Raw genomic sequence first — 142,696 nt, forward strand, 5'->3', positions numbered from 1 at the left:
GGTGAGCTGAGATGGCGCCTTTGCACTCCAGCCTGGGAACAAGAGCAAAAACTCCATCTCAAACAACAGCAACAACAACAAACAAAACAAAACTGTAGTTCTTCAAACTAGAACCTCAGCCTGCAGGGAACGTGTGGGGCCTCAGGCTAAGCTGTAAAGCCTTAGGAACACTTAAAACTAATAACCTAAGTTGACCTGGGAAAGCTTGCTAAGACAAAAATACCCTGGTACTTAGGTTCTAACAGACAGCGGTCAGAATTCAGTTCTTCCATATCTTATACGGGTTCTAACCAAACAGGTGTGAAGGGGTAAGGCCGGTGAAGCAGTAAGAACTGGTTCACCTGAGAGTAGGCACTAATTTAATGGGTGGCTTTTTACTTTTTTTTTTTTTTTTTTTGAGACGGAGTCTCGCTCTGTCACCCAGGCAATGCCGCGATCTTGGCTCACTGCAACCTCCGCCTCCCGGGTTCAGGCAATTCTCCTGCCTCAGCCTCAGTAGCTGGGATTACAGGCATGCGCCACCACGCCCGACTAATTTTATATTTTTAGTAGAGACGAAGTTTCTCCATATTGGTCAGGCTGGTCTCGAACTCCTGACCTCAGGTGATCAGCCCGCCTCGACCTCCCAAAATGCTGGGATTACAGGCGTGAGCCACCGTGTCCGGCCTACCTTTTTAATCAAAACAAACAATACACCATGAGAATAAAATGCAAAATTTCTCATTTTTAAGACAAAGTAAGGAACTTCAAATAAATGGCGGACCATAAGCTAGGAATTCACTGTCCTCCATCGTTAGGGCTTTTTCCTCCGAAGCAAGTTTGGGAAATCTGGATCCTAATTTCAGCCAAGTGGTGAATTCCTCGAACTTCAGTCTAGAACTAAAAGAAGAGGGGGGCTGCAATGAAGGAAAAAGTCTCGGGACGCTCCACGCCACCCGGCGGCGGTTATCAAATCACAGCCTGAAAACAACCTGGAGAAAGGTCCGCGACGCCGGGCACCCACGCTGCAGAGGGGACGCCCGCCCGGCCCAACGTCCAGTCTCGTCTGTTTCCCAAGGAGCCAATCAGCACGCGGCCCCGAGGCTGGCTCCCCAGCGCCCCCTGCGGCCGGGAGGAGGACGGCCGCCAGGAAAGATACAGAGCGCATGCAGTCCCCGAGGGGCACACCCTAGGGTTCCCCCCACGCGAAGTTTCTCTCCGCAATCCGTGCCACCTATCGAGTAGGATTCCTAGTGTTCGATTTCTGTGAGAAAAGGTAGGCTACGCTGCCTGCCGCAGGTTAGTTTGTTGTAAAACGGTTGGTCAATGGAATTGCCCTTTTAATTGCGTCGTTAGCGCCCGAGTGGCATCGCCCCTTTAAGGCCGGTGGCAGCTGCGGTTCCGGGGGCGGGGTCCATCTTCAGCAGGACTTGGGCTGGAGCTGGGCTGATTCATTCGGGGCTGGAACTCGAACGCTGACGTCGACTCCTGAGCCGGGCGCTGCCTCGCGCCTGATTGGCGGGTCCTCGGGGCCGCCCTCCCCAGCGCACCACCCCTGGGTTCCCTCCTGGGTCCGCAGTGGAAACACTGCCCTCTCCCTTCTTGACCCCTAGCCCGCCCTTCCCTCCCTCCTTCCCTCCTGTCGCCCTCTTTTCTGGCGCCGCTGCTCCCGGAGGAGCTCCCGGCACGGCGATGGGTTCTCGGGCCTCCACGTTACTGCGGGACGAAGAGCTCGAGGAGATCAAGAAGGAGACCGGCTGTGAGTTCGGGTTGGGGGTGGGAACGCCGGGCGCCTCAGACTGGCCTCGCAACCGAGGGCGGCTGTCGCTAAGGTCTGGAGCTCGGGTGCCTGTGAGGTTGGGGGGGTCCTGGGCAGCCTCCAGGTTTCGGGACCGAGAGCTGGAAGACCTGTTCTTCCAGCTGCAGCTTCCTGGAGCGGGGCTGTAGCTACTGTGGGGGTGTCCTTCCCTTCAACATCGGGAGTCTTGATAACTCTTAGAGCGTCGACGCCCCCTTTTTCTGCCCCTTGCCCATCAAAGTCCCCGAACTCCTTTCCTTTCTGTTGCCTAGCACCACCCTTCCCTATGAAGAGGCATCCTGAACAGTAGGTAAAGCCCGAGAAGCAAATTCAGGAACTCGAGATGGATTCTATAGAAAATCCATTTCTGGGCAAGGACCTAAAACCTCCGACAACTATGGGAAATTACAAACTATGGGAAATGACAATTCTTGTCACAAATTAGGAAAACCACCCAGAAAGCAAGACCGTGTAGTAAGGCTTTGGGAGACATGACCCGATGCCTGGAGACCTTTCAACAGGGATCTGGGATTGTGAGACTTCTTTCAATCTGAACTTCTAGAGAAAAAACACGGATACTATGAGCACCAGTTTTTTACTTACACGAGGATACTTGCTGGCCTAATTTCATATATATATATATTGATTTCTACTGTGCTGGTGTACTTTTTTATTCGCTATTGAAATTGGATGTGCTTCAAAAATCTCCGTGTGAATTTGTACTAGGAACTGATTTTTTTTTTTTTTTTTAAACGGAGTCTCCCTCTGTCACCCAGGGTGGAGTGCAGTGGTGTGATCTCAGCACACTGCAACCTCTGCCTCCCAGGTTCAAGCGATTCTCTGGCCTCAGCCTCCCGAGTAGCTGGGAGTACAGGCGCCTGCCACCACACTTGGCTAATTTTTGTATTTTTGGTAGAGATGGGGTTTCACCATGTTGGCCAGGCTGGCCTTGAACTCCTGACCTCAAGTGATCCACCCGCCTCGGCCTCCCAAAGTGTTGCGATTACAGGTGTGAGCCACCCTGCCCTGCAGAACTGATTTTTTTTTTTTTTTTTTTTAAATAGTCCAGTCTCTTCCTCATTAGCCTGCACAAAGGAGCAAAAGGACTCTGGGGATTCTGAAGCTCTGTAAAATACCAGCATACCTTTGAATAGTCCTTGATAATGCAATGTATGATACAATTGTATTGATGCATACAATATTTTATCTTTTCAGTAAACCTTTACGATTCTTGTTGAGTTAATGAATGATGTAGCACCTGAGCTCTGTCTCTTCATCATACCTGTCTTTGATAATGAGATGACCAGTAACTCACTCAGGGGCCCATATGCAGATAGTACCGAGGAGTGCTATGGACAACTACAGAATTACTCAGGCCTAGAATATGTTAAGTGCTGTTCTCTGCTTTGTGACAAGTTCAACTTTCTAGAGTTTTCAAGTTGGAAGGGATGTTATCTAGCCCCACCCCTTGCTGGATTGGTTTGCCCCTTTCAGCCTCCCCTAAAATATGGCCCTTAAGCCTCTCTGTAAAGACCTTTGATAGTGATAACCTCTCCACCTACCAAGGCAGTTCTTTTCACAATTTTGAATGACCCAAAGTAGTTATCTCTTTATAATTTGCAGTACTTGTTTGGCCACTGACTTACTCTGACCCTAGGAGTGGAGATACAAGCAGTTTGGATTCAGCAAGCATTTTATTACATTTTGTGGCCATAGCTTCTGGCCACATTTGTAATTAGAACTACTTTAGGTCTAGGGTGACACCGAATTAAAGTATTTGTGTTAAAGAGTCACATGGAGAAATAAGCAAAATGAAAGAGAAATAAATACAGAGTCACTTAACAAGAAAGTGTAAACCATAGTGAGGATGCAAAAAGCCATTTTTGCTTCAGAATGAAGGGAGCGGTAATCCCATTCTGGTTTACATACATTTGACCAAATGGAAAGGGCCTGGATGGGATATTTTTACCATGTGGCTTGTGGAGAGACAACTGAGTGCTCATGGAAAAGCTGTTTTTCCCATTTCTCTCCACAACCAGTGCAAATGTATGTATTGAGCCAGAATGCTTAGTGAAACAAGTGCTTACTGAATTTTTACAGTGTCTGTTCAGTACTGTGCTAGGTACTGAGAGCAGATGGTGACAAAAAAACGCCCACAACCTGGTTGGGGAGATAAGCCCAAGAGAGTTATGATTAGCATCATGACATAAGAAAGCTGAAATTGTGTGTCACCCACCTTCAGAAATCAGGGAAGAGAGCGTCCCTGTGGGCTGTCCTCGTGGAGGATGGGAATTGGGCCTTGATACATGGATGAATGGAGTAATAGATTAACCTAGGGCATTTTGGGTGACTTCCAGGAGAGATACCCCCAAGCCTGCTACAAAGTCATTCCTCTGTGCTGGGAACCATCAGTTTATCCAAATAGTGTCCATCATCAGAGTTGTTTTTTCTTTTTCTTTTTCTTTTTTTTTTTTTTGAGACGGAGTCTGTCTCTGTCGCCCAGGCTGGAGTGCAGTGGCCGGATCTCAGCTCACTGCAAGCTCCGCCTCCCAGGTTTACGCCATTCTCCTGCCTCAGCCTCCCGAGTAGCTGGGACTACAGGCGCCCGCCACCTCGCCCGGCTAGTTTTTTGTATTTTTTTAGTAGAGACGGGGTTTCACCGTGTTAGCCAGGATGGTCTCGATCTCCTGACCTCGTGATCCGCCTGTCTCGGCCTCCCAAAGTGCTGGGATTACAGGCTTGAGCCACTGCGCCCGGCCCTTCTTTTTCTTTTTCTTTATTTTAGAGACAGGGTCTTTGCTCTGTCTCCCAGGCTGGACTACAGTGGCTTGAGCATAGCTCACTGCAAGCCTTGAACTCTGGGCTTAAGCCATCCTCCAGCTTCAGCGTCCCAAGTAGCTAGGACTACAGGCACATACCACCATGCTTAGCTGATTTTTATCTTTATCTTTTGTAGAGATGGAGACTTGCTATTTTGTTGAGGCTGGTCATGAACTGCTGGCCTCAAGTGATTCTCAGGCCACTTTGGCCTCCCAAAGCGCTGGGATCACAGGTGTGAGCCACTGCACCAGGCCCAGAGTTGCTTTTTCAAGGAGTAATTTGGTATGATGCAAATGATTTTGAAGAATAAAAACGGATATCCGGAGTGGGTAGAGAGGTGGACTTTGTCCTATTTTCATCTGCCTTTTGTTCTATGAAGAATTTGGAAAACTAACAAAAGCACTTTAAGAACAATTATAAGACATTTTACTACTTCCTTTGCCAGTAGAAAATGTAACATAATTGAGGAATGCTAACTTTATATTCAATGCGAAAGCTGTGCATTGGAATTGATGATTATATTTAACCATATTTTTTGTAATTTTAAAGAGATTAGAATTTATACATGACTAGATTAGCTGGTATTTGATATTTAATGAATAACAGTAAGTGTTTGGAAAAGTAATACCTGTGAGCCTCAGTTTCATCATCTGTAAAATTAGAATAATAATAGTGCCTACTTTATAGGATTCTTACGGCAATTAAATGAGATGAATTATGTAAACTACTTAGAATAGTGTCTGGTATAATAACCTTCATGTGAATGTTGTTATTTTGAACCATAGATAACAATCATCTTACTGGGAAAATACCATTGGCATGTACTAGTTATAAAAACTATGTGTAGGGCTATATTATTGGGGAGGTGACAACATTTTATACTTCTTTAGTGGACATTTGATTAGGAATTAAGTACAGATGTTTTGCCAATTCCAAGGAAATAAAATTTTTAAAGGAGTTTTTAACAGTTAATGAAACTGTTAAGTCACGCTGTTTTCACAGTTTAGGAACTGTCTAAGAAATGCTTTCTGTTGGAATATTTGCTAAATTGTCTTTGTTCTACTACCTTCTTTCAGACTTCTGCATTTTCATAAAGCTTATTTGAAAAAAAAGGTGTAATTGGGGATAAGCCACAAATGTCTTAGGAGTTTCTATAATCATCACCCTTAATTCACTTAATTGTAGCAATAAGCTAGCTGTGAATTACTTAAAACTTTACGAGGCCAGGCGCAGTGGCTCACACCTGTAGTTCCAGCAGTTTGGGAAGCCAAGGTGGGTAGATCGCTTGAGCCCAGAAGTTCAAGACCAGCCTGGGCAACATGGGGAAACCTCATCTCTACAAAAAATAAATTTTAAAAAAATTAGCTGGACATGGTGAAGTGTGCCTGCAGTCCCAGCTACTCGGGAGGCTGAGGTGGGAGGATTGCTTAGGCGGGAGGTCAAGGCTGCAGTGAGTCATGTTTGTGCCACTGCACTCTGGCCTGGGAGAAAAAGACCCTGTCTCAAAACAACAACAACACCACCACCACCACCACCTTGAGAAACAATTCATGCCATTCAAGTAGTAATAAATACAGATTATTTTTAGTCTCTACCTTGTGGTATGTGTCATATGGTACGGGAAGGGTGTTGAACAGGTTTAGGAAGTAAGTTGTACAGGTTGGTGAGGTTTTGTTTGTTTGAAAGAGTGTAGTAATGGTAGAGTTCTAACAGAGTACAAGCCTGGCAAAGGCAATTGCTTGAGAACAATTTCATGGCTAGAATGTAAGTAGAAATTCAACTTTAGGTTTCTTGTGCCTCTAAATGTAGGACCCTTCACAGCCCTCACCAGCCTGAAGGTTCCGTCACTGCAGAAACCCCGGCTGTCTTCTGCCTTCTATTGAATGGAAATGCATGGATAACTAACACCTCTAGCTGGTTTTGGCTTAAGTGACTTGTAAAGCTCTGTACTTTTCGAGTTCTAGTGCAAAGTTTTATCCTCATTTGTTGCCATAAAGGGGTAAGAAGCAATTATTTGTCAATTAGAGAGGGCATTGTGGGAAAGAGACCCTAAGAACTTTTTTTTTTTGAGACAGGGTCTCACTCTATTGCCCAGGCTGGAGTGTGGTAGTGCAGTCATAGCTCATTGCAGCCTCAAACTCCTGGCCTCAAGTGATCCTTCCACCCCAGCCTTTCAAAGTACTGGGATTACAGATGTGAGCCACTGCTTCCCTATGTTGGCCAGGACGGTCTTGATCTCTTGACCTTGTGATCCACCCACCTACCAAAATCAAGCCTGATTTTTAATTTTTATTTATTTTTTGGAGACAGAGTCTTACTCTATCATCCAGGCTGGAGTACAATGGCATGATCACAGCTCACTGCAGCCTCAAGCTCCTGGACTCAAGCAGTCCTCCCAGCTCAGCCTCCTGAGTAGCTGAGACTATGGGCACATGCCACCATGCCTGGCTGATTTTTTATTTTTGTAGAGATAGGGTTCCACCATGTTGCCCAGGCTGGTCTCGAACTCCTGAGTTCAGGTGATCCACCCATCCCGGTCCCCCAGTGTGCTGTGATTACAGATGTGAGCCACTGGCCAGGAACTTTTTTGTGGTTGCAAGGAGCAGACAGTGGTCCAGAGCATAGAGTAGTTGGAGGTTTATTCATTCAGAGGATAATTGACCCCAGCAGCAGCTGCAGAGATATAAGCTTTATTTATGTAAATTTTTGGATAAATCATTTGAAAGTTGTAGGTATTAGAACTCTTCACCCTTTCATACTCCTGCATGTATCCCGTAAGTATTGGGATGGTTTTTATGTAACCACAATACCATTATCACACCTAAGAAAGTTGATAATACTTCTTAATATTATCTTTTTTTTTTTTTTTTTGAGACAGAGTCTTGCTCTTGTTGCCTAGGCTGGAGTACAGTGGCTTGATGTCAGCTCACTGCAACCTCTGCCTCCTGGGTTCAAGCAATTCTCTTGCCTCAGCTTCCCAAGTAGCTGGGATTACAGGTGCCTGCCACCAGGCCCAGCTAATTTTTTGTATTTTTAGTAGGGACTAAAATATTTGCTAAATTGTCTTTGTTCTACCTTCTTTCAGACTTATGCATTTTCATAAAGCTTATTTGGAAAAAAAAAAAAGGTGTAATTGAGGATAAGCCACAAATGTCTTAGGAGTTTCTATAATCGTCACCCTTGATTCACTTAATTGTAGCAATAACCTGGGTTTCGCCATGGCAGCCAGGCTGGTCTTGAACTGATCTCAGGCGATCCACCCACCTTAGCCTCCCAAAGTGCTGAGATTACAGGCATGAGCCACTACACCTGGCCCCTTTTTTTCTTTCTTTCTTTTCTTTTTCTTTTTTTTTTTTTTAATTGAGATGGAGTTTCACTTTTGTCGTCCAGGGTGGAGTGCAGTGGAGCGATCTCAGCTCATTGCAACCTCTGCCTCCTGGCTTCAAGTGATTCTCCTGCTTCAGCCTCCCAAGTAGCTGGGATTATAGGCATGTGCCACCATGCCCAGCTAATTGTTTTTATTTTTAGTAGAGATGAGGTTTCACCACGTTGGCTAGGCTGATCTCAAATTCCTAACCTCAGGTGACATGCCTGCCTCAGCCTCCCAAAGGGCTGGGAGTATAGGTGTGAGTCACCTTAATATCATCTATCATTCACTTCCTTTTCAAATTTCTCCAATTATAAGAAGGTAGATTTTATTTGTTTTATATAATGTTTTCAAATCTCTCTTAATTCTAAGAGACTAGTCCAGTGCTTGAAGTCTTCACGTCAGGGGAAATGTTAAGGTGTAGTGTGTTCCAGGAAGCACAGGCTTCAACTTTCCTTTATCTAGAGCTACCTTTAGCTGCACTTGTAATCTTTACCTAGGTTATCAATCTGTTCTTCTGTATTAAGATTTGGAATAAAGGCAAGGACTTTTTCTTTTTTTCTTTTTTTCCGAGACAGAGTCTCGCTCTGTTGCCCAGGCTAGAGTGCAGTGGCCTGATCTCAGCTCACTGCAAGCTCCGCCTCCCGGGTTTACGCCATTCTCCTGCCTCAGCCTCCCAAGTAGCTGGGACTACAGGCGCCCGCCACCTTGCCTGGCTAGTTTTTTTGTATTTTTTAGTAGAGACGGAGTTTCACCCTGTTAGCCAGGATGGTCTTGATCTTCTGACCTCGTGATCCGCCCGTCTCGGCCTCCCAAAGTGCTGAGATTACAGGCTTGAGCCACCGCGTCCGGCCTTTTTTTTTTTTTTTTTTTTTTTTTTGAGACGGAGTCTCGCCTGTCGCCAGGCTGGAGTGCAGTGGTGCAATCTCGGCTCACTGCAACCTCCGCCTCCTGGGTTCAAGTGATTCTCCTGCTTCAGCCTCCCGAGTAGCTGGGACTACAGGCGCCCGCCACCATGCCCGGCTAATTTTTGTATTTTTAGTAGAGACAGGGTTTCCCCATGTTGGCCAGAATGGCCTCGATTTCTTGACCTCATGATCCACCCACCTCCCAAAAGTGCTGGGATTACAGACGTGAGCCACCATGCCCGGCCCTCCAAAATAACTTTTTCTTACTCCCTTTTTGTTTTTATTCTTCCCTCTGCCATTTCTGCTTGGCACTTCTCTGAAATGCCTTCCTCCTCTTGGCACAATGCAGTGATGATAGAGAGATTTCAGCAAGGTTAACAGCGTCTTTTTTTGCTTTTTGTGTGTGTGTTTTTTTTGAGACAGAGTCTCACTCTGTCACCCAGGTTGGAGTGGAGAGGTGTGATCATACCTCACTGCAACCTTGAACTCCTGGGCTGAAACAGTCCTTTTGCCTCAGCCTCCCAAGTAGCTGGGCATACAGGAATGCGCCACCATGCCCAGCTAATGATTCATTGATTGATTGGGAGGCTAAAGTGGGAGGATCCCTTGAGGAAAGACCAGTTCAAAACCTGGGCAACAAAGCAAGACCTCATCTCCACAAAGTGCTAGGATTACAGGCATGAGACACCACCCTCAGCCAAACAGGGTCTTTTACATAATCTTTCAACAATTTAAAATGATTATTTACTCATACCAGTGGAGAAAAAATATAGCTTTATTCAAGACATGTTTATAGCCAGGAGCGGTGACTCACGCCTGTAATCCCAGCACTTTGGGGTGGCCGAGGGGGATGGATCACGAGGTCAGGAGATTGAGACCATCCTGCCTAACATGGTGAAACCCCATCTCTACTAAAAATACAAAAAAGAAATTAATTGGGCGTGGTGGCGGGCACCTGTAGTCCCAGCTACTCTGGAGGCTGAGGCAGGAGAATGGCCTGAGCCCAGGAGGCGGAGTTTGCAGTGAGCTGAGATTGCGCCATTGCACTCCATCCTGGGTGACAAAGTGAGACTCTGACTCAAAAAAAAAAAAAGACATGTTTATATGCACGGCCTTCTCTGAGAGTAACTGTCAACTCCTGATACTTCCTTTGAGTTACCAAGAATTGTTCAGGTTTTGGGCACCTGTCTGACTAGCCTAGAGCCTTCTGGGGAAAATACTTCACTGGAAACATGATCGGCCTTCATTCACACCAGTTCCAATACCTTTCTACACATAGATGGTGTAGCTCCTTTATAGGGAGATTGGGATTGTTCTGAGATTGCTTTATATTCTTTGTCACAGTGAATTTGGTACCTAAATTAAAGCCTTCTCTCCTTTTTGTTAACAGAATTATTTGTTTTTTTTTGTGTTTGTTGTTGTTGTTGTTTTTTTTTTTTTTTGAGACGGAGTCTCGCTCTGTCACCCAGGCTGGAGTGCTGTGGCCGGATCTCAGCTCACTGCAAGCTCCGCCTCCCAGGTTCACGCCATTCTCCTGCCTCAGCCTCCCGAGTAGCTGGGACTACAGGCGCCCGCCACCTCGCCCGGCTAGTTTTTTGTACTTTTTAGTAGAGATGGGGTTTCACCGTGTTAGCCAGGATGGTCTCGATCTCCTGACCTCGTGATCCGCCCGTCTCGGCCTCCCAAAGTGCTGGGATTACAGGCTTGAGCCACCGCGCCCGGCTGTTAACAGAATTATTTGTAACCATATCATTACGGTTCTAAAATTTGTCCTAAAATTTTCGAGATTAGTTTAGATATGACCATATTCATTAATATTAAAAGTTGACATTTGGTTTTATGTTTCTCCACTGACTCCCATATAACCCAGTTCATCCTGGAAGATAGCAGATTTTTTTTAATGTTTTGGCTACTTATTTACATTATTTATTTTTAACGTATTAGTACTTTTTTTGTTATTGTTTGTTTTGTTTTGAGGCGTAATTTCACTCTGTCACCCAGGCTGGAGTGCAGTGGTGAGATTTCAGCTCACTGCAACCTCTGCCTCCCAGGATCAAGCGATTCTCCTCCTGCCTCAGCCTCCCAAGTAACTGAGATTACACCACCACACCTGGCTAATTTTTGTATTTTTAGTAGAGACAGGGTTTCACCAGGTTGGCCAGACTGCTCTTGAACTCTTGGCCTCAGGTGATCTGCCCGCCCTCAGCCTCCCAAAGTACTGGGACTACAGGCTTGAGCCACCACGCCCTGCCACATTTTGAATTTAGCAGCCATAAACTGGTCTTAACATACTATGGGAGGTTTTAGTGTCTAGTTATTTTATTTTATTTTATTTTATTTTATTTATTTATTTATTTTTTATTTTCTATATTTTTGAGACAGAGTCTCGCTCTGTCACCCAGGCTGGAGTGCAGTGGCGTGATCTCCGCTCACTGCAAACTCCACCTCCTGAGTTCATGACGTTCTCCTGCCTCAGCCTCCCGAGTAGCTGGGACTACAGGCGTCCACCACCACGCCTGGCTAATTTTTTGTAGAGACAGGGTTTCACCGTGTTTGCCAGGATGGTCTTGATCTCCTAACCTCATGATCCGCCTGCCTCGGCCTCCCAAAGTGCTGGGATTACAGACGTGAGCCACCGTGCCCGGCCTCAGTGCCCAGTTATTTTGGATGATATAGATTAGAAAGATGTTTAATGGCTCATATGTGGATTTTTTTTGGTTTAAAATAATTTTTTTTTTAATTTTTGTAGAGAAGAGGTTTCACTCTGTTCCCCAGCCTGGCCTTGAACTCCTGGCCTCAAATTATTGTCCTGCCTCTGCCTCTGAAAGTCCTGGGATTATAGGTGCCAGCCATCATGCCTGGCTCTCATTTGTTCATTGAAGGGGTCGGATTAGATAACCTTTCTTCCAATTTTAAAATTATATAAATTGAATTAAGAAGTACTCCAAAGCAATATAGAAAAAGTGTGAATTACTAAATGAAAAGCAAGCTATTACAACTTAGTAAAGTATACAAGTAACTGATATTAGATGGTATATGAAGAGCCAGGCGCGGTGGCTCAAGCCTGTAATCCCAGCACTTTGGGAGGCCGAGGAGGGTGGATCACCTGAGGTTGAGAGTTCAAAACCAGCTTGACCAACATGGATAAACCCCATCTCTACTAAAAATACAAAATTAACTGGGCGTGGTGGTGCATGCCTATAATTCCAAATACTTGGGAGGCTGAGGCGGGAGAATCGCTTGAACCCGCGAGGCGGGGGTTGTGGTGAGCCGAGAACGTACCATTGCACTCCAGCCTGGGCAACAAGAGCGAAACTCTGTCTCAAAAAAAAGGTATATGAAGAAATGAAAATGGCAGTGTTGGGATTGTGAACAAATTTTGCTTTTGGGAAGTGTAGTAATTTTTTTTTTTTTTAAGTGGAGTGCAGTGATGGGATCTCCGCTCACAGCAGCCTTTGCCTGCCTGGTTCAAGTGATTCTCCTTCCTCAGCCTCCCAAGTAGCTGGGACTACAGGCGCACGCCACTATGCCCAGCAAATTTTTGTATTTTTAGTAGAGACGAGGTTTCACCATGTTGGCCAGGATGGTCTCGATCTGTTTTCCTCTTGATCCACCCCCCTTGGCCTGCCAAAGTGCTGGGATTACAGGTGTGAGCCACTGCGCCCGGCCCGAAATTTAGTAATTCTTTAACTGACTTATTTTTGCTAAACTAAAGGAAACTTTAGTGCAAGAGTAGCCTGTGAGGCCTGAGGCCAGAACTGGGATAGACTGGTCAACTTCTTTTTTTTTTTTTTTTTTTTTTTTTTTGAGACGGAGTCTTGCTGTGCCCCAGGCTGGAGTGCAGTGGCGCGCGATCTCGGCTCACTGCAAGCTCCGCCCCGCCGGTTTCACGCCATTCTCCTGCCTCAGCCTCCCAAGTAGCTGGGACTACAGGTGCCCGCCACCTCACCCGGCTAATTTTCTTGTATTTTTAGTAGAGACGGGGTTTCACCGGGTTAGCCAGGATGGTCTTGATCTCCTGACCTCGTGATCCGCCCATCTCGGCCTCCCAAAGTGCTGGGATTACAGGCTTGAGCCACCGCGCCCGGCCCAACTGGTCAACTTCTTAAAGAAAACGGTTGTAACTGGCAAAGTCAGCAGGGAAATGGGGGGTGATTAGTGCAGCAGTAATACGTGTGCTTTCAGGCTCAGGATGTAAGCATGATGCTGATAATAGCTGACCTGGAGTGCTTGCTATGTGCCAGGCACTTTGCCAAGCACTTTCCTTTCATTGACTGGTGAGTTCGCTCTACGATCCCATTCACATACCCCTCTCTAGTAAGTGGTGGTGCTAGGAATGGAATCAGAATCTGTCTGCCTAACCCTCACGTGTGTGTACACTTCACAGTGAGCCATTTATACCTGCCTGACTGGCAAAACAGTCCACAACTGTCTCCTTAGTGACTGGATCCCTGCTGGCTCTGCCCTGATGGAAATGCTTTTGCCTTCTCTGCTCAGTGATCACCTTAGAGCGCTAGGACAGAACAGAGCCCAGCTTCAAGGGTGAAACCTGATGCTGAAGAATTCACAGCCACACACAGTGTGTCCTTTTATCCTAGCTCTGAGCCACTCACCACCTGCTTGTCCCTGTTTATTTTGTCCCATTGTTCCCAACACTACAAGTAAATTTTTGTTTCATGAGCTGAGGCCGGAGGACACCTTATCAGAACTACTTTGGCCACCCTTTAAACCTCTGAAGGTACAGCCTAGGACAAAGTCCACGCTTGTCACACCCTTTTTGGCTGTTGTCTTTTCTCCTCTGATAACTCTGTTTGTTTCCTCTCTCTTACTTCCAATCTATCAGGAGACTAAACTATTTCCCAGAAAGGCCTTTTTGAGTTTTTAGTGTTATTGTGTACCTGCCATTATTGCGTCATTTTAATTGTCAACTTGTATCTTGAGTTTATGGACTAAATCCAAAATGAGGAGCAAAATAGCTTTCTGGTAAGTGACATCTGATGATAGCATGACCATTTTACGAATTTGCCTAATGTGCTTCCTTGGAGCCAGTTCCCTTCCTGGGAACTCAGTGAAGCTCATGCAAGCACAGAAAAGAGGCTGATCTTTTACCCAAAGGTCCATCCCTAGGGAAAAGATAAAGCCTCTAATCTTGGTGTAGGAGTAAACCAGATTTTTAAAATAGAATCTGTTTGATGTACCTCAATCAAACATTCTACACACAACACCTACCTAGCAGTACAGCCTAAAACAGCAAACTGATCAAACTGTTTTTCAATCAAAACAGGCATTTTTAGCTGGGAACTGTGGCTCATGCCTGTAATCCCAGCTACTTGGGAGACTGGGGCACGAGAATTGCTTGAACCCAGGAGGTGGAGGTTACAGTGAGCAGAGATTACATCACTGCACTCCAGCCTGGGTGACAAAGTGAGACTCTATCCCCAAAAAATAAAATAAAATAAAATAAAATTTGAAAAATAAGTAAAATAGGCTGGGCATGGTGGCTCACGCCTGTAATCCCAGCACTTTCGGAGGCTGAGGCGGGTGGATCACCTGAGGTCAGGAGTTCAAGACCACCCTGGTCAACATGGCAAAACCCTGTCTCTACTAAAAATACAAAATTAGCTGGGCTTAGTGGTGGGTGCCTGTAATCCCAGCTACTTGGGAGGCTGAGGTAGGAGTATCGCTTGAACCTGAGAAGCGGAGGTTGCAGTGAGCCAAGATCTTGCTATTGCACTCCAGCCTGGGCAACAAGAGTGAAACCCCATCTCAGAAAAAAAAAAAAAAAAAAAAAAAGAAAAGAAAAAGAAAAGAAAAAAGGAAAATAAAATAAAGTAAAAACATACGTTTTCTTAGTGTCTAAGTCAGCGCATTGAAACATGAAAGTTTCACAGCTTCCTTTTAAACTAAATTTGGGCCGGGCATGGTGGCTTACCCCTATAATCCCAACAGTTTGGGAGGCTGAGGTGAGTGGATCACCTGAGGTCAGGAGTTCAAGACCAGCCTAGCCAACATGGGGAAACCCCGTATCTTCTAAAAATACAAAAAATTAGCTGGGTGTGGTGGCGGATACCTGTAATCCTAGCTACTTGGAAGTCTGGGGCAGGAGAATCACTTGAACCCAGGAGGCGGAGGTGGCAGTGAGCTGAGATCTTACCACTGCACTCCAGCCTTGGTGACAAGAGCAAAACTTTGTCTCAATAAAATAGGATGGGATAGGATTGGACAGGACAGGACAAAAATTTGCCTTTGTTTTGTTAAGTCTTAACTATCTGATATTCATCACAGTCTTAATTAAGCCTAGACTTCATTTCTGAGATTGAATTTTGATTGCCCTTGATTTAGTTTTTTTCTAACTCCTTTCATTCTTTAGCTTTTAAACTTTCTGCTTTAACATTCTAGAGATAAGAGTTGCGACATCCCTGTCCTACTGAATTTTGAAGCATTTGACAGCGAGGGGTGGGTTCAGCGTGAATGAGGGCTACTCCCCGCCAGCTGGGACTAATTTTGTGCTCTTTAGTTTCCCACAGTCAAATCACTCGCCTCTACAGCCGGTTCACCAGCCTGGACAAAGGAGAGAACGGGACTCTCAGGTAGGCAGTGTTTTTCTTTATTTTCCTCACAGAAACCAGAAATTCTCTGGCAGTGTCTGAATAGCTGCCTTTATCCCTAGGGTAGACATGATAGGCATCCAGCATGCAGATAGCAAAGACCATTTCTCTACTGGTCTTTGAGCATCATTGATCCACAAGGGAATTAAATCAGCAGAACAGGCTGGGCGTGGTGGCTCACGCCTGTAATCCCAGCACTTTGGGAGGCCAAGGCGGGCGGATCATGAGGCCAGGAGGTCGAGACCAGCCTGACCAACATGGTGAAACCCCGTCTCTACTAAAAATACAAAAATTAGCCCAGTGTGGTGGCAGGCGCCTGTAATCCCAGCTACTCAGGAGCTGAAGTAGGAAATTGCTTGAACCCTGGAGGCAGAGGTTGCAGTGAGCCAAGATTGCACCACTGCACTCCAGCCTGGGCAACAGAGCAAGACTCCATCTAAAAAAAAAAAAAATCAGCAGAACTATGACAATTAAATGCATTACCAGGTGCGTGCTGCTTTATTCCAACTCCCCTTCATTTAGGTGATCATTGTTCTGATCCTAGGAATGTATTTTCTTTTTTTTTTTTTTTTTTGAGACGGAGTCTCGCTCTGTCGCCCAGGCTGGAGTGCAGTGGCGCGATCTCGGCTCACTGCAAGCTCCGCCTCCCGGGTTCACGCCATTCTCCCGCCTCAGCCTCCCGAGTAGCTGGGACTACAGGCGCCCACAACCGCGCCCGGCTAATTTTTTGTATTTTTAGTAGAGACGGGGTTTCACCGTGGTCTCGATCTCCTGACCTTGTGATCCGCCCGCCTCGGCCTCCCAAAGTGCTGGGATTACAGGCGTGAGCCACCGCGCCCGGCAGGAATGTATTTTCAAGATTTCAGCTCTCTCTGCTTACATTTTCCCATAATCCTTTCCCAAACATTGGCTTTTAGGAAGCTGACCCGTGGCAGTCCCAAGTGGTCCAGGTTGTTTTGTCTTCTCTCATTTACCAACCCATAACCCTAAGGTTCATCACTTTATGTATGTTAATGTTGGACAGAATGTTCAGTATTTTAGTCTAGAGCAGTGGTTCTCATCTGAGGGCCATTTTGCCGCCTGGGGCACAATGTCTGGAAACATTTGTAATTGCCATGACTGGAGAATGCTACTAGTGCGTAGTGGGTTGTGGCCAGAGATGCTGCTAAACATCCTACAGTGCACAGGACAGCCCACATGACAAAGAATTATTCTGGTCTAGATGTCAGTAGTGCCAAAATTGAGAAACTCTGGTCTGGGGAAGTATATGATATCAGAGTGATGTAATGCTGCATTGTTTTATGTTTGTAATTGTCTTACCATAGTCAAATGAAACATGATTTACCATTATCTCCCACACTAACTGTCAGTAGCAACCTTTCTTATACTGGGGTTCTTCATCTTTGATTGGCATGTACTGAAGCTGTTGCCTTTCCTTGTGGCTGGCATGAAGCAGCTTAGGACTTCTTTAGATAGCTTCTAGCACAGGTGTTGGATGTAGCATAAAGGGGGAGGAATACAGTTGCTAAGCCTTTGGACAAAATCATCACCCCAAATAGAAACCCCATACTCATTAAGCATGCGGTTAAGCAAACCTGTTTCCTCCTTCTCTCATTCCCTGGCAATCATAAATCTACCTTCTTTTTCTCTCTGGACAATTCATATAAATGCAATTATGTGGTCTTATAACTGACTTCTTCCAGCTAGGCGCGGTGGCTCATGCCCATAATCCTAGCATTTTCGGAGGCTGAGGCAGGCGGATCACCTGAGGTCAGGAGTTCGAGACCAGACTGGCCAACATGGGGAAACCCTGTCTCTATTAAAAATACAAAAATTAGCCAGTCGTGGTGGTGGGTGCCTGTAATCCCAGCTACTCAGGAGGCTGAGGCAGGAGAATTGCTTGAACTTGGGAGGCGGAGGTTGTAGTGAGCCCAGATTGTGCTGTTGTACTTCAGCCTGGGCGACAGAGAGAGACTTTGTCTCAAACAAACAAACTGACTTCTTCTTAACATGATGTTGTTAAGGTTCATCCATGATGTAGGACCAGTACTTCATTCCTTTTTATGGCTGAATAAATGGTCTGTCATATGGATATGTCACATTTGTGTATCCATTCAGCAGTTGGTAAACGTTTGAGTTTACACCTTTTGAGTATTACAAATAGTGTTGCTTTGAACATTTTTGGGTGCACATGTTTTAATTTCTCTTGGACATTCACCTAGCAGTGGAATTGTGGGTCATATGAATTGTCTTTTCACTCTTTATAGTGTTCTTTGAAGCACAAAAGTTTTTAATTTTGATGAAGTCCAATTTCTTTAATATTTCTTTCGGTGCTTGTGCTCTTGGTATCATGTATAAGAAAACATTGCCAAATCCAGTATCCCAAAGACTTATCCCTTTATCTTCTTGTAAGGGCTTTTTATAGTTTTACTTCTTATATTTAGGTCTTTTGATTTATTTTGAGTTGGTTTTGTATATGGTGTGAGAGAAGAGTCCAACATCATTTTTTTAGCATATGGATATCCAGTTGTCCCAGCACCATTCATTGAAGACATTATTAAAACTATGTGAATTTACACTTCAAAAATAACAAGATTTGAAATCTGTTTTTAATTTCAGCTCCAATACTTAAAAATTCCTTTGAGTTTATACTTTGCTCATAAATTCAGACTTAACCACCCAGTAAAGACATATAATTTATATTAGTTCTTTTTTTTTTTTTTTTGAAATGGAGTCTTGCTCTGCCACACAGATGGAGTGCAGTGGTGCGATCTCGGCTCACTGCAACCTCCACCTCCTAAATTCAAGCAATTCTCCTGCCTCAGCCTCCCAAGTAGCTGGGACTACAGGCGCGTGCCATCACACCTGGGTAATTTTTGTATTTTTTTAGTAGAGATGGGGTTTCACCGTGTTAGCCATGATGGTCTTGATATCCTGACCTCATGATCTGCCCACCTCGGCCTCCTAAAGTGCTGGGAGTACAGGCGTGAGCCACCACGCCCGGCTTATATTAGTTCTGAGTTCTTTTCTTCTTTGTAGAAAGTCGGTGGTTTCTAAATGTGTGTGTTCTTATCATGTTTGCTGTATGCTGGAAAATAATCAAAAAGTTTTTTTTAAAATGAGCTGTTGCTTTTTTTTTAAGACGGAGTTTTGCTCTTGTTTCGCTCTGTCTCCCAGGCTGGAGTGCAATGGCGTGATCTCGGCTCACCGCAACCTGCGCCTCCCGGGTTCAAGTGATTCTCCTGCCTCAGCCTCCCGAGTATCTAGGATTACAGGTGCGTGCCACCACGCCCTGCTAATTTTTGTATTTTTAGTAGAAATGGGGTTTCACCGTCTTGGCCAGGCTGGTCTCAAACTCGTGACCTCGTGATCTACCTGCCTCAGCCTCCCAAAGTGCTGGGATTAAAGGTGTAAGCCACCATGCCCGGCCAAAATGAGCTATTTCTTCTTAGAAAGGTTGAAAACTGGCCAGGTGCAGTGGCTCACGCCTATAATCCCAGTACTTTGAGATGCCAAGGCGGGCAGATCACTAGGTCCGGAGATTGAGACCATCCTGGCTAACACGGTGAAACCCCGTATCTACCAAAAATACAAAAAATTAGCTGGGCATGGTGGTGGGCACCTGTAGTCCCAGCCACTCGGGAGGCTGAGGCAGGAGAATGGCGTGAACCTGGGAGGCAAAGCTTGCAGTGAGCCAAATTGCACCACTGCACTCCAGCCTGGGCGACAGAGCGAGACTTCGTCTCAAAAAAAAAAAGAAGAAGAAAAGAAAGGTTGAAAACTTGCCAGGCGTCAGTATTGCCTGCTCCTTAAAATCTAAGTAAGGGCCAAGCGTGATGGCTTACCACCTGGCTGTAATCCAGCACTTTGGGAGGCCGAGGCAGTTGGATCACTTGAGGCCAGGAGTTCGAGACCAGCCTGGCCAACGTGGTAAAACCCCATCTTTACTAAAAATACAAAAATTAGCCGGGTGTGATGGCACATGCCTGTAATTCCAGGTACTTGGGAGGTTGAGGCAGGAAAATCGCTTGAACCTCGGAGGTGAAGGTTGTAGTGAACCAAGATTGCGCCACTGCCCTGCACCCTGGGCAACACAGTGAGATATCCTGTCTTTAAAATAAAAAAAAATAAATAAATCTGGCCATTTGTGGTGGCCCATTCCTGTAATGCCAGCACTTTGGGAGGCTGAGATGGGCAGATCACCTGAGGTCAGGAGTTCGAGACCAGGCTCGCCAATATGGTGAAACCCCGTCTCTACTCAAAATACAAAAATTAACCGGGTGTGGTGGTGCATGCCTGTAATCCCAGCTGCTTGGGAGGCTGAGAGGCACGAGAATCGCTTAAACCTGGGAGGTGGAGGTTGCAGTGAGCCAAGATCATGCCACTGCACTCCAGCCTGGGCAACAGAGCGAGACTCCATCTCAAATAAAATAAAATAAAATAAAATAAATAAATAAATAAATAAATAAATAAATAAATAAATATCTAGGTAAGATTTGCTCAACCCTTAAGATACCATTTCACAGCCTGTGGAAAGCCAGCAGACTAGCTTACTCATTTGGCAGGTATTTACTGAGCATCTATGATGTGCCAGACACTGTTCTCCAAGCTGGCAATTTTTGTTTTTTGTAAGAGGCAGGGTCTCACTCTGTCTCCAAGGCTGGAGTGTAATGGCGTCATCACAGCTCACTGCAGCCTCAACCTCCTGGGCTCAGGCAGTTCTCCCACCTCAGCCGCCCAAGTAGCTGGAACTACAGGCGTGCACCACTATGCTTGGCTAATTTTTTTTTTTCTTTTTACTTTTAGCAAAACAAAAAAGTGCACATTATGTGGTACAATGGAGTAGTTTCTTCTAGGTATTCGAGGTAACTTGGTGCTTCTCCCATTACTTTTATTTTCATTTTTTGTGGAGACAGGGTCTCACCTTGTTTCCCAGGCTGGTCTCAAACTCCTGGGCTCCATCAGTCCTCCGGCCATGACCTCCCAAAGTACTGGGATTACAGGCATAAGCCACTGCACCTGGCCTGAAAGCTCTAGGTCATAAACCTGTTCTTTGATCTCTATCATGGTGTGGATTGAAATGTAAGAAAGGTTGGGCGAGGAGACTCATGCCTGTAATCCCAGCATTTTGGGAGGCTGCGGTGAGAGGATTCCTTGAAGCCAGGAGTCCCAAGACCAGCCTGGGCAACATAGTGAAACCCCGTCTCTACAAAAAATAAAAATAAACGAGAGAAGCACCAAGCTACCTTGAATACCTAGAATAAATTATCCAATTGTACCACATAATGTGCCACATAGTAAACAAGTAATGCATTTTATGTAAATTGTTTTGTCGGACCCACCCACCAGTGGCATTTCACTCTGGCTGTGCCTCCTGACAATTATCATCTTAGCCTGTGGCCATCCAATTAAATTGTCTTCCCCCTTCTCTCAACCCTCTCCTCTTCTACCCCCTCTAGCCTTAGAAATGAGTTGGCCTAACTTGGAACTCTTCTCTTGTAGAGAGTGATCCAGTTCTCTCCAGCCTTTGTTGCCAAACTCAGCTTAAGGCCAGTCTTGATCTTTCCAGGACCCATCAGGGTGCTCATCTGAATATAAGTGGCTTCCAATCTTTTGTTACCTGAAACAGCCTCCACCTTCTTTTTTTGGTTTTTGTTTTTGAGACAGAGTCTCACTGTATTGCCCAGGCTGGATTGCAGTGGTGCCATCATGGCTTACTGTAGCCTCCCACCTCAGCTTCCTGAGTAGCTGGGACTACAGGCACGTGTCACTCTGCCCGGCTACCTTTTATATTTTTTGTAGAGAGGAGGTCTCGCCATGTTCCTCATGACTAGTCTCAAACTCCTGAGCTCAAACCATCCGCCTGCCTCAGTCTCCCAAAGTGCTGGGACTACAGGTGTGTGCCACTGTACCCGGCCTTCACCCTCTTTTTTTTTGAGACAGAGTCTCGCTCTGTCGCCCAGGCTGGAGTGCAGTGGCGCGATCTCGGCTCACTGCAAGCTCCGCCTCCTGGGTTCACGCCATTCTCCTGCCTCAGCCTCCCGAGTAACTGGGACTACAGGTGCCTGCCACCATACCTGGCTAATTTTTTTGTATTTTTAGTAGAGACGGCGTTTCACTGTGTTAGCCAGGATGGTCTTGATCTCCTGACCTCGGGATCCACCTGCCTTTGCCTCCCAAAGTGTTAGGATTACAGGCATGAGCCATCGCGCCCGGCCTCGCCTTCACCTTCTTAAGAAGGCAGTTGTAATTATTAGGAGAAAGATTTTCCCTTCAACATTTTTTTTTTTTTTTTTTTTTTTTACTTTCCTCTTCAAAGTACTCCATGTCTGGGGCCTGAAGCCAAATTCTGCAGAGTGAGAGGCTACAGTGTACAGTCTGGGGCATTCTGCATTCCTTTGTAGTGATCAGCTCCAGTGGGACATAAAGCAGAATCTGTGGAAGGCTTTGGTTAGAATGCAGCTTCTTCAGAGTGCTTTCGGAGACGCACTCCAAAGTATGCTTTATAGAACAGTCATTCCTTGGTCTATCAATAGGTGTTGTGTTTAAAAAAAAAAAGAAAAGAAAGCAAAAAGTTATTGACTAAAATTTGTGAAAAGCTTGGTCAACAAGGTTAAATAGGCTTCTTCCTAATTACGAGATTTCACCACATCTTTAATATACTCGGGTGAATTGGGAACATTCAGGGGAGTAGTGTTGTAAATAGTGTTCGCCAGATTGATTTGCAATTTCCCTGTCTGCCTTTTTACATGGACTGTCTCTTCAGATTGATATTTCACAGAATATAGATATGTACTGTAACCTTATAAACCTTACTTTCTTCCGATGCCATTATTTTGGGTGAGATATTTCTACCATTGCTATAGAAATTGTTTTTCCTAAAAAGGCAGCTTAGGCCGGGTGCAGTGGCTCTTGTCTATAATCTTAGCACTTCAGGAGGCCGAGGCAGGAGGATTGCTTGAGCCCAGGAGTCTGAGACCAGCCTGGGCAACATAGGGAGACCCTGTCTCTAATTTTTTTTTTTAAAAAAGCAGCTGGCAGTGATCCCCAGCCTTTTTGGGACCAGGGACCAGTTTTATTTATTTATTTATTTTTTTTTGAGACGGAGTCTCGCTCTGCCGCCCAGGCTGGAGTGCAGTGGCCGGATCTCAGCTCACTGCAAGCTCCGCCTCCCGGGTTCACGCCATTCTCCTGCCTCAGCCTCCCGAGTAGCTGGGACTACAGGCGCCGCCACCTCGCCCGGCTAGTTTTTTGTATTTTTAAAGTAGAGACGGGGTTTCACCGTGTCAGCCAGGATGGTCTCGATCTCCTGACCTCGTGATCCGCCCGTCTCGGCCTCCCAAAGTGCTGGGATTACAGGCTTGAGCCACCGCGCCCGGCCCCAGGGACCAGTTTTATGGAAAATAATTTTTCCCCGGGGGTTAGGTGGGATAGTTTCAGGATGAAACTGTTCTACCTCAAAGCAGCAGGCATTAGATTCTCATAAGGAGCACTCAATGTAGATCTCTCACATGCGCAGTTCACAATAGGGTTTGTGTTCCTATGAGAATCTGGTGCTACCACTGATCTGACAGGAGGCGGTGCTCAGGTGATGATGCTCACTTGCACTCTGTTCACTCCTGCTGTGTAACCCGGTTCCTAACTGGCCACAGACTGGTACTGGTCTGCAACCCAGAGGTTGGGGACCCCACGGGTCCTAAAGTGGTCTTTTGCAGGTCAGGTTAAGGGAAGAGCCTGGTCGGTATCTGAACACAAAGATGGTTTATCTTCTTTAAATACTCTCTGTTCTGATGTAATCTATGGAGTTACAAGGCAGAATAACGATTACCCTTTGGGGAGGGGAGCAGGTAAAGACAAAAGGAGCATAAGGGAAGCTTCGGGGTATTGGTAATAATCAGTTTCTTCATCTGGAGGCTGGATAGAGTCTTCCCTTGGTGAAAATTTATGCCGAATGCTTTTGATTTGTCTACTTTTCTGTTTGTTATACTTCAATAAAGTTTGCTTTAAAAATATCCTCTGTGCCGGGCATGGTGGCTCATGTCTGTAATCCTAGCACTTTGGGAGGCTGAGGTGGATGGATCACAAGATCAAGAGATCGAGACCATCCTGGCCAACATGATGAAACCCGTCTCTAGGCCGGGCGCGGTGGCTCAAGCCTGTAATCCCAGCACTTTGGGAGGCCGAGATGGGCGAATCACGAGGTCAGGAGATGGAGACCATCCTGGCTAACACGGTGAAACCCCATCTCTACTAAAAAATACAAAAAACTAGCCGGGCGAGGTGGCGGGCGCCTGTAGTCCCAGCTACTCGGGAGGCTGAGGCAGGAGAATGGTGTGAACCTGGGAGGCGGAGCTTGCAGTGAGCTGAGATCCGGCCACTGCACTCCAGCCCGGTCGACAGAGCAAGACTCCGTCTCAAAAAAAAAAAAAAAGAAACCCGTCTCTACTAAAATTACAAAAATTACCTGGGCGTGGTGGTGCATGCCTATAGTTCCAGCTACTCTGGAGGCTGAGGCAGGAGAATTGCTTGAACCTGGGAGGCAGAGGTTGCAGTGAGCCGAGATTGTGCCACTGCACTCCAGCCTCATGACAGAGTGAGACTCCATCTGAGAAAAAAAAAAAAAAGAAAGTCTTAAATAACTCCTCTTGATATTCTGAAATTTCATCTGTATATATCTTATTGTGAAGTATTCTTTATTCATTGTTCAGCATTAGGTGAACCTTCTTATACTAAAAATGGGTCCTTTAGCTGGGAAGTTTGCTTCTGTTCCTTTTTTTTTTTTTTTTTTTGTAAGAAGCCTCACCTGGATTTTGTTCCTATTTTAAAATTTATTTATTCTCCTCCTCTTTATTATTTATTTATTTATTTTTGAGACGGAGTTTCGCTCTTATGGCCCAGGCTGGAGTGCAGTGGCACGATCTCAGCTCACTGCAACCTCCGCCTCCCGGGTTCATTCGATTCTCCTGCCTCAGCTTCCCTAGTAGCTGGGATTATAGGCATGCGCCACCACGCCTGGCTAATTTTGTGTATTTAATAGAGACAGGGTTTCTCCATATTGGTCAGACTGGTCTCAAACTCCTAACCTCAGGCGATCTGCCTGCCTTGGCCTCCCAAAGTGCTGGGATTACAGGCGTGAACCACTGCACCTGGCCATCTTATCCATTTAATTTAAAAATACGGATTAAATGCTTTAGCTAATGGAAATTTTTGTCATTTCAGTGTTAATAAATATGTTGTACCATATGATTAACCTCTCATACTACTTAAATATGGAAAGCTGTGTTTTCTTTTTTTTTTTTTTGAGACAGAGTCTCACTCTGTTTCCCAGGCTGGAGTGCAGTGGTGCTGTCTTGGCTGACTGCAACCTCCGCCTCCCGGGTTCAAGCAATTCTCTGCCTCGGCCTCCCGAGTAGCTGGGATTACAGGCACCCGCCACCATGCCCATCTGATTTTTGTATTTTTAGTAGAGACGGGGTTTCACCATTTTGGCCAGGCTGGTCTTGAACTTCTGACCTCATGATCCACCCGCCTCCACCTCCCAAAGTGCTGGAATTACAGGCATGAGCCACCGTGCCCAGCCTAGAAAGCTGTGTTTTCTAATTGAATGTGTTTTCCAGTGGGTATGTCCTATTAACAGATTTTAATCTCCTCATTATGTACAAGTCAACTAAAGCAACAACCTGTGGGTGCTTGAGATAGAAGTTACCTGTGAGGCTGAATCTCTGTAAGAGAAGGGACTTGTGCAGTGAAGGCGAGCAGTGTAGAGCGATGGCATGTCTGGTTACTAACAGTCTCAAAACTGGTTTTTCTGAGCATCCCTATGCCCTTGAATGTCTGGAAAACCACTCCCCATTGGAAATTTGTTGGCCACAAAGAATGCCATTGTACATGGCTCTGTTCTCAGAATTGACTACTACCAGTGATACTGTCTTTTTCTCAAAAAATCTTCAAAGAAGGTTTTCCTAGGTATACCATGAGGCAGAACATAATGTTGGTATGTTTTTCAGTGAATCCACACAAATCTATTTTCAGATGGATCTTATGCTTGTGGTGTTTAGGTCACTTTGGAGTATTTATTTTTTTCTATTAGGTTTATGTTGATGGGCAAATTTGAGAAGCTAAGTTTTAGAGAAACTGCCCAGATCTCCATTCTACTATAAAGCAACCAGTAATAATAACTTGTTTGTATATTGTTTATTTAACAGTTGACAAATTATTTTTTATACTCTTTCTGTTTTGTTTTGTTTTTTTCTGTTTTGAAACAGGGTCTCACTCTGTCACCCAGGCTAGAAGGCAGTGATGTTATCATCGCTCCTTGCAACCTTGACCTTCTAGGCTCAAACAGTCCTCCCGCTTCAGCTTCCCAAGTAGCTGGGACTACAGGCACGTTCCACCATGCCCGGCTAATTTTTTGTTTTTTTAAATTTTTTAGAGATGTGGTCTTGCTCTGTTGCCCAGGCTGGTCTGGAACTGCTAGCCTTAAGCAGTTCTTCCGCCTTGGCCTCCAAAAGTGCTGGGATTATAGGCTGAGCTGCCATGTGCAGCCCTCTTTCTTTTTAACTTTAATACTTTTAGCAATATTCTCCTTGATCTGAGTGACTGGAACTACATTATGTATACAATCTAAATTCTAAGACTAGAGTTAGATAGTATTAAAGGACAGGTCCTTATTGACATCGGAGGGCCAAGTGTACACTTCCTTATTGAGACTGAAGTTCAGGCTAGGTTGTGCATCACCACTTGATACTAGACTTGGTTTTTAAACTGCCTCTTCCCAGCTAAAGTTTCTTAAGCTTGTTAGACATTAAACTGAGGTATGTGGCCATGCAATTCAAATCAGCCTTAGTCTTACTTTAAAAGGGAGTAGTTATTGTTTCTTGACCTCTGTCAGACAAGAGGAGCTACATTTTGATGATAGTGTAGACTTTGTATTACAGAACAAATTATGTAATAAAAGCTTTGTACATGTTTGCTGAATTAAATAATCAGGACCTCGGTAATTTTCTCTTTCATCATCTTAAGCAATCCAGTTATCTTATGAACAACTTCTTCTGGTTTATTCATTGATATAAAATTATTACCCTAAATGGTCAAGAAAAGACTAGAATCCAGGATGACTGTTCCAGAGCTTTGTGTTCAGTCCACCAGGTCAGTTTCTACCTGTGTCACCAAATGTGGTGGAGATGAGCTTGCTGAATTAATTAAGCACCATGTAAACGTTAAACCACAAGAAGAAAAGAGTGTGAAGTCTCCTGGGTACAGCAGGAGTATTTTATTATCTTCCGTCTTTGCTAGCTTATCTTACAAAGACGGTGGAGATACACATTTTATCTCTCTGCAAGTAAACTTCTTGAAGGCAGGAGTAAAATCTATTCAAGTTTATAATCTTTTTTTTTTTTAACTTTTTATCTGGAAATAATTTTAAACTTGAAGAAAAGTTACAAGAACAATACAAGATAACTTTTACTCTGATACCCAGATTCACCAATTGTCACATACTTCACTGTTTATTTCCTATAAAAAGGACATTCTCAGATCGAACTCAAGAAAGTTACGTTTTGAAACAGTACCGTTATGTAATATTCCATATTTTATATAGTCCATGCTTCATTTTCACGTATTACCCGGTAATGTCCTTTATAGCAGGTGTTTTCCTAGTCCAGGATCATGTGTTGGGTTTTGTTGTATGTCTCTTTAGCCCCCCTTGATCTGGAACAATCCTCTGCTTTTCTTTGTCCTCTATGACATTGATATTTTTGAAGACTACAGCACAGGTAAGTTGTAGACAGCTTTGTATTCTTGGCCCAGGAAACAACCAAATAAAGTTTTTAGAAAGTACTTATTGAAAAACTTGGAGGCTGGGCACGGTGGTTCACACCTATAATCCCAGGACTTTGGGAGGCTGAGGCGGGTGGATCACCTGAGGTCAGGAGTTCAAGACCAGCCTGGCCAAGATGGTGAAACTCCACCTCTACTAAAAATACAAAAATTACCCAGGTGTGGTGGCGCCCGCCCGTAATGCCAGCTACTTGGGAGACTGAAGCAGTAGAATCGCTTGAACCCAGAAGGCGGAGGTTGCAGTGAGTGGAGAGATTGCGCCACTGCACTCCAGCCTGGGCAACAAGAGCGAAACTCCGTCTCAAAAAAAAAAAAAGAAAGAAAAATCTTGGGGAGAGTAACTTTCATTGAAAAGGTTCAGTATTAGGGCTGGGCACTGTGGCTCAGGCCTGTAATCCCACCCAGCACTTTGGGAGGCCGAGGCCGGCAGATCACCTGAGGTCAGGAGTTCAAGACCAGCCTGGCCAACATAGTGAAACTGCGTCTCTACTAAATGTACAAAAAACTAGCCAGGTGTGATCGCAGGTGCCTGTAATCCCAGCTACTTGGGAGACTGAGGCAGGAAAATTGCTTGAACCTGGGAAGTGGAGGTGGCAGCGAGCCAAGACCGTGCCATTGCATTCCAGCTTGGGCGACTGAGCAAGACTCTGTCTCAAAAAAAAGTTCAATATAGGAAAGAAATGTGGTTTTTAGAAAAATAACACATACTTTGACTCAGACTTAGATTTAAATCACAGTTCTGCTACTTAGGAGTAGTGTGGCTTTGGGTAAGTTACTTTATCTTCCTGACTCTCAATTTCCTCAGCTCTAAAAGGGTATACATAAAACATGGGCATGAAGAAATGAGATGGCCGGGCGCAGTGGCTCACGCCTGTAATCCCAGCACTTTGGGAGGCCGAGACGGGCGGATCACGAGGTCAGGAGATCGAGACCATCCTGGCTAACACGGTGAAACCCCGTCTCTACTAAAAAATACAAAAAACTAGCCGGGCGAGGTGGCGGGCGCCTATAGTCCCAGCTACTCGGGAGGCTGAGGCAGGAGAATGGCGTGAACCCGGGAGGCGGAGCTTGCAGTGAGCTGAGATCCGGCCACTGCACTCCAGCCTGGGCGACAGAGCGAGACTCCGTCTCAAAAAAAAAAAAAAAAAAAAAAAGAAATGAGATAATGTATGTAAACAGTTAGAGCAGCACATGATGTGTATGCAATGAATGGTAGCTGACAATATTTGCTTTGGTATAACCTCACCTGAGTCATGTAAGGATGACTGCTCATGTCATGTTTGAGGGTTAAATACTTCTATAGTCCTAGTCCACAGAAAATGGAAATGGAGAAAAAGCTAGAGTCAGAATAAGGAATCAATTGGTTGTCACATTCTTTCCTTGCATGTAAATAGCACCTAAGAATTCCTTGCATTTTGTAAGTGCCTAAAAATCTTAACAAGGATATGGAAATCCCTCTAAGTGTTTGTCCCCATATTCAAGTTCTGCAGTATTTGATACTTTCCATTTGCTGTTCACTTTCCAAACTTAATAACTAGGTACGAAATGCTAATGTTCAAGGAATCATTTACTAAGGGACAGATTAGTATTTGTCCATCAGTTGGCTTATTGACGTAACCTGTGTGCTGAATTCACTGGAATGTGGCATAGTCAAATCTGGCTCCTTCCACTACTGAGTTGTTGCAAGAAACACTTGGCAGCTATTAAAGTGCTATTCTTTGCAGTTATTTGGTATAATTTGCCACAGAAGTAAATTCCAGGAGGTAATATTCTTGCTAGGTTACACTCCTGACTTAGGGAGTTCATGCTAAGGGCAATGATCTCTATCTAACTCAAGGTGATTCTCTTGGCAGCCGGGAAGATTTCCAGAGGATTCCAGAACTTGCCATCAACCCACTGGGGGACCGGATCATCAATGCCTTCTTTCCAGAGGGGTGAGTCAGTACAGTTGTTGGACTTCCTTCCTGAGGCTATCACAACCTAAATTATTTGCTAATCTGGAATAGTGATATTGATTGTGCCATCTCAGACTGTGATAACCCCGATTATATTGGGCATTTCTAATTTTGTCATTTCTAGAATATCTCTTCTATTCTACCCTCCTGTGTGTTTTAAACTTCAAATTGATATATGAGCCTGTCTTCAAAATTCTGTCTTTATGCTTATCATTGATGTAAAACTAGACTTTTAAAAAATGTTTATTTGGAAGTAATTTCAAATTTACAAGAAAGTTGCAAAAGTTAAAAGTAATTCAAAGAATACTTGTATATCTATTGCCCTGATGCATCTATTGTTATATTGTTAACATTTTGCCTCATTTGTGTGCTCTCTCTCTTAGTAGCAACCCATTAAAATATAATGCAAGCCACACATGTAATTTTACATTTTCTAGTAACCACATTTAAAAAGTAAAAATAGGCCGGGCGCGGTGGCTCAAGCCTGTAATCCCAGCACTTTGGGAGGCCGAGACGGGCGGATCACGAGGTCAGGAGATCGAGACCATCCCATCCTAGCTAACATGGTGAAACCCTGTCTCTACTAAAAAAATACAAAAAACTAGCCGGGCGAGGTGGCAGGCGCCTGTAGTCCCAGCTACTCGGGAGGCTGAGGCAGGAGAATGGCATAAACCCGGGAGGCGGAGCTTACAGTGAGCTGAGATCCGGCCACTGCACTCCAGCCTGGGCTACAGAGCGAGACTCTGTCTCAAAAAAAAAAAAAAAAAAAAAAAAAAAGTAAAAATAAGTTGGCCGGGCGTGGTGGCTCACGCCTGTAATCCCAGCACTTTGGGAGGCCAAGGCAGGCGGATCACAAGGTCAGGAGATCGAGACCATCCTGGCTAACATGGTGAAACCCTGTCTCTACTAAAAATACAAAAAATTAGCCAGGTGTAGTGGCGGGCGCCTGTAGTCCCAGCTACTCAGGAGGCTGAGGCAGGAGAATAGCGTGAACCTGGGAGGCGGAGCTTGCAGTGAGCTGAGATAGTGCCACTGCCCTCTAGCCTGGGTGATGGAGCAAGACTACGTCTCAAAAAAAAAAAAAAAAGTAAAAATAAGTTAACTTTGGTAATATATATTTTATTTAATATATTAAAAATATTATTTCAGGCCAGGTGTGGTAGCTCACGCCTGTAATGCCAGCACTTTGGGAGGCCGAGGCAGGCAGATCACGAGGTCAGGAGATCGAGATCATCCTGGCTAACATGGTGAAACCCCGTCTCTACTAAAAATACAAAAAATTAGCCGGGCATGGTGGCGGGCACTTGTAGTCCCAACTACTCAGGAGGCTGAGGCAGGAGAATGGTGTGAACCTGGGAGGCAGAGCTTGCAGTAAGCCGAGATCGCGCCGCTGCACTCCAGCCTGGGCGACAGAGTGAGACTCTGTCTCAAAAAAATATATATATGTATATATACACATACAGTTTCAATATATAATCAATATTAAAAATAACTGAGATACTTTACTTTTTTTGTTTTGTTTTGTTTTTGTTTTGAGACAGAGTCTTGCTCGGTGCCCACGTTGGAGTGCAGTGGTGCCATCTCGGCTCACTGCAACCTCCGCCTCCCAGGTTCAGGCGATTCTCCAGCCTCAGCCTCCATGGTAGCTGAGATTACAGCCACATGCCACCATACCCGGCTAATTTTTGTATTTTTAGTAGAGACAGGGTTTCACCATGTTGGCCAGGCTGGTCTTGAGCTCCTGACCTCAGGTGATCAGCCTGCCTCAGCCTCCCAAAGTGCTGGGATTACTGGCGTGAGCCACCACGCCCAGCCTACATTTTTTCATAGTAAATTTTTGAAATCCAGTGTGTAATTTACACTTACACATATCAGGTCAGACTGACCATGTTTCCAGTGCGCATAACCAGATGTGACAAGTGACTGCAATATTGAACAGCGCAGCTCATGTACCCGTGCTTGCTCTACAGACCCTCTCTTGCAGACACTTTTTCCCTCTCTCTTTCCCCCTCTTTCTATCTACACATACTGTATGTGTGCGTGTATATATATACATACATGCATGTACGTACATACATACACATATATACATGTAGGTATATACACATATATATACTTATGTAATTTTTTTGTGTATGCGTGTTCACATAATTGTATTTCTGAACTATTTCAGGGTAAGTTGCATAGTTATGAGGCTTTACCTCTGAATGCACCACTGTGTGTTTGCTAAGAATAGGGACATTCTTTTACATATCCATAGTATAGTTTCTACTTCAGTAAACTTACATTGATACAATCCTCTTATCTAATCTATTACTCTGTTGTATTAACATATTATCTAGTTTATTCTAATTTATATTCATATTCCAATTTTGTCATCTAATAATCTGTTTTCTAGCACTTCCCCACCTCCGGTACAGGATCTAGTCTGGGTCAGTTGTCATGTCTCTTTAGCCTCCTTTAATCTGGAACATTTCCCCAGCCTTTATTTTACTTTTGTGATACTGAATAAACATATAGTTCTCATAACACACACACTTTGTAAAGTAGATTGTTCTTAATGTGGGGTTTTCTAGTGTGAAACTAGTCTTTTGATATGCTTCACTACCTAATACGCTGCTTTCAGAGTAGTGAGTAAATATTTACTGATTCGATTAGGTACCTTTTCATCAATAAAGCTTACATATAAGCTTGTTTTAAGTAATTTCCTAAACAATCTATTCCTAGTTCATATGGATAGTCTATGACCCACAGGACTTCAAAATATTATATGGGTGCCAGTTTTTAATGAGACTGTCAATGAGGATACTGTCAGATAAAATGCCTGGAGGAAATTTTAGAACTCTAAATTGAGAGCAAAGGAATTTGCTAGTTGAGAGGGTTGGGCATTCAGTAAATGTGAGTGAAAGTCAGAAGGCGAATGAGGTCGGGCAGTTAGTTCATGTAAAGACGGGAATCAAATCATGTTGACTACAAGGAATCTTATGCCCTCCTTCATTTTTTCGCTTTCTCTCTCCTTGAACTGCCCTGTTTGTTTCAGGTGTGGTTTGTATGCTGAATTCTTCCTTTTTTCTGCTTCCTCTTTTACCCCTGCAAAGCATTGAACCCTATCCAGAGATAACTTTCACAGCTATGCTTTGTATCCAAACCTTTTGCAATGAAAAGTAAACCCAGGAGAGTCACTTTGCCAACTTTTTTTCAGAATTCTTTAGTCACCATTGATTACTTGAAGCAGGAGCTTGTGGGAAGCTGTTTTGTAAAGCTAAACTACATTTGCTGTGACTACAGTATCACCTGTCATTCTGTCCACAAATCTACTGCTAAGGAAATGGGACAGAGTGCATATGAGGAAGTGGAGGGCTGTACTGGGCTGCACTGCTTGACTCTTAGCAAGCTGTGACTGCTTCTTGCGCTAATCATATAGATGTATTTGGCTTCTGGGTTTTTCTTTCTTCCCTAGGCATATGCACATGGAGGCTTTTTTTTTTTTTAAAAGAGTGAGATTTGAAAGTGGACTATGTTTATTTAATTCCCTTTTACCCAGAAACTTTATGCTAGCAATACTCATTAATGTGTTTTTTCTAGCATATGATTTAAATTTTACTCCACGTTACTTGATTCCTCAGATCTGACATTTTTTACCAGATCCTGGTCCATCAGCAGTATAGATACATTGAAGAACCAAAAGATCATTCTTTTTTTTGCTTTGTTTTGTTTTGTTTGTTTTTTTGAGACGGAGTCTCCCTCTATTGCCCAGGCTGGCGTGCAGTGGCGTGATCTTGGCTCACTGCAACCTCTGCCTCCTGGGTTCAAGCGATTCTTTTGCCTCAGCCTCGCCAAGTAGCTGGGACTACAGGCGCACGCCACCACGCCCGGCTAAGTAGAGACGAGGTTTCACCATGTTGACCAGGCTGGTCTCAAACTCTTGACCTCAGGTGATCCGCCTGCCTCGGCCTCCCAAAGTGCTGGGATTACAGGCATGAGCCACCGCGCCCAGCCAAGGTCATTCTTTTGAGTGCAGATGGCTCACAGGCTAGCCTTTGAACTCTGCCTTTAGAAGGCCTTATAAACTGAGTGTCTATAGAGCACAGAAGAGACGCTACATACCTCAGCTGTTTGGTGGGTTACAGAGTGGGGTTTTTTTTAGGTAACCACAGGAACCAGGCCATCTGCCTTAGATAAATAAATGATATTATGTCACATGGGGCATTCTTTTTTAATATTAAAGAATATTCTTCATTCAAATTTTGAGAATTATTTCTTACAGGGTAGTTGATTAGCCTGTGGCACAATAAAAAGATTTTCTCTAAGCTTAAGTACCAAGAAGGCTTTATACACAAGAAGTCTAGGTCTTTCAAATCTTTTTTTTTTTTTTTTTTTTTGAGACGAAGTCTCACCCTGTCGCCCAGGCTGGAGTGCAGTGGTGTGATCTGGGCTCACTGCAAGCTCTGCCTCCTGGGTTCACGCCATTCTTCTGCCTCAGCCTCCCGAGTAGCTGGGACTACAGGCGCCCGCCACCATGCCCAGTTAATTTTTTGTATTTTTAGTAGAGGCAGGGTTTCACTGTGTTAGTCAGGATGGTCTCCTGACCTTGTGATCCACCCGCCTCAGCCTCCCAAAGTGCTGGAATTACAGGCGTGAGCCACCACACCCGGCAAAATCATTCTTTTTTGAGACAGAATCTCCGTCTGTCACCCAGGCTGGAGTGTAGTGGTGCGATCTTGGCTCATTGCAACCTCCATCTCTGGTTCAAGCGATTCTTGTGCCTCAGGCTCTTGAGTAGTTGGGATTATAGGCCCCAGCTAATTTTTGTATTTTTAGTAAAGATGGCGTTTCACCATGTTGGCCAGGCTGGTCTTGAACTCCTGACCTGAGGTGATCCACCCTCCGTGGCTCTCAGAGTGCTGGGATTATAGACGTGAGCCACTGTGCCCTGCCTAAAAGATTATTTAGAGAAAAAATATCCAATTATGAGGGAAAAATAAAATGATAATGTGTCCACAGAATTATGCATATGTTTTAAATGTTTCAAAGTATTTATATTGATTGGAGAAATGCTTAAAAGTTAAAAGAAGGCAGGATACTAAATTACATAATACAGTTATCTAAAAAGCATAGAAAAGTTACTAGAAGAAAATGCATTCATATATATATGGGGGAGTCTTGCACCGTCACCCAGGCTGGAGTACAGTGGCACAGTCTCGGCTCACGCAACCTCTGCCTCCTGTGTTCAAGTGATTCTCCCACCTCAGCCTCCCAAATAACTGGGAGTATAAGCGTGAGCCACGGCGCCTGGCTGACTGATTGATTGGTTGATTGATTCCCTCTTTCCTTCCTTCCTTCCTTCCTTCCTTCCTTCCTTCCTTCCTTCCTTCCCTCCCTCCTTCCCTCCCTCCCTCCCTCCCTCCCTCCCTCTCTCCTTCCCTCCCTTCCTTTTCTTTTCCTTTTCCTTTCCCTTTCCTTTCCTTTTCTTTCTTTTTTTTTTTTTTTGACATAGTCTTGCTCTGTCACCCAGGCTGGAGTGCAGTGGTGCAGTCTTGGCTCACCGCAGCCTCCGCTTCCCAGTTTCAAGTGATTCTCCTGCTTCACCCTCCCGAGTAGCTGGGATTACAGGCACCCACTACCACGCCCAGCTAATTTTTTTGTATTTTTAGTAGAGACAGGGTTTTACCATGTTGGCCAGGCTGGTCTCAACTTCTGGCCTTAAGTGATCTGCCTGCCTCAGCCTCCCAAAGTGTTAGGATTACAGGCGTGAGCCACTGTGCCCAGCCAGAAAATATATTTATATTAACTATGGTTGTAATTGGTAGAACTTGGATCAGTGTTTTTCTATCTACTTCTCTTTTTTCCACATTTTCAAAGATATTTTTGCTTTTATAATTAAATAAACTTGGCCAGGCATGGTGGCTCACGCCTGTAATCCTAGTACTTTGGGAGGCCGAGATCACGAGGCAGATCACGAGATCAGGAGATCGAGACTATCCTGGCTAACATGGTAAAACCCCATCTCAACTAAAAATACAAAAAATTAGGTCGGGCGCACACCTGTAATCCCAGCACTTTGAGAGGCCGAGGTGGGCGGATCACCTGAGGTCGGGAGTTCGAGACTAGCCTGACCAACATGGAGAAACCATGTCTCTACTAAAAATACAAAATTAGCCAAACGTGGTGACGCATGCCTGTAATCCCAGCTACTCGCAAGGCTGAGGTAGGAGAATTGCTTGAACCAGGGAGGCGGAGGTTGCAGTGAGCTGAGATCGTGCCATTGTATTCCAACCTGGGCAACAAGAGCGAAACTCCTTCTCAAAAAAGAAAGAAAAAGAAAAAAAAAATTGGCCAGGCATGTTGGCATGCACCTGTAGTCCCAGCTAACTCGGGAGGCTAAGGCAGGAGAATTGCTTGAATCCGGGAGGCAGAGGTGAGCTGAGATAGTGCCACTGCAGTCCAGCCTGGGCGACAGAGCGAGACTCTGTCTCAAAATAAATAAATAAATATATAAATAAATAAAATTAAAAATTAAATAAACTTTATTTTAAAAGCAGCCTTTCCATAATGTGCCTTAATTTTAAAATATCCCTTGGTATACATTACTGCAGGGGAGATGTGGGAGGTGGCTGAGGAGTCACTGGGTTGAAATGACTTAACAGAGTTCAAAGCAAAGAGTTCAAGTTTTGGCTCTCTTTTATGGTGCTGGCACTACTCTACATTCGTTTTTTGGAAAAGAGATGCAAGTAAATTCAATAGATAACTGTAACCCTGATAAGTCCTGTTACCTAAGTCTGGTTAAATCATTTATCAAGTGGGAGTAGTAGTGGGAGTAATAGCACCTGCCTTACAAGGTTGGGGTGAGGCTTAAATGATATGGTACTGTGAGCCCCGAAGTACCGTGCACGTGGAAAGAAACCTCATTAAATGAACTTTCAGGCTACCGTAGCTAAAGCTTTTGCCAGTATATTTAATTTGTAAGAAATAATCACCGTGATTGACATGGTGTTCTGTTTGGTATATTTCACAATCAGAGAGGACCAGGTAAACTTCCGTGGATTCATGCGAACTTTGGCTCATTTCCGCCCCATTGAGGATAATGAAAAGAGCAAAGATGTGAATGGACCCGAACCACTCAACAGCCGAAGCAACAAACTGCACTGTAAGGAGCTAAAGTCTTCTGGCTTAAAATACTTGCTTTTCATTTCTTAAAAGTCATGTATGTACTCACTCATTATTTGAACAAGCATTTATAAGAGCATACTGGTTAAGACCTCAGACTCTGGAGCTAAACTGGCCAAGATTAAATACTAGTCTACTCTTTTTTGGCCATGTGACTTTGGGCAAGGTACTTAACCTCTTTGGGCTTCACTTTTCTCTTCTGTCAAATAGGATTCTAAGGGGTTCCGCATTGGATTGTTGTGAGGATTAAATGAGTTAATAAATGTCAAGTGCTTCAGATAGTGCCTGACATATACTAGGTACTTAATAAGTGTTACCTGGTATCATTGTAATTCATTGAGCACCTACTCAATGAGTAGGTGTGGAGGTGTGCCAGGCACTGTGTTAAGTGCTAGCGTGTCAATAGTGAACAAGATCCAGGCCCCACCTTTAAGGAATAATGACAATCCTCAACTCATCTTAGAATTTGATAGACACTGGATATGACTTAAGTAGTGGGGGACAGCTGGATATAGTGCAAGATTTAATTTTTATACCCATGTCTCATGCCCCTTTTCCTTTAATACTTGTTTGCTTTCCCTTCTGCCCTTACTGGTTCGTGTATAATATTGCCCAATTCCTTACAACACTTCTCTAGGAAATTGAAATTAAAGTTCTCTTTTTATTCAATACAAGTTGAAATTGCAGTTGTATTAAAACTGACTGAAAGCTGAGCGCAGTGACTCATGCCTGTAATCCCAGCACTTTGGGAGGCCAAGGTAGGTGGATCACTTGAGCCCAGGAGTTTGAGACCAGCCTGGGCAACATGGTAAAACACTGTCTCTAATAAAAATACAAAAATTAGCCAGGTGTGGTGGCATGCACCTGTGGTCCCAGGTACTTGGGAGGCTGAGGTGGGAGAATTGCTTGAGCCTGAGAGGTCGAGACTGCAGTGAATCATGATGGCACCACTGCACTTCAAGCTAGGTGACAGAAACTCTGTCTCAACAAAGAAAAGAAAACAAAACAAAATCTTTCAAATAGCAGTAGTGGATTTGGGCATTACTTGGTGTCTTAGGATGCCTTTAGCTGACTCAGCTGGCTTAAACAATAAGGAAATATATTAGCTCACTTTACAAGTCAGGTTAGGCCAGCAGGAGGGTTGATTCTGTTTCAAGCACTAGGGATTTTTCTCTTTACTCCGCCATCCTCATAGTCTGTTTTATCCTAAGGTATTTTGGTCACATGACAGCTCTCAGTTGTTAACAGGGCTTTTTTTTTTTTCTTGTTCACATCTGGCAGTAGAGGAAGAGAGATATATATAGAGAGAGATCGAGACTGAAATTGAGCAACACTCCTCCCGAGCATGGAATGTAAGTCCTTCCCCTCACTTTGATAAGTCAGTTTAGATCAGGAGAGTGCCGAGTGCCGAGGAGATTAGGCTAATGAGATTCCCCTCCTGATGCTGTGGTTGGGGTTCTGCTAGGGAAGAAGGTTGGAATGCCACAGAAATGGCAAACTTCAGGATGAGATAGAATAATAACAAAGTGCTATGCAGGTTATGCTTGGTTTTATTTTGTTTTTGCTTAATTTTTTGAGATAGGGTCTCACTCTGTCACCCAGGCTGAGTGCAGTGGTGTGATCACGGTTCACTATGGCCTTGACTTTCCTGGCTCAAGTGATCCTTTTGCCTCAGCCTCTCAAGTTGCTGGCACCACAGGCGTGTGCCCTACACCCAGCTAATTTTTTATTTTCTAATTTTTTCTAGGGATAGGGTCTCACTATGTTGTCCAGACTGGTCTCGAAATCTTGGACACGAGCAATCATCCCACCTTGGCCTCCTGAAGTGCTAGGATTACAGGCATGAGCCTCCATACCCAGCCTGTTTTTTTCATTACATGCTTTAGTCTTGGCTGTAGGATTAACTTTTATAGGAAACTAAAAATTAATTAGAATTCTGTTGCAGTCTAGGTGTAGGTATTACATACATGTAATTAGACCAGTAAAACCAAAGCTAATTCTAAGGCCAAAGAAAAGACTAGAAGAGTCCAAGAAGTCCTCAGTTTCTATCTAAATGTGTTGCTTCTCTTTGAAGTTCCCACAGGGCTATATAAGCTGTAGGATGGTGCCTCTTATTGTAGACTGAGAGCAATTGAATGTCATATATCTAGCAACACATTTGCCACTGAGACACATTTACTTTAGAGAAAGGGGATGTGGGCTGGGTGAGGTGGCTCACTCCTGTAATCCCAGCACTTTGGGAGGCTGAGGCAGGCGGATCACCTGAGTCAGGAGTTCGAGACAAGCCTGGCCAACATAGTGAAACCCCATTTCTACAAAAATACAAAAAAAAATTAGCCAGGCATAATGACGGGTGCCTGTAATCCCAGCTACTCAGGAGGCTGAGGCGGGAGAATTGCTTGAACACAGGAGGCGGAGGCTGCAGTAAGCCGAGATCGTGCCATTGCACTCCTGCCTGGGTGATAGAGCAAGACTCTGTCTCAAAAAAAAAAAAAAAAAGGGTATGTGTTACTTAGAAATGTGAGTTTACAGGCCAGGCGTGATGGCTCATGCCTGTAATCCCAGCACTTTGGGAGGCCAAGGCGGGTGGATCACTTGAGATCAGGAATTCAAGACCAGTCTGGGCAACGTGGTGAAACCCTGTCTCTACTAAAAATACAAAAAATTAGCCGGGCGTGGTGGCGGGCGCCTGTAATCCCAGTTACTCGGGAGGCTGAGACAGGAGAATGGTTTGATCCTGGGGGGCGGAGGTTGCAGTGAGCCGAGATTGCACCACCGCTGTCCAGCCTGGGCAACAGAGCAAGACTCCATCTCAAAAAAAAAAAAAAGAAAAAAGAAATGTGGGTTTACAGAGGAGTGGAACCAAATTTTATTATGGGTTATCCTTTGCATAGAATACTGTCTTCAGGAACTCTGAGAACACACTTTGTCCTATTTCTTTTTTATGCCACAGTGAGAGAATTTTAATCACAATCAGCAAGGCTCAACTATACCCATGTAGGCAGAGGCCCACGTACATACAGTGCCACTCTGCTCTTCTGTTTGTCTCCTAGAAGTGGTACCTTACTGCTTTCCTCTTTGAACTGGTGACGTTACAATGCTTTGTGTAGGCCAGGCGCAGTGGCTCATGCCTGTAATCCCAGCACTTTGGGAGGCTGAGGCGGGTGGATCACCTGAGGTCAGGAGTTCGAGACCAGCCTGACCAACATGGTGAAACCATGTCTCTTCTAAAAATACAAAATTAGCCAGGCATGGTGGCGCATGCCTGTAATCCCAGCTACTCGGGAGGCTGAGGCAGGAGAATTGCTTGAACCTGGGAGGCAGATGTTACAGTGAGCCAAGATCACGCTATTGCACTCCAGACTGGGCAATAAGAGTGAAACTCCATCTCTAATAACAATAATAATAATAATAATAATAATAATAATAATAATGCTTTGTGTAAAAGATACAGCCCTATTTACAGGTGGATAGTGTTAAAAAAAAAAAAAAAAAGTGAAAAGTAAAATTCATCTTAGAATGCCCAGGGCATGGTAAGTAAGAGAGAATTCTAGAGGTCTACAGGTTTTCCTTCCCACATTCTAATTGTCTTCTTTTTTTTTTTTTTTTTGAGACGGAGTCTCGCTCTGTCGCCCAGGCTGGAGTGCAGTGGCGCGATCTCGGCTCACTGCAAGCTCCGCCTCCCGGGTTCACGCCATTCTCCTGCCTCAGCCTCCCGAGTAGCTGGGACTACAGGCGCCCACAACCGCGCCCGGCTAATTTTTTATATTTTTAGTAGAGACGGGGTTTCACCGTGGTCTCGATCTCCTGACCTTGTGATCTGCCCGCCTCGGCCTCCCAAAGTGCTGGGATTACAGGCGTGAGCCACCGCGCCCGGCTCTAATTGTCTTCTTAAATGGTTTAAGTTTTTATAAAACATAATGATGTGGAAAGTAGAGTCTACATTAGAATATTTTTTTGGGTGTTGAGGAGTATAGGTAGAGTAGAGCTTGGGAGAGTAGCCAGGAAGAAATAGCAGCATTATTCATAGAATCCAAAAGGTAGAAGCAATCCTAGTATCCATCGACAGATCAATGGATAAATAAAATGTTGGGTACACATATAATGGAATATTAGTCTGTATTAAAATAGAAAATTCTGAGGCCAGGCTCGGTGGCTCACGCCTGTAATCCCAACACTTTGGGAGGCCGAGGCGGTTGGATCATGAGATCAGGAGTTCGAGACTAGCCTGGCCAATATGGTGAAATCCCATCTCTACTAAAAATACAAAAATGAGCCTGGCGCGGTGGTGGATGTGTGTAATCCTAGCTACTCGGGAGACTGAGGCAGGAGAATTGCTTGAACCCGGGAGGCGGAAGTTGCAGTGAGCTGAGATCACACCACTGCACTCTAACCTGGGTGACAGAGCAAGACTCCATCTCAAAAAAAAAAAAGGAAATTCTGGCACATGGTACAACATGGATGAATCTTGAAGACATTTTGCTGAGTGAAATAAAGTGGATATAAAGGACAAATATTGTATGATTCCTCTTATGTGAGGTTTCCAGAGTGGTCAAATTTGTAGAGACACAAAGTAGAACAGTGGTTGCCCAGGGCTGGGGGATGGTGGTGGTGATGGTAATGGAGTTGTTGTTAAAAGGGTACATTTTCTGCTGGTGAAGATGCAGAAGTTATGGGGAGATGGATGGTGGTGATGCTTGCACAACAGTGTGAAAGTACTTAATGCCACAGAACTGTACCTGTAGAAAAGGTTTAACTGATAAATTTTATGTATATTTTACCACAATAAAAAAAAAAAAAGAAGCAGCCAGGCATGGTGGCTCATGCGTGTAATCCCAACACTTTGGGAGGACAAGGTGGGCGGATTGCCTGAGGTCAGGAGTTTGAGACCAGCCTGGCTAACATGGTGAAACCCTGTCTCTACTAAAAATACAAAAATTAGCTGGGCATGGTGGCACCTACCTGTAGTCCCAGCTACTCAGGAGGTTAAGACAGGGAAATCGCTTGAACCCAGAAGGCAGAGGTTTCAGTGAGCCGAGATCATGCCACTGCACTCCAGCCTGGGTGACACAGCAAGACTCCGTCTCCCAAAAAGAAAAAGAAAAAAAAAGAAGCAATAGCATTGATTGAAGTAAAGGTAAAGGTTTGTAGCCCGGGCAACGGAATGAGACCCAGTATCTACCAAAAAAAAAAAAAAAATTGAGCTGGGCATGGTGGCACACACCTGTATTCCTAGCTACTCAGTAGGCTGAGGCAGGAGGATCACTTGAGCCCAGAAGTTTGGGGCTGCAGTGAGCCATGATTGCACCACTGCACTCCAGCCTGGGCGACAGAGTTGAGACCCCATCTCTTAAATAAAATAAAATAAAATAAAATAAAGGAAGGTAAAGGTTTGACTGAGATCATTCTTTTGGTTTTTCATTAAGCAAATGTTTGAGCACCTACTACATGCCAGGTACTATTTTAGGCCCAGGATACAGTGATGAATAAATCAGGTAAGGCCCTTGTTTTCTTAGAACTTAAGATCTAATAAGAGAGACAGACTATAGAGAAGACGGGTGAATAAACAAGGTTTATTGTGGCGAGGTCTGTGAAGGAAGTGAATACATGAGATGAGAAAGGCATGGGGAGATGTCACTACTTTAGAAAGAGTGGTCGGTGAAAGGCCTCTCTGAGGAGCTGAAATTTGAGCTAAAGGTCCCGGCACAGTGGCTCACCGCTATAATCCTAGCACTGTGGGAGACTGAGGCAGGAGGATTGCTTGAGCCCAGGTGTTCAAGACCAGCTGTCCGGGCGTGGTGGCTCACGCCTGTAATCCCAGGACTTTGGGAGACTGAGTGGGGTGGATCACAAGGTCAAGAGATCGAGACGATCCTGGCCAACATGGTGAAACCCCATCTCTACTAAAAATGCAAAAATTAGCCAGGCGTGGTGGTGCGTGCCTTAATCCCAGCTCCTCAGGAGGCTGAGGCAGGAGAATTGCTTGAACCTGGGAGGCAGAGGTTGCAGTGAACCGAGATCATGCCACTGCACTCCAGACTGGGCAAAAGAGCAAGACTCCATCTCAAAAAAAAATCGATTTATCTAGACAAAGACCTTGTACCTTTCACCAGCCTGGGCAACATAGTGATACCGTAGCTCTACACAAATTTTAAAAAATTAGCCAGGCGTGGTGTCTGTGGTTCCCACTACTCTGGAGGCTGAGGTGAGAGGATCCTTTGAGCCTGGGAGGTTCAGGCTGTAGTGAGTCATGATTGTGCTGCTGCACCCAGCCCGGGAGGCAGAGCAGGACCCTGTCTGAAAAAATAAATAAATAAAAATAAAATTAATCAACCACATTAAACAGAACAGAAAAAATATATATATCAGAAGTCTCTCCTAGCTTCTTCCTTTCTCTGGAATTCTGATACATACCTTACAAGGAGTAAATTAGATTTTAAAATTACTTTTATGTCATCTTTCAGTGGACTCACCCTTTTATTTTGGAGGGGAATGATACTTAAACCGGTAGATATTAATCCATGTTCTTATGCCTTTGTGCCTAATAATAGCTCTGCCTGGAATGGCCACGCCTTGGCACATTTCAGTTTGTCTTTCAGGGCCTTGTTCAAATGTTACCTCTCCTTGATGTTTCCCCAGCTCCACCAGAAAGCCACGTCCGCCATACACTTTGTTCCCCCAACAGTTTGGATATGTTGTAGTGCTTAGGATGTAAGTAGGATGTATTCGAGAGAGTCGTGTATGTTGTTCTCCTCTACTAGATAGTGAGTTCCTAAGGACAGAGTCTAAATCCGTGGATCTTAATAGCTCTAGAGCAGTGGATTTGGGACTTTTAGGGTTTGCAGCACTCTGTTTAAGACCCACAATCTTAGTGGCATTCTTGAAGTGATTCAAAACCTAAAAACCACACTAAATTCAGTTGTGGGACAAGACATTCACGTCCTCAGGCTGGCGATTTGTCACCACACCTATAAAATCACCCAGAGATAACACCCTATTCTGTTGGTAGCGCTTCAGCAACAGTGGCAGAAATCTAATGACTTTGCTTTTCTGATTTCTATCTCATGGACCTAAGCAAAGTTCTCCTATATCGTAGTTTCTAGAAGGCTTAAAGAGAAAGAAACATGATAAGGCCAGGAGACCATCTGAGCCATCATATTTACTTGAAACTCAATTTCTTTACCTGCGGGACTCCCCAGTGGTAGAGAATTACTTGAAATTTGAGACAGTTTTGCCCAGGAGGCTCTTTTCCCAAAGCAGTGCTTTGTGTGGGCCGCTCTCATGGTGCCTGTGTGGTGCCTGTTGTTGGTTCTCCCTGAGTGGTACCTGGTAGAACTGATGTTTGTGGGAGGTGACCTAACTTGCAGAACCACGTAAGGGGTGTGTTGGGGGGCTGTTTAACATTCTAGGTTAAGAAGAAGGACATTTGGCTTTCTTTTTATGAAGTTTTCTGATTTATTGGAAGAGGGAGCATACTTCATTTAACCTAAGAACTCATCAATTCTCAATTCTTCAGTGTTACAACTTTTTAAAAGCCCTATACGTAATGGCAGTTGTTCTTGGAAAATTGATTAATTGGCTGTTAGTTTTCTGTCTAGTGTCTTATATATTTAGTGCCTTGAGAAGGGGCATCACACTACAGAATTTTGACTAACTTTATGTTTTTCCCTTACAGTTGCTTTTCGACTATATGATTTGGATAAAGATGAAAAGATCTCCCGTGATGAGCTGTTACAGGTATGTCGGAGAGCTCCTGGAGAACTTGTGCTTGGACTCTGCCTGCTTATTATTGTGGGCAGGACCTGTTCTTTAGTAAGCGTTTATTTAACACCTGCTATGTGCAGAGTCTTGTCCTGGTTATAAGGCAAAGGAGATGACCTGGGAAAACCTGAAATGGCTCATTATGTTTTCATAGACAGATGTCTCCACCATCTAAAAGCTAACTAGGCTGGGCATAGGGGCTCACGCCTGTAATCCCAACACTTTGGGATGCCAAGGCGGGCAGATCACCTGAGGTCAGGAATTCAAGAGCAGCCTGGCCAACATGATAAAAACCCGTCTCTACTAGAAATACAAAAAGTGAAGGGGTGGCCTGCCCCTCCACACCTGTGGGCGTTTCTTGTTAGGTGGGACTTGAGAAAACAAATGAGACGGATAGGCAGCCATCATGAACGACACCGTAACTATCCGCACTAGAAAGTTCATGACCAACCGACTACTTCAGAGGAAACAAATGATCATTGACGTCCTTCACCCCGGGAAGGCAACAGTGCCTAAGACAGAAATTCGGGAAAAACTAGCCAAAATGTACAAGACCACACCGGATGTCATCTTTGTATTTGGATTCAGAACTCATTTTGGTGGTGGCAAGACAACTGGCTTTGGCATGATTTATGACTCCCTGGATTATGCAAAGAAAAATGAACCCAAACATAGACTTGCAGGACATGGCCTGTATGAGAAGAAAAAGACCTCAAGAAAGCAACGAAAGGAACGCAAGAACAGGATGAAGAAAGTCAGGGGGACTGCAAAGGCCAATGTTGGTGCTGGCAAAAAGTGAGCTGGAGATTGGATCACAGCCGAAAGAGTAAAGGTGCTGCAGTAAAGGCTACCTGTGTCCATTTTGGATTTTTCACAAGCAGATTAATAAACTAAAAACTTTCATGTGAAAAAAAAAAAAAAGAAATGAGACACAGAGACAAAGTATAGAGAAAGAAAAAGTGGGCCCCAGGGACCGGCGCTCAGCATACACTCATTATCTTTACCATCTTAGAAAAAGGGAAGTGGCAGGATAATAGGATCATCGTAGGGAGAAGGTCAGCAGTAAGACATATGAATAAAGATCTCTGTGAATAAGTTTAAGGAAAAGTGCTGTGCCTTGATATGCATATGCAAACATCTCCATAAACCTTTTTAGTGCATAAAGAGCAGCATTGCACTAGCAAGTCCCACTTTTCGTCCTAAGGCGGTTTTCTCCTTTCTCAGTAAACAGAACATACAATCGAGTATTACACCCGAGATGTTCCATTACCCAGGGACGGGCAGGAGACTGATGCTTTTCTCTATCTCAGCTGCCAAGAGATCTTCTTTCCTCTTGTACTGGTCCTCCTCAGCACAGACCCTTCACGGGTGTCAGGCTGGGGGACGATCGGGTCTTTCCCATCCCACGAGGCCATATTTCAGACTATCACATGGGGAGAAACCTTGGACAATACCTAGCTTTCTTGGGCAGAGGTCCCTGCGACCTTTGGCAGTGTATGTGTCCCTGGGTACTTGAGATTAAGTGAATGGTGATGACTTTTCACAAGCATACTGCCTTCAGGCACTTGTTTAACAAAGCACACCCTGCACAGCCCAAAATCCCTCAAACTTTGAGTCACCACAGCACATGTCTCTTGCAAGGACAAGGTTGGGGGTAGGGTCACAGATTAACAGCATCTCAAATACAGAACAAAATGGAATCTCTTATGTCTACTTCTTTCTATATAGACACAGTAACAGTCTGATCTTTCTTTTCCCCACAAAAAGTAGCTGTCCATGGTGGTGGGTGCCTGTGATCCCAGCTACTCGGGAGGCTGAGGCAGTAGAATTGCTTGAACCCAGGAGGCGGAGGTTGCTGTGAGCCGAGATTGCGCCACTGCACTCTAGCCTGGGCGACAAGAGCGAAACTCCATCTCAAAAAAAAAAAAAAAGTAAATAAATAAAAGCTAACTAAATGGCTTTTAGGTACTGACTGAGAGTTAAAATATACAACATGGTTTACATCAGGTAATTCATTTATTGCCAAATCAGATTATTGGCAGCCAGGTAATTCTGATGATACTTAGTTAAATGCAGTCATTTAGTCTGTCCTTAGGGTTGACTAAGAGTCAAGGAGCTGCTGCTGTGCTGGTGTACCCTGAGCCAACTGCCCACTGTTCTTTGTTGCTTCAAGGGATGATTCCCTGTTTTCCTACTAGCAGTGACTGGCATTTCATCCTAGGATGAAATTACTCAGGGCAGATTCAGGAGCAACCCAACGTATTCTTACATTTCTATGAGCAAAAAACAAAACAGTCTGCAGGTCAGTGTTAGTGTCCCTTGCTTTTGAGTTGGGAATTTCTTCAGCGAGAAGAGTTTATTTTCTTGAAAGTTGCTACATATGGTTTTCTGAGTTCTGAAGAAAAAAGACAGTGGCAGTCACTCTGTAGTTGCATGTGTTTATTCTCTGACCCAGATCTGACCTCAGGTGATCCACCCGCCTCGGCCTCTCAAAGTGCTGGGATTACAGGTGTGAGCTACCATGCCTGGCCCATGTTTTCTTAATATGATTCCTGTGAAAGTATTGGTTGAACTTTTGGAGGTTATTATCTTGATTGTGAGGACGGTGCCATGGGCGGGTACATATGTTAAACCTTATCCAATTGTACATATTACTTTTTTGTTTTTTTGTATTTTTAGTAGAGACAGGGTTTCATCATATTGGCCAGGCTGGTCTCGAACTCCTGACCTCAAGTAATCCACCCACCTCAGCCTCCCAAAATGCTGGGAGTACAAGCATGAACCATCATGCCTGGCCCCAACTGTCCATTTTAAATATGTACATTTTATTGTATATTATTTATACTTCAATAAAGATACTCTACTCCCCAACTCATTTTATGAGGCTAGCATAACTTTTGCCTGACAATCTTTTTTTTTTTTTTTTTGAGACAGAGTCTCACTTTGTTGCCCGGGCTGGAGTGCAATGTCACCATCTCAGTTTACTGCAACCTCTGCCACCCAGGTTCAAGCGATTCTCGTGCCTTAGCCTCCTGAGTAACTGGGATTACAGACATGCTCCACCATGCCTGGCTAATTTTTGTGTTTTTAGTAGAGATGGGGTTTTGCCACGTTGGCCAGGCTGGTCTTGAACTCTTGGGCTCAAGCAGTCCACCCACCTCAGCCTCCCAAAGTGCTGGGATTACAGGCATACCCGGCCACACCTGACAATCTTATAAAAGACAGTATAAGAAACGAAAATTAGGGGCCGGGCATGGTGGCTCATGGCTGTAATCTGAGCACTTTGGGAGGCCGAGGCAGGTAGATCACAAGGTCAGGAGATTGAGACCATCCTGGCTAACATGGTGAAACCCCATCTCCCCTGTCTCTACTAAATATACAAAAAATTAGCCGGGCATTGTGGCGGGCGCCTGTAGTCCCAGTTACTCGGGAGGCTGAGGCAGGAGAATAGCGTGAACCCAGGAGGCAGAGCTTGCAGTGAGCCGAGATTGTGCCACTGCACTCCCACCTGGGTGACAGAACAAGACTCTGTCTCAAAAAAAAAGAAAAGAAAATTATAGCTCAATCTCTTTTATGCAAATAGTTGTAAAAATCCCAAACAAAATATTAACACACTGAATCCAGCAATATATAATATAATATATATATTATAGCCAAGGATATATTATAGCCAAGGTGCAATTGTACTAGAAATTCAAAGTCGGTTTAACATTAGAAAATCAACCAATATATTTCACCCACACCAACACTTTAAAGAAGAAAAATTGAGTGGTCTTTTCCATAGAAAAATGTAATGGATAAAATCATCATCCATTTATTTTATTTTATTTACTTATTTATCTTTTTTTCTTTTTTTTGAGATGGCGTTTCGCTCTGTCACCCGGGCTGGAGAGCAGTGGCGCGATCTTAGCTCAGTGCAACATCCGCCTCCCGGGTTCAAGCAATTCTCCTGACTCAGCCTCCCATGCAGCTGGGATTATAGGCACGCACCACCACGCGCTGTTAATTTTGTATTTTTAGTAGAGATGGGGTTTCACCATGTTGGTCCAGGGTGGTCTCGATCTCCTGACTTCAGGTGATCCACCTGCCTCGGCCTCCCAAAGTGTGTGAGCCAGCTTGCCTGGCCTCACCATCCATTCATGATTTAAAAAAAAAAAAAAGTCTTAGAAAACCAGAAGTAGAGGGAACCTTTCTTAAATCAATAAAGCGTATATATAAAATCCTTCACCAAACATTAAAAATACAAGACGGGCGGATCACGAGGTCAGGAGATCGAGACCATCCTGGCTAACACGGTGAAACCCCGTCTCTACTAAAAAATACAAAAAACTAGCCGGGCGAAGTGGCGGGTGCCTGTAGTCCCAGCTATTCGGGAGGCTGAGGCAGGAGAATGGCGTGAACCCGAGAGGATGGAGCTTGCAGTGAGCTGAGATCCGGCCACTGCACTCCAGCCTGGGTGACAGAGCAAGACTCCGTCTCAAAAAAATAAAAATAAAAAAAAAATAATAGTAGGCTGCGTGCTTTGTTTCACCTCTGTAATTCCAGCTACTCGGGAGGCTGAAGTAGGAGAATCATTTGAACCTAGGAGGAGGAGGTTGCAGTGAGCCGAGATCGGGCCACTGCTCTCCAGCCTTGGCAACAGAGCAAAACTCTGTCTTAATAATAATAATAATTCACTATTAAACTTCTTTTTTTTTATTTTTTTGAGACAGAGTCTTGCCCTGTCACCCAGGCTGGAGTGCAGTGGTGCGATCTTAGCTCATTGCAACCTCCACCTCCTGGGTTCAAGCGATTCTCTTGCCTCAGCCTCCTGAGTAGCTGGGACTATAGGCACCTACCACCACGCCTGACTATCTTTTGTATTTTTAGTAGAGACAGAGTTTCACCATGTTGGCCAGTCTGGTCTTAAATTCCTGACCTTGTGATCAGCCCACCTCAGCCTCCCAAAGTGCTGGGATTACAGGCGTGAGCCACCGCACCCGGCCTTAAGAACTTTGACTGGAACAATAAGTGGCGGCATGGACAGGCGGAGGGAGCACTGGGCTGGGGATGGAGGCCTGGGCAGATAGTCCATGCCACTGCTTCCTGGGACCTGAGTCAAGCCACCTCTGGGCCATCATGTCCTCATTAACAGATCGGATGAGATGACCTTTTTTTTTTCTTTTTTGAGACAGTCTCACTACATTGCCCAGGCTGGCTTGCACACTTGGGCTCAAGTGATTCTCTGGCCTTAGCCTTCCAAGTAGGTGGGACCAGTAGCTGGGACGACATACATATGTCATTTGCACCTGGTGAAATGATGTTAAAGACACCACCACTTCTATCCCCACCCTCCGACTCACACTATAGATACCCATACATAATCCAGTTTTATAATTCTACAAATAAAACACCTCAAAATATTTGGTCTGGGATCTGAAGAAGCTGCTGTTTGAGGTTGGATTCATCTGCTTGGCCACACACAGGGAATATGGCAAATGAGTTGTCTATTGATTATCTTTGCTAGCATTCTCTTTTTTTTTTTTTTTTTGAGATGGAGTCTCGCTCTGTTGCCCAGGCTAGAGTGCAGTGGCATGATCTCAGCTCACTGCAACCTCCTTCTCCCGGGTTCAAGTGATTCTCCTGCCAAGGCACGCACTACCATGCCCGGCTAATTTTTGTGTTTTTTTTTTTTTTTTTTTTTGAGACGGAGTCTCACTCTGTCCCCCTTGCTGGAGTGCAATGGCCGGATCTCAGCTCACTGCAAGCTCCGCCTCCCGGGTTCAGGCCATTCTCCTGCCTCAGCCTCCCGAGTAGCTGGGACTACAGGCGCCCGCCACCTCGCCCGGCTAGTTTTTTTGTATTTTTTAGTAGAGACGGGGTTTCACTGTGTTAGCCAGGATGGTCTCGATCTCCTGACCTCGTGATCCACCCGTCTCGGCCTCCCAAAGTGCTGGGATTACAGGCTTGAGCCACCGCGCCCGGCCTAATTTTTGTGTTCTTAGTAGAGATGGGTTTCACCATGTTTTTCAGGCTGGTCTCGAACTCCTGACCTCGTGATCTGCCTGCCTTGGCTTCCCAAAGTCCTGGGATTACAGGCATGAGCCACTGCACCCGGCGCATTGTCTCTTTTTATTAATCCTTCTATTTGTGTATATTTGTACCTAAAATGTACAACTTCCAATTTTCTTTTTTTTTTCTTTTTTTTGAGAGGGAGTGTCTCTCTTGTCGCCCAGGCTGGAATGCAATGGCGTAATCTCGGCTCACTGCAACCTCCACCTTCTGGGTTCAAGCGATTCTGCCTCAGCCTCGCAAGTAGCTGGGATTACAGGTGCCCACCACCATGCCTAGCTAATTTTTGTATTTGTAGTAGAGATGGGGTTTCACCATGTTGGCCAGGGCTGGTCTCGAACTTCTGATCTCAGATGATCCGCCCACCTCGGCCTCCCAAAGTGCTGGGATTACAGGCGTAAGCCACCACCCCCGGCCACAACTTCCAATTTTCAACAATTGGTTTATTTAAAAAATAATCAGTTTGGATACAAATCAGTATTTCAGCTTTTTTTCTTTTTAGAAAATCATGTAATTTACTATTGATGGATTGATTGATTGACTGATAGGGTCTCTCTCTGCTGCCTAGTCTGGAATGCAGCGACTATTCACAGGCATGATCATAGCACACTGCAGCCTTGAACTCCTGGGCTCAGACCATCCTCCTGCCTCAGCCTCCCGAGTAGCTGGAACTATAGGCACGCACTACCACACCCAGCTTGTAATTTTGCTCTTGTTGCCCAGGCTGGAGTGCAGTGGTGCAATTTCAGCTCACTGCAACCTCTGCCTCCCGGGTTCAAGCTATTATCATGCATCAGCCTCCCGAGTAGCTGGGATTACTGGTATGTACCACCACACCCAGCTAATTTTGTATTTTTAGTAGAGACAGGGTTTCTCCACCATGCCCGGCCCATGAAATCGATTTTTAAAAAGCAAATTACAGGCCGGGCGCAGCGGCTCACGCCTGTAATCCCAGCACTTTGGGAGGCCAAAGCAGGCAGATCACCTGAGGTCGGGAGTTCGAGACCAGCCTGACCAATGTGGCAAAACCCCGTCTCTACTAAAAATGCAAAAATTAGCCAGGCATGGTGATGGGCACCTGTAATCCCAACTACTCGAGAGGCTGAGGCAGGAGAATCACTTGAACCTGGGAGGTGGAGGTTGCAGTGAGCCGAGATCATGACATTGCATTCCAGCCTTGGCAATAGATCAAGACTCCATATCAAGACTCCATCTCAAAAAAAAAAAAAAAAAAAAAATCTCATGAGATTGTAGAAGGAAGTAAAGGAGTAAAGGAGTGGAGGAAAGGAAGCCTGTGAACCACTGGACTAGAGGCCCTTTCCTTCCTGTGGAAAAGCTCAGTTCTTACCATCTGAAGACAGAGGTGGCTGACTGCAGTAATAATATAAGGAGTCAGAAAGGTACCCTGTCCCCCATTTTATATTGCCTAAGAACCAGCCTTTCCATATTGCCTGACAGTCAAATTGTTAAAGTTGCTTATTTTTTTTTTTTAAGGAAGCAATTTTCAACGTATGTTCATACCCTAAAGATGTTAATAGAATTCCCAGGGGCCCGAGGATTGGTGAAGTTTAAGACAGATTTAGTGAAACAGTGTTAAATTCTCTTACTCAATTCTCGCAACCCTTTAATTGTGCTTGTTATTTTTCTCAGAGGGGGATTTAGCATTTAACTCTTTAAGGATCTTTGTGTTTTCTTGGGCCATACTTTAGGAGCAGCTGGCTTAGTGCAGCACCTCAAAGACGACTACATTTGGGTGGGATTTCAGAAAGCCCCACCAAACTGATTTAAATCAATAAGGAACTAGTTAGGCTCACGCAACAAGAATGTTTGGGACAGACTGTCCACGCTGGTACAGTACCTCACTGATGTCCAGGAATCAGGCTTATTCTGTGTTCTTGGCCTGGCATCCATAACTCGTATTACTCACCTCATGGCTCCAGGGTGGCTGTAGTGCCACCAGACAGCATATCTGTATTCTGGGTAAGAAGAATGAGGAAGGGCAAAATGCAAAGGACTCTCCCTTAGTCTTTGTCTTCTTATCCAGTCACCTAGATAAATTCTGCTTACATCATTGCCTAGATGAGAAGATAAGGGTTTCAGCCTTTTAGCTGTTATTTAGTCACATGATGGTAAAGATGGGGATACATTCTGAGACATGCAATGTTAGGCAATTTTGTAGTTGTAGGAACATCATAGAATGTACTTACATTAACCTAGATGATATAGCCTACTATACACCTAGGCTATATGGTGTAGCCTATTGTTCCTAGACTACAAACCCATACAGCATGTTACTGTTCTGACTACTATATGCAGTTGTAACAAAATGGTAAGTATTTGTGTATCTAAACATATCTGTGGCTGGGCATGGTGGCTCATGCCTATAATCTCAGCACTTTGGGAGGTGGCAGAAGGAGAATTGCTTGAGCCCAGGAGTTGAAGGCCTGCCTGGGCAACACAGTGAGACCTCATTGCTACAAAAAATTTTGAAAAATTAGCCAGGCGACTGGGTGCAGTGGCTCAGATCTGTAGTCTCAGCACTTTGGGAAGCAGAGGCGGGCGAATCATGAGGTCAGGAGTTCGAGACCAGCCTGGCCAATATGGTGAAACCCTTTCTCTACTAAAAATACAAAAATTAGCTGGGTGTGGTGGCACGTCCCTGTAATCCCAGCTACTCAGGAGGCTGAGGCAGGAGAATCGCTTGAACCTGGGAGGTGGAGGTTGCAGTGAGCCGGGATCATGCCATTGCATTCCAGCCTGGGCAACAAGAGTGAAACTCCGCCTCAGGGGGAAAAAAAAATTAGGCATAGTTGCATGCACCTGTAGTGTAGTACCAGTTACTTGGGAGGCTGAGGTGAGAGGATCACTTGAGCATGGGAGGTGAGGCTGCAGTGAGCCACATTCGCACTCCAGCACTCCAGTTTGGGCAACAGAGTGAGATCCTGTCTCAAAAAAAAAAAAAATATATATATATATATCTCTAAACATGGAAAAGGTACGGTAAAAATAGGGTACTGTAATCTTTTTTTAAGATTGTTTTGGCTAGGCGTGGTGGCTCACGCCTGTAATCCTAGCACTTTGGGAGGCCGAGGTGGGCGAATCACGAGGTCAGGAGATTGAGACCATCCTGGCTAACACAGTGAAACCCCTTCTCTACTAAAAATACAAAAAATTAGCTGGGCGTGGTGCCGGGCACCTGTAATGCCAGCTATTTGGGAGGCTGAGGCAGGAGCATGGCGTGAACCCAGGAGGGAGAGCTTGCAGTGAGCTGAGATCGCACCACTGCCCTCCAGCCTTGGCGACAGAGCAAGACTCCGTCTCAAAAAAAAAAATTAACTTTTAGGTTTAGGGCTACACATGCAGGTTAGTTATATAGGTCAACTCTTGTCATGGGGGTTTGATGTACAGAATATTTCGCCACCCAGGTACTAAGCATAGTACCCAATAGTTATTTTTTTCTGTTTCTCACCTCCCACTCCGCCCTCTGGTAGGCCCCAGTGTCTTTTGTTTCCCTTTTTGTGTCCATGTGTTCTCATCAAAATACATTATTATAATCTTACAGCACCACCATTATATATGTGGTCGGTCATTAACCAAAACATTATTATGCAGTGCATGACTGTATTTGAGGGCATCAAAGGAAAAGGGGGATGGTGATAGCTTTATTTTTAATCTCAATAGTCCCTCTGATTCCCAAGACCCTTGTAATTCCTGGCTCTTGGCCTTCCAGGTGCTACGCATGATGGTCGGAGTAAATATCTCAGATGAGCAGCTGGGCAGCATCGCAGACAGGACCATTCAGGAGGCTGATCAGGATGGGGACAGTGCCATATCTTTCACAGAATTTGTTAAGGTTGGTCACTTACCTCTTTGTTTGAAAAAGTGACGTTTTACTGCACAGGAGGAAGTTTGGAGAACATTACTCAGATAAGAGCTTGGGAGTGTTGTGACATTCATAACCTTCGTAACTGTTACTGGTTTTCTTCCCCAGGTTTTGGAGAAGGTGGATGTAGAACAGAAAATGAGCATCCGATTTCTTCACTAAAGGAGACCAAACTGTTCCTTGCAGTCTAGTATTTAAGAACTGGAACTTGAAAGTCCTCCTTCCACCAACTCCACCTCCACCCCCTCATTCCCCTTCTCCCAAAGTACTACTGCTGTTGCATGACAACCCCAAATATGTTCTGTCAACACAAACCTGCCTTTGGTGTATAAACAGGGCATTACAGAATGGTACACCCTATCTATTTCTGTTCGGTATCCATTCACTAGTTCTTCATTTATAAGTATCTTCCCTGTTCTGCCGCTGAATGCCACACATCCATCCAGTCTGAGAAAGTGAGAGAGGCAATCATGCCAAGAACAAGCCAGCAAAGCTCTTTCACCAGGTGTAGACTGTAGCCCTGCTGCCTTCCCTCCAGCGAGTCTGCCAGCATGCTTTATCCTTTTTATATGTTCTTTGCTTCCTACTTGTGTGTCATCCAACATACTGTTCACTTTCTCTGGCAGTCTTTCTGCCTTTCATTAAGCCTCAAAATCTCCTCTGTTCTACTTGCACCACAAGCTATGCCCTATATATGTATTTTTGACTTGGCAGGATAGTCCAGGGGTCTGGCAGTTTTTATTTACCTTCATTATTAAATGGGCCTCTGGGATGTTGCCTCTCCAGGAGCTTTTTGGTAACCAACATTTCTCTCAAAGTATGAGACCATCCTCTGCACTCCGCTCTGTCATCAAAGGCTGCTAGGTGGAGATACCCTTTTTGAAAGGTGGCCTTGGTGAGAGGTATGGAGTCAAGTCTTCTAGGCTGCTTGCCCACATCACTCTACCTCTGGCCTCTGATTCTCAACTTTGTACCTATGTGGCTCCTCTTGTTAGTGCAATGTTGACTGTTAAAAAAAAAACAGCAGTATGCTTACAGGTTTGCTTAGTTTGGGGACACTGTAACTACCAGAATGGCTGCTCTGACAATATGCCTAGGGACTTTCTCATGGCTTTTGTTAACAAGGAGGCTGGGCACCCTATAAAGCCTCATGCATTCACACCTTTGCAGCATGGTTTATGCCTCAGTGTTATGTGCACTGCAATGTTTTCCACTTCACATTTCCAAGTAGAAAGATTAGTGTTACGGAAGTGCCTAATATCCCAGTCCAAATTTATTTATTTATTTATTTATTTTTTGAGACAGAGTCTTGCTCTGTCGCCCAGGCTGGAGTGCAATGGTGTGATCTCCGCTCACTGCAACCTCAGCCTCCTGGGTTTAAGCGATTCTCCTGCCTCAGCCTCCCAAGTAGCTGGGATTACAGGCACGCACCACCATGCCCGGCTAATTGTTTGTATATTTAGTGGAGACAGGGTTTCACCATGTTGGCCAGGCTGGTCTTGAACTCCTGACCTCGTGATCCACCCGACTCAGCCTCCCAAAGTGCTGGGATTATAGGCGTGAGCCACCACGCCTGGCCCCAGTCCAAAATATTTAAAGATTGCTTCCTTAGTGTCTTGAAGTTTTGCACAAATTTTTTTTTGAGACGGAGTCTCACTCTGTTGTCCAGGCTGGAGTGCAGTGGCATGATCTTGGCTCACTGCAACCTCTGCCTCCTGGGTTCAAGCAATTCTCCCGCCTCAGCCTCCCAAGTAGCTGGGTTTACAGACGTGGCCACCATTCCTGGGTTATTTTTGCATTTTTAGTAGAGACGGAGTTTCACCATGTTGACCAGGTTGGTCTTGAACTCCTGATCTCAGGTGATCCTCCGACCTCGGCCTCCCAAAGTGCTGGGATTACAGGCATGAGCCACCATGCTCAGTCACAAAATTCTTTATGAATTTTACACTTGGCAAATGTTAATGATGAAAGCCATAGTCTGCTCCTAATACATGTCCAAAGCATTGACTATTTATCATTAGCTGCCTGGTTACATTAGCTCCCTAGCTCCTTGTATAGACCACTGCTAATCCCTTAAAAACAAGAGGTCTGGCACTAGTAGCACAACCTAAGGTGGCATTACAGGTCTTTGAGCAAGCCACAGTCAAACTTTTCTGCCAAAGTCAGTAGACTTCAGTGTATCAGGCTGCTGCTATCCTAATGTATGTGTCTATGAGTCTATTTATCCACACATCTGCCCTTGGCTGACTTTCTCTGACTCATTGCTTGCTTGCTTGTTTCCTTGCTTTGGAAAACTATTGAAGATGTGTAGGTTATTCTTTAGGAAGGGGATTGCTACAAAAATACCACTGCAAAAGGGTGGAAAAGGGTGGAGAACAGGGGAGTAGCCTGGCTGGATGGCTCAAATATAAATGAATGAGGAATTCTTTATGAGTATCAGTCACACTTTGTGATCAAGTGATGTAATATAGGAATTAGTGTAAAAGGGAAGAATGTCTGATACTGATCTATTAGGTACTTTAGAGGCTTCTTGATTGGCATAAAGTTCCTAAGGTTATAGCTTTTCCCTCCTTTTGGCTGTATAGCAAAGTGTTTTAATCCAAGGTTGTGCCTTACTGTTCCATTAAAATTGTATCTTCGATCCATCAATAAATACTTGTGGTTGAAACAAAATAACTTTTGTCCATTTTACAAGAATTTTATGTAACTTAGTCCCTTCAAGTTTGAAATCACAGTGTCTCCCTAACTCAAGTTTATGTCTGTACTGTCAGCTGCAGTCTACTCTGCTGCTGCCTGGACATATGAAGTGGAAACATTCTTCGAGGGGCCAGCACTTTTGGCCTCTAGACACAGTTTTGTCAGCTGTGGCCACTTCCCATTCATTCCAGCTAAGATGCAATTTCTGTGCTTGACTCCCCAACTCCTTCAATTTAGAAAAAGCCTAAAAATCCAGTATCTGTCTATTCCTTGTGAAGTTGCCCACCTCCTCATTCATGTGCAGCTTCAGTGGTGACATACTCTGCTTTTACATGGCTTTTTCTTTTCTTTTTTTTTTTTTTTTTTTGAGACGGAGTCTTTGTCACCCAAGCTGGAGTGCAGTGGCGCGATCTCAGCTCACTGCAAGCTCTGCCTCCTGGGTTACACCATTCTCCTGCCTCAGCCTCCCGAGTACCTGGGACTACAGGCGCCCACTACCATGCCTGGCTAATTTTTTGTATTTTTAGTAGAGATTGGGTTTCACCATGTTAGCCAGGATGGTCTCGATCTCCTGACCTCGTGATCCGCCTGCCTCGGCCTCCCAACGTGCTGGGATAACAGGCGTGAGCCCCCGCACCTGGCCAGCTTTTTCTTTTTGTTTTTTGAGATTGAGTCTCACTCTTGCCCAGGCTGGAGTGCAATGGCACAGTCTTGGCTCACTGCAACCTCCACCTCCTAGGTTCAAGCAATTCTCCTGCCTCAGCCTCCTGAGTAGCTGGGACTACAGGCACGTGCCACCACACCTGGCTAATTTTTGTATTTTTGGTAGAAATGGTGTTTCACCATGTTGGCCAGGCTGGTCTCCTGAGGTCAGTTGATTCACCTGCCTCGGCCTCCCAAAGTGCTGGGATTACAGGCGTGCGCCACTGCACCAGGCCAGGAATCTGCATTTCTATGCATTTCTATGAATCCACCCAGATGACAGCCCTCTTGGTGTTTGGCAAGCACGGTACGCTGGGCCCCTTGTCATAACCCCGAAGAGGAGCCACCCCATATATACCCTTCCTGTCATCTCACGCGTCCTTGTGAAGAGACCACCAAACAGGCTTTGTGTGAGCAACAAGGCTGTTTATTTCACCTGGGTGCAGGCGGGCTGAGTCCCAAAAGAGAGTCAGCAAAGGGTGGTGGATTATCATTAATTCTTACAGGTTTTGGGATACCCGGTGGAGCTAGGAGCAATGTTTTGCCGGCAGGGGGTGGATCTCACAAAGTACATTCTCAAGGGTGGGGAGAATTACCAAGAACCTTCTTAAGGGTGGGGAGATTACAAAGTACATTGATCAGTTAGGGTGGAGCAGAAATCACAATGGTGGAATGTCATCAGTTAAGGCTATTTTCACTTTTGTGGACCTTCAGTTGCTTCAGGCCATCTGGATGTATAGGTGCAGGTCACAGGGGATATGATGGCTTAGCTTGGGCTCAGAGGCGTGACACCTGCCCCTCTGGGAGATGGTGCAGAAGAAAGGATGTCCTACAGTTGGGTGTAGCAAACGACAAAACTGCCAGTTATAACAGGTTTCCTCTATGCAGGAGGGCTCTCAGAAAAGTGACAAATCCTTCTCTCCTGTATTGACCAAAGCTGTAAACAGGAGGACAACGTTTGAACCCTCTAAGAGTCAAAGACAGAGACAAACTGGAACCATTACATTTTTTCTCCAGGTGTTGTGCTACCCCAGAATTAAAAGCCTGGGCACGGTGGCTCATGCCTGTAATCCCAGCACTTCGGGAGACCCAGGCGGGTGGATCACCTGAGGTCAGGAGACCAGTCTGGTCAACATAGTGAACTCTCGTCTCTACTAAAAATACAAAAATTAGCCTGGCGTGGTGGCATGCGCCTGTAGTCCCAGCTACTTGAGGGGCTGAGGCAGGAAAATCGTTTAAACCCGGGAGGCGGAGGTTGCCGTGAGACAAGATCGTGCCACTGCACTCCAGCCTGGGCGACAGAGACTCTGTATTAAAACAAAAAAAAACAAAAAACAAAAAACAAAAACAAAACCCTCGGGCCTAAGAATAAAATTATTAGTACTACAGTTTAACCTAACAGTGGCTTAAAATAGTCACGCAGCCTAGCCACACTATCTTACCACGTGGTACAGCTTCTACGCGGAAATTTTACATTCTTAATAAATGAATTACAAAAGCATTTACCGTGTTACCTCGATTCTGGGACCCAATCCGACTAAAAAGGGATCGAAAGAGTGCGGCGAGAGCTATTGATTGACGTGCATTCCAGCCAACCTACGACGCAAGGAGAGCGCGCGCGAGCAGGACGATACCCAATCATCACTCAGCTGTAGCAGCGGAGGCGGGGCTTGTGGGAACGGCCCACCGCAGGGTTGGCTGACTCGAGAAGCTGCGAAGATGGCGGAGTAAGGCGTGCCGCTGTAAACTGGCCTTTGGGCCGGGGGCGGGTAGCCCCCGGGAGGCCGAGTGCATCTGTTGGACCGTGCAAGGTGAGCCGAGAAGGCCAGTGACGGGGGGACGAGCAGGCGCCGAGGAGGTGGTGTGGCCCAGCCGGGAAGGGTACGGAAGCGCGCAGGAACCTGTGAGTTGCGGGCAGCCGGCCTCGGCCTCGGCTGGGCGGGGGTTCCAACCTCGGCGGCTCCGGGGCGGCCGGCACCTGCCTTCTGGGTGTGTCGCACGGCCCACTCCTCAGCCCGCCTCGGTCCTTCCCAGTGCCATGCCTTTAGCCACCTTTGTGCTTTCTGCTTGCACCCCCACGGTGCTGTATCTGGCAGCCGCTGCTTCTGCCATCGATTTATTTTTCGAGGAATATCTTTGTTTTATTGATATACTCCTCGCCTTAGGACTTCGTGCCCCCTCTTTGCCCGTCTGCGGTATCAGTTGAGGCCTGTTGTGGCTCTGAGTATTTTGTGTCCCCAGCTCGTTGACCTTGAGACTTGTAACAGGTTCCCCTTGGGAATTGCATTCGCGTGTGTTTATCGCGGACATCCTGGTGCAACCTTTACTAAATCCGTTGGCTCCCACTCCCACCTCCCAAACTTTTATGATCTGAGTAAGCGGTTCTGGCACTGATGTCCTCATAACCTTCTAATGGCGCATGAATTTTGGCTGATGGCAGGATTTTGATAGAATTCACCGTTTTTGGTTTCCGACCCAGAAGTACAGGAGTTCAGTGTACACTATTGTTTTTATAGACACAGAATGATAGGTTAATGTTATTAGAACGTAGTTTGTGTAAAGCGGTGGGGTTGCAGAGTGTCAACATCGTGAGGCATTTAGTATTCGGTTCTCTTGAATAAACGGGTTGTCTCTTTTTGTAATTTGGATTGTTGTAGCCCCTCATCCGGTCTCTCAGTTAAATTCTAGGAAAGTTCCTGTTACTAGGTTTCGAAATTGGTGTGGCCTGTTTAAAACTGGCACATCAGTTCAGTTCCGATGGACACACCATTAGACAAATGAATGTTTTTGGGTATGCGCTTTGTTGGCCTTGGATTTACTAGAGCTGAAAAATAACACAGAAGGACTTCTATATGAGACCTTTTTTATCGCTTTTGTTAGTTTATTTTTTGTTTTTTTGTCTTTGTCTCATCCAGGAGAAGAAAAAAAAGATCGGCCAGAGGAAAGGAACTAACCAAACATTCTTCCTCCCTGCCTTACAGAGGGGAGTGGTCATCTACACTAAAGCAAAGTGTCACGCGCATCCCTGTGAAGAGACCACCAAACAGGCTTTGTGTGAGTAATAAAGCTGTTTATTTCACCTGGGTGCAGGCGGACTGAGTCCGAAAAAGGAGTCAGCAAAGGGAGTTAGGGGTGGGCAGTTCTATAGGATTTGGGTAGGTTAGTGGAAAATTACAGTCAAAGGGGGTTGTGCTCTTGTGGGCAGGGGTGGGGGGGTCACAAGGCGCTCAGTGGGGGAGCTTCTGAGCCAGGAGATGGAATTTCACAAGGTAATGTCATCAGGGAAGGCGGGAATCCAACATTTTCACTTCTTTTGTGATTCTTCAGTTGCTTCATACCATCTGGATGTATACACGCAGGCTTGGGCTCAGAGGCCTGACACAAAGGTCTTAAGTAGGGGTTCATAAACTACTGGAAATTTTATGCACAATTACACATTTTTGTGGGAAGGAGAAGATCCATAGTATAAGATTCTCAAAGAGGACAGTGTTCCGTAAAAGCTTGAGAATCACTGCTCCAAGACTTGACATCTTTTTAAAATTAATGCCAGTGCAGGTAGAGAGTAACTGCTTTCTTATTATTCCTTTTGAATAGTTTATGATATTGATTTTTTTTTTTTAACAATAGCTTGTTTGTTTAATATTGCACACTGAAATTACTAGCACCAGTGAGGGCTATATCCTTAATGTTCTTTTTATTTTTAGGTTCCTTATCACAGGAAGAAAATTTTCCTTGACCTTTAGGTGCTTTTATATTCATCTCAAAAACAAAATTCTGAACTCAGGACTTGGCAAGTAAGTAATTGTGGGCTAATCGTTCCAATACTGTTTAAGCAGCATGAAAACAGGTACATAGAAGTGGAACAATAAGCCGTTAGCTTCAACAGAAGATGAACATGAAAAATGACTATAAGCTATTGAAATTTAAGTTAAATATTTTATTTTTCAACAAAAACATATTAAATAAAAAGGAGTAATCTTGATCATTTGCTCAAACTACCAATAATTTTTACTGTCTAAAGAAAAAAGACACATATTTAATTAGATTGAAGGAAATCAAATGATTAAAAAAATAGGCCTGGCCCGGTGGCTCAAGCCTATAATCCCAGCATTTTGGGAGGCCGATGTGGGCAGATCACTTGAGGTCAGGAGTTTGAGACCAGCCTGGCCAACATGGGGGAACCCCATCTCTACAAAAAATAAGCAGGTGTGGTGGCATACGCCTGTAATCCCGGCTACTTGGGAGGCTGAGGCAGGAGAATTGCTTGAACGTGGGAGGCAGAGGCTGCAGTGAGCTGAGATTGCGCCCCTGCCTGCGCTTCAGCCTGGGGGACAGAGACAGACTCCATCTCAAACAAAAATACAATTAAAAAAAATATATTACTGGGTGGTTTTATTTAAACAAATTTTGTGTATATTTCAGGTATACAACATGATGTTATGTGATACATATAGATAGTAAAAAGGTTTCTACAGTGAAGTAAATTAACATCCATTGTCTCACATAGTTATTCTTTTGTTTTTGTGGCAACAGCTAAAATCTCATTTAGCATGGATCCTGTTTACAGTACAATTTTATTACCTATAGTTGTCATGTTGTACATTAGATCGTTAGACTTGTTCAGCCTACGTAACTGTTCCTTTGTATCCTCTGACCTATATCTCTTCCTTTACTAACTCCCTCATCACTGTTTTGTTCTCTAACTCTGTATATTTGATATTTTTTTTTAAATTCACATGTAAATGAGATTGTGCAATATTTTTCTTTCTGTACTCCTGACTCATCTATGCTGTGACAAAAAAAAAAAACTTCCATACTGTTTTCCATAGTGGCTGTTCCGATCTACATTCCCACGAACAGTGAATAATCTTTTTTTCTTTTTCTTTTTTTTTTTTTTTTGAGACAGAGTCTTGCTCTGTCAGCACTTGCTCTGCATCTCTGGCTGGAGTGCAGTGGTGCTATCTCGGTTCACTGCAGCCTTTGCCTCCCTAATTCAAGCGATTCTTTTGCCTCAGCCTCCCAGGTAGCCAGGATTACAGGTGTGCGCCACCACGCCTGGCTAATTTTTGTATTTTGTTAGTAGAGACAGGATTTCACCATGTTGGCCAGGCTGGTCTCAAACTCCTGGCTTTATCCCAGCATGCTGGGATTACAGGCATATACCACTGCACCTGGCCAAGAGCTCATTCTTTTTTAGGGCTGAGTAACATATTCCATCATATATATGCACTGTAGTTTCTACGGTTTATCCATTCATCCATTGATGGACAGTTAGGTTGTTTCCGTATTTTGGCTGTTGTGAATAATGTTCCACTGAATATAGGAGTGCAGACATCTTTATGAGGTGGTGATTTCATGTCTTTTGGTTATATGCCCAGCAGAGGGAGTGCTGGGTTATGTGGTGGTTCCATTTTTAATTTCTTTAGAAACTTCCCAGCTGGGCGCGGTGGCTCATGCCTGTAATCCCAGCTACTCAGGAGGCTGTGGCAGGAGACTCGCTCAAACTTGGGAGGCGGAAGTTGCCATGAGCCGAGATCACGCCACTACACTCCAGCCCGGGCTACGGACTGAGGCTCCATCTCAAAAAAAAAAAAAACAAAAACAAACTTCCATACTATTTTCCATAGTGGCTGTTCCGATCTACATTCCCACGAACAGTGAATAATAATTCACTTTTCTCTTAAACCAGGCAAATTTTAGAATGAGTTTATTTATTTATTTATTTTGAGACACTTTTGCTCTTGTCGCCCAGGCTGGAGTGCAATGGTGCAATCTCGGCTCACTGCATCCTCCGCCTCCTGGGTTCTAGCGATTCTCCTGCCTCAGCCTCCTGAGTAGCTGGGATTACAGGCGCCCGCCACCACACCAGGCTAATTTTTATATTTTTAGTAGAGATGGGGTTTCACCATATTCAGCAGGCTCGTCTTGAACTCCCGACCTTGTGATCCACCCACCTTGGCCACCCAAAATGCTGAGATTGGAGGTGTGAACTACCACGCCTGGCCGGTATGTCCTTTCTTAATTGACAGTGACATTGTATCTGCAAAATAGGCTTCACATCTGCTGTGTTAGTTTTAGTTTCCTAGGCCTGATGTAATAAAGCACCACAAACTGGGTAGCTTAAAATAACAGAAATTGTTTCATAGTTCTAAATAAAGGTCAGATGTCTAAAACCAAAGTGTTGGCAGGGCCATCCCTCTGAATGCACTGAAAAAAATTTCCAATCCTTCTAACTTCTTGTGGTTCCTTAACTTGTGGCAGCATAACTCCAATCTTCACATGAAGTTCTTCCCGTTTGTGTATCTGAATCCTAATATAAGGACACCAGTCATACTGGATTGGTGTCCATCCTGCTCTGTTATGACCTCATCTTAGCTGCTGACTCTATTACCTGCAATGACTCTATTACCAAATAAAGTCACAGTATGAGGTACTAGGGGCTAGGACTTTTAACATGCGAATATTGGGAGGACACAGTTCAACCCATTAGGTACAAGCCTACTTGTACCTTGATTATTTATATGAAACCATTCAGTGTGCAACTGCTTTGAGGATTGAAACCTTGTATGTAGTACCAGCTACTCTGGAAACTGAAGTAGTAGGATTGTTTGAGGCCAGAAGTTCAAGGCTGCAGTACGCTGATTGTGCCTGTGAGTAGCCACTGCACCCCAGCTTGGGCAGCATCAGAATTATAGAGACAGAAAGTAGAATGATGGTCGCCAGGGGCTGCAGGAAGGGCAGTGAGAGGGAATTACTGTGTAATGTGTACAAGGTTTCAGTTTGGGAAGAAGAAATGAGTCCTGGAGATGGATTATGGTGATGGTTGCACAGCAGCATGAATGTACTTAATACTACTGAATTGTATACTCGAAAGGGTTAATATGGTAAATTTTATGTGTATTTTATCACAATAAAAACATTGAAAAATAAAACAACCTTTGTATGTATATGTATATGTGTGTGTATATATGATATATATGATTGATTTTATATATATATATATCAGTAGTAAGAACGGGAATAAAAACTGATGAGGCAAAATGCCCTTTAGAGTGAGGAAGGCCTTACCACTTGGGTTTACAAGTTTAAGTTCAAGTAGATGATAATAGAAACTTGACATTGGTATAGCACAATATTTATAGTAATCTAAATACCCATCTGTAGGCTGGGTGTGTTAGCTCACACCTGTAATCCCAGCACTTTGGGATGCCAAGGCGGGTGGGTTCCTTGAGGTCAGGTGTTTGAGATGAGCCTGGCCAACATGGTGAAACCGTGTCTCTACTAAAAATACAAAAATTAGCCGGGCATAGTGGCGCTTGCCTGTAGTCTCAGCTACTCTGGAGGCTGAGGCAGGATAATTGCTTGAACCTGGGAGGTAGAGGTTGCAGTGAGCTGAGATTGCACCACTGCACTCCAACCTGGGCGACAGAGCAACACTGTCTCTGGGAAAAAAATATATATGTGTGTGTGTGTGTGTATAATTTACATATATAATATATATTTATGTTTTTTTATATAATATGTTTATAAAATGTATATGGTGTAGAGAACTGATGTAAATAAAGTACATCAAAGGTAGTACTTTACTTACAAAGTGGTACTTTGTTCTGAAGTGGAATGATCTCTAAGATACATTAACAGAAAAAGCAAGGTACAGAACAATATATAGTGTGCTTTCATTTGTGGGAAATGTCTCTAGAGATGTTGTGTAGCCATAGAATATTCCTAAAAGGATGTGCAAGAAACACTGTTTACCCTGTTTTACCTTATCTCTTGCATATATTTATTCAAATAAGTAATTTAGAATTTTCAAAGGAAGCGCTGAATAAATATTTGATAAATGAAAACAAATTTTTGCTCAGGCAACATTTTACATTGATAAAGTATAGTATATTCCTACCTAGGGGGCAGGAATTGAGCACCTCACCTATTTTTTGTTGTTGTCTCTCGCTCTTTTGCCCAGGCTGGAGTGAAGTGGCACAGTCTTGGCTCACTGTAACCTCCATCCCCCAGGTTCAAGCTATTCTGCCTCAGCCTCTTTCGTACCTGGGATCATAGGTGTCCGCCACCACACCCGGCTAATTTTTGTATTTTTATTAGAGATGGAGTTTTGCCATGTTGGCCAGGCTGGTCTCCAACTCCTGACCTCAGGTTATCCACCCCCCTCAGCCTCCCAAAGTGCTAGGATTACAGGCGTGGGCCACCGCGCCTGGTAAGGTGTTTGGTGTTTTTTTTTTTTTAATTTATTTTTTTGAGACGGAGTCTCACTCTGTTGCCCAGGCTAGAGTGCATTGGTGCTTGCTGCAACCTCCGCCTCTGGGGTTCAAGCGATTCTCCTGCGTCAGCCTCCTGAGTAGTTAGGATTACAGGTGCCTGCCACCACGCCTAGCTAGCAAGGTTTTTTTTTTAATATGACAGTTACAAACTTAATTTGATTGATAGTGATAATAGTATTCATTGTGTTTTGTGTTTAGAATATATTCTAAATTCCCTATTTACATAGCAAAGTAAAAAAGGGGCACTAACTCCCACGATACATCATTCTTTCTGTCCTTAGAGGAAGCAAAGTATATTAGTTATTGCTGTATAACAAATAACCCAAAACTTAGTGGATTAACACAGCAACAAATATCTATTACGTCTCTCAAGAATTTAGGAATAGCTTAGCTATGGGGAGGTTCTGGCTTAGGGTCTCTTAAAAGTTTGAAGTCTGGGCCGGGCGCGGTGGCTCACGCCTGTAATCCCAGCACTTTGGGAGGCCGAGGCGGGCGGATCACAAGGTCAGGAGATCGAGACCATCCTGGCTAACACTGTGAAACCCCGTCTCTACTAAAAATGCAAAAAATTAGCCGGGCGAGGCGGCGGGCGCCTGTAGTCCCAGCTACTCGGGAGGCTGAGGCAGGAGAATGGCGTGAACCCGGGAGGCGGAGCTTGCAGTGAGCCGAGATCACGCCACTGTACTCCAGCCTGGGCGACTAAGCGAGACTCTGTCTCAAAAAAAAAAAAAAAAAAAAAGTTTGAAGTCTGGCTGGGTGCATTGGCTCACACCTGTAATCCCAGCACTATGGGAGGCCAAGGTGGGCAGATCACGAGGTCTGGAGATGGAGACCAATTAGCCGGGCTTGGTGGCGGGCGCCTGTGTAGTCCCAGCTACTCAGGAGGCTGAGGCAGGAGAATGGCATGAACCTGGGAGGTGGAGCTTGCAGTGAGCCGAGATCGCGCGCCACTGTACTCTGTTGCCCAACAGAGCAAGGCTCCATCTCAAAAAAGAAAAAAAAAGCTTGAAGTCTGATGGAGTTCTATGGTGACACATTTACATGGCTGGCACATTCATGCTGTTTAGGGGGAAGTTTCATTTCTTCCCAATGTAGGCCTCTTTCAGGGCTGTGTGAGCACCCTTATACGGTGGCTGGCTTCTCCCTAAACAAGCAATCTAAGAGAACAAGACAAAAACCATAGTCTACTCTATGACTTTGCCTCAGAAGTCACTCACTGTCACATCCACCTTGTTCTGGTGGTCAGTATTCTGACATCAAGTAGTACATGACAATACTTTTTTTTTTTTTTTTTTGAGATGGAGTCTCACTTTGTTCCTCAGGCTAGAGCATGGCAAGCTCTGCCTCCCGGGTTCACGCCATTCTTCTGCCTCAGCCTCCCGAGTAGCTGGGACTACAGGCATCCGCCACCATGCCCGGCTAATATTTTGTATTTTTAGTAGAGATGGGGTTTCACCGTGTTAGCCAGGATGGTCTCGATCTCCTGACCTTGTGATCCGCCTGCCTCCGCCTCCCAAAGTGCTGGGATTACAGGCGTGAGCCACCACTCCCGACCATGGCAATACATTTCTGACACCACCCAGAGTTAGCATAGACCTACAGGTCAAAGGGCATGGTCCTCAACAAGACTGTCCTCACTTCAGATGCCAGCTGTACTTTGGAGGTACCCCCAGCCACCTGCATTTTTGACCACCTGGCTACAGATTTAGAGATTCCCATGACCCTGCTAGAACCAACTTTTGATTCATTTGTTTTCTTTATTGTTTTTAGTTCCTTTAAAGTTAGGTTGGTTGATTTGAGGTCTTTTTACTTTTTTTGAGACAGTTTCACTCTGTTGCCCAGGCCATCGTGCAGTGGTGCAATCTCAGATCACTGGAACCTCTACCTCCTGGGTTCAAGCAATTATCCTGCCTCAGCCTCCCAAGTAGCTGGAATTACAGGTGTGCGCCACCATGCCCAGATAATTTTTGTATTTTTAGTAGAGATAGACTTTCCCCATGTTGGTCAGGCTGGTTTGAAACTCCTGACTTCAAGTGATCCGATCGCCTTGGTCTCCCAAAGTGCTGGGATTACAGGTGTGAGCCACTGTGCCTGGCTGACTTTTTAGAAACAAGATCTCACTCTGTTACCCAGGCTGGAGTTCAGTGGCTTTTTTCAGGTGTGATCATGGCACACTGCAGCCTTGCACTCCTGGCCTCAAGTGATCCTCCCATCTCAGCCTCCTGAGTAGCTGGGACTACAGGCATGTGCCACCACTGCTGGCTGAGGGCTATTTTAATGTAAGCATTTACAGCTATAAATTTCCATCTTAGCATTGCTTTCACCACATCCCATAAGTTTTTATTAGGTTTTCATTTGTCTCAAGGTACTTTCTAATTTCCTTTTTGATTTATTTTTTGACTCACTGGTTTAGGAGTGTATTTTTTTTTTTTTTTTTTTTTTGAGATGGAGTCTTGCTCTGTCACCCAGGCTGGAGTGCAGTGGCCGGATCTCAGCTCACTGCAAGCTCCGCCTTACGGGTTCACGCCATTCTCCTGCCTCAGCCTCCCGAGTGGCTGGGACTACAGGCACCCGCCACCTCGCCTGGCTAATTTTTTGTATTTTTTAGTAGAGACGGGGTTTCACCGTGTTAGCCAGGATGGTCTCGATCTCCTGACCTCGTGATCTGCCCGTCTTGGCCTCCCAAAGTGCTGGGATTACAGGCTTGAGCCACCGCGCCCGGCCAGGAGTGTATTATTTAATTTCCACTGGCTTATTTACTCTAAATTCCAAGGATTTAGAGTATCCTTTCCCGGAACAAAGGGCAGTCAGAGTCTTTATTATACAACATTCACGTAGATTAACCCTGATTCATTGTTGGAGGCGACTGTAAAAAGGCCTGAATACCAGGAGGCAGCAATCACTGGTGATTATTTTGGAGGCTGGTTAGCACAGCAAATCATTGGCTCACAAGCTAGCTTACCTAAGGTGTCCACATACAATTTATATTCTCCTTTGCGATCCTCCCAATGAGTCAGGTTTTTTAGTAGAAGGTTACTTTATATAATCAGCATCAGTAAGCAAGTGAGTAACTTCAACCACTTGAAAGTACCTAATGTGAGGCCAACTTTAGGGGGAATTTATTTGTAAGTTTTGTGTATCTGTTGTATAGTTGTAGTTGATAAATCTAGAAAACTAGATTTTCAGCAGCCGGGTGTGGTAGCTCACGCCTGTAATCCCACCACTTTGGGAGGCTGAGGCAGGTGAATCACGAGGTCAGGAGTTCAAGACCAGCCTGGTCAACATGGTGAAACTCTGTCTCTACTAAAAATACAAAAAATCAGCTGGGCATAGTGGCAGGCACCTGTAATCCCAGCCACTCAGGAGGCTCAGGCAGGAGAATTGCTTGAACCCGGGAGGTAAAGGTTGCAGTGAGTCGAGATTGTGCCATTGCACTCCAGCCTGGGTGACACAGGAGACTCCATCTCGAAAAAAAAAGAAAACTAGACTTTCTAGATTGTGTCTAATTATATTTTTAGTTCATGTTGGCTAAGCATTTAAGAGCCCTACTATTCATGTATTCAATTTTTTTTTTTTTAAGATAAAGTCTCGGTCTGTCACGCAGGTTGGAATGCAGTGGTGCAATCTCATCTCACTGCAATCTCTGCCCCTCGGACACAAGCTGTCCTCCTGCCTTAGCCTCCCAAGTAACTAGGCCTACAGGCACCCGCCACCACACCTGGCTAATTTTTGTATTTTTAGTAGAGATGGGGTTTTGCCATGTTGGCCAGACTGGTCTCGAACTCCTGACCTCAGGTGATCCACCCACCTTGGCCTCCCAACGTGCTAGGGTTACAGGCATGAGCCGCCACACCCAACCTATTCAACACATTTTCATCAAGTGCCTACCATGGGTCACATGCTATTCTGGGGCTTGTAATTCATGGGTGAACAAAACAGGATCCTTCCAGTGGATCTTACATTTTAGACAAAACAGTAAGTGAGAAATGAAATAAGTACCTCTTGTAAGTTCCTAGATAGTGTCACCTGCTGTGGATAAAGGGAAAACTAGAGCGGGATAAAGGGCAATGATGGGAGATTATCTGTGTATAGGATGAGGGGAAGATACAGGTTTATATAGGGGCCCACGGTAGGCCTCAATGAAGAAGTGATATTTAGAGACCTGCAGGGGGACTTAGTTATGCAGATACCTGGGGGAAGAGTCCTCCCAGTGTGGGAACAGCCACTACAAAGGCTGTAAGGAGCATGCCTAATATTTCAGAAAGAGCAGAGTCCACTGTGGTTAGAGCCCATGATGGAGCTATGGTCAGAAGAGATCAGGGTGCAGATCTTAAGAGGAACTGAAGGTCATGAGTTTTGGCTTTTACACTAAGCTGCTATTTATTCAGCTATTCTGGGTTTTGTTGTTTGTTTTGAGACAGGGTCTCACTGTCGCCCAGGCAGGAGTGCAGTGGCACAGTTTCAGCTCACTACAACTTTGCCTCCTGGGCCCAAGCGATTCTCCCACCTCAGCCTCCTGGGTAGTTGGGACTATAGGCACATGCCACCACACTCGCTAATTTTTTCAGTTTTTTGTAGAGACAGAATCTTAGTATATTGCCAGGCTAGTCTCAAACTCGTGGGCTCAAGCAGCCTTCCCCCGCCTCAGCCTCCCAAAGTGCTGGGATTATAGGTGTGAACCACTGTGCCCAGACAGCCATCTTCAAATGGGTTAGTTATATCCTGCCATTAATGATACATGCACATACATACCTATGTGTAAGAGTGTATAAATTGATTAGTCATGTCTGAGATATGAAATTGGGCATTTTGAAGAGTATAAGCTTATGATTTGCTAGTGTTATTGCCTAATATTAAGATATAGATTATTTGGGGGACAAAGTTTATATATGTTCAAGGTGTGCTTCCTCCCCCATCCAGACGGCATCTTGCTCTGTCACCCAGGCAGGAGTGCAAGTGGCCCGATCTCAACTCACTGCAACCTTCAGCTCCCAGGTTCAAGCAGTTCTCATGCTTCAGCCTCCCAAGTAGCTGGGATTACAGGTGCCTGCCACCACACCTGGCTAGTTTTTGTATTTTTAGTAGAGACGGGGGTTTCACCATGTTGGCCAGGCTGGTCTCGAACTGCTAACCTCGTGATCCTCCCAGCTTGACCCCCCAAAGTGTTGGGATTACAGGCGTGAGCCACTGCGCCCGGCCAAGGTGTTTTTACATACATTTTATGTTATGTTTCATGTTATGTTATGTTATGTCTTTTGAGACTGAGTCTTGCTCTGTTGCCCAGGCTGGAGCTTGCAGTGAGCGCCACGTCCCGGGTTCACGCCATTCTCTTGCCTCAGCCTCCTGAGTAGCTGGGACTACAGGCGCCACCACCACGCCCGGCTAATTTTTGTATTTTTAGTGGAGACGGGGTTTCACCATGTTGGCCAGGATGATCTCGATCTCCTGACTTCGTGATCCTCCCGCCTCGGCCTCCCAAAGTGCTGGGATTTCAGGCATGAGCCACCGTGCCCGGCCACACTTTTTTTTTTGAGACAGTCTTGCTCTGTTGCTATTCTGGAGGGCAGTGGCGCTATCTTGGCTCACTGCAACCTCCACCCCCCAGGTTTCAAGTGAGCCTCTGTAATAAGGCAGCTCTGCTGCTCAGGGTTCTAAAGGTGTACCTGTGGATCTCTTTTTTTTTTTTTTTTTTGAGACGGAGTCTCGCTCCGCCCAGGCTAGAGTGCAGTGGCCGGATCTCAGCTCACTGCAAGCTCCACCTCCCGGGTTTACTCCATTCTTCTGCCTCAGCCTCCCGAGTAGCTGGGACTACAGGCGCCTGCCACCTTGCCCAGCTAGTTTTTTGTATTTTTTAGTAGAGACGGGGTTTCACCGTGTTAGCCAGGATGGTCTTGTTCTCCTGACCCTGTGATGCGCCCGTCTCGGCCTTCCAAAGTGCTGGGATTATACAGGCTTGAGCCACTGCGCCCTGCCACCTGTGGATCTTTACTTTTTCCTCTTACATGCTGCTTTTGCAACGAGTGCAAATTCTGCACTTTTTTTCCTCCTGATTTGATTCGGGATTAATATACATTTGGCTTTCCTAGGCTTTTAATAAGAACCCCATCTTGAACCAGAAGAGGTTATTTAGCTTCAATTTACAGTTGAGGTGTTTTTTAATGTATATGACAGACTGAAAATAGTGGGCTAGAAAGACTAGTTAGCTGATCGCTATTGATCATTTTTGTAAACTAAAATCATTTAAGCCTTTGACGGGCATCTGTGATGTATTATTGTAAAACTCTTAAACATTTTACAGTGTACAATTCATTGGCATTAAGTATATTCCACATGGTTGTATAAGCATTACCATTATCTCTAGAATTTTTTCATCATTTCAAATAAACTCAGTACTCATTAATCTCCCCATCTTCCCTCCCACAGCCGCTGGTAACCTCTCTACTCTAAATCTCTATGAATTTCACTATTGTCAGTATCTCATGTAAGTGGAATTATACAATATTTGCCCTTTTGTGTCTAACATCTTTTTGCAGATTTAACAGTTTTTACATTTAGCAACAATGAACTTGATGTACTTTTTAAAAATTTTTTTCAGACAGAGTCTCACTCTTGTCACCCAGGCTGGAGGGCAGTGGCACAATCTTGGCTCACTGCAACCTCCGCCTCCAGGTTCAAGCAATTCTCCTGCCTCAGCCTCCTGAATAGCTGGGATCACAGGCACCCGCCACCATGTCCAACTAATTTTTTTGTATTTTTAATAGCCATGGGGTTTCACCATGTTGATCAGGGTGGTCTCGAACTCCTGACCTCAGGTGATCCACCTGTCTAGGCCTACCAAACTGCTGGGATTACTGGCGTGAGCCACTGCGCCCGGCCTTGATTTAGTCTTTACATGTTTACATTTGGTGATAATGAAACAGTATGTATTTTACTTACAGTTATCTTTTATAAAATACCATTTATTGCTGGTAGTTGAAGGTGATTCAGAGTAAGATACATATGGTTTTGAGTATTATATATTTAGACATCAAATTTGGAGTACAGTGCTACTTGTGTTTATTTTTGTTTCTTTTTTATTTTGATAGGAGCTGCAAGCGAAGATACACTGCTACGTTATTTTTCATTTTTATTTTTTGGAGACAGAGTCTCACTCTTGCCCAGGCTGAGTGCAGTGGTGCAATCATGGCTCACTGCAACCCCAATCTCCAGGCCTCAAGCAATGCTCCTGCTTCAGCCTCCAAAGTAGCTGGGACCACAAGAGGGCACCGCCACGCCCTGCTAATTTTTTATTTTTTCTAGAGTGGGGTCTTGCTGTGTTGCCCAGGCTGGTCTCCAACTCCTGGGCTCAAGGGATCCTCCTGCCCTCAGCCTCCCAAAGTGCTGGGATTACAGGTGTGAGCTGCTGCACCTGGCTCAGTGCTACTTTAAAACACAAATGTGGCCGGGCCCGGTGGCTCATGCCTGTAATCCCAGTACTTTGGGAGGCTGAGGCGGGTGAATCACTTGAGGTCAGGAGTTCGAACCCAGCCTGGCCAACATGGTGAAACCCCGTTTTTACTAAAAATACAAAAATTAGCCGAGTGTGGTGGTGCATGCCTGTAATCCCAGCTACTCGGGAGGCTAAGGCAGGAGAATCACTTGAACCCAGAGGGCAGAGGTTGCAGTGAGCTGAGATCATGCCACTGCACTCCAGCCTGTGCAGCAGAGTAAGACTCCGTCTCAAACAAAAAACAAAACAAAACAAAAAATGTTTTATATGCAGAAAAGTTTTTTGTATCATGCTTGTATAAATCCAGCTTTTTTTGTATCGTGCTTGTAATTTTTTTTCTGGCTATTACTGCTTTTCTGATAATAGTACTGAATTTGGTGTTATGGTTGGTCATTTTCTTTTAGATAATATGTAATCCAAAATACTCTTTTCTTTTTTGTTTGTTTGTTTGTTTGAGACAGAGTCACACTCTGTTGCCCAGGCTGGAGTGCAGTGAAGCAATCTTGGCTCACTGAAATCTCTGCCTCCCAGGTTCAAGCAATTCTCCTGCCTCGGCTTCCTGAGTAGCTGGGACTATAGGCACCCGTCACCACGCCCAGCTAATTTTTGTATTTTTAGTAGAGACAGAATTTCACCATGTTGACCAGGCTGGTCTTCAACTCCTGACCTCATGATCCACCTGCCTTGGCTTCCCAAAGTGCTAGATTTACAGATGTGAGCCACTGCGCCCGGGCTATTCTTTTCTTTATATTTTAGATATTGTTTTGAGTCAGCTTATGCAGAAGTACCTGTCCTAATCTTTCTGTTTTTATTTTGTATTTCTAGGTGTCTCTATGTTGTCTCCTAGAATGGGTAGTCCTGCTTCTTTTACCCAGTTACTTTCCCTATTCTTGAAATGTGGCTATCACTTCTCTACACATTACCTCCATGATTTGGAATGGAAAAGGCCACTTTTCTTTTTGTTCTGCCTCTCAAATTCAACACAGAGGAGCTCCTAGGATTCCAGTTATCCTGCCAACATCTCCAGGAAGAAAGAAGCAACTCGCATGGGTCTTCTGCTGTTTGCTTACTTATAAAGACATCATTTGCAAGCTGAAGGCTGAGTTTCATTTGAAACAGGTGCTTAGGTGGTGGTATTTGTGAATACTTTTCATTCCAAGCAAGAAAACTAAAGAAGTAGCAAGTATGGATGCTTCAGGGTTTTAAAAAAATGTCTTCCAGTTTCAGCCACTACCATGATAAGCACAGTTGAGACTGCAGCAGTAAATTCCAAATATGTCTTTCTAATTTGACGTGAAAGATACTAAAAATGTATGTTTGTATATTTAAATCCTGGCTCATCCTGTGACATAGATTTACTGAATAAGAACAAAGACCCAATTTTAAACAAAAACCTAGGCCGGGTTCAGTGGCTCACGCCTGTAATCCCAACACTTTGGGAGGCCGAAGCAGGCGAATCACTTGAAGTTGGGAGTTCAAGACCAGCCTGACCAACATGGAGAAACCCCATCTGTACTAAACATAGAAAATTAGCCGGGTGTGGTGGTGCATGCCTGTAATCCCAGCTACTCGGGAGGCTGAAACAGGAGAATCACTTGAACCCGGGAGACAGAGTTCGCAGTGAACCGAGATTGCACCACTGCACTCCAGCCTGGGCGACAGAGTGAGACTCCATCTCAGAAAAAAAAAAAAAAAAAACTTTGGACATAGAGGAGTCGGGGTCAGAGAGGGGAGGATGAGAGAATTTTCCATATAACTCCTTTTCCTTAAGAAAAAGAAGCAAAAATGCCTCATGCAGTGCCATCTGACTCTATGGTGTTTCACATTATATAGTTACATTTTTTTGTAAACGCATAAGATTAACTCTTCCTGCAACCCAAGGTGGGTACTTGGATGTGTGATTTTTTTTTTTTTTTTTGAGGCAGAGTCTCGCTCTGTTACCCAGGCTGGAGTGACTGGCGTGATCTTTGCTCACTGCAGTCTGTCCCACCTGGGTTCAAGCGATTCTCCTGCCTCGACCTCCCAAGTAGCTAGGATTATAGGCGCACACCACCACTCCCAGCCTGATTTCTTACTCTAGATATTAGGTATATTGTTAGGCTGAAAAGGCTGGGACTCAGGTACTTTCCCCAGTTGGGACTGAACTGTCTCATCAGAGAATGGGCCTCAGAAGCAATGTTCCTAAACTTGTGGTTGGGTCATCGTGGAAAAGAAACTTCAAAACAAGAAAAATAATTACAATAAGACATGGATTTTCTTTTTTTCCCACAACAGTTATACATTATAAAGAACAGACTGTCGTAGAAAACTGTCCTTGCTTCCAAATCAGCAGAGGACCATTGTATGTATTGTCAGGTCTTTATATAAGAGTGAAACCTTTATTGATGCTTCTTTGTGAGTAGAGAATAAATTTTAAAACTAATTAGATGAAATTAAGAACAGAGAATACTGGAACATCTCTGTGTTTTCCAGAATGTTCACTCAGGTCCATGAATGCTGTGATGCTGGGAACTTAGGGAAGATTCACCAAAATTTGAGAGTGATAAAAATGACCCAAAATGGGAAATGTTGAGCACTCTTACTATTAGTGAGATTGGTCAATCTCACTAATTGGTCAATCAACCCATTTGAAATGGGTAAAAATTACTTTTAGTAAAATAATTACATATTATATATAAAATATTTCTTTTTTTGAGACCTACTGAGTGATAAAAGCATAGTAGAAATCACTTAGGTTAAAAGTAACTCAAAATTTTCTCTAAGTTACCTACTCAAGTTTTTCTTTAATATTTTGAAATTGTTCAAGACAGAATGGAGCCTACATATATGGTTGAAATATATGTTTTCAACACTAGTATGTTGAAAATGTCATATCATGGAGAATTTGTACCTTCCAGCTGTCTGTTAACCCATCTTCTCTGTACTTCTGGCACCGTTTTTGGTAGGATCATTTGGCAGGGGTAGAGTACCTGTACTTTTGGCACCATTGAAACCAGCTCTGGCCCACTTGTGTGAATAGCTATCAGACTCAGTGTCTCTATATGTTTTATATTTTTTTCATTCCACAGTGGAGAGAACCAGTGTCTAATGCTCTTGAAATTGTTTCTGTATCTTCCATGGTTCAGACCAGATGCATTTAACAAAATGGATATATTCCAGCTGTAGTTGCCCAGTGTTTACTTAATACATCTACATTTTTTTCTTGTCTATTTTGGTCCCCTTGATAGGAAGAGCTATATTTCAGGCAGGACTATACATGGATTTGTGGCCATGCTTCCTTCCGTTCCCTTGCTCTTCCATGTTAGCTGGCAGGTTTTCTTTTGAAAAGTTAAACAACGGGGTATGTGCAATAGAAATATATATATATATGTATATTTTAATACTTGTGGACAAATGTTACAAGTTGTTTAAGAACAACAAAATCACCAATGTCTTCCATTTTGAGATGTGTATAGTTTTGTAAGCATTAGTGCTTGGTAGCATATTGTAGTGCCATGTTAGGGGTTAGTGCATGAGCCTAGTGATTTTAAACTTCAGGATGAATTATTGATAATAACAAATAGTGTAAAAAGAGTGGAAAATCCAAACCTTTTCTTTTTCCATAATGTCTAAATCTGTTATATTCTCCCTGGGGAAAAGAGATTAAGGCCCAAAAGACTCATTTATGAATAGAAATGTGGGGTCAAAATCTGAGATACTATGAGGACATTTCAGCTTTCCATAAGGTATCTGGAAACCAGCTGTCTTTGTGTCTTATGAAACCTCAAGTCAAAATCAGACCCCATTTAATTATTCTGCTTTGCTCTTTTTTCGGGGGTGTTATGGGGGAGATAGAGTCTCACTCTGTCACCAGGCTGGAGTGCAGTGGCACAATCTCGGCTCACTGCAACCTCTGCCTCTTGGGTTCAAGTGATTCTCGTGCCTCAGCCTCCCGAGTAGCTGGGACTACAGGCACGTGCCACCACGCCCAGCCAATTTTTGTATTTTTAGTAGAGACGGGGTTTTGCCGTGTTGGCCAGGCTGGTCTCGAACTCCTGACCTCAAGTAATCCACCCGGCCTGCTCTTTTCATGTCTTAACATGGCATGTCTTTTAGGTTCATTGTTTTCCTACTCCTTGTATGTCATGAAATTACATTTTGCATGTCTTGTGGAGATGCTGTTACCTGCTTTAGTGAGTGCTTTTCTAATCTGCAGACCATTTACATTTCCTATTTGCAGCATGCTGTGTGCAAACACACCGTAATTTGGAGTATTTAGTTATTTGTTAGGGCTCTTCCTATTTCCAAATGTGCTGAATTGTCTGTTGATGAGATTTTCAGACCTTTTCATGAGAACTGGAAATGTAGCTGGGTGGCACCTACCTAGGTTGCTATGTAATAAGTAGACTCTTTCTCTTGGGTATAGTAAGCCTTAGACAGCTTTCACTTTTATCTGCTTTACTTGTGGAAATAAAACAGTTGTTTTGTTCTGAAATAAGAAGATAGCTTTCTGTAGAGAAGGAATTCCTACCTCTAAAAGCTGCCTTGAAAACTCAGAAGTGGCAGTTTTCTGAGGTGATTTTTTTCAATTTCAGTATTAGGGAGAGTCTAGCATTTGCTGACACAGATTCTACATAACTAATGTATGATAGCAAATGCAAAACTATTATAATGTGGTATATCTTGTGCAGACACAGGTTAGAACAAGGAGACTGGCAGCAGATCTCCAGAGACCCAAGTTTAGATTCTCATCGTATATCTGAAGTAGTTACACTCTTGACTTAAGTAGTTTAGTGCCTGGAAGAATCCATTACTGAAAAGCATTTAAATTAAAAAAAAAAACAAAACTGAAAAGGTAATGAATACAGAATAGCACAGTATATAGGAAAGGATATTTCCTGTTGCAAAAAAAAAAAAAAAGCCATAAAATGAATAGTGATTTTCAAGAGGTAGAATTTTAGTAGCAATAAGTTTGTGCATGTATAGTAATTTGCATTAGCAAGGTTGTACAGTAGAATAAGTGATACTGCTTGAGTTTGTGGGGCTCTGCAATCAAGAGTTGCACACAGGCCAGGTGCGGCGGCTCACACCTGTAATCCCGACACTTTGGAAGGCTGTGGCAGGCGGATCACAAGGTCAAGCCCATCCTGGCCAACATGGTGAAATGCCATCTCTACTAAAAATACAAAAATTAGCCGGGTGTGGTGGTGCGTGCCTGTAGTCCCAGCTACTCGGGAGGCTGAAGCAGGAGAATCGCTTAAACCTGGGAGGCGGAGGTTGCAGTGAGCCGAGATCGTACCACTGTACTCCAGCCTGGTGACAGCGGGACTCCACCTCAAAAAAAAAAAAAAAAAAAAAAAACTGCACAAAAGGAAAAAATGTTCTGCATAAAGAGGATATGAAAGGTACTTTCTTTTTTTTTTTTTTTTTTTTTTTTTTTTTTTTGAGACAGAGTCTCGCTCTGTCGCCCAGGCTGGAGTGCAGTGGCCGGATCTCGGCTTACTGCAAGCTCCGCCTCCCGGGTTCACGCCATTCTCCTGCCTCAGCCTCCGGAGTAGCTGGGACTACAGGCGCCCGCCACCTCGCCCGGCTAGTTTTTTGTATTTTTTAGTAGAGATGGGGTTTCACCGTGTTAGCCAGGATGGTCTCGATCTCCTGACCTCGTGATCCACCCGTCTCGGCCTCCCAAAGTGCTGGGATTCCAGGCGTGAGCCACCACGCCCGGCCGAAAGGTACTTTCTTTTAGCAGTATGAATGTATATGAATTTATCTTTGTGTGAGAAATAATCGACTTTTGTGTAAGTTAAAGACCCTCTTTGTTTCCTAAATCAGAGGTTAGAGCTGTTGAAATTAAACCTTTATAGTGCTTAACCTGGAAACAAATGTACTACAGCCCCACTGAAGCCACTCTGTGGGTTTTTTGCTTACGATGTTTTAGCAACAGGCATTCATTTTGTAGAATGGTGTACTTTCTGCTTTGTCTCCTTATCTTTCTCCATTAGTTTCCTGGGTACATTTTTTTTTAAAGGGAGAGAAGTTTGTGAGTTTAATGTTTTAAAAAAACTCCCAAGAACATGGATAAGCTGGACTTCTCTCATGCTTATGATTAGGGAGTTAGGATTTAAAGATGCAAAGCAGAGGGATTGAAAGGAATAGCTAGTGAATATGTTTGGGTGGGCGGGATGTGAAACCTTGCCTAATATAGATGTGTCCTATGGCCTGTGACTGCTTATTCTTCATCAAGGAGAACCCAGCAAACTAGTTTCTTTCTTCAGCTGAGGAACCACACAGCTCACATCAGAATATAATAGTGGAACTAGGGTGACTTCACTCCCTTTCACCTGATGTCTGTCTTGGCCTTTTAGCACCTTGACTATCCCTGAAAAGACTGGGTCTACATTTCCTTGTTTTCCCAGGGGAAAAAAACTGAAAGATTAGTGATGTAGATCTAAGAAATAGTGCCTCTTGAATATTTAATTCTTACATGACAACTAACACATAGGGAAAAGGCTATGTTAAGCTGATTATAGCTCCTCTTTAAATGTCCTATGCTGTCAGTTGGTCTTAGAGACATTGGAATAACCAAGCAATATTCAGGCATCTGCACTATCTGGGGACAGCGCTACATATTACATGATGTCAGCAGTTCAGTTACTTGGAACAATTAAAGATTACCCTTAACAGCCATGTTAATACTTCTAAATGCTAAAATATACTACGAGTTTTCCATAGTCTTGAAAGTATACAGTTAATTACTTTTCAAAGTTACTGTGGTCTCATGTTTACTCTTCATGTATCTGTGATATGCAAAAATATGAAGAGACTCTTGGCCTCCAGGAGTTTACATTCTCATGGTGCTGTTGGTTCAAGCAAATTGCTTCTAGTTTATTAATGAACATTGCTAGGCTATTAATTATTTCCTATTTGGAAGGATCCCTTGGTGAACAGTTTTAAAAAGCAGAGGGCTGTGATAAAATTTCAGGGTATTGATAGCTTGAGTTTACATTGTATTAGCCCTGTTCTTTATCATTTTTTTCCCAGGGAGCTATGCAGGTAATGCTCATTAGCATGAATCAGAAAAGAAACCATTCTGCCTAAGAGCATCTTAACCATCCCCCTAAACCACCGATACTCTGGATGCTCTCCTGTTACAGTTGTCAGTAAATGGCCGAGAAAATTAACAGCTCCTTAAGACTGTACATCCCTCAATTCTCTTTGTTTTCCCAGAGTTTGTACATCATTCTGTACTCAGATGGACCAGGATTTGCATATAAGCCTTTTAAAACTGATTAGTGGTCCTAATTTTAACATTTTTGTGTATGACTCCTAACCCTGTTCTGAAGCAGCATTGTGATAGATGTGGAGCTTCTACCTGCATTTCTAAGCAATTAACCCAACTTTTGAGTTGAAACTTGCATGGATCCTTGTTATTTCCCATAATTCCTCTGAATCAAGGAGTTTATTTTGCATGCTTATTAAACTCAAACTGGGTCTGATGAAAGTGCAAGCAATAGTGGCAGGCCCTTAACTCTGATTTTAGAGTACGAACATTCTAATGCATGACTCAAAATGTCCAGTGTTGTGGTTACTAGTTATTTTTTATATATGCATTTGTTAATAATGAAGCAATAGAGACTAAAATCAATAGCTTGAATTTATTCAGATTATTTTCATGTTTTAATAAAGGATTTTTCTTCCATTGAAAATGGGAAGAAGATAAACAGGGGCAACCACAAGACATTCAAACTGTCAGGACTAGGGCATAACAGTGCCCACCCTCTAACCACTTGCCTGGTTCCATTAGTCTCCAAGCATGTTTGAAAACAAAAGACAAACTAAGCATGTTGAATAAATTAGCTGCTATATAATCAGAAAGGTGCAGAGTTTCAGAAAGTAAAGTAGAGGATGCCAGTATGGAATATGTAAAATAACTAGATGTGGATATGGGGCTTATAATATGGTTTATGTAGACAAAGTTTGAGGTCTTTTAAAACTGGGATTTGAGTTTAAAAGAGTAAGGGTGCACATATTTCCATTATTTCAGAATTTTCAGATGACTAGGCACATGTTGTGGATGATACTGGTACCAACTAACAATAACCAACTACCAATAACCAACTATAAAGTACCCCTGCGACAAGGGAGACTTCCTTTTTGTAGAATAGTCCTGAAAATACTGACAGATCTGTGGTTAGTTTGTTATTTTATTGCATAAAAAACAGTTTAAACAAATTTTATAGCCAAAGTTTTATCCTTGATGGGTTTGGCCAGACTACAATTTCTTGCCTAAAGCTTTTAATGCCAGGTTTAACAAGAGAAAATGTTTCCACTTTAAAAGAAGAAAATCCTTGCCATTTATTTTATTTAATGAATAAACAAATTTATTGCAGTAGCTTAAAATTTTTTTTATTTTTTTATTTTTTATTTTTTTTTTGAGACGGAGCCTTGCTCTGTCGCCCAGGCTGGAGTGCAGTGGCGCAATCTCCACTCACTGCAAGCTCCACTTCCTGGGTTCACGCCATTCTCCTGCCTCAGCCTCCCGTGGAGCTGGGACTACAGGCGCCTGCCACCGTGCCCGGCTAATTTTTTTTTTGTATTTTTAGTAGAGACGGGGTTTCACCGTGTTAGCCAGGATGGTCTCGATCTCCTGACCTCGTGATCCACCCGTCTCAGCCTCCCAAAGTGCTGGGATTACAGGCTTGAGCCACGGCACCCAGTCTCTTTTTTTTTTTTTTTTTTTTTTAAACAGTCTCACTCTGTCGCCTAGGCTGGAGTGCAGTGATGTGATCTCAGCTCACTGCAACCTCCACCTCCCGAGGAGCTGGGATTATAGACATACACCTACCCTCAGCTAATTTTTGTATTTTTAATAGAGACAGAGTTTCGCCATGTTGGCCAGGCTGGTCTCGAACTCCTGGCCTTATGTGATCCGCCCCCCTTAGCCTCCCAAAGTGCCGGGATTATAGGTGTGAGCCACTGCACCCGGCCTGTAGTAGCTTAAAATTTTCTTTGAGAAAATTCCTTATTTTAAAAATAACCCTTGTATAAATACAAGTGATTATGACAAATGATGTAAAAATGGCATTCATCATGTCTGAAACAAGCCTAAATAGAATTCAAGATTAAACTAAATGATTTTCACTGGGCACATTCAAGGTTTTACATTCTATGATTGAAAAAAAATTTGTTTTGTAAACTTTATTTCATATTCTTTCCTGTAGGATTTTGCTACAGATAACTTTGGGAATGAATAAAGTGGAATGGTAACTTTTCAGTGGTTCAGAATTGAATTAGACTTCTTGTGATTGTGATGTTTGGTTTCCATTCAAATATATGAAGTGAGATGTCATATCCTGAATATAGTTTCTCTTCCCCAATTACTGATACCATGTCTGTCAGCCAGTAAAGATTAAGAACAGAGTTTCTCTAAATTCCTCTCATTATTCCACTAAGGCACATTAAAATAATTTTGGGAAACCAGACATCACAGATTTTTCCATGAAGTCCTAAATCTTTAAAGTCAGAATAGGTATCTTAGTTACTGACAGTATTCAGGTTTTTTCCTCCCTTGGTGATATGTCATTGCATCAGTGAAAAAACATATTTCTCCCAGGGGTAAGAAAGGTACTCTGGTAATACATTATCATCAGTCCTTAAACAGTAACAGTGTTGGTACTTATCATAAAACCGACTCATCTCTTAAAACCAGAAAGATTATCTTAGACTGTCCTTCACATTATACTTTACTTACTGCCTTGTAAGAATAAGAGTTGCTCACTGTGTTTATTTGCTGTCCTCCATATTCTCTGTTGCACCATTGGTGTATAATGTTGAGTTTCATTGAATATTATTTGAAGTATTACAGAAGGCAGCTTGCTTCTTAATCTATGCATCTTTGGGGTTTCTGAAGAAATTTAATTCTTTGATGTAAAAAGGAACGGTTAAAAGAGTTGGAAACTCTGCACCTGTGTATATATATATTTTTAGCAATAAAGCAGCATGGGCTGAGAATGCACTGAAATCTCATTGCGTGTCGTTACTTGAAATGGGTAATTTTAAATAATGCAGTACATGCTGACGATGGGAGGAGTCTTTCCAAAGACCTGTGCCAAAGTACTCTTCAGATGTCAAAGAACAAAGGACCAGGTTATTTGAGACATAGTTGTAGCAGTTTCCAGTGTGTTGTACAATGGAACAGGCAGCCATTCAAACCTCAATATGTAATGTTGCTTTTGTAGCCATAGTTTTGGAATACTTTTTCCAACATATATGTAATTGCCTTTATTTTGTGTCTCTATGTGTGTATCTACATACGTGGAGTTTAATAGTATTCATTGAGCACCAACTATGTGATAAGCACTGCTCTAATTACATTAGATGCATTAATTAACTCATTTAATGCTCACTACAGCTCTACAGTTTAATGCTCACTACAGCACTATAGTTTTTATCCCTATTTTACATAGAAGGAACTTAAAACAGATACATTGTTCCAGTTCATGGCTAGTAAGTACCCAAGCCACAGTTTGGTTCCAGAGCCTTCTCACTTACCAGGATGCTATATTGTGCCTCAAAAAAATAGAAAGGGAAGAAGTATACTTTCACTCTGTATTTTGTCACACATCTCTTTTTTCTAGAGTGAGCATGTAATCTGAAAAAAATCTATTTAAAGCTCTCCAGTTTAATTTGATGTAAAGGTCAAGCATTTATTTTTTATTTTTTTTTTTTTTTTGAGACAGAGTCTCGCTCTGTCGCCCAGCCTGTGGAGTGCAGTGGTGCGATCTTGGCTCACTGCAAGCTCCACCTCCCGGGTTCATGCCATTCTCCTGCCTCAGCCTCCCAAGTAGCTGAGACTACAGGTGCCCATAACCATACCTGGCTAATTTTTTTTTTCCTGTGTTTTTAGTAGAGGGGTTTCACCGTGTTAGCCAGGATGGTCTTGATCTCCTGACCTCATGATCTGCCCGCCTCGGCCTCCCAAAGTGCTGGGATTACAGGTGTGAGCCAGAGCACCTGGTCCAAATATTCCTATGTAAGAAAAGTTTAAAGAAAGGAAATATATTGAGGTGAACATACCCACACATATATTTAAAAACTCCTGGATGAGATGGGTGTGGTGGTTCATGCCTGTAATCCCAGCACTTTGGGAGGCCAAGGCAGGTGGATCACCTGAGGTCAGGAGTTCAAGACCAGCCTGGCCAACATGGTGAAACCTCGTCGCTACTAAAAGTACAAAAGCTAGCCAGGCATGGTGGTGGGCGCCTGTAATCCCAGCTACGCGGGAGGCTGAGGCAGGAGAATTGGGCAGAGGTTGTGGTGAGCCAAGATCGTGCCATTGTACTCCAGCCTGGGCGACAGAGTGAGACTCCCATCTCAAAAAATTAAAATAATTTTAAAAACAAACAAAAACCAAGGACGACTCACTGTGGTATTTATTAGGTCTTTTTTTTTTTTTTTTTTTTGAGACAGAGTGTTGCTCTGTCACCCAGGCTGGCGTGCAGTAGCATGATCTTGGCTCACCACAACCTCTGCCTCCCAGGTTCAAGCAATTCTCCTGCCTCAGCCTCCCCAGTAGCTGGGACTACAGACGCACGCCACCATGCTCAGCTAGTTTTTGTATTTTTTTTTTTTTTTTGAGACGGAGTCTCGCTCTGTCCCCCAGGCTGGAGCGCAGTGGCCGGATCTCAGCTCACTGCAAGCTCCACCTCCCAGGCTCACACCATTCTCCTGCCTCAGCCTCCCGAGTAGCTGGGACTAGAGGCACCTGCCACCACGCCCAGCTAGTTTTTTTTTGTATTTTTTTAGTAGAGACGGGGTTTCACCATGTTAGCCAGGATGGTCTCGATCTCCTGACCTTGTGATCCGCCCGTCTCGGCCTCCCAAAGTGCTGGGATTACAGGCTTGAGCCACCGCGCCCGGCCTAACTTTTGTATTTTTAGTAGACGGGGTTTCACTGTGTTGGGCAGGCTGCTCTCGAACTCCTGACCTCGTGATCCGACCACCTCAGCCTCTCAAAGTGCTGGTATTACAGGCGTGAGCCACTGCACCCGGTCTTACTTAAAAAGTAAAAGCTTTTATTGTGCTGGTTTTTGCCAGAAAGCATCAACCTTGCTTATAGGACCAAATTTTTGTAACTCTACACATAATCAGACCTGGCACAATGGCTCACAGCTGTAATTCCAACACTTCAGGAGGCTGAAATGAGAGGATCCCTTGAGCCCAGTTTGAGCTCATAGCAAGGCCTTGTCTCTACAATTTTTTTTTTTTTTTTTTTTTAATTAGCCAGGCGTGGTGACACAAACCTGTGGTGCCAGCTATTCATGATACAGTTGGGAGGATCACTTGAGACCAGGAAGTCGAGGCTGCAGTGGGCCATGTTCACACCTCTGCACTCAGGCCTGGGTGACAGAGTGAGACCCTGTCTCACCACCCTCCCCTCAAAAAAAGCATAAGCAGGCCAGGCACAGTGCTCACACCTGTTATCCTAGCAGTTTAGGAGGCCAAGGCGGGTAGATCTGCCTGAGCTCAGGAGTTTGAGATCACCCTGGGCAACATGGTGAAACCCCATCTCTACTAAAATAAAAATCAGCCGGGTGTGGCGGCATGCACCTATAATCCCAGCTACTCAGGAGGCTGAGACAGAAGAATCGCTTCAACACCCAGATGGCAGCTGCAGAGATTAGGCCACTGCACTCCAGCCTCAGCAACAGAGCGAGACTCCATCTCGAAAAAACAGAAAAAATATTCTGCTATTATTAGCTTCTGTATCCTCCACCACTCGGATATGTAATTTCTTGACTGTGCTAGTGCCAAAGGCTCTCCTTAGTGGTCTGCTTGCGGCCCTTCCCACCCGTTTTCCACAGGACAACCACAGTGACATTCTGAAAAAGTAAATTTGATTAGGCAGGCCTTCTTTTAAGGACCTCATAGGGCCTTTGTATATATGCCATCCTTTATTAATTCCTATTCATCTTTCAGACCACTGCTGAAACTTCACTTCTACTTCTACTACAGGGGCTTTCTTTCCCTGAACCCCAGACCGGATCAGTTACCTGCTTTATGTGCGTGTATCCCTATGTTCCCTTACTTTAAAACCCTTACTAGAGTCATAATGTTACGTATCTTTTTTTTTTTTTTTTTAAGATGGAGTCTCGGTCGGGCGCAGTGGCTCAAGCCTGTAATCCCAGCACTTTGGGAGGCCGAGACGGGCGGATCACGAGGTCAGAAGATCAAGACCATCCTGGCTAACAAGGTGAAACCCTGTCTCTACTAAAACATACAAAAAAATAGCCGGGCGAGGTGGCGGGCGCCTGTAGTCCCACCTACTCGGGAGGCTGAGGCAGGAGAATGGCGTAAACCTGGGAGGCGGAGCTTGCAGTGAGCTGAGATCCGGCCACTGCACTCCAGCCTGGGCGACAGAGCGAGACTCCGTCTCAAAAAAAAAAAAAAAAAGGATGGAGTCTCACTCTGTCCCCCAGGCTGGAGTGCAAGTGGCACGATCTCAGCTCGCTGCAGCCTCCACCTGCTGGGTTCAAGCAATTCTCCTGCCTCAGCTTCCTGAGTAGCTGGGATTACAGGTGCACATCACCATGCTTGGCTAATTTTTCTAATTTTTGTATTTTTAGTAGAGACAAGGTTTCACCACGTTGGCTAGGCTGGTCTTGAACTCCTGAACTCAAGTGATCCACCCGCCTCAGCCTCTGAAAATGCTGGAATTACAGATGGGAGCCACCGCACCAGGCCTGTAATTTTACATATTTTCATATGATTATTTGAATGTCTGTCTCTGACTAGATTATAAACTCTAAGGATAACAGTGTGTCTGTTTTTGCTTACCTTTTATCCCCAGCACCTAGCCTAATACTTTATAAATATTTATTAAATTAATATTTTGATAAGTTACTCGAAGTGCTACATAAAACAAAATTAGAGAAAACAGTACTTTGGTGACTGTTTGATGTTTTATCATTCCTTTCATTATTCCTCTGTTAACCTCAGTTTACAACCAAAAAAGAGACAAATTGTATATTATTCAGGCAGTTTATTAAACATTACCTATAGAATATTATGATCTGTATTTTACATAAGTTAAAAAATGATTTATTAATATTCATAACAACTGCGCCATTCAGGAGTACTAGAACTCAACATTAAGCCCAACTCTATTTTCAGACCAATCATGCAACTTTAGATCAGAGGACACATGGGACTTTGCATCTTAATTCCTAAATTTACAGTCAAAGACATCTTCAGAAATAAGTATTATGAATTCAATCAGAATCTAAGTTCTTAAGGCAAACAGCTATAAAACAGAAGAATCCTTAGTTTCTCATCTTCTAAAAACAGCTTCACAAATCATTTGGACAATCAGCCTAATGGTAGATAGAAACTGCATTTCCCAAAGCCAGTCTTTCTGAGAAATGACTAAACAGCACCTGTTGTTGAAGACAGCAATAAAGCCTGAACCTGACACTCAAGCTTTGGTACAAGATCAGTTTTCTGGCTTGGACTGGTCAGGAGTCACTTCACTCAGAATCTTCATTAGTGATTTTAAGCGAGTGTGCGTTAGCACTATCTTCTCTTTCAGCTAGGAAGAAAAATAGACATATATATATATATCAGGGCTTCTTTTTTAATTTTTATTTATTTTAAGAGACAGGGTCTCACTCTGTTGCCTGAGCTAGAGTACAGTGGCACAATCATAGCTCACTGCAGCCTCAAGCTCCTGGGCTCAAGTGATCCTCCTACTTCAGCCTCCCGATTAGCTAGGACTACAGTCATGTGTTTTAAATTTTCTTTGTAGAGATGGGGTCTTGCTTTGTTGCCCAGGCTGATGTTGAACTCCTGGCCGTCAGTGATCCTCCTGCCTTGGCCTCCCAAAGTGCTGGAATGACAGATATGAGCCACCACACCCAGCTGGATATCTGGACATCTTAAGCTTAACTATCAATTTGCTGGTCATAAACACCATTTCAAATTTAAGCTAGTTTATATCTAGTAATTGGGAGCTGGCGATGTGTAAATGCATTTGAGGAATAAATTTCTTCTAATTCTAGAACTTTACACAACAACCTAGTGCAAAATAAGATCCTCAGATGTGGCCGGGCGCGGTGGCTCACGCCTGTAGTCCCAGCACTTTGGGAGGCTGAGTTGGGCGGATCACGAGGTAAGGAGATACAGACCATTGTGGCTAACACAGTGAAACCCCGTCTCTACCAAAAATACAAAAACAAAATTAGCTGGGCGCAGTGGCGGACGCCTGTAGTCCCAGCTACTCAGGAGGCTGAGGCAGGAGAATGGCGTGAACCCGGGAGGTGGAGCTTGCAGTGAGCTGAGATTGTGCCACTGCACTCCAGCCTGGGCGACGGAGCAAGACACCGTCTCAAAAAAAAAAAACAAAAAACAAAAAAACAAACAAGAAACAAAAGATCCTCAGATGTAAAGTTTCATGGAAAAAAAGACAAAACATTGCTGAGCAGCCCTGCTACTGTGAAGATGAATAACATGTGGTCACAGAGCTTTATGGAGAGTCTTCTTTTCCAGTGGTGAGAATTTAGCTTTTCTTTTAACCCTTTGTTAACAGTAACAAATGCCTCTCTGATTTTAATATTCTACTAATGGTCTGCAAAGTTAACTCTGGTTATTAGGTTTAGAACAGACAACTGTTGCAATTAGATAATTTTTAAAAGTTCTTACACCTTAGAACAGCTATATTTAGAACAAAATTAAGTGGTGTTACTCAGCAGGGCAAGAGCAGTGGCTTCTGATTATCTCCATTTGCCCCTCCCAGCATGGGATTTCCACCCTACAAGCAAGCTGGGGGCAAGGGCAACTGGGTTCCCAGCTACTGGGGAGGCTGAGGCAGGAGAAGCACTTGAACCTGGCACTCACACCTGTAATCCCAGCATTTTGGTAGGATCACCTGAGGTCGGGAGTTCGAGAACAGCCTAGCCAACATTTTTAGTAGAGATGGTGAAACCCCATCTCTACTAAAAAATACAAAAATTAGCCGGGCATGGTGGTGCGCACCTGTAGGCCCAGCTACTCAGGAGGCTGAGGTGGGAGAATTGCTTGAACCTCGGAGGCGTGGGGGTTGCAGTGACCTGAGACTATGCCACTGCATTCCAGCTGGAAGGCAGAGTAAGACTCTGTCTCAAAACTAAATAAATGTTTCTCTATTTGCCATATACCTTGACAAAAATTTCCAGAGACTGAAGATGGTTGTTTCCTTTATTTTTTTTAATTTATTTTTTTGTTGTTGTTGAGGCGGAGTCTCGCTCTGTCGCCCAGGCTGTAGTGCAGTGGCCGGATCTCAGCTCACTGCAAGCTCTGCCTCCCGGGTTCACGCCATTCTCCTGCCTCAGCCTCCCAAGTAGCTGGGACTACAGGCGCCGGCTGCCATGCCCGGCTAATTTTTTGCATTTTTAGTAGAGACGGGGTTTCACCGTGTTAGCCAGGATGGTCTCAATCTCCTGACCTCATGATCCGCCCGCCTCGGCCTCCCAAAGTGCTGGGATTACAGGTGTGAGCCACCGCGCCCGGCTGTTTCCTTTATAATATTCTTCCTGGATCCTATCCATGAAACTCCTGATACTGCCATTCCAAAGTCATTTCCCATACCAATTATTATTATTATTATTTTTGAGACAGATTCTCACTGTCACCTAGGCTAGAGTGCAGTGGCGTGATCTTGGCTTACTGCAACCTCTGCCGCCCGGGTCCAAGCGATTCTCCTGCTTCAGCCTCTCGAGTAGCAGGGCTGGGATTACAGGTACCTGCACTGCGCCTGGCTAATTTTTGTAGTTTTAGTAGAGACGAGGTTTCACCATCTTGGCCAGGCTGGTCTTGAACTCCTGACCTCATGGATCCACCCACCTTGCCTTCTCAAAGTGCTGGGATTACAGGTGTGAGCCACCGCACCCGGCCAGTAAGAATTGTTTTTTTGTCGTTTGTTTTTTCAGATGGAGTTTCGCTCTCAATGGTGAGATCTTGGCTCACCATAACCTCTGCCTCCCAGGTCCAAGTGATTCTCCTGCCTCAGCCTCCTGAATAGCTGGGATTACAGGCATGTGCCAACACGCCAGGCTAATTTTGTATTTTTAGTAGAGACAGGGTTTCTCCATGTTGCTCAGGCTGGTCTCGAACTCCTGACCTCAAGTGAAGACCCACCGGGCTTGGTCTCACAAAGTGCTGGGATTATAGGCGTGAGCCACCACACCCAGCTTGTTTTTGTTTTTGAGACGGATATTCACTTTTGTAGCTCAGGCTATAGTGCAATGGCACAGTCTCACCTCACCGCAACCTCTGCCTCCGGGGTTCAAGCGCTTCTCCTGTCTCAGCCTCTCCCCAGTAGCTGGGATTACAGGCATGTGCCACCACGCCTGGCTAATTTTGTATATTTAGTAGAGATGGTATTTCTCCATGTTGGTAAGGCTGGTCTCGAACTCCTGATCTCAGATTATCTGTCCGCCTCAGCCTCCCAAAGAGCTGGGATTACAGGCATGAGCCGTGGTGTCCGGCCAAGAATTCTTTTTTTTGAGACGGAGTCTTGCTCTGTCACCCAGGCTGGAGTGCAGTGGCGTAATCTCGGCTCACTGCAACCTCCGCCCACCCAGGTTCAAGTGATTCTCCTGCCTCAGCCTCCTGAGTAGCTAGGATTACAGGTGCCTGCCACCATGCCCGGCTAAATTTTTTTTTTTTGAGACGAATCTCACTCTGTTGCCCAGGCTTGAGTGCAGTGACGTGATCTTGGCTCACTGCAACCTCCACCTCCCAGTTCAAGCGATTCTCCTGCCTCCACCTCCCAAGTAGCTGGGACTACAGGCATGTGCCATCACGCCAGGCTAATTTTTTGTATTTTTAATAGAGATGGGGTTTCACTGTATTAGCCAGCATGGTCTCAATCTCCTGACCTCACGATCTGCTCACCTTGGCCTCCCAAAGTGCTGGGATTACAGGCGTGAGCCACCACGCCCGACCAAGAATTCTTAATAACTGTTTCTTCACTCTTACAACTAAGACAGTTGAGCAATTACAAGGTGTTTGCAAGGAAGACAGCTCTATGGCAAGATGATGATATCCATTCCCAGCACAAAGGAGAACACAGGAGTGCAGCAGTTGAGCAGCTTTTCCTTTCTTCCTGAACTACACCTTACAGTGTGGTTTTAGTATTTTGCTTTTCGTTACAAATTCGATAGGGAAGGTCAAACCAAGTATAAAGGATTACTGAGCATCATACTATTTCATCATCCCCAAGTCCATTGGTAGAAGTTATCAAGAATTGTCTGTATTTTAAAAAAGCATACAACCATCATGAAATTTTACCTCTGCAATCTTTTCTGATAGAGATACATTGTGAATATCCATCTCTGATGCATTTACTATGGCTTTTGTTTTTAAGAGATAGCTAGATAGGAAAAAAGAGAAAATATTAGTGTCATACCATGGTTAAGATTATAAATGAACCAAACTTGCCTTCTAAAGAAAATGTGTGTCAAAAAAAGCCTTCTTACTGATTTTCACTTCAAAACTCATGATGTTACAGTGGGCCCACTATATCCACGGGTACAGCATCGGATTCAAACAACCACAGACTAAAAATATTTGAGGAAAAAAACTGGATTGTGTCTGTATTGAACAGGTACAGACTTTTTCTTGTCATCATTCCCTTAACAATACAACAACTTTGTAAATTTCCTATGCATACTTGTAATGTACATAGCATTTACATTAGCTGTCATAAGTAATCTGGAGATTATTTTAAAGTATAAAATATGTACTTTTATACTTTAAAAAGGAGGATATCCAAAAGTAATATGCAAATATTATACCATTTAATATCAGAAACTTGAGTGTCCATGGATTTTGGTATCTGGTGGGGTCCTCAAACCACAGATACTGAAGGATGACTGCATTTCCTTGGAAAAACAAATTCAAAAATAAACAAATCGGAGAGGATCTCTGCCTCATCCTACCAGAGACAAAATTATCTCATGGTAAACTAAAGACAAAAACCAGGCTCATATGAATAATTATGATGATTATAAGCTTTACACTTCATCAGTGGGATCCTGTAGCACAGTTTGAAGGAAAGTAATCCCAGTGTGAGACAAAGTGTTGGTCACCTATTCCCAGTAGCTATTCCCCACTTTTTTTTTTTTGAGATGGAGTCTCACTCTGTTGCCCAGACTAGTGTGCAGTGGCACGATCTCAGCTCACTGCAACCTCTGCCTCCCGGGTTCAAACGACTCTCCTGCCTTAGCCTCCCAAGTAGCTGGGATTATAGGCTTGCGCCACCACGCCCAGTTATTTTTGTATTTTTAGTAGAGACGGTGTTTCACCATGTTGGCCAGGTTGGTCTCGAACTCCTGACCTCAGGTGATCCCCCCCGCCTCAGCCTCCCAAAGTGCTGGGATTATAGGCGTGAGCCACCAAGCCCAGCCTTCCTCACTTCTTTATTGCCAACAGAATCCAGATTTTTGCCACGAGCCTCCTGTCACATATTTGCTTTCTCAAATAAAGTGATCATGTGACATAGTTCTGGCCAACAAGGATAAGAAAATTGGTTGGGTATACTGGCTTACACCTATTATCCCAGCACTTTGGGACACTGAGGCAGGCAGATGGCTTGAGACCAGAAATTCAAGACCAGCCTGGGCAACACAGCGAAACCCCATCTCTTTTTCTTTCCTTTCCTTTTTTTTTTTTTTTTGAGAGGGAGTCTCACTCTGTCGCTCAGGCTGGAGTGCAATGGCGTGATCTCAGCTCACTGCAACCTCTGCCTTCCAGGTTCAAGCAATTCTCCTGCCTAAGCCTCCCAAGTAGGTGGGATTACAGGTGCCCACCACCATGCCCAGCTAATTTTTGTATTTTTAGCAGAGGCAGGTTTTCACCATATTGGACAGGCTGGTCTTGAACTCCTGACTTCAGGTGGTCCGCCGCCTGCCTCAGCCTCCCAAAGTGCTGGGATTACAAGCATGAGCCACCGTGCCTCGTATAAGTGAAACCCCATCTCTACAAAAAATACAAAAATTAGCCAGATGTGGTGGCATGCTTATAGTCCCAGCTACTTGGGAGGCTGAGTTGGGAGGATCACCTGAACCCAAGAGGTTGAGGCTGCAGTGAACCATGATAGCTCCAGCCTGTGTGACAGACAGACCATGTCTCAAAAAAAAAAAAAAAAAAAAGATTAAGAAAATTTATGCCGGCAGGGCGCTGTGGCTCATGAGTGTAATCCCAGCACTATGAGAGGCCAAGGTGGGCAGATCACCTGAGGTCAGGAGTTTGAGACCAGCCTGGCAAACATGGTAAAACTCCATCTCTACTAAAAAGACAAAAATTAGCCGGGCGTAGAGGAGTGCGTCTGTGGTCCGAAATACTTGGGAGGCAAGGCAAAAGAACCACTTGAACCTGGGAGGCAGAGGTTGCAATGAGCTGAGATCGCACCACTGTGCTCCAACCTGGGTGACAGAGCAAGACTCTGTCTCAAAAAAAAAAAAGAAAATTTATGCTGATGAAAAGGGGGAATTTTCTTGTGTTCCCATACTCTCCATATCCTTTTCCTTCATGTTTAGAATGCTATCATCAATAGATGTAATGACTGTAATTGCAGCAGCCATCCTGAATCCAAGAGGAAAAGGCCAAAATTTCTATTTAATTGAAAAGAATGTCCTGACCTTTTATCCAACTCATTTTAAATATTAAGAAATTAACCAAAATCTCATAATGCTTTTTCAAATTTATGTTAAAAATATGTTACTAAAAGCTTACTACCCTAGCAAAAATGCAATTATTGCTCCTCTAGAACATTTACTTTTGTACTGATTTCTAGAAAAGATGTGGGATTACTAACAGCACACATTTACAGGTTTTTTTTTTTTTTCCTGCTTTAAAGTTAATTCTAAATAGAAATTGCTTAAGAATCTAGAAATTGAGGCTGGGCATGGTGGCTAATGCCTGTAATCTTAACATTTTGGGAAGCCCAGGCAGGAGAATTGCTTGAACCCAGGAGGCGGAGGTTGCAGTAAGCTAAGATCATGCCATTGTACTTCCAGCCTGGGTGACAGAGTGAGACTCCATCTTAAAAAAATAAAAGAAGAATAAATGATCAATCCATCTCAGATATATATTTTGTGTTGGAAATTTGCAATGAAGATCAAATGGTATACCTAATGCACAGTGAACAACCCATGGTAAAGGACTGGCTTTGCTAATAAGTTTTATTGTTTAGTCAACCATAACTCAGGTAGAAACATCTATCTAAGCATAAGAAATGAGAAAAAGCAGCTGGGCGTGGGGGCTCACACCTGTAATCCCAGCACTTTGGGAGGACAAAGCGGGCGGATCACGAGGTCAGTAGGTCGAGACCATCCTGGCTAACACGGTGACACCCTGTCTCTATTAAAAATACAAAAAATTAGCCACTCGTGGTGGCGGGCAACTGTAGTCCAAGCTACTTGGGAGGCTGAGGCAGGAAAATAGGAGAATGGCACGAACCCAGGGGACGAAGCTTGCAGTGAGCCAAGATCGCGCCACTGTACTCCAGCCTGGGCGACAGAGCGGGACTCCATCTCAAGAAAAAAAAAAAGAAACAAACGAGAGAAAGGAAACCTTTTAGTTTTATGAAAAATAAGCATTTAAGATGTGCTCAAATCTCAGCTCTTCCACCTCTTTGAGCCCTAGGTTTCTTAGACTATACTAAGAACTCAGTGATATAAGCATAATGCCTACATAAACTGGGTTGTCAATGCTTGTTTTGTTTTTGTTTTTGTTTTTTAATGGTCAAGGAAAGACTTCGAAGGATGTTTCAGTTTCTTGTAATATGTAGAAAAGCTTAAAAGTGTAATTTGTTAGGAAAATAATGCAATAGCCAATGTAATTCATGAGAAAGGATAGCCAGTAGGGTAGTTTTTCTGATGCTATGAGGCTACATGATCATTATTTTTACTTCTCTCTGTCTGCTTCATGTTTTACTGCAGAGAAGATTTCTCAGCAGCTACATGCATCATATAGGAAATAGCTACCCCATACATACAGCTTTCACTTCCCAACTTCAACACTAGTACCATCTACACGTAACTGGTATTTCTGGGCCATATTTCAAATTCCTAGGGTAGAAAACTGGTTGGCTTAGTTTGGATCGGGTATCCATTTTTCTCTTTTTTTTTTTTTTTTTTTTTTTTTTTGAGACAGAGTCTCGCTCTGTTGCCAGGCTGGAGTGCAGTGGTGCGATCTCGGCTCACTGCAACCTCTGACTCCCTGGTTCAAGTGATTATCCTGCCTCAGCCTCCCAAGTAGCTGGGATTACAGGCACACGCCACCACACCCAGCTAATTTTTTTGTATTTTTTAGTAGAGACGGGGTTTCCCCATGTTGACCAGGATGGTCTCGATCTCCTGACCTCATGATCTGCCCGCCTCAGCCTCCCACAGTGCTGGAATTACTGGCATGAGCTACCATGCCCAGCACCGTTTTTCTTTTCTAAGAGACAGGGTCTTGCTCTGCTCCGCATGCTAGAATACAGTGACACAATCATAGCTCACTGTAACCTTGAATTCCTGGGCTGTAGCTATCCTCCTACCTTAGCCTCCTGAGTAGCTAGAACTACAGGCATACACCACCACACACCGCTAATAGTTTAAATTTTTTGTAGAGACAGAGTCTTGCTATGTTGCCTAGGCTATTCTCAAACTCCTAAGCTCAAACAATCCTCCAACTCAGTCTTCCAAAGCGCTGACATTACAGGCATGACCCACCATGCCTGGCCAGGTATTCATTCTTGATCCAGTACCTGGGAGTGGGAATCACACATGATATAAATATACAAGGCCCCCCCATTAGAGGGAGACAGAGGCTGGGCACAAATCCAAAAGGTATCTACTACAACATTATTTTGCAAAAGCTTACTTTCTAGAATGATCTTTTTATCTTTTATTTATTTATTTTTATTTTTTCTGAGACGGAGTCTCACTCTGTCACCCAGGCTGAAGTGCAGTGACTCGATCTTGGCTCACTGCAACCTCCACCTCCTGGGTTCAAGCAATTCTCCTGCCTCACCTCCCGAGTAGCTGGGACCACAGGCGGGCACCACCACACTTGGCTTATTTTTGTATTTTTAAAGGAGATGGGGTTTCACTACGTTGGCCAAGCTGGTCTCGAACTCCTGACCTCAGATGAACCCCCGACCTTGGCCTCCCAAAGTGCTGGGATTACAGGCGTGAGCCACTGCGCCTGGTCATACAATGTTCTTTTTATTTATTTTTTTTTTTTAAGGGGGCAGTTTGAGATAGGAGGCTTCACTATGTTGCCTAGGCTGATCTCAAACACCTTCAAGATTCAAGGGATCCTCCTGCCTCAGCCTCCTGGGTAACTAGAATTATAGGCACACACTACCACATCTGGCAAAAAGTTTATTTAATGAAAGACTACCCTCTGAATTCTTCCATGGATGCTTCTTAAGATGTGGTATAAGAAGACATGGAAGATAATCATAATGTTATAAGATTATATTTTGGTCCCACTGCTATCTTTTTATTTTTTTTAAGAGATGGAGTCTCATTTTGTCACCCAAAATGGAATGCAGTGGTGTGATCACAGCAAACTGTAACCTTGAACTCTTGGGCTCATGTGATCCTCCCACCTCAGCCTCCCAAGTAACTGGGACTACAGGGGCAGGCCACCACCACATCCAGCTAATTTTTTTTTATTTTGTATAAAAAAATAGGGGTCTCACTATATTGCCCATGGAGGTCTTGAACTCCTGCCCTTAAGCAGTCCTCCCACCTTGGCCTCACAAAGCACTGGCATTACAGGCGTGAGCCATCACACTTGGCCCACTGCTATCTTTTTGTCAAAGACAGTGCCTGACTTTAGCATCTTCTTTGGTACAAACGCTTTGTCTTTTTTTTTTTTTTTTTTTTTTTTGAGGCAGAGTCTTGCTCTGTCACCCAGGCTGGGGTATAGTGGCACGATCTCAGCTCACGGTGCAACCTCCACCTTTCAGGTTGAAGCAATTCTCCTGCCTCAGCCTCCCAAGTAGTTGGACAGAATCTCACTCTGTCTCTCAGACTGGAGTGCAGCGGCGCAATCTCGGCTCACAGCAGCCTCCGCCTCCCAGGTTCCAACAATTCTCATGCCTCGGCCTCCTAAGCAGCTGGGATTACAGGTGTCTACCACACCTGGCTAATTTTGGTATTTTTAGTAGAGACGGGTTTCACCATGTTGGCCAGGCTGGTCTCCAACTCCTGACCTCAAGTGATCCACCCGCCTCAGCTTCCCAAAGTGCTGGAATTACAGGCATGAGCCACTGTGCTCAGCCCACTTTCTCTTTCCTGAAAAATCTTTTAAAATTTATTTGATGGACTTTGTCTCTAAATAAATAAATAAATAAATAAATAAGTGTATTTGATGATCAATATCTAAGTCTACTCACCACACCATTTTGTCACTGGAAAGGCAGAAGTGACCTCTCAAGGCAGCCAGGGCAGCATGGGTAGAATACAGATGGAAACCAATGGGAATCCCACAGGAACCACAGAATAAAAGGTTGTAAGTACTAGGAGTAGGGAAAAACAGAATATGGGTAAGAATAAAAAAATCGGCCGGGCGTGGTGGCTCAAGCCTGTAATCCCAGCACTTTGGGAGGCCGAGACGGGCGGATCACAAGGTCAGGAGATCGAGACCAGCCTGGCTAATACGGTGAAACCCCGTCTCTACTAAAAAAAAAATACAAAAAACTAGCCGGGTGAGGTGGCGGGCGCCTGTAGTCCCAGCTACTCGGGAGGCTGAGGCAGGAGAATGGCGTAGACCCGGGAGGCGGAGCTTGCAGTGAGCTGAGATGCGGCCACTGCACTCCAGCCTGGGCGACAGAGCGAGACTCTGTCTCAAAAAAAAAAAAAAAAAAAAGAATAAAAAAATCATGTAAGAAATAAAAAATAACTAGTCTCTGAAGCATTCCTAACACCTAAGTCAGGGTGAAAATTATATTGTAATAGGAATGAGACTGAAAGAATATCACATTCAAGAAAGGGTAATTCACGTTATAATTTAATTACATGCTGGATTGCGGATACCCTCTTATATTCTGGTCAAAGCAGTCATGGATGTATAATTGTCACTTCAGTAGAGAAAGGTAACTTACCCCTAATAAACAGAAAAAGAGCTAACTAATCTGATTAATACTAAAACATTTAAAACTACAAATCACCGTGTAAAATGGCTATCATTATATAAATTCACATTTGTTGAAAAAATAATCATGTTGACTGGGGCTTTACTAAACAAATTGTTCATAGAACTAAAGATTTGTCTTTTGCATATATAAAAAAAAGTTAATGAAAAAATGCCCAGACTAAAAGAGAAAGAAAAAGGAATCCCATTACCCTAGCAAGCCATCTATTTTGCTTTCCTTATCCTCTGAAAAGATTACTGATGAAGAGTCAGATGTTGATTTTAGTTCTCATTACAATTCTTGAGCAAGTCATCATATTTGCTGGTATATAAGACATATTTAAATATTAAACAGGAACATTTTGGTCAGGCACAGTGGTTCACACCTACTGTAATCGCAGCACTTTCAGAGGCCAAAGTGGGCAGATAGCTAGAGCCCAGGAATTCAAGATCAGCCTAGGCAACATGGTAAAACCCCGTCTTAAAAAATAAATAAACAGCCCAGGCACGGTGGCTCACGCTTGTAATCCCAGTACTTTGGGAGGCCGAGGCTGGCAGATCACGAGGTCAGGAGATCAAGACCATCCTGGCTAACATGGTGAAATCCCGTCTCTATTAAAAATATTTAAAAATAGCTAGGTGTGGTGGCGGGCGCCTGTAGTCCCAGCTACTCGGGAGGCTGAGGCAGGAGAATGGTGTGAACCCAAGAGGCGGAGCTTGCAGTGAACCGAGATAGTGCCACTGCACTCCAGCCTGGGCAACAAAGCAACACTCCGTCTCAAAATAAAATTAAAAATTTTTCTTTTTTTTTTTTTTTTTTTGAGACGGAGTCTCGCTCTGTCGCCCAGGCTGGAGTGCAGTGGCGCGATCTCGGCTCACTGCAAGCTCCGCCTCCTGGGTTTACGCCATTCTCCTGCCTCAGCCTCCCGAGTAGCTGGGACTACAGGCGCCCGCCACCGCGCCCGGCTAATTTTTTGTATTTTTAGTAGAGACGGGGTTTCACCGTGGTCTCGATCTCCTGACCTTGTGATCCGCCCGCCTCGGCCTCCCAAAGTGCTGGGATTACAGGCGTGAGCCACCGCGCCCGGCCAAAAAAATTTTCTAAAAGAAAAGCACTTTAAGAAAGTATTTCATCATGCATGTGCTAAAGGCAATTTTAAAGTGCTTTGGTAAAGGAAAAATTAATTATATTAATATAGAGTATGCTATGAAGAATTTTTTTTTTTTTTTAAGACAGGTTCTTGTTCTGTTGCCCAGGTCAGAACATAGTGGTACAATCATAGCTCCCTGCAGCCTTGAATTCCTGGGCTCAACTGATCCACCTGCCTCAGCTTCCCAAAGCTGGGATTACAGGTGCATGCTACCATGCCCTACTAATTTTTTTTGGAAGAAATGGGGTCTTACTTCCCAGGCTAGCAGAATTCTATTAACAAAATACAACATAAAAATCACATAGCTAGCCCGGGCATGATGGCTTATGCCTGTAATCCCAGCACTTTGGGAGGCCAAGGCAGGTGGATCACCAGAGGTCAGGAGTTCAAGACCAGCCTGGCCAACATGGTGAAACCCTGTCTCTACTAAAAATACAAAAATTAGCCAGGCATGGTGGTGGGTGCCTGTAATCCCAGCTACTCAGGAGGGTGAGGCAGGAGAATCGCTTGAACCGGGGAGGCGGAGGTTGCAGTGAGCGGAGATTGTGCCATTGCACTCCAGCCTGGGCGACAAGAGCAAAACTCCGTCTTAAAAAAGAAAAAAAAAAAACAAAAAACACATAGCTAAAAAGAAATATTCATGTCAATGGATACTAAAAAAGAACAAATAACAAAATATATTAGGTTTATTGGTAAATGAAGTCCCACACCACACATATAGTAATCTTGTGAATATAGGTAACCAAAAAGCAAACTGTGAAATAAAGTGTCATTAATTTGAAATTCCACGTAGGAATTAATTAGTTCAGACAAAGCACAGTACTTATAAACAAATGTGTCAGTGGAAATTAATTTACTGGGCCGGGCGCAATGGCTCACGCTTATAATCTGAGCATTTTGGGAGGCGGGCAGATCACCTGAGACCAGGAGTTTGAGAACAGCCTGGGCAACATGGTGAAACTCCGTCTCTACTAAAAATACAAAATTTAGCTGGGTTTCCAGAAGGTTTTCAATTTACTTTGCCCATATCCATCAGAGGAATAACTATCTATAGTAGCTATAGATAGTAACAGTAAATGAGCATTGACTTCAACTTAAAGTCATCAGCTGCATTGGCCCCTAACAAGAGAGAAAGCCTGTCCTTTGAAGCTTTTTTTTTTCTTTTTTTTGGATGGAGTACAGTGGTACCATCACAGCTCACTACAGCCTTGACATCCCAGACTCAAGTGATCCTCCCACCTCAGCCTTCCAATTAGCTGGACCACAGGTGCACACTATAATGCCCATCTAATTTTTAAATGTTTTGTAGAGATCGGTTCTTGCTATGTTGCCCAGGCTGGTCTTGAACTCCTATGCTCAAGCAATCCTCCCACCTTGGTCTCCCAAAGTGCTGGGATTACACGTGTGAGTCACTGTGACCAGCTCCTTTCAAGCCAGGTAATACTTCTCCTTTCTACCTATGAAAGTCTGAGATGGCATCTTCTTCCAATAGAAGGCTGTTTCATCTGCACTGAAAATCTGTTGTTTAGTGTACCCACTTTCATTTTCTGCAGCTTCTGCATCAGTACTTGCTGTTTCACTTTGGACTTTTGTTATAGAGAAGGTTTCTTTCCTTAAATCTCAAGAACCAACCTCTGTTTTTTTTTTTTAGATAGTCTTGCTCTGTCACCCCGGCTGGAGTGTGGTGGCACAATCACAGCTCCACTGTAGCCTCGACCTCTATGGCTCAAGCCAGCCTTCCTTCTCAGCCTCCCAAGCAGCTGGGACTATAGGTGTGCACCACCACATCCGGCTAAATTGTTTTGTATTTTGTAGAGACAGCATTTCACCATGTTGCCCAGGCTGGTCTCAAACTCCTGGGTTCAAGCAATCCACCCACCTCGGCCTCCCAAAGTGCTGGGGCTACAGGCATGAGCCATTGCACCTAGCCAACATTTGCTACTTTCAAACTTCTGCAGCTTCCTCACCTCTCAGCCTTCACAGAATTGAAGAGAGTTAGGGCCTTGTTCTGGATTAGGCTTTGGTTTAAAGGAATGCTGTGGCTGGTTTGATCTTCTACTCATACCACTCAAACTTCCTCCATATCAGCTTATAACTGGAGTAGCACTTTTAATTTCCATGTATTTGTTTGTTTGATGGAGTTTTGCTCTTGCTGCCCAAGCTGGAGTGCAATGGTGTGTTCTCAGTGCACTGCAACCTCTGCCTCCCGGGTTCAAGTGATTCTCCTGCCTCAGCCTCCCAAAGAGCTGGAATTACAGGTGTGTGCCACCATGCCCGGCTAATTTTGTATTTTTAGTAGAGATGGGGGTTCACCATGTTGGTCAGGTTGGTCTTGAACTCCTGACCTCATGTGATCCACCCACCTCAGCCTCCCAAAGTGCTGGGATTACAAGCGTGAGCCACCGCGCCCGGCCCCATTTTTTTCTTCATATTCACAATTTGGCATGACTTCACATGCCTTCCCAGCTACTCGGGAGGCTGAGGCAGAATGGTGTGAACCTGGGAGGCAGAGCTTGCAGTGAGCCCAGATCGCGCCACCGCACTCCAGCCTGGGCAACAGAGTGAGGCTCCATCTCAAAAAGAAAAAAATCAAACCAACAAAAAAAAAGGAAATGCTGTCAACAGACTTGCTCAACAAGTACATGTCAGTTCCACGCTCCTCAGTCTCATAAAGTCAGGGACTAGAGACCAATCTGTAATTATCAATACGTACCTGCCTTTGAGTGAACCTTCAATGCCAACTAGGAAGGGCGCTTCCAAAACGACGTTATTTGTAACTCCTAGGAACACAAACACGGGTCAGAACTCATACTCTGCGGGCCTTGAAATGGAAAATCTCTCCTCTAGACAGACTCATCCCCGCCATAAATGTCAGGAGACTCCCCAGTTCCCTGCCCCATCCCCAGGCCAAGGAGTTATGTGCTTCCAAATTTTCATTCCGTTTTCTTCCCCAGGTGGAGAAGGCGGGAACAACCTCTCGGGCTAGCCTCTGCCTTTCCCGAACGCCTCACTGCACTCACTGGAGAAGACCACGGCCCCAAGGGACCGCGACAGGTCCCAGGCGAGGTGCACCGAGTCGGCGAGCACGGCGTGGCATTGTGCGCACTGGAAAACAGCGCACCTCTCAGGCTGCAGCCAAGACGGCAGCTGCGAGACGGCGGCCGGCTCCTCAGCCCCCAGCCCTGCGGGGCCGAGCGGCGAGGACCCCTTCACCACCTGTGTATCCCACTCCATGGAGGTCGTAAAAGATGCTTCGTCAATCGCCCTCTCAGTGCCATCACAAAAGTCACCCTGGGGCGGCGTTGCACAAGGGGAGCGATGCCGCCGCGGCTGAAACGCCATCTTCTCTCAGCCGGCGCCGTCGTTTCGAATACACGCCAGGCCCCGCCCCAAGCACAGCTCCTGCGTCCTCATTGGACATCGTGGGCAATCCAAGCACTGGAGTCCCAGTCCGCGCACTCGTTACCTGAACCGGTCTTACAGGCCCTTCGGCGCCTGCGTATTCGTGAAGTGTGAGAAAAGCGCGCGACTGTTGGGACGGGAAATCAGCCTTTCTATTGGTCAGGGTTAGAAACCCCGCCTTTGAGGCATTTTCAACCAATGGAAGCGCGGCATTCTTCATTTAAACTGTCTATAAATTTCAGCTTAGTCAAAGTTAAGAGTGGCGCCAGGGATTTGAACCTCGCTTACGAGACTTGGTGATCCATCTTCTGAGTATCGCCGGGATTTTGAATCGCGATGATCATCCCCTCCCTAGAGGAGCTGGACTCCCTCAAGTACAGTGACCTGCAGAACTTAGCCAAGAGTCTGGGTCTCCGAGCCAACCTGCGGGTACGACGCTGGCGGGGCAGTTCCCTGGGCGGGCGCGGCGGGAGTAGCGGCCTCAGGGAGATGCGGTGCGAAGGGACCGAACGGGAAGCCCGGGGACTGAAGCAGCCGTCCCTGCCCCTCGGGCAGTAGATGTGGTTCACGGTGGTCCCAGTTAGAACTCTGATAAACGGAAGAGGAACTGTAGTTTTCACCTCATTTTGAAGCTGGCTTGTCTGGGTGCTCACATGATAAGCCTCTGTTCCGAGGGGTGGTTTGTTGTTTTTCGTTTTTTGTGTTTTTTTTTTTTTTTTGAAATTACTTTATACCTCTCAGGTCATCGATTACGAAACGCAGGCCCAGAAAGCAGAAGGGGTGTCGTTAATCGTTAGACAATTAAGTAAATAATTGGCTCAGCTTCTAGAAAACCCCACACAGACTTCAGTGATTTGTAATATTGCCGATAATCTCTTGATACTTTATTGATGGACCTGTCAGGGGGAAAGAAAAAATCGACTTTTAGGGGACCACCTCCTTGGGTAAATTTTTATAACTCAGCCCTGATCTAGTATACTCATGTGCTTATTGATGACTGTTGTGGTGATGGTATCTATCAAAACCAGTAAGGTCTTTGACTCCGAGGCTACAAGATGTTAGGGGAATTGGCCGGGCGCGGTGACTCATGCCTGTAATCCCAACACTTTGGGAGGCCAAGGTAGTTGGATCACCTGAGGTCAGGATTTCGAGACCAGCCTGGCCATTAAAAAATTAGCCGGGCGTGGTGGCACACGCCTGTGATCCCAGCTACTCGCCTGTGATCCCAGCTACTCGGGAGGCTGAGGCAGGAGAATCGCCTGAACCTGGGAAGCCAAGGTGGCAGTGAGCCAAGATCGCACCCACTGCACTCCAACCTCGGTGACAGAGCGAGACTCAGTCTCAAACAAAACAAAAACAAACAAACAAACAAAAAACAAGATGTTAGAAGATTTGGGGATTCAATGTAGGATAGCGGTTTTATATATTTTGTTAATAGTTGAGACTTCCCACATAATACTGCTGTGTGCTCTCTAGGTTTGTCCTGCAGGCTATGATACTGACACTGAATAAATGCCTAAATCAGTCGTCACAAATGTTTTTCTTTTCTTTTTTTTTTTTTTCTTTGAGACAGACTCTTACTCTGTCTCCCAGTCTGGAGTGCAGTGGCACAATCTCGGCTTACCACAACCTCCACCTCCCGAGTTCAAGCGATTCTCCTGCCTCAGGCTCCTGAGTAGCTGGGATTACAGGCGCGTGTCACCATGCCCGGCTAATTTTTGTATTTTTAGTAGAGACTGGAGTTCACCATGTTGGTCAGGCTGGTCTCGAACTCCTGATCTCATGATACGCCCGCCTCAGCCCCCCAAAGTGCTGGGATTACAGGCGTGAGCCACCACGCCCGGCCTAAATTGTTTAAACAAAATAATCAGGGCCTAAGTGCCTGTTGGGGCTGAATGACCAAAGGGTTTTCCTTGTGGATATTTCTGGGCTATAGTGGTTTGTGGCTCCCCTATACTTTGTAAACAAAGCCTTAATATCTCAGCCTAAATTCCTTAGGCTTTTTTGCTGCCTAGCTAGAATCTTTTATCCACGGCTGCATCCCTGAACACTTGGAACTTTTATCTGTCTTTGTCCCATTGCTCATTTTGACCCTTTGGCCTCAGATCACCTTCTTTCTCCTTTATCTGCCTGACTCTGTGTGTGTGTGTGTATTTTTAGTAGAGATTGGGTTTCACCATCTTGCCCAGGCTGGTCTTGAACTCCTGGGCTCAAGCGATCCTCCGGCCACGGCCTCCCAAAGCCCTGGGATTATAGGCGTGACCCACCACGCCTGGCCCATATCAAGTATTTATAGGTGAAATGTTACGATACCTGTAAAATTTGCTGTAGAATACTCAAGGAAAAAGAGGGAAACTAGATGAAGTAAGAACGCAGAATGTTAATAATTACTGAAACTGCTAATAGGTACATGGGGGGATTGCACTATTCTCTCTACTTTTGTAGAAATTTTCCATAATAAGATGTTTTAAATTACAAACTCTTGGTACAACCCAGGTGCTCATTAAGTCAATTGCCTTTTGAAATTGTAGTACGTAGCAAAAAAATTTATAAATTGCTCTAATTATCAAGATTTGATTAAAATGAAACACTACAATTTAAATAAATTAAATAAATTTTACTAGTATAAATATACTAGTATAATAGTGTAAATACTATTTCAGTTTAATCAAATCTTGATAATTTTACTAGTATGATATTATTAAAAATAAATTTATGGCCGGGCATGGTGGCTTGCGCCTGTAATCCCAGCATTTGGGAGGCCGAGGCAGGTGTATCACCTGAGGTCAGGAGTTTGAGACCAGACTGGCCAACATGGCAAAACCCCATCTCTACTAAAAATACAAAAATTAGCCAGGCGTGGTGACGGGCACCTGTAATCCCAGCTACTAGGGAGGCTGAGGCAGGAGAATTGCTTGAACCCAGGGAGGCAGACGCTGCAGTGAGCCAAGATCATGCCATTGCACTCCAGCCTGGGCAACAAGAGCGAAACTCTGTCTAAAACATAATAATAATAATAAATAAATTTATAAGAGATAATATTAGCTCTTTTGAGAGACTTCTCTTAATGGTAAAGCAAATTGAAGGAACCAGTTATTAATGTTAGTGTGGCGACTGGTCCTTTTGTCACTCATGCCCTCACTTCCTTTCTTACCAGCTTAAATTACAAACTCTGGCACTATTTCCACTTCCTTGCACCTCCCTATACTCACCTGGCAAAACCCAAGCCTGATTAAACCCAACTATGTGCTTAATCTTTGCCTATACCTCTGCAGCTAACTCTAGCTGGAGAAAACACCTAACTTTGTTGAGTGAACTTATTTTACATATGCAACTCTAAACCTTAATGTGGGCATTTGATCTTTCTCCTTTTTTTTTTTTTTTTTTTTTTTTTTTTTGAGATGAAGTCTCGCTCTGTTGCCCAGGCTGCAGTGGCACAATCAGGGCTCACTGCAGCCTCAACCTCTCAGGCTCAAGGCATTCTCCCACCTCAGCCTCCCAAGCAACTGGAATTACAGGCATGTGCCACCACACCTGGCCCATTTTCTTCTTAGTCATGAACTTTCCTATTTTTGAAGATAATTACTTTTTATCATCTTGACTCAACTTGGCTCCCTTCCCTCCTTTGATGACTTTACCACATAGGTCATGGGAAAGTAGATGAAATCGATAGAAAACTGCCTGATCCTTCAACCACCAAATCCCCTGCTTTTTTCCTTTTCTTTTTTCTTCTTTTTTTTTTTTTGAGACAGAGTCTTGCTCCGTCAGCCAGGCTGGAGTTCTCTGAAGTGCAGTGGCATAATCAGGGCTCACTGCAGCCTCAACCTCCCGGGCTCAAGCAATCCTCCCAACTCAGCCCCCCTGAGTAGCTAGGACTACAGGCATGACCACCCTGCCTGGCCAATTGTTTTTAAATTTTAGTAGAGATGAGGTCTGACTATGTTGCCCTGTCTGGTCTCCAACTCCTGAAATTCAGCAATCCTTGCGCCTTTGCCTCCCAAAGTGCTGGGATTACAGGCGTGAGCCCCTAGTCTTGGCCGCACCACCAAACCTTCTAGCCACCCTGCATCTACATGCGCATACTCTGCTTCTTTGCCTGTCTAAGAGCAACCTTTCCATTTATGCTGAAGATCCTGGGCCCTCTTGCCTCCCCTAGGACTACATTCCTACAATTAGAACCTCTCTCCTGCATTAATTTCTCTACTCTGCTAGCTTATTTGCCATAAGGCATGCAATCATGTTTTAATATCACCCATCTTTCAAAAAAATAAAAAAGCCAAAATCCTCTCCTGATCCCATGTCCTCATTCCATCTACTGCCCTATTTTTCTGTTCTTTTCTACTGAAATTGCTTGTATCAAGGTCACCATCTTACAAAGTTTCCCTCTCTCCCCTCACCTGGGCCTATCAGTAGCATTTGGCATGATTGAACATTCCCCTCTGCTCCAGCCACTTTCTGTTCTAGACTTTGATATTTCACTCTGTCCTGCCTTACTAGCACTTCTTTCTGGTTTCCTTGGTTGGTTCTTCATCTGCCAGATCTCTAAATGTGGAGTGCCCCCAGGGCTCTCTTCCTCTCTCTTTTCTCTAACTGTGCTCTATCCCTGGGTAATCTTATCCACCCCATTTTTTTTTCTTTTTCTTTTTTTTTTTTTTTTTTTTGAGATGCAATCTTGCTCAGTCACTCAGGCTGGAGTGCAGTAGCGCGATCTCGGCTCACTGCAACCTCCACTTCCCAGGTTCAAGCGATTCTCCTGCCTTAGCCACCTGAGTAGCTGGGATTACAGGTGCCCACCACCATGCCCAGCTAATTTTTTTGTATTTTTAGTAGAGACAGGATTTCACCATGTTGGCCAGGCTGGTTTTGAACTCCTGACCTCAAGTGCTCCACCTGCCTTGGCCTCCCAAAATGTTGGGTTTACAGGGATGAGCCACTGCATCCGGCCACTCCCATAAGTTAAAATTTACCCAGAAGCTAATGCCTCCCAAACCCACATCTCCAGTAGGACCTCTCTCTCCCCTAGGATGCTGACTCGTGTATTTAAGTGCATTTTCAACAACACGTTCAGGTCCAAGCATTGACAGTCTCTTCCCCCTCTCAGTACATGGGTCAGGCCCAGTTTGGATCACCCTCCTTCACCCACAGCCATCAATCCTTGTCAGCACCTCCTCCTAAATAGACCTGAAGTCTGACCTCTGGGCACCATCTCCAACGCTGCAAACTTGTGCCACAGCACTCTCATCTCTTGACCACTGCCTCAGTCTCCCTACTGGGCTTCCTGCCTCAACTCTTACCTCACAGTAGTGTTCTCTTGGTAGTTGGAGTGATATTTGAAACTTAGGGAAAAGAAAAAAAAGAGAGAGCAACCAGGCACAGTGGTTCATGCCTGTACTCCCAGCACTTTGAGGGGCTGTGGTGGTTGGATCACTTGAGGCCAGGAGTTCAAAACTGGCCTGGCCAGCATGGCAAAACCCCATCTCTACTTAAAAAAAAAAAAAAAAAATACAAAAATTAGCCAGGCGTGGTGGCATGTGCCTGTAATCCCAACTACTCGGGAGGATGAGGCACGAGAATCCCTGAACCCAAGAGGTGGAGGCTGCAGTGAGCCAAGATCATGGCACTGCACTCCAGCCTGGGTGACAGAGCGAGACTCTGTCTCCAGAAAAAAAAAAAACTTAGAATGTGTCTTTTTCTGATCAGTGCCCTCCAGTGACTCCTCTCACATTTAAAATAAAATCTAAACTTTTTCCAGTGTAATGAGAGAAACTTAGTTTGACCCTGATTTGGAGGGAAATTTTTTTAAAAAGAAAATAGCTAAAATTGGAGAGAAGGACATTTCATCACGGGCTACATATTAGTTGATATTAGGCTTTTCCTGAGTACATGAATGCATTAGAGGTTACGTGGGAAAATCTCTTCTTATTTTTAGGAGGTGTGGCTGATATATTTAGTGGTGAAGTATCATGATGTCTGGAACTCATTTTCAAATTCTTTCACAAGAAATATATGTTAATATAGAGAAACCAAATATGAGACAATGCAAATGATTGTTGAATCTTGGTGGGAAATATGAGTGTTTATTACACTACTTCGACTTTTTTTTTTTTTTTGAGACAGAGTTTTGCTCAGTGGCGTGATCTCAGCTCACCGCGCAACCTCCGCCTCCTGGGTTCAAACAATTCTCCTGCCTCAGCCTCCTAAGTAGCTGGGATTACAGGCATCACCACGCCCAGCTAATTTTGTATTTTTAGTAGAGACAGGGTTTCTTCATATTGTTCAGGCTGGTCTGGAACTCCTGAACTCAGGTGATCTGACTGCCTCAGCCTCCCAAAGTGCTGGGATTACAGGCATGAGCCACCGCACCCAGCCTACTTTGACTTTTCTATAGGCCTGACTTTTTTTTCTAATAACAAGTTAGAGGAATTGATTTTTTTTTTTTTTTTTTTTTTTTTTTTTTTTTTTTTTGAGACAAGAATTTCGCTCTTGTCACCTAGGCTGGAGCATAGTGGTGCAATCCTGGCTCACTGAAACCTCCACCTCCAGGGTTCAAAGGATTCTCCCGCCTCAGCCTCCTGAGTAGCTCAGACTACAGGTGCCCGCCACCATGCCCAGCTATTTTTATATTTTTTGCAGAGACAGGGTTTCACCCTGTTGGCCAGGCTGGTCTTGAACTCCTAACCTTGGGTGATCTACCCGCCTCAGCCTCCCAAAGTGCTGGGATTACAGGCATGAGTCACTGTACCTGGCCGAAATTCATAATTTTTGCTGTGGCCTTTACCTCTCTACTTGACCCAGCCTCTGGTCACCTCTCTGATCTCCCTGCCCTCCACACACCTCTGTTCACCATGCTTCTACCATAAGAGCAATTTCTGTCTTTCAACTCATGGGTCCATCTCAGGGCTCCTGTTCTTGGTGCTCACTCTGCTTGGAGTGCTCTTCACCTCCTACCTCTTTCCTCATTCACATCTCAGTTCAAGCCACCACCTCAGAGAGGCCTTTCCCAACCATCCTAATTCAGGTAGCATCCCCACCCCACCCCAGTTGCCCAGTTTTATTTTTGCATCATAATACCTGATGTCATATCATTCATTTCTAGCTTTCTTGAGTAACAGACGGTTTCACCACTGCTAGAAGATCCTGGAGGGCAATTACCTTGTCTGTTTAATTCATCACTCTGTAGTGTCTGGAACAGGGCCCAGCACAATAAATGCTTGTTGAAGGAATGCACAAATATATGCTGATAACTAACATCTGCACCTTCAGCACAACTCTTGAACACCACCTCATATCATTCACCCTCCTCACTGGGTTCTGCCGCAGGTGCCTCGCTTCATGCATTTTTGTACGTTTGGTGAAATTTTGAAGGTATATTAAGAAGGTATTAGAAAAATCAAGAATGCCTGAATTCTGCCCTGCCAATCATCCCCTTCCCAGAGAAAAAACAAGTAGAAAATAAGGTACCACTTTATTACTAGCTGAAATGGTGCCCGATGTCTTGATGCAGAGCATTCTGGTAAAGTGGATTGGAGAATGTGGCTCAGGCTTGCACCACAAGCAAAAGCTTGAGTACAAATCAAATTTCAAGATCTCTGCCATTCTTTACTGGACACATGGCCCATGATAAAAGGCATGAGAAGAATAGAGCCAAGCCTGGTGACTGGGCCCACCTTGAGAAGGATGGCTCAGGCCCTCAACTGCATGGCTGGGTAGAAGAGGAAGAAAAAGAGAACCCAGCCAAAAAACCTGACTTTTTTTTTTTTTTTTTTTTTTTAAATGGAGTCTTGCTCTGTCGCCCAGACTAGAGTGCAGTGGCGTGATCTCCTCAGCTCACTGCAATCTTCGCCTCCTGGGTTCAAGCAATTCTCCTGCCTTGGCCTCCCAAGTAGCTGGGACTACAGGTGCACGCCACCAATGCCCAGCTAATTTTTGTATTTTTATTAGGATGGGGTTTCCCCATGTTGGCCAGGCGGGGTTAAAACCCCTGACCTCATGATCCACCTGCCTCAGCCTCCCAAAGTGCTGGAATTACAGGCATGAGCCACTGCGCTCAACCAAACTTGACTTTTAAAGCACAGGAAAATGTAACCAATCAAATTAACATTCTCCTTTCAGGAAAGAACAAGAAGGGAAGTTCTCCTAGGCTGGGAAGAGAAGCTCCGTGTTCCCTTCCCCCCACAGAGACCTATAACCATCCCCCTAAGACCCCGTCACCTTTGGCATTCCTCATCTTAGGGACCACACCACACTTCACCAGCTGTCCAAGCCAGAAACCTCGGCATAACGAAGTTTCCCTCTTCCTCAACTCTCATGTTCACACTGATTTCACTTCCTAAGAAGGTTTTGACTTCATCCATACTGCCTTAGCCCCACTCTAGTTCAGGCCACAGCATCTCTGGCTCATCCCCATCAAATGCATCTTGCACATTGTTCAGGTAGAGTAATCATTCTGAGTAATGCAAAATTGGTTACCCACTGCCTTGCTGCAAGCTCTTCAGAGATTGCCCTTTTCTCGGAGGGTAAAATTCATACTCTTTAAAGGCTTGTAAGGCCGGGTAACATCAGGGCCCTGCTCACTTTCCCAACATTGTCTCCTACTATCTCCCACACCAGCTCCATGCTCCAACCACACTGAACTTAAGTTCTGTAAACACCCTCACTGTTGCCTTGCTGTGCCATTCCTCTACCTGTTTCTCTATGTCCAGCTCTCCCTTTCATCCTTCAGATCTCAGCAATTAGACACATCACATCTTTTATCTGAGAACTGCCCTGTGCAGACACTTGCTGAAGTCTAATCTAGCAGAGACCCATTCTTTCTAAGTTCTAGTCCTATGGTCTGACCAGAGTACATTTAATGAATACAAGAACAGCAAAAACTGTTCAACATATCTTCCTTGTTTATTTGATTTTTGACTCTAATAATAAGGTCTCTCTTACAGGCAGACAAGTTGTTAAAAGCCTTGAAAGGCCACGTTAAACATGAGGCAAGAAAAGAAAATGAGAATCAGGTGAGTAATGTTTTTCACGTTTACCTGTTAGCTAGCAAAACATTTATATTTAGTTAATGGACAATTAACACACAACTAGTGATGATTTAAGACATGCTGTTGGCTGAGTGTGGTGGCTCACGCCTATAATCCTAGCACTTTGGGAGGCTGAGGTGGGCGGATCACTTGAGACCAGGGGTTCGAGACCAGCCTGACCAACATGGTGAAACCCCATCTCTACTAAAAATACAAAAATTAGCCAGACTTGATGGCAGGAGCCTGTAATCCCAGCTACTTGGGAGGCTGAGACAGGGAGAATTGCTTGAACCCAGTAGGCAGAGGTTGCAGTGAGCCAAGATCGCGCCACTGTACTCCAACCTGGGCAACAGAGTAAGACTCCGTCTCAAAAAAAAAAAAAAGATATGCTGTTTATTAAAAAAGAGATCTTTATTGGTAATAGTGCCAAGGACTGAATCCTTTCAGATTAACTATCTGCTGTTGTGAATGGTGAAACTGTTTTGCACCAATCTGTTGAATAAGATGTTTTTACACAAATACAAAGACTGAGTACTAGTTGCCAAATATTACAAGAGATGGCATGATTTGAGTAGGGAGGGAACTGGAGTTGAAATCAGAAACACCTAGGTCAAGTACCAGCTCTCATTTATTTCTCTGCAACATTAGAAAACTCAAACTCCTGGCCAGGCACAGTGGCCCATGCCTGTAATCCCAGCACTTTGGGAGGCTGAGGTGGGTGGATCACGAGGTCAGGAGATCGAGGCCATCTGGCTAAAATGGTGAAACCCTGTCTCCACTAAAAATACAAAAAATTCTCCAGGCTTGGTGGCGGGTGCCTGTAGTCGCAGCTACTCCGGAGGCTGAGGCAGGAGAATGGCGTGAACCCAGGAGGCGGAGCTTACAGTGAGCCGAGATGGCGCCACTGCAGTGCAGCCTGGGCGACAGAGCGAGTCTCCGTCTCAAAAAAAAAAAAACTCAAACTCCTCTTCTTTAAGATGGAAATAATATCTGTTCTGCTGAACTGAGTGTTGTGAGCATCACATGAAGTAGGGACTGTGAAAGTGACTTGTAAGCTGTAAAACAATGGCTGATGGGAGTTGTCATGGCCGCTTCAGACCCACACCAAAGATTTTTGATAAGGCATGACTCCTCAATGGATCCATGAGTGCTCCATTAGGGCCAGGATTCATTTATTCCTTTTGTTGTTATTGTTGTTGAGACAGAATCTTGCTCTGTCATCCAGGCTGGAGTACAGTGGTGTGATCTCGGCTCACTGCAACCTCCATCTCCTGGGGTCAAGCAATTCTCCTGCCTCAGCCTCCTGAGTAGCTGGGATTACAGGCATGCACCACCATGCCTGGCTAACTTTGTATTTTTAGTAGAAATAGGATTTCTCCATGTTGGTCAGGCTGGTCTTGAACTCCCGACCTTGGGTGATCCGCCCACCTCAGCTTCCCATAGTGCTGGGATTACAGGGGTGAGCCACCGTGCCCAGCTCATTTTTTGTATTTTTAGTAGAGATGAGGTTTCACCATGTTGGCCAGGCTGGTCTCGAACTCCTGACCTCAGTTGATCTACCTGCTTCAGTCTCCCAAAGTGCTGGGATTACACGTGTGAGCCACTGCACCTGGCCTCAAATTTATTTTTGATTCCAGGCTTTAATTAACTGAAAATAGACAAGAACTATTTTTGAATTCTAGCTTTAAAAGTTTCTATATCAATAAATTTCTTTTTTATGGTTAAGGATACATGATTGTAGTGCCATTTGAAATTACAATTTTAGGCTGGGCTCAGTGACTCACACCTGTAATTCCCGCACTTTGGGAAGCTGAGGTGGGTGGATCACTTGAGGTCAGGAGTTCGAGACCAGCCTGGGCAACATGGTGAAACCCCATCTCTACTAAAATACAAAAATTAGCTGGGCGTGGTGGTGCACACCTGTAGTCCCAGCTACTCAGGAGGCTGAGGCAGGAGAATCACTTGAACCCGTGAGCCAGATGTAGTAAGCCAAGATCAAACCACTGCACTCCACCCTGGGAGGCAGAATGAGACTCCATCTCAAAACAAAACAAAGAAACAACAAAAAATTGTCTCTTTATATTCCAGCAACATGTGTAACTCAAAGGTATTGCTTCTAGGTTGGTGCAAATGTAATTGCGGTTTTTGCCATTACTTTTAAAAATGACAAAAACCAGGCCGGGCATGGTGGCTCACGTCTGTAATACTGGCACTTTGAAAGGCCAAAGTGGGTGGATCACCTGAGGCCAGGAGTTTAAGACCAGCCTGGCCAATATGGCAAAACCCCATCTCTACTAAAAAATACAAAAATTAGCCGACCATGGATGCACACAGCTGTACTCCCAGCTACTCGAGGGGATGAGTCAGGAGAATTATTTGAACCCGGGATTCGGATGTTGCAGTGAGCCAAGATTACGTCACTGCACTCCACTCCAGCCTGGACAACAAAATGAGACTCCGTCTCCAAAAAAAAAAAAAGACAAAAACCGTACTTACTTTCGCACCAATCTAATACATGGAAACAGTTTCTCTTACTTTTTTTTTGAGACAGGGTCTCACTCTAACCCAGACTGTAGTGCAGTGGTGCAGTCAGGGCTCACTGCAGCCTGGACCTCCCAGGCTCAAGCGATCCTCTTGCCTCACTCCCCTGAGTAGCTGGGACTACAGCCGTGTATCACCATTCCTGGCTATTTTTTTATTTTTAGTAGATACGGGGTTTCACAATATTGCCCAGACTGGTCTCAAACTCCTAGGGTCAAGCAATTTGCCTACCTCTGCCTCCCAAAGTGCTGGTATTACAGACACCCTGCCAGTTTCTCCTCTTTTACTTTCTTCTCCATGACTATCGGGGAGTTGGAAAGTGGGATCCAGATCACATTTTTCTATTCTCATGTAAAAACCCCTGCTCTTTTTTTAGCTCATCTTGAAAAGGCCAAAGATAAAGAAAAAAAAATCTCTGCTCTTTTGAAATTTATGATCACCTCTTTTCTTTCTTTCTTTCTTTTTTTTTTTTTTTTTTTTTTTGAGTTTCACTCTTGCTGCCCAGGCTGGAGTGCAATGACACGATCTCAGCTCACTGCAACCTCCACCTCCCGAGTTCAAGCGATTCTCCTGCCTCAGCCTCCTGAGTAGCTGGGATTACAGGCATGCGCCGCCACACCCAGATAATTTTGTATTTTTAGTAGAAACGGAGTTTCACCATGTTGGTCAGGCTGGTCTCAAACTCCCGACCTCAGGTGATCCTCCCGCCTCAGCTTCCCAAATTGCTGGGATTCCAGGGGTGAGCCACTGCACCCAGCGTATGCTTACCTATTTTAATCTCCCATCTGCTGAGCTCCTAGTTACTCTCTAGTGTTCTCTATCTCATGGTCGTCATTTCCTCGTGTCCTCATCTTATTTTGGACGAGTTCAAAGGTCCATCTGGATGTCTCTTCTTACTACTGCGGCCTCCTTGTCCTTAATGCTGGTGATCTTTGGTTTTGTGCTTGATCAGCCATCTGCTTCTCTGGGCATATCCTGGACCTTACATCACTTGGAACTATTACGCTTCTGTAATATTTCACCTCTGGTTAAGGCCTTTTATTCTCTTTTTTTTTTTTTTTTTTTTTTTTTTGAGATGGAGTCTTGGTCTATCACCCAGGCTGGAGTACAGTGGCTTGATCTCGGCTCACTGCATCCAACTCCCCAGCTCAAGCAATTCTCCTGCCTCAGCCTCCTGAGTAACTGGCATTACAGGTGCACACCACCATGCCCAGCTAATTTTTGTGTTTTTAGTAGAGTGGAGGTTTTACCATGTGGGCCCGGCCCTCAAGTGATCTGCTCACCTTGGCCTCCCAAAGTGCTGGGATTACAGACATGAGCCACCACGCCCAGCCAGGCCTTCTATTCTTTAAGCTTTATTCTTTGATTCCCAACAGACATATTTTGTATTTTTTTTAATTTTTTTTCTTAATTAATTATTTTTTTTTTTGAGACAGACTCTCGCTGTGTCACCCAGGCTGGAGTGCACTGGCGCAATCTCAGCTCATTGCAAGCTCTGCCTTCCGGGTTCACGCCATTCTCCTGCCTCAGTCTCCCGAGTAGCTGGGACTACAGGCGCCCACCACCACACCTGGCTAATTTTTTTTTTTTTTTTTTTTTTTTGAGACGGAGTCTCGCTCTGCCACCCAGGCTGGAGTGCAGTGGCCAGATCTCGGCTCACTGCAAGCTCCACATCCCGGGTTCACGCCATTCTCCTGCCTCAGCCTCCCGAGTATCTGGGACTACAGGCGCCCGCCACCTCGCCCGGCTAGTTTTTTGTATTTTTTAGTAGAGACGGGGTTTTACCGTGTCAGCCAGGATGGTCTCGATCTCCTGACCTCATGATCCGCCCGTCTCGGCCTCCCAAAGTGCTGGGATTACAGGCTTGAGCCACCGCGCCCGGCCATTTTTTTGTTTTTTTAGTAGAGATGGGTTTCCACCGTGTTAGCCAGGATGGCCTCGATCTCCTGACCTCGTGATCTGCCCGCCTTGGCCTCCCAAAGTGCTGGGATTACAGGCGTGAGCCACCATGCCCGGCAATTAATTATTTTTGAAATGGGTTCTCACTCTGTCACCCAGGGTGGAGTGTAGTGGCACAATCATGGCTTGCTGCAGCCTCGACCTCAAGCAATCCTCTGACTTCAGCCTCATAAGTAGCTGGAACTGCAGGCACACTCACCACACCTTGTTACTTTTTAAAAAATTTTTTTGTAGAGACTGGGGTCTCGCTATGTTGCCTAGGCTGGGGAACTTTTTAAAAATACTGACAGCTGAGTACAGTGGCTCATGCCTGTAATCCCAACACTTTGGGAGGCCGAGGCGGGTGGATCATGAGGTCAAGAGATGGAAACCATCCTGGCCAAAATGGTGAAACCCCATCTCTACTAAAAATACAAAAATTCGCCGGGCTGGTGGCACACACCTGTAGTCCCAGCTACTCGGGAGGCTGAGGCAGGAGCATCGCTTGAACTCAGGAGCTGGAGGTTGCAGTGAGCCAAGATTGTGCCATTGTATTCCATCCTGGGTGACACAGCCAGACCCTGTCTCAAAAAATAAATAAATTATATAAATAAATAAATACTAATGTATGGCCAGGCACAGTGACTCATGCTTGTAATCCCAGCACTTTGGGAGGCTGAGGTGGGTGGATCAACTGAGGTCAGGAGTTCGAGACCAGCCTGGCCAACGTGGTGAAACCCTGTCTCTACTAAAATAAAAAAATTAGCTGGGCGTGGTGGTATGTACCTGTAATCCCAGCTAGTCATAAGGTTGAGGCAGGAGAATTGCTTGAGCCTGGGAGGAGAAGGTTGCAGTGAGCCAAGATCACGCCACTGCACTCTAGCCTGGGTGACAGAGCTAGACTCCGTCTCAAAAAAAAAAAAAAAACCAATGTATAGGCCTCACCAAACCCCAAGCCAAATAAATAGACTATCAAGGGGTGGCCTGTGGCCATAATAGCGAAATAGACATCTGGTAGACTGCCTGCCCTCTAAAATATTGGAAGATTTCTCATTAAGGAAATTAAATAGTTATCAGACAAATTCTTCTGCCTTTGGGCATTCAAGGAAACACCAGCATAATGGCCTCCTCCCTACCCAAGGAATCCTACCAAATAACACACTTTTCTTGCACACTCAAGCTCCTAGTGAGGTTTTTCCTGATTTGCTATGAAATATGAATAGACATGGCCAGGCACAGTGGCTCACACCTGTAATCCCAGCACTTTGGGAGGCCCAAGCTGCAGATCACCTGAGTTCAGGAGTTGGAGACCAGCCTGGCCAATATGATGAAACCCCGTCTCTATTAAAAATATAAAAATTAGCCGGGCTGTGGTGGCGGGTGCCTGTAATCCCAGCTATTCAGGAGGCGGAGGTGGGAGAATCACTTGAACCTGGGAGGCATATGTTGCAGTGAGCAGAGATTGTGCCACTGCACTCCAGCCTGGGTGACCGAGGGAGATCCTGTCTCAAAAAAAAAAAAAAAAAGAAAGAAATATGAATAAACAACCAACAACCACCAGACATTTGAGGAAAGCCTGAAGTCTGAGAGAGAATAAGATAAATAAAAAGAAAATGGACTGGGCATAGAGGCTCACGCCTGTAATCCCAACATTTTGCAAGGCCAAGGCAGGAGGATGACATCAACCTAGGAGTTCACAACCAGCCTGGGCAACATAGTGAGACCCCATTTCTACAAAATTAAAATAAGTAGCTAGGTGTGGTAACACATACCTGTAGACCCAGCTGATTGGGAGGCTGAGGCAGGAGGGTCAGTTGAGCTTGGGAAATTGAGGCTGCAGTGAGCTATGATCAAGCCACTGTAATCCAGCCTAGGCAACAGAGCAAGACTTTGTATCTAAGAAAGAAAGAAAGAAAAAGATGACCTTAAAGGAAATGAAGATAATACAATATATAACTCCTGGCTTAGCCTCCCGAGTAAGTGGGATTACAGGCACGTGCCACCACGCCTGGCTAATTTTTGTATTTTTAGTATAGACAGGGTTTCACCATGTTGGCCAGGCTGGTCTCGAACTCCTGACCTCAGGTGATCCACCAGCCTCGGCTTCCCAAAATGCTGGGATTACAGGTGTGAGCACCCAGCTTAATAAATTTTTAATAATTTCAAGTAGAGATGGGGTTTTGCCATGTGGCCCAGGCTGGTCTCAAAGTCCTGGGCTCAAGTGATCCATCTGCCTCAGCCTCCTAAAGTGCTGGGATTACAGGTGTGAACCACTGCACCTGTCCCAATTTCCGTATTTATTCACACTAAAATAACTTTGAATGTTTTCCTACCCTAATTTATTAATTTGGGTTGCTAAGTGTGATTATTTCTTTGTAAATACTCTAAGTTTTTTTTTTTTTTCTTTGTTTTTTTTTTTTTTTTTGAGATGGAGTTTCACTCTTGTTGCCCAGGCTGGAGTGCAATGGCACCATCTTGGCTCACTGTAACCTCCCCCTCCCGGTTCAAGTGATTATCCTGCCTCAACCTCCCAAGTGGCTGGGATTACAGGCATGCACCACCATGCCCGGGTAATTTTTAGTAGAGATGGGGTTTCACCATGAAAGCCAGGCTGGTCTTGAACTGACCTCAGGTGATCCACTCGCCTTGGTCTCCCAAAGTGCTGGGATCACAGGTGTGAGTCACCGTGTCTGTCCTAAATATAATTCTTTTTTTTTTTTTTTTTGAGACGGAGTCTTGCTCTGCCGCCCAGGCTGGAGTGCAATGGCTGGATCTCAGCTCACTGCAAGCTCCACCTCCCGGGTTCACGCCATTCTCCTGCCTCAGCCTCCCGAGTAGCTGGGACTACAGGCGCCCGCCACCGCACCTGGCTAGTTTTTTGTATCTTTTAGTAGAGACGGGGTTTCACCGTGTTAGCCAGGATGGTCTCGATCTCCTGACCTCGTGATCCGCCCGTCTCGGCCTCCCAAAGTGCTGGGATTACAGGCTTGAGCCACCGTGCCCGGCCCTAAATATAATTCTTGTCTTTGCCTACAATTTACTGCTAGAGAGTTTTAAATTTTTTCTTTTGCATATGTAATATGTTTTTTATTCTGTCTAAATTCTGATTCTTCCTGAGCATTATAACTGTAATGCATAGCACATAGCAGAGTAATACCTCTCTTTTCAGGATGAAAGTCAAACTTCTGCATCCTCTTGTGATGAGACTGAGATACAGATCAGCAACCAGGAACAAGCTGAGAGAGAGCCAACTGGCCATGTCACCAAAACAAGGAGAAGGCGCAGGACTGTCCGTGTGGACCCTGACTCGCAGGTGAATGGAAATATACAAATTGAAAATATAGGGCCAGGCGCAGTGGCTCAAGCCTGTAATCCCAGCACTTTGGGAGGCCGAGACGGGCGGACCACGAGGTTAGGAGATCGAGACCATCCTGGCTAACACGGTGAAACCCCGTCTCAACTAAAAAATACAAAAAACTAGCCGGGAGAGGTGGCGGGTGCCTGTAGTCCCAGCTACTAGGGAGGCTGAGGCAGGAGAATGGCGTAAACCCGGGAGGTGGAGCTTGCAGTGAGCTGAGATCCGGCCACTGCACTCCAGCCTGGGCGACGGAGCAACACTCCGTCTCAAAAAAAAAAAAAAAGAAAATATACCACCACCTATGCCAAAATTGGCATACTCTTAGGGAGCTTTCTTTTTAAATTCCCATGTGATGTCATGTGTTTGTAAGCTTACTGTATGCTGTAAGCTCCATGAAAGCCCAGACCCGAGTCCAGCTGCTCATCACTGCATCCCAGGGCTTGGCCCTCAGGAAGCACTTTTTAAGTATTAAGCTCACATTAAATATTTGTTGTATAAATATGAACATTCATTAAGTGTTCACTTAAGTGAGGTGTAGTAGATAGGTAGGAAAGAGAAACAAGCATTAAATGTGCTTTTTGTTGTTTTTTTCATTGGTTTGTTTAAATTCTCCTTCCTACCTTGCCCCTGGCCTGGTGATCACCCTGTACTTAGTCTTTCAGCAGTGTGATCACATGATTAGCAAGGGGCTTCCCTCGCTTGCTTTCTGTAGACTCTGGTTTTATTCTTTTATCTTATCCTTTCATTCAAATGTAATTTTTACAAAGCACAGTCTTTTTTTTTTTTTTTTCTTTTTTTTGAGATGGAGTTTCCACTCTTTTCCCCAGTGTGGAGTGCAATGGCACCATCTCAGCTTACTGCAACCTCCACCTCCCAGGTTCAAGCAATTCTCCTGCCTCTGCCTCCTGAGTAGCTGGGATTACAGGCGGCCACCACCACACCCAGCTAATTTTTGCATTTTTAGTAGAGATGAGATTTCACTGTGTTGGCTGGGCTAATCTCAAACTCTTGACCTCTGGTGATCCACCCACCTTGGCCTCCCAAAGTGCTGGGATTACAGGTGTGAGCCACCATGCCCAGCCCCGAAACACAGTCTTAATTTTCTTTTCTATGTTCATATTGTTGCAGTAAACTGAGGAACGGAGAGACTAATACGGAGTACAGGAGGATTTGTTTGTTTTAGGCACACACCAGCTCAGAGGATTCACATCTGAAAGCTGACCCTTGAACAAAGATAGCCAAGGTTTTTATAAGCAGCTTTACAGAAGCAAAATAAAAGCAATTAATCATACAGTAACAGGTTACATAATCTATAGCATAAAATGACTTAGCCAGTGGCCTTGTAGCTGCATTAAAAGGAAAACAAGAACTGGCTAAATACAGACATTTGTAAAACATAATCATGCTAATCATGCTTAAGAAGCCTGGGAAAAGAGTAACAGTAAAAGAACTTGTGTTTCTCTTTTTTTTTTTTTTTTCTTTCAACCTTGCTCTCGAATGGGGAAGGGGTTGGGGGGAGGGTGGTGTCTGGAGCTTATTCCTTTGGCCTTGGCTATTCAGACAGCGTTATCTCTAACTGTCTTTAAAGGGAGCTGCTAGGCAGAGGAAAACTTGTTCTTTTCTTTTGAACTCTTGCCTTGCCACATTCTGGGCCTTAGCTTTTACTTTTCTTGGAGTGAATAAATGCAGCACTTTTTATTATTATTATTTAAGTTTCTGCCTCAATATAGTCACTTGCTCAGTAGACTATCTTATGTTTCTTCATTTGTCCTTGCTAAGACAGTTAATCTTGCCATTTCTATTTTCCTCTTAATGTGCCCTATTATCTCCTATTCTCAAATTTACATCCTCATGACATTTGATAAGGCAGAGAACCAAATCTGCCACCAAAAATCTCATTATCCTACTTTTCTTCCTTTAACCCCTTTTCCCCCTCACTTTGGTACTTGTCTTTGGAAGGCAGCAATTATTTCTTATTTATCATCAAAATATTTTATTTTCTTTTTAAATTTGTAGCAGAATCATTCAGAGATAAAAATAAGTAATCCCACTGAATTCCAGAATCATGAAAAGCAGGAAAACCAGGATCTCAGAGCTACTGCAAATGTTCCTTCTCCACCAGATGAGCACCAAGGAGCTGAGAATGCTGTTTCCTCAGGTAAACGTGGAATAAATGGTATGTCAAGTGACTTGAAAAACCAAAATTGCTAGAAGTAGCTGGGTACGTTAGTTTCCTAGGACTGTCGTGACAAAGCACCACAAACTGGACAGCTTACAAAAACAGAAATTTACTCTTTCATAGTTCTAGAGGCTGGAAGTCCAAAATCGATGTGTCAGCAGGACCATGCTTCTCTGAGACTCTGGGTGGAATCCTTCCTGACTACTCTGACTACTCTGCGATGGCTGTCGACGCCTGGTGTTCCTTGGGTTGCAGCTGCATCATGCCAGTCTCTGGCTCTGACAGTGCATGACATTCTCCCTATATGTCTCTTTAATAGGACACCAGTCATATTGGATTAGGATCCACCCAAATAGGCCAAGCATAGTGGCTGATGCCTGTAATCCCATTACTTTAGGAAGCCAAGTCAGGAGGATTGCTTGAGCCTAGGAGTTTAGGACCAGCCTGGGCAACATGGCGAGACCCTGTCTCTACAAAAAGTCAAAAGAATCAGTCAGCCATGATGGTGCACATCTGTGGTCCCAGCTACTCAGGAGGCTGAGGTGACAGGGTCGCTTGAACCCAGGAGGTTAAGGCTGCAGTGGGCCATCTTCATACCACTTCACCCCAGCGTGTACAGAGTGACACCCTATCTCAAAAAATTAAAAGAACGTCCAAATGATGTCATTTTAACCTTAATACATCTGAAAAAAATTCCTATATCTAAATAAGGTCATGTGACAGGCACCAGTGGTTAGGACTTCAACATATCTTTTAGGGGCCACAATTCAACCCATAGCACCATGTTATAGAATTTCTTTTTTTTTTTTTTTTAGACAGAGTCTTGCTCTGTCGCCCAGGCTGGAGTGCAAAGGTGCAATCTCTGCTCACTACAACCTCCGCCTCCCGGGTTCAAGCAATTCTCCTGCCTCAGCCTCCCAAGTAGCTGGGATTACAGGTGCGTGCCACCAGGCCCAGCTAATTTTTGTATTTTTAGTAGAGATGGGCTTTCACCATGTTGGCCAGGCTGGTCTCGAACTCCTGACCTCGTGATCCACCCACCTCAGCCTCCCAAAGTGCTGAGATTACAGGCATGAGCCACCGCACCTGGCCTTCCTTTCACTTCCTTTTGCTTACTAAACCTCTGCTCCTAAAAAATAAAAATAATAAATAAATAAATGAAGGCCGGGCGCGGTGGCTCAAGCCTGTAATCCCAGCACTTTGGGAGGCTGAGACGGGTGGATCACAAGGTCAGGAGATCGAGACCATCCTGGCTAACCCGGTGAAACCCCGTCTCTACTAAAAAAAAATACAAAAAACTAGCCGGGCAAGGTGGCGGGCGCCTGTAGTCCCAGCTACTCGGGAGGCTGAGGCAGGAGAATGGCGTGAACCCGGGAGGCGGAGCTTGCAGTGAGCTGAGATCCGGCCACTGCACTCTAGCCTGGGTGACAGAGCGAGACCCCGTCTCAAAAAAAAAAAAAATAAATAAATAAATAAATAAATAAATAAATAAATGAAAATAAAATATCTCAGTATCAGTTTCACCTGGGCAAATCTGCTAGGGCCCTGAGCCTTGCCAGAGGAGGAGTTAGAGAGATTGAGGGAGGATAATCCATTCCAGTATTCACCAAGCAGTTAAATCTGGAATTTCTAATCCTGAGCCTTCTCATTTTCCCTAAAACTTTGAGTGTCATACTGAATCTAGAAAATTACAGGAAAAAATGTTCTGATTCCTTGGGTCTGAGATGGGCCTGAGAATCTTCAGTTTTTAACAAGTCTCCCAGGTAATTTTTTACTTTTTATTTTTTTGAGACAGGGTCTTGCTTTGTTGCCCAGGCTGGAGTGCAATGGTGCGATCTCAGCTCACTGCAGCCTTAGCCTCCCGAGTAGCTGGGACTACAGGCATGCACTACCATGCTCAGCTAATTTTTGTAGTTTTAGTAGAGATGGGCTTTCACCATGTTGCCCAGGCTAGTCTCAAACTCCTGAGCTCCAGTAATCTGCCCACTTCAGCCTCCGAAAGTGCTGGGATTACAGGTGTGAGCCACCATGCCTGGCCAATATTTTTCAATACAGGCCAGTTTTTTGTCCTCTGAGTTGGTTTGTCTAATACGTCCTCATGTTTAGATTCAGACTAGGAACTGTTGGCAGGAATCCCACAGAGCAATGCTGTTGCTTTCTCAGTAGGCACCCTAGGAGGCACAAGTGCTGGGTGTTCCTATGACTAGTCTTGTTAACTTCCATCCGTTGGTTATGGTGGTGTCTGCTAGGTTGCTCCTTTGTGAAGTTACTCTTTTACCACTTGTAATTAATAAGTATCCTGTGGAGAGTTACTCTACATAAGTATCCTTTTTTCGTTTGTTTCATTTTGTTTTGAGACAGTATCTCTCTCTGTTGCCCAGGCGAGAGTGCAGTGACAGGATCTAGGCTCACTGCAACTTGTGCCTCCTAGTCTCAAGCAATTCTACTGCTTCAGCCTTCCGAGTAGCTGGGATTATAGGTGTGCACCACCATGCCTGGGTAGTTTTTGTCTTTTCAGTAGAGACAGGGTTTCACCATGTTGGCCAGGCTGGTCTCCAACTCCTAACCTCAGGTGATCTGCCCGCTTTGGCCTCCCAAAGTGCCAGGATTCCAGGCATGAGCCACCAAGCCCTGCCAAATACCCTGTTTCTCATGAAACTTTCACTTTCTGGTTTTATAGCTAAAGTCTAAGCAGAAGCCCCTGCAACCATTCCAACTCTGACAGAACATTGTTTTGCCTTGTTTTACGGATACATTGGGGAAACTTAAGGACGAGACCTTTAGAAATGGTATTTCTTGGAAACCTACTTGCTTATAAATCAGTGATTGAAAGAAAATTTTAAAAAAAATTAATAAGAGATGAAAGCTCATTGAATATTTTTAAAATAGATTACTTCAAGTTGAAAAAGATGTAAGATTGAGGCTTTCTTATATTTTAAGATTAGACTCATAGCTCTATAGGATATTATACGGGGCCCTTTATGGTTTAACCCGCTATCTGTCCTATTCCCAATGTCCTCCACTCCCTCTTATGTACCCTACACTTCAGCAATTTCAGCCTACCTCAGTTTCTCTGAATGTCATTATTTCCACTGTACTATAACCTTATATATTACTATTGTTCCCTCTGCCTGGTATGGTTCTTTTCCTTCCTTGCCTAATAAATTCCATTAAGGTCAAAAAAATAAGCGACAGAATTTGAGAAATGATTATGGTAAGTGGGAAAAAATTACCTAACCTAATATATACCATAATTTCAACTGGAGTTAAATAATAATAATAATAAGCTGGCTACAGTGGCACATGGCTGTAGTCCCAGCTACTCTGGAGGCTGAAGCAGAAGTATCACTTGTGCCCAGGAGTTTGAGACTAGCTGGGCAACATAGTGAGACCCTGTCTCTTAAAACAAGCAAACAGGCCAGGTGCAGTGGCTCTTGCTTGTAATCCTTACACTTTGAGAGGCCAAGGTTGGTGGATTACCTGAGGTCAAGAGTTCAAGACCAGCCTGGCTATAAACAAACAAACAAATGACCACAACCAAAATAAGCAGAAGAAGCAGAGGACCAGAGGAAATATGCCAGATGTTCATGGTGTTTCTTTGGCTGATTGGATTACCTGACTTTTATCACATCAGTTGTAACGATATTATGTTCATAATAAAAACTGAAAAAGTTGTTTTTTAACCGATACGTATATGTTTAAATTTAATTTATATTAAATAATGTTTTAACAATAGAGACGGGGTCAGGGCCAGGCATGGTGGCTCACTCCTGTAATCCCAGCACTTTGGGAGGTCAAGGCGGGCAGATCATGAGGTCAGGAGATGGAGACCATCCTGACTAACACGGTGAAACCCCATCTCTACTAAAAATACAAAAAGTTGGCCGGGCATGGTGGCGGATGCCTGTAGTCCCAGCTACTCAGGAGGCTGAGGCAGGAGAATGGCATGAACCCAGGAGGCAGAGCTTGTGGTGAGCCGAGATGGCGCCACTGCACTTCAGTCTAGGCGACAGAGCGAGACTCCATCTCAAAAAAAAAAAAAAAACACGGCCGGGCGCGGTGGCTCAAGCCTGTAATCCCAGCACTTTGGGAGGCCGAGACGGGCGGATCACGAGGTCAGGAGATCGAGACCATCCTGGCGAACACCGTGAAACCCCGTCTCTACTAAAAAAATACAAAAAAAAACTAGCCGGGCAAGGTGGCGGGCGCCTGTAGTCCCAGCTACTCGGGAGGCTGAGGCAGGAGAATGGCGTAAACCTGGGAGGCGGAGCTTGCAGTGAGCTGAGATCCGGCCACTGCACTCCAGCCCGGGCTACAGAGCGAGACTCCGTCTCAAAACAAAACAAAACAAAACAGAGATGGGGTCTCGCTGTGCTGCCCAGGCTCGTCTCAAACTCCTGTGCCCAAGCCATCTGCCCATCTCAGCCTCCCAAAGTGCTGGGATTACAGGCATGAGCCACTGCACCTGGCCAACTTTCTGTATTTTTATTTTATGTATTTATTTTTTTTGAGACAGAGTCTTGCTTTGTTTCCAGGCTGGAGTGCAATGGTGCAGTCTCGGCTCACTGCAACCTCCGCCTCCCGTTTTCAAGCAATTCTCCTGCCTCAGCTTCCCGAGTAGCTGGGATCACAGGCACACCCCACCTCGCCCAGCTAATTTTTGTATTTTTAGTAGAGACGGGGTTTCACCATGTTGGCCAGGATGGTCTCGATCTCTTGGACTCATGATCCACCTGCCTCAGCCTCTCAACGTGCTGGGATTACAGGTGTGAGCCACTGGGCTCCACAGGCGTCAGAAAATTTCTGAATGCCTACTTGAAGCATATGAACTGTAATCGTAGGAATGCTGTAACTAATTCTTTGTGCTCCTTATGTGCTATTTCTACAACCACCTTGGCAGAGCCTACCATGTGAAAATGCTCTGTTAACTTACACATATTTCTTTTTCCTTTCTTTTTTTTTTTTTTTTTTTAAAGAGATGGAGTCTCACTCTATTGCCCAGGCTGGAGTGCAGTGGTGCGATCTTGGCTCACTGCAAGCTCCGCTTCCCGGGTTCATGCCATTCTCCTACCTCAACCTCCGAAGTTGCTGGAACTACAGGCACCCGCCACTACGCCCGGCCAACTTTTTGTATTTTTAGTAGAGACGGGATTTCACCATGTTAGCCAGGATGGTCTCAATCTCCTGACCTCGCAATCCGTCCGCCTAGACCTCCCAAAGTGCTGGGATTACAGGCGTGAGCCACCATGCCCGGTCACATATTTCTTAATGAGAACTTTTTTGATATCCTTCATTATTTCTGTGTCTTTGGATTTAGGTAACAAAGATTCAAAGGTACCTTCAAAAAGAAAGAAATCTGTCTACACGGATGAGTCATCCAAACGTGGAAAAAATAAAAGAACTGCAATCACTACTCCTACTCCAAGTAAGTTTTGTAGGCAAAGCCATAATAAGTAATGGTTGCCCCACTTCAAACTGATGTTGGACTGGAACAGCTAAAAGCATAGAGGCTGGAACCAGTTTACATTCTAGTTCTCTCATCTTTTAGGCTTAAGATCTTGGGGAAATTACTCATCTTCAATAAACTCACTTCCTCAGTGTAAAGTGGAAATAGTTATACTATAGTACCTATTTCTTTTTTTTTTTCTTTTTTTTTTTTTGAGACAGGGTCTTGCTCTCTCGCCTAGGCTAGAGTGCAGTGGCGTGATCTTGGCTCACTGCAACCTCTGCCTCCCAGGTTCAAGTGATTCTCCTGCCTCAGCCTCCCGAGTAGCTGGGACTACAGGTGTGCTCCACCACGACCAGCTGATTTTTGTATTTTCAGAAGAGACGGGGCTTCACCATGTTGGCCAGCATGGTCTCGATCTCTTGACCTCGTGATCTGCCTGCCTCAGCCTCCCAAAGTGCTGAGATTCCAGGTGTGAGCCACCCTGCCTGGCCTATAGTACCTATTTCATCAGGTTGATAGATACATAAATTGAGAATACTTTTTCCACTACTGCTTCCCTATCATGGCAAATAGCATGCAGCAAGGATTCAATAAACATCTGATGAATGAATGTACGAAGTACTTGGTACAATGCCCACCTTCTAATAAGTTTTTCATAAGTCTAAATGACTCTGTTTTTGGACATGTAATTCTTCTTCTCTCTTGTATTGTTGGAACATTGCTTGGCACATAGAATGTTGATTATTATATTTATAGTAGTTACAATGCTGCTCATCTTATATTCAAAATTCAGTAAATGTTCATATACTTAATCAGAACAGGATACAGCAGGGGTCAGCAAACTGCTGCCTCCCTTGGCCTGTCTTATATCCTTTGAGCTAATAATGGTTTTTATATTTTTTAAAGAATTTAAAAACAAGAAGAATGGCCAGGCATGGTTCTCACACCTGTAATCCCAGCACGTTGGGAGGTGCAGGGGGGTGGATCACCTGAAGTCGGGAGTTTGAGAACAGACTGGCCAGCATGGTAAAACCCCGTCTCTACTAAAAATACAAAAAAATTAGCTGGATATGGTGGCAAGTGCCTTTAACCCCAGCTACTCAGAAAACTGAGGCAGGAGAATCGCTTGAACCCAGGAGGCGGAGGTTGCAGTAAGCCAAGATCACGCCATTGCACTCTAGCCTGGGTAACAGAGCAAGACTCCATCTCAAAAAAAATAAATAAAAACAAGAAGAATATGAGACAGAGACCATATCACATGTTGCCATAAGGCCTAAAATACTTTTTTTGTTTGTTTTCTTTTTGTTTTTGAGATGAAGGTTTGCTCTTATTGCCCAGGCTGGATACCTCCCGGGTTCAAGCGATTCTCCTGCTTCAGTGTCCTGAGTAGCTGGGATTACAGGCATGTGCCACCACACCCGGCTAATTTTTGTATTTTTAGTAGACAGGGTTTCTCCATGTTGTTCAGGCTGGTCTCGAGCTCCCGACCTCAGGTGATCTGCCCACCTTGGCCTCCCAAAGTTCTGGAATTACAGTTGGGAGCCACCATGCCCAGCCAAGCCTTAAATACTTTTATCTAGCCCTTTATAGAATAAGTTTATCAGTCGTTGACATACAGCATTATAAAATATCAAATTCATGATTAAATAAAGACCACTTGTGACTAATTGGTAAGGGAGAAGATAAATCTTCTACTGTCATCCTCTGGACTAAACCAAGATGTCAATTTAGTGAAATTTGTCAATGAGGAGATGGTGAATGTTTGATAGTTTATAAGACGAATGTGCTTTGCCCCTGAGTTTCCAAAAACTAAGTATTTTGAAATTAATGTTTTAGCAAAAATTATATTGAAGTTGAATATCAGGGATGCAAAAAAGAGAATAAGTGTTAACGGAAAAACACAGAGAAGGTAAATGGATTTTGTTTTGTTACTAACTTTTATATTGGGGGAACATTCTAGACTTTAAGAAGCTTCATGAAGCTCATTTTAAGGAAATGGAGTCCATCGATCAATATATTGAGAGAAAAAAGAAACATTTTGAAGAACGCAATTCCATGAATGATCTGAAGGTATGTAGATAAAATTATGTTCTTAATGGGACTAAACTGTTTGATTATAATTTTGAAACTATATAACACCATGGTTACAACAACTGGCTATCACTCTACCAGTAGATTTGTTTGAGTTTAATATATCTTTATCTGGCCGGGCGCGGTGGCTCAAGCCTGTAATCCCAGCACTTTGGGAGGCCGAGGCGGGCGGATCACAAGGTCAGGAGATCGAGACCACAGTGAAACCCCGTCTCTACTAAAAATACAAAAAATTAGCCGGGCGCGGTGGCGGGCGCCTGTAGTCCCAGCTACTCAGGAGGCTGAGGCAGGAGAATGGCGGGAACCCGGGAGGCGGAGCTTGCAGTGAGCCGAGATCGCGCCACTGCACTCCAGCCTGGGCAACAGCGTGAGACTCCGTCTCAAAAAAAAAATATATATATATATATATCTTTATCTAAAACTTGCTTTCCCCTACTCTGAGAATTTTCAAAATCCTCTGGATAAAACTGAATCCATGGCCAAGCGCAGTGTCTCATGCCTGCAATCCTAGCATTTTGGGAGGCCAAGGCAGGTGGATTACCTCAGATCAGGAGTTCAAGGCCAGCCTGGCCAACATGGTGAAACCCTGTCTCTACAAAAAAATACAAAAAATTAGCAGGGGTTGGCACACGCCTGTAATCCCAGCTACTCAGGAGGCTGAGGCAGGAGAATCACTTGAACCAGGAGGCCAAGGTTACAGTGAGCCAAGATCATGCCACTGTGCTCCAGCCTGGGTGACAGAGTGAGACTCCGTCTGAAAAAACAGAAAACAGTGAATCCTGACTATGAGAAACTATTTCCAAAATGGCAATGTCATTCTACTTTCCATATTCAGATGTTTTGCCTATTACTTTCATTGAGGATGAACCAACTTATGGCTGAAGCCGTCTTCTTTCCCTTGTCCCTTATGTAAAGAAAAATGGGTGATTAATAGTGGCAAAGCTGAAGGGTTCCTGTGGTAACAGCTCCCTCTAGGGCTTTCAGTCCAGGTCCCACAGGACTCAAAGCCTCCTCAAAGTAAGAGAAGGTGATAAAGTCAACTCTGAGACTGAGTTAGCAGAGTAGTGAGTTAATAACATTCTAGCAAGTTGATGTTATTGGTATCTGGTGTTAAGGCAGTGCCAAAGGGAGGGCAAGAAACACATTTTAAAATATTGATTGATTTATGTATTTTTCTTATAAAGTCAGGGTCTCCCTGTGATGCCCAGGCTCTCCTTGAATGCCTAGGCTCAAGTGATCCTCCCACCTCAGCCTCCCAAAGTGCTGGGATTACAGGTGTGAGCCACCAGATTATATTTATTTCTATTCGCTGTATTTAATTCTTAACCCCATGTTTATGTTACATAACTTCCCTATTTCTTAAAAATAATTTAAGGCCTATTCTCAAAATAATTTAAGTTTATGGTATTAAATATAAAATAGTATAGTCAATTTAAAAGCACTGTTAGTGGGTACAGTATTGATTACCATCAGTCTCTCAGCTGAGTTTAAGTTTTCTGGCAGCTAGGGCCAAGAGGAAAACTCACTGGGTGATAAGTTGTAAATAATTTTATTTAAGTACCTAAGCTTCTTGGTGAGAAGCTTCATTGAAATAATAAACATTCATTTTAACAATGTAAAACCACTGTTACAATTTTTTTTTCTTTTTTTTTTTGAGACAGAGTTTTGCTCTTGTTGCCCAGGCTGGAGGGCAATGGTACGGTCTCAGCTCACTGCAACCACTTCTGCCTTCCTAATTCAAGCGATTCTCCTGCCTTAGCCTCCCCAGTAGCTGAGATTACGGGCACCCGCCACCACACCCAGCTAATTTTTATATTTTTAGTAGAGATGGGATTTCATTATGTTTGGCCAGGCTGGTCTCGAACTCCTGACCTTAGGTGATCAACCCACCTCCCAAAGTGCTGGTATTACAGGCATGAGCCACCGCTCCCATCCTCATTGTTACCACATTTGAAGGCCCTGTTTATCAAACTTTTTTTTTTTTTTTTTTTGAGATGCAGTCTCACTCTGTCACCCAGGCTGGAGTGCAGTGGTGCCATCTTGGCTAAACCTCTGCCTCCCGGGTGCAACAGATTATTTTGCCTCAGCCTACCAAGTAGTTGGGATTACGGGTGCCCACCACCACACCCGGCTAATATTTGTATTTGTAGTTTTATTTATTTATTTTTTTAGACAGAATCTCATTGTGTTGCCCAGGCTGGAATGCAGTGACACAATCTCGGCTCACTGCAAACTCTGCCTCCTGGATTCAAGTGATTCTCCCACCTCAGCCTCCCAAGTACCTGGGATTACAGGCGACCATTACCACGCCCAGCCAATTTTTGTTTGTTAGTTTGTTTTGACACAGAGTTTCGCTCTTGTTGTCCAGGCTAGAGTGTAATGGTGCAATCTTGGCTCACTGCAACCTCCACCTCCCAGGTTCAAGCGATTCTCCTGCCTCAGCCTCCTGAGTAACTGGAATTATAGGCGCTCGCCATCACGCCTGGCTAATTTTTTGTATTTTTAGTAGAGATGGGGTTTCACTATGTTGGCCAGGCTGGTCTTGAACTCATGACCTTGTGATCCACCCACCTCAGCCTCCCAAAGTGCTAGGATCACAGGCATGAGCCACGGCCCCCAGCCCCTGCTACTTTTTATATTTTTAGTAGAGACAGGATTTCACCATGTTGGCCAGGCTGGTCTCAAACTCCTGACTTCAGGTGATCCACCCACCTCGGCCTCCCAAAGTGCTGGGATTTCAGGCATGAGCCACCGCTCCTGTCCTCACTGTTACCACATTTGAGCATTTGAGGGCACAGTTTATCAGTCTCTCTTTTTTTTTTTTTTTGAGACAAGTGTCACTCTGTCACCTAGGCTGGAGTGTAGTGGTGCAATCTTGGCTTACTGCAACCTGCACCTCCCGGGTTTGACAGATTTCGCCAGCATTGCAAAACCCTGTCTCTACTAAAAATACAAAAAATACCCAGCCGTGGTGGTGAGCACCTGTACTCCCAGCTACTCAGGAGGCTGAGACAGGAGAATCACTTGAACCCAGGAGGCGGAGGTTGCAGTGGGTGGAGGTCATACTATTGCACTCCAGCCTGGGCAACAGATCAAGACTCCATCTCAAAAAAACAAAAAAAATAGGCCGGGCATGGTGGCTCACACCTGTAATCCCAGCACTTTGGGAGGCTGAGGCAGGCGGATCACCTGAGGTCAGTGGTTTGAGACCAGCCTCACCAACATGGAGAATCCCCGTCTCTACTAAAAATACAAAATTATCTCATCATGGTGGTGCATGCCTGTAATCCCAGCTACTCGGGAGGCTGAGGTAGGAGAATTGCTTGAACCCGGGAGTCAGAGGTTGCAGTGAGCTGAGATCATGCTATTGCACTCCAGCCTGGGCAACAAGAGTGAAATTCCACCTCAGAAAAAATAATAAATTTACTTTAATTTAATTTTAAAAAGCTTTCAGCCAGTCACAGTGGCTCACACCTGTCAATCCAGAACTTTGGGAGGGTGAGGCCGAAGGGTCACGTGAACCCCGGTGTTCAAGACCAACCTGGGCAATACAGTGAGACTCCATCTCTAAAGAAAAAAAAACAGTCAAGCTGCTGCTTTGTATATTTTGTAATATGGATGACATAATTTTCTAAGTAAAAGTTAAGAACAGAGCAAGAGGCCGGGCGCGGTGGCTCACGCCTGTAATCCCAGCACTTTGGGAGGCCGAGGCAGGTGGATCACAAGGTCAGGAGATCGAGACCATCCTGGCTAACACAGTGAAACCCCGTCTCTACTAAAAATACAAAAAAAAATTAGCCGGGCGCAGTGGCAGGCGCCTGTAGTCCCAGCTACTTGGGAGGCTGAGGCAGGAGAATGGCGTAAACCCGGGAGGCGGAGCTTGCAGTGAGCCGAGATCGCGCCAATGTACTCCAGCCTGGGCGACAGAGCGAGACTCCGTCTCAAAAAAAAAAAAAAGAACAGAGCAAGAACAACTGTCTCAACCATAAACTTTGAGAATTACCCTAGAAGATGTGTTGAATAAACGAATAGTTTATCTTACTTTTTAGTATAACTCCAGCCTGGTAGACCCATCTGAATGAGTTTAGTTCTAAAATGACACTGTTCACCCTGAATGTTTAAGGAATTGGCCTATCAGATGTATAACTTGGTATGATCTCTTTGGAGACTAGAGAATAAAAAAAACCAATTACAATAACTTCACCATACCTGAGATGAAGTTGCTCTTGGCACATTTGGGGTTTGATCGTTTGGATGGTGATGGACAATAATAAGCAGATATCCTGAAGAGAATCATTCTGGCCATGACAGCCTCTCTTTGACTTTCATGGTAACAGAAGGCAGACTTGTTTGATCTAGTTGTCAAATGGCCTCTAAAAAGATCAGAAAACTATCTGGGTGTGGTGGCTCATGCCTATAATCCCACCTACTTGGGAGGCTGAGGTCGGAGGGTTGCTTGAGCCCAGGAGTCAAAGACCAGGCTGGGCAACATAGCACAACCCCATCTCAAATAAACCAACACCTACATACCTACGTTTAATTAATTTATTTTAATTAATTATTCTTTTTTTTTGGATCTCAGCTCACTGTAAGCGCCGCCTCCCGGGTTTACACCATTCTGCTGCCTCAGCCTCCTGAGTAGCTGGGACTACAGGCACCCGCCACCACGCCTGGCTATTTTTTTTGTACTTTTAGTAGAGACGGGGTTTCACCGTGTTAGCCAGGATGGTCTCAATCTCCAGACCTCGTGATCTGCCCGTCTCGGCCTCCCAAAGTGCTGGGATTACAGGCTTGAGTCATCACGCCCGACCAATTATTCATTTATAATAAAAAGATCGAAAACTTGTATTCCAGGGTACCTTATATAGTTATAAATCTCTATACTTTATAATTGTCTATTTTTATGCAGTTTTGCTTTTTCTCAATTTTTACGTATTTATCTATATTAATGGTATATATTATCTAATTATACATATATAACTTTTTTTCTTTTTTTTGAGACAGTCTCACCCTGTCACGCAGGTGATAATTCAGTGGTGCAGTGATGGTTCACTGCAGCCTCAACCTCCTGGGCTCAGGTGATCCTCACACCTCAGCCTCCTTAGTAGCTGGGACGATAGTCATGCACTACTACACCCGGCTATTTTTCAGTATTTTGCAGAGACAGCCCTCACTGTGTTGTCCAGGCTGGTCTCAAACTCCTAGGCTCAAGCACTCCTCCCTCTTCTGCTTCCCAAAGTACTGGGATAACAGGCATGAGCCACCAGATTATATTTATTTCTAGTCCCTGTATTTAATTCTTAACCTACATTTTTACTTTTCTAAATATTAATTTCAATTGTCATATCTCAGTTGACAGGTAATAGAGTTAATTTTTTCTGCTTGCAACGGATCTTAGACCAATGATAATAAGATATTCAGTTACTCTTTGTGCCTTGACAGTATCTAAGAAAGATACCCTAAGTGAAACCCTTCAAGCATTTGTTTCCTTCCCTCTTTTTGTTTTTTGTTTTAAAGGACTTAAAAAAGCTATTGTTTGGGGATAGAGGGAGAGGGTGGAATTATTTGTAGATTCCACATGTTAAATATATAATAAGTTCTTTAAGTTTGTTTTTATAGAGACAAGATCTCCTAATGTTGCCCAGGCTGGTCATGAACTCCTGGGCTTAAGCGATCCTGCTGCCTCGGCCTCCCAAAGTGCTGAGATTGCAGGATGTGAGCCACTGCACCTGGCCTAAGTTTATATTTAATAAACTGTATATAACGTCTCAAAGCTTCTGTATTTCCAAAATAATCTCTTTTTTTCCCCCCTTTTTGACTACAAAGGACTGTTTTTCTACATTATGTCTCTAGTTAGAAAATGTCTGGCTAGGCTGGGCGTGGTGGCTTACGCCTGTAATCCTGGCAGTTTGGGAGGCTGAGACAGGCAGATCACAAGGTCAGCAGTTCAAGACCAGCCTGGCCAACATAGTGAAACCCCGTTTCTACTAAAAATACAAAAATTAGCCAAGTGTGGTGGCAGACGCCTGTAGTCCTAGCTACTTGGGAGGCTGAGGCAGAAGAATTGCTTGAACCTGAGAGGTGGAAGTTGCAGTGAGCTGAGACTGTGCCATTGCACTCCAGCCTGGGTGAAAGAAACAGACTCCCTCTCAAAAAGAAAAGAAAACAAAATCCCTAGATAGCTGGGCACAGTGGCTCATGCCTGTAATCCAAACACTTTGGGAGACTAAGGCAGGCAGATCACTTGAGGTCAGGCATTTGAGACCAGCCTGGCCAACATGGCAACATCCTATCTCTAAAAATACAAAAATTAGCTGGGTATGGTGGCAGGTGCCTATAATCCCAGCTACTCAGAAGGCTAATGTGGGAGGATTGCTTGAACCTGGAAGGTGGAGATGGCAGTGAACCCATATCGTGCCACTTCACTTCAGCCTGGGCAACAGAGCCAGACTCTGTCTCAAATTTAAAAAAAAAAGAAAGAAAATGCCTGGGTCCATAGCAGCTGGGAAAGACTTTCTTGTAACTGATTACTCAGCCACAACCGGAAATTGTTCTTTATAGCAGAATCCTCATAGCGATAAATGGCAGGTAACTGTGGAGCCAGCCAGACAGGTAGAATAGGATGAGGTGAGGTAGTTGGGAAGGGAAAGATTCCAAATGGAGTTACAAATGAGGAATGAAACAGGGATAAATGGAAATGCTCTTCTGAACTTTGCCTAGGAGACAATACTGTATCAGAGGCCAAGCCTTTTTTTTTTTTTTTGAGATGTAGTCTCACTCTGTTGCCAGGCTGGAGTGCAATGGCATGAACTCGGCTCACTGCAACCTCCACCTCCTGGGTTCAAGTGATTCTCTTGCCTCAGCCTCCTGAGTAGCTGGGACTACAGGCGCGTGCCATGATGCTCAGCTAATTTTTGTATTTTGAGTAGAGAAGGGGTTTCACCATGTCGGAGGGCCAAGCTTTTAAAATCGTGCATTTTCTCTTCAGCAGCATCCCATCAATAAGGGAGGGGTCAGGACTCCAGTACCTCCAAGAGGAAGACTCTCTGTGGCTTCTACTCCCATCGGCCAACGACACTCGCAAGGCCGGTCTTGTGGCCCTGCAAGTCAGAGTACCTTGGGTCTGAAGAGGTCACTCAAGCGCTCTGCTATCTCTGCAGCTAAAACAAGTGTCAGGTAAAGAAATCACTTCAAAATGTAATCATGAACAAGATTTTACATGGATCATATAAAAAAATTTTTTTAATTGGCAAATAATATTCGTACATACTCATGGGGGTACGTAGTGATGTTTCCTTTTTTTTTTGAGACAGAGTTGCGCTCTCTTGCCCAGGCTGGAGTGCAGTGGCGCGATCTCAGCTCACTGCAACCTCCGCTTCCCGGGTTCAAGCGATTCTCCTGCCTCAGCCTCCCGAGTAGCTGGGACTACAGGTATGTGTCACCATGCCCGGCTAATTTTTTGTATTTTTAGTAGAGATGGGCTTTCATCATGTTAGCCAGGATGGTTTCAATCTCCTGACCTCATGATCCACCCACCTCAGCCTCCCAAAGTGCTGGTATTATAGGCGTGAGCCACCACGCCCGGCCCATAGTGATGTTTTAATACATATATTGTATGGTAGTCAGATCAGGGTAATTAGCATATTCATCATCTCAAACAGTTATCATTTCTTTATATTTAGTATCCTCCTTCTAGCTATTTGAAACCACCATGCCCAGCTAATTTTGCAAGGTCTCACTATGTTGTCCAGTCTGGTCTTGAACTCTTGGGCTCAAGTGACCCTCCCGCCTTGGCCAACAAAAGTGCTGGGATTACAAACATGCAATTGCACCAGCCTTTCTTTTTTTTTTTTTTTTTCTCAAATGGAGTATCACTCCATTGCCCAGGACTGCAGTGGCGAGATCTGGAATCACTGTAATCTCCTCCTCCCAGGTTCAAGCGATTCTCAGCCTCCCAAGTAGCTGGGACTACAGGCACGTACCACCACAACCGGCTAAGTTTTCATTTTTAGTAGAGACAGGGTTTCACCATGTTGGCCAGGCTGGTCTCAAACTCCTGACCTCAGGTGATCCACCTGCCTCGGCCTCCCAAAGTGCTGGAATTACAGGCACGAGCCACCGCACCTGGGCACACCCGGGTATACATACCTCTTAAATTTCTCATTCAAATCATGAATTGTTTTCCTGATTTCATTGACTTGTCTGTATTATTTTGTGTGTCTCACGGAGTAGCCCTAAGATTATTATTTTGAATTCTTTTTCTGGTATTTCATATATTTCCCTATGAATTGGGTTATTGGAGAATTACCATTTTTCTTTGGAAGTGACTTGTTTCCCTACATTTTCATGGTTTATGTGTCCTTGCATTGATTTCTACACATCTGTTAGGAAAGTGACCTCTTCCAATTTTATAGAGGAGGTTTCATAGGGAAGAACATACTCATATGAATAGGTCTTGGGGTGTCAGTTAAGTGGAGTGTGTTGGCCTTGGTTCTAAGTGGGCACAGGAATATAGTCTCTGTGTAGTTTCTTCAGCTGTAGTGCATTTGAGTGGCATTTGTAAGTCTCTCAGTAGCCTAGGCTAAGAGAGTTGGTGGTGATGGTGGCTTTGCCAGGTTTGGGACCGTGGGGCTGTTTCTCAGCCCCGGTATGCAGTTGCATGGCTGCTGGGCTGACCTTGGGGCATATCTACTAGAGGCTGCTTGCAACACTGCCTCTCAGGCCCTTACTAGGAGTACAGGGGCGTTGGGCAGGTCAGGGGCTTCTCTGCAGGGGTGAGGCATCTCACAGCTGTTTCTCAGGCCCTAGCCACAGGCACATAGCCACTCAGTCAGCACCGGAGTACTCCCAAAGTACTGGGATTATAGGTGTGAACCATCTCACCCAGCCTGCCCATGTTTTAATCAGATTTTCTTTTCCTGTTCTCCAATGTAGTTTTTAAAACTTAAAAACTTTAAAACTTAAAACTTAAGTTTAGAAGTCTATTTATTGAATTAGCTTGGAATATGAAGTACCTATAATTGGTAGTTCTGATTTCATTTAAGAACACCATGGCCCAGGAGCGGTGGCTCATGCCTGTAATCCCAGCACTTTGGGAGCCCGAGTCGGGTGGATCACCTGAGGTCAGGAGTTCAAGACCAGACATGACCAACATGGTGAAACCTCGTCTGTACTAAAAATACAAAATTATCTGGGCATGGTGGTGCGCACCTGTAATCCCAGCTGCTTCGGAGGCTGAGGCAGGAGAATCGCATGAACCCAGGAGGTGGAGGTTGCAGTGAGCCAAGATCATACCATTGCACTCCAGCCTGGGCGACAGAGTGAAACGTCATCTCAAAAAAAAAAGAACACCATGGTCAGAGGGTTGGCCCTTCACTGCAATGTACAGGTGGGTCTGGACTTCACACCATAAGATACCATTAATTGAATGAAGGCTCATTGTTATTTTATGAACCATTAAGAAAAATCAGACTAGGCTTGGTGGCTCACGCCTATAATCCCAGCACTTTGGGAGGCCAAGGCGGGCAGATCACAAGGTCAGGAGTTCAAGACCAGCCTGGCCAACATAGTGAAACCCCATCTGTACTAAAAATACAAAATTAGCCAGGCGTGGTGGTGCATGCCTGTAATCCCAGCTACTGGGGAGGCTGAGGCAGTAGAATCACTTGAACCTGGGAGGCAGAGGTTGCAGTGAGCCAAGATTGCACCATTGCACTCCAACCTGGGTGACAGAGTGAAACTCCATCCCGAAAAAAGAAAAAAATTAGCCAGGCACAGTGGCACATACCCATAGTCCCAGCTACTCAGGAGGCTGAGGCAGGAGGATGGCTTGAACCTAGGAGGCAGAGGTTGTAATGAGCTGAGATCACACCACTGCACTCCAGCCTGGGTGACAGAGCCAGAACCTGTCTCAAGAAAAAAACCTACCAATCAACTACTGACATCTTATGAATTGTAAAAACACATCCCAATTTCAGAGATGTTAAAATGTAGAAAAAATACTATCAGTGAATCAATCAAATACATTTGTGGCAATTTGCCATATGTAAAGAATGGTAAAGAATGGGTTTATTTCTCTACCACTCAAATGAATGACATTCTTTTAGGAAGATACAAGACCTGTTCTCACCACTCATCTAGCATAGCAGTCTTCTGCTCCCTGTGACTTCCCCTCACGAGGAGGAGGAGGAGGAGGAGGAGGGAAGAGGAGAGAGGAAGGAGGAAGAAGAAGAAGAAGAAGAAGGGGAGCTTTTGGCTTGCCTCTTGGACTATAATGAGACCTCCAGGCCTATTCCTCCAGCACCATCACAGGGAGAGCAGAAAAGACAAGAACATATTTTACAAATAACGTTAGTTGATATGTGATTTACTTTAGCATTAGCCTTTTAGGAATATGTCTCTTCTGCAAAAGAGGTTCATTCCTATGACAAGTATTAATTGAGGCCCTTTTCACTGCTTGCTGATAGTCAAGTGGTTTTATTTATACGCTAGACACAAGTTACTCTTGCCACAGTACTCATGTCTTGTACTCTGCTGTCCTATTTAGATTTTCAGCTGCTACTAAAGATAATGAGCATAAGCGTTCACTGACCAAGACTCCAGCCAGAAAGTCTGCACATGTGACCGTGTCTGGGGACACCCCAAAAGGTGAGGCTGTGCTTGGGACACACAAAGACCACCAAGGGGAATTCTGCTGCTGGTAAAAAATAAATAAATAAATCTGCTTCATTTTTAAGCCATGTAACTTCCCAAAATGATCAGGTGTATCTGTTTTCTTTTTTTCTTTTTCTTTTTTTTGAGATGGGAGTTTCACTTTTGTCACGCAGGCTAGAGAGCAATGGCGCGATCTTGGCTCACTGCAGCCTCTGCCTCCCAGGTTCAAGCAATTCTCCTGCCTCAGTTTCCTAAGTAGCTGGGATTACAGACATGCACCACCACACCCAGCTAATTTTGTATATTTAATAGAGACGGTTTCGCCATGTTGGTCAGGCTGGTCTCAAACTCCTGACCTCAGGTGATCCGCCTGCCTCGGCCTCCCAAAGTGCTGGGATAACAAGAGTGAGCCACTGCACCCGTCCTGTATCTGTTTCCTTAAACTCTTTCCATTTCTATAAAATCAAAAACAAAAATTTAACATAGTATATTTTTCATTGTGTACTAGAGAGGGAAATGCCAGAGACATAAGCAAAAACCAGATATCTGCCTGAGAGCTCCATCTAATCCTAAAATGGTGACCCTCCAGGAAGGGCACTGTGCCCCTTGTGGGACTCAGGGATTCGGAGGACGAGCACAGTATTCATTACAGCCTCGGATTGGTCCTAGAGGACTCTGACACTAACAGGATCCCAGACCACAGACTTCATGTTTCAAGATTCAACCATGTTGACTCATTTTCACTGTATTTTTCAGTGGTATGGGTATATGTCAGTTTATATATTTTACTATTCATGAACATGTGGGTGGTTCCAGCTTTCATTATTATATATGATGTTGCTATGAATACTCTTAAACATGTCTCCTGTACATCTGCAAGAGTTTCCCTAGACCTAGGAGCAGAACAGCTGGATTGGAAAATATGCAGATATTTACTGTCTTGGATGAATTGTACCAATCTATGCTTCCAGCAGCAGTGTATGGCAGCCCCTTATCCTACTCCCTGTCAGCATTTCATATTGATACAGTGGGATAGCTTGAACACAGGGTTTTGTGCTTTTTTTAACTGGGTGATCTTAGATCCTGATTGCTGTTTCACAGATGTAGGCAAGGGTTCACATCTGGCAATGACCTGTGGCTTCCCCCTGTGAAAAGAAAGGATTGGCCGGACACAGTGTCTCTTGCCTGTAATCCCAGCACTTTGGGAGGACTTGAGGTCAGGATTTTGAGACCAGCCTGGCCAACATGGTGAAATCCTATCTCTACTAAAAATACAAAAATTAGCCAGGCGTGGTGGCGTGCATCTATCGTCCCAGCTACTCAAGAGGCTGAGGTAGGAGAATCGCTTGTACCAGGAAGCAGAGGTTGCAGTGAGCCGAGATTGTGCTACTGTACTCCAGCCAGCCGGGGCAATACAGTGAGACCCTGTCTCAAAAAGAAGGAAAAAAAAGAGAGAGAAAGGATTAACTGATGGCCAACTGTAGCAAAAAGGCTAACTAAACTACACCATCCTTAGGCTGGGCATGGTGGCATGGAGATCAACCTGGCCAACATGGCAAAACCTCGTCTCTACTAAAATTACGAAAATTAGCCGGGCGTGGTGGCACTTGCCTGTAATCTCAGCTACTCGCTTGAGAATCACTTGAACCCAGGAGGCGGAGGTTGCACTGAGCCGAGATCACATCACTGCACTCCAGCCTGAGACACAGAGCAAGACTCCATCTCAAAAAAATAAAAATAAACTATACCATCCCGGATATTTTTAGCTTCACAGTACAAAAATTCATATTCTTTTTTTTCTGAGACGGAGTCTCACTCTATCATCCACACTGGAGTGCAGTGGCACCATCTCGGCTCACTGCAACCTCCGCCTCTTGGGTTCAAGTGATTCTTCTGCCTCAGTCCCCCGAGTAGCTGGGACTACAGGTGCCTGCCACCACGCCTGGCTAATTTTTGCATTTTTGGTAAAGATAGAGTGTCACCGCATTGGCCAGGTTGGTCTCGAACTCCTGACCTCATGATCTGCCCGCCTCCGCCTCCCAAAGTGCTAGGATTACAGGCGTGAGCCACCACGCCCAGCCAAAAATTAAAATTCTGAAGTGATAAGAGCCCTTATTAATAATATTCCTGACTTTAAACAATCCTGCCTCAGCCTTCCAAAGTGCTGAGATTACAGGTGTGAGCCAACAGGCCATGAATCTTCTCAACTATGTGATTAGGTTCTTTTTATGTTTATTTATGTTAATGATAATACTATTAATAATATGTAATTTTTATGGGACTTATCAGAGAAATACGCTGAAAAGTTACCGTTCTTTCTTTCAACAGAATTCTAAACTCCCATCTGATCTTAGGAAATGTCATGATATTCAGAACATTTACAAAGCTACTTAGCAAAGGAAACTAATCTCAATGCTTAGCTTTCCTCAATTATTGTTTTCTTCTCTTTTCTCCATTTTAACCCTTATT

The 142,696-nt window shown here is 44.5% G+C and overlaps 3 protein-coding genes, 1 long non-coding RNA gene and 1 pseudogene across 32 annotated transcripts in view; 4 read left to right on the forward strand and 1 right to left on the reverse strand.

Moving 5' to 3' along the window:
- Positions 1–1,113: 1,113 nt before the first annotated feature.
- Positions 1,114–56,808, forward strand: CHP1 (calcineurin like EF-hand protein 1). Of its 3 annotated transcripts, XR_012414803.1 has the most exons (8): positions 1,526–1,738; positions 15,390–15,462; positions 29,172–29,252; positions 36,293–36,420; positions 37,722–37,792; positions 44,116–44,177; positions 53,983–54,105; positions 54,244–56,808. XR_012414803.1 is itself a non-coding variant. In XM_073995538.1 (7 exons), the coding sequence occupies exons 4-7, from the start codon at positions 36,321–36,323 to the stop codon at positions 54,295–54,297; spliced, it is 339 nt and encodes a 112-aa protein (XP_073851639.1). In that variant the 5' UTR covers positions 1,114–1,255; positions 15,390–15,462; positions 29,172–29,252; positions 36,293–36,320; the 3' UTR covers positions 54,298–56,808. The 3 variants fall into 3 exon arrangements, 2 of the variants coding, with proteins under 2 accessions (XP_073851639.1, XP_005559290.1); XM_073995538.1 differs by lacking the exons at positions 1,526–1,738; positions 37,722–37,792 and adding an exon at positions 1,114–1,255; XM_005559233.5 differs by lacking the exon at positions 37,722–37,792.
- Positions 44,593–45,126, forward strand: LOC102129101 (small ribosomal subunit protein eS24 pseudogene; annotated as a pseudogene). The gene has a single exon (XR_012414804.1). The product of XR_012414804.1 is annotated as a small ribosomal subunit protein eS24 pseudogene (transcript).
- A 2,433-nt stretch (positions 56,809–59,241) lies between the features above and the next one.
- Positions 59,242–78,125, forward strand: LOC102131287 (uncharacterized). Of its 3 annotated transcripts, XR_012414806.1 has the most exons (5): positions 59,242–59,345; positions 60,450–60,588; positions 61,239–61,328; positions 72,234–72,291; positions 74,125–74,692. It is a non-coding gene; the product is annotated as an uncharacterized lncRNA (long non-coding RNA). The 3 variants fall into 3 exon arrangements; XR_278697.5 differs by lacking the exon at positions 72,234–72,291 and having other exon boundaries at positions 59,242–59,437; positions 74,125–78,125; XR_278696.5 differs by lacking the exon at positions 72,234–72,291 and having other exon boundaries at positions 74,125–78,125.
- Positions 78,126–87,306: 9,181 nt separating this feature from the next.
- OIP5 (Opa interacting protein 5) lies at positions 87,307–102,968 on the reverse strand. Of its 5 annotated transcripts, XR_012414805.1 has the most exons (6): positions 102,617–102,968; positions 102,310–102,376; positions 97,709–97,831; positions 92,109–92,195; positions 91,603–91,684; positions 87,819–87,865 (listed from the first exon to the last, which is right to left on the reverse strand). XR_012414805.1 is itself a non-coding variant. In XM_045395326.3 (5 exons), the coding sequence occupies exons 1-5, from the start codon at positions 102,936–102,938 to the stop codon at positions 87,770–87,772; spliced, it is 690 nt and encodes a 229-aa protein (XP_045251261.1). In that variant the 5' UTR covers positions 102,939–102,968; the 3' UTR covers positions 87,307–87,769. The 5 variants fall into 5 exon arrangements, 4 of the variants coding, with proteins under 4 accessions (XP_045251261.1, XP_045251262.1, XP_073851644.1 ...); XM_045395326.3 differs by lacking the exon at positions 92,109–92,195 and having other exon boundaries at positions 87,307–87,865; XM_045395327.3 differs by lacking the exons at positions 92,109–92,195; positions 97,709–97,831 and having other exon boundaries at positions 87,307–87,865.
- Positions 102,969–103,259: 291 nt separating this feature from the next.
- Positions 103,260–142,696, forward strand: part of NUSAP1 (nucleolar and spindle associated protein 1) — a 48,775-nt gene continuing 9,338 nt past the window's right edge. For 2 of the 20 annotated variants that reach the window (XM_015452673.4, XM_015452674.4), the window contains exons 1-8: positions 103,260–103,427; positions 111,935–112,003; positions 119,667–119,810; positions 121,872–122,031; positions 127,352–127,459; positions 129,444–129,553; positions 136,563–136,750; positions 140,121–140,221. In XM_015452673.4, the coding sequence (XP_015308159.3) occupies positions 103,335–103,427; positions 111,935–112,003; positions 119,667–119,810; positions 121,872–122,031; positions 127,352–127,459; positions 129,444–129,553; positions 136,563–136,750; positions 140,121–140,221 (973 nt within the window). In that variant the 5' untranslated portion in view covers positions 103,260–103,334. Of the gene's footprint in view, positions 103,428–111,934; positions 112,004–119,666; positions 119,811–121,871; positions 122,032–122,157; positions 122,497–127,351; positions 127,460–129,443; positions 129,554–136,562; positions 136,751–140,120; positions 140,222–142,696 lie in introns of those variants that run through there. The other 18 variants (XM_073995539.1, XM_065547780.2, XM_015452677.4 and 15 more) reach the window with 11 other exon arrangements.

Source organism: Macaca fascicularis, chromosome 7, assembly GCF_037993035.2.
Source record: "Macaca fascicularis isolate 582-1 chromosome 7, T2T-MFA8v1.1".
Taxonomy (NCBI): Eukaryota; Metazoa; Chordata; class Mammalia; order Primates; family Cercopithecidae; genus Macaca; species Macaca fascicularis.

Excerpts from the sequence above, each read along its gene's own strand:
- CHP1 (XM_005559233.5), top strand. The coding sequence starts at position 1,672 with ATGGGTTCTCGGGCCTCCACGTTACTGCGGGACGAAGAGCTCGAGGAG. Across the intron at positions 15,463-29,171 it reads GGAGAGAACGGGACTCTCAG|CCGGGAAGATTTCCAGAGGA; the intron begins GTAGGCAGTGTT and ends TTCTCTTGGCAG. Across the intron at positions 36,421-44,115 it reads CCGAAGCAACAAACTGCACT|TTGCTTTTCGACTATATGAT; the intron begins GTAAGGAGCTAA and ends TTTCCCTTACAG.
- OIP5 (XM_045395326.3), bottom strand. The coding sequence starts at position 102,938 with ATGGCGTTTCAGCCGCGGCGGCATCGCTCCCCTTGTGCAACGCCGCCC. Across the intron at positions 102,377-102,616 it reads TGGGGCCGTGGTCTTCTCCA|GAGTTACAAATAACGTCGTT; the intron begins GTGAGTGCAGTG and ends TTGTGTTCCTAG. Across the intron at positions 87,866-91,602 it reads TATCAGAAAAGATTGCAGAG|CTGAAAGAGAAGATAGTGCT; the intron begins GTAAAATTTCAT and ends TTTTCTTCCTAG.